The sequence below is a fragment of the Paramormyrops kingsleyae genome, chromosome 2 (genome assembly GCF_048594095.1).
Source record: "Paramormyrops kingsleyae isolate MSU_618 chromosome 2, PKINGS_0.4, whole genome shotgun sequence".
NCBI classification, from domain to species: domain Eukaryota; kingdom Metazoa; phylum Chordata; class Actinopteri; order Osteoglossiformes; family Mormyridae; genus Paramormyrops; species Paramormyrops kingsleyae.
This window is the reverse complement of record NC_132798.1, coordinates 25,940,830-26,085,008: the sequence shown is the minus strand read 5'-3', so window position 1 is coordinate 26,085,008 and position 144,179 is coordinate 25,940,830. Positions and strand designations below refer to the sequence as shown.

Sequence of the window (144,179 nt, the reverse complement as noted above, 5' to 3'; positions counted from 1 at the left end):
CTAAGCGTGTGTCTGTGTCTGTCTGAGCGGGTATACCTTACCTTAAGGTTAAGGTTGTCATAATTAGCGTTAGCATTTTTCCCATAGAATTGAATGATCGGTCCCCATGTAGTATTCACTGCTGCAATAAATGGTACATTGTTCTTAGAGGCAGAATGTTATTGATTGTCCTTGCTCAAAGTTAATAGAGAAACTTGAGTTGCTTAATTTTAAAATAGAAATATATTCAATATTTCACCAGACGGTTATGATGAGGAGCCCTAAATGCAGAGTGTGCACGTTGCTTACATGTGTACAGTGTTCTGCAGTTTCTTCAAAGCCCATGGCGATTTCATTACAGAGCTGCCTGACTCGCACGCGAAATACACTGGACCTGACTGCCCACTGCATTTTATTTTTTTCTCCCTGCACTTTCATGTAAACAATACAGCCAAAAGAGGCAGCAAATACGGGACAGGCCACGTTGCTGTCTGCAGCATTCCTCTTAAGGCTGCTTTGATGTTCAATGGCTGTTTTGGTACCATAGAAATACATGAGGAATGCAGGTGGGGTCACTATGTGGAATGCTTCGCCGTGGATGCTTCCAGAAGAGGAGCGGCAAGGAGATGTCAATCGGGGAAACCTCAAGACCCTTAATCTCATGTCTGCTCCCTCCCCTCTTCACACCTGGAAGGATCAGCGTGTACTTTACCGTAATCAGGATTTCCTGTGTTTAGGAATAATTACACAGTAGCCTGAGATCAAACCTCAACACCTTGTCCTGGTGAATGGTGTTGCCGTCGTGACTTTGTCGTAATGAATGGCAGCGGTGATTTGATAGGACTGTGACCTGAAATGGGGCCATGGGCTCGACCGCAGCTCGACCACGGCTGGCCTGTGTACTGTGATGATTTTTGTTGCACTTTGTAAAACCACAGCATTAATGTCGACACTCTCCTGAGAATTAACTTTTTTTTTTATCCCTCATGACCTCTCTTTCTTGAGAGATACACAAATAAAACACGACACAAAAAGTTGCTAAAACTGAAATGAAAGTATTAAAAAAAAAAATTTATTGACACAATGTTTTGGCACAGGTCGAATACCTGTGCCAGTGTGCCCGGGACACTGTATTGCATTTGGGGAAATTGCATTGAGTTGTAGATGATGTGGGGGAAAATCCTGTCAAATACAAAATCAGTCTTTCAGAATTGCTGACATGATGGTGTCACAGTGTGACTTTCAGTGTTGGACTGACCGACCATGTATACAGTCTAAGTCATGTGACTTGCTTTGACACCCATTGGTTGCTGCGGTTGAACTTAAATTGGCTGTAAACCCCTAAAGCCTCAGTACCTAGAGCTGTAGCCCAAACTTTTGTATCGCTGTGGACTTAAGTCCTTCATCTCTTCCTGATCCTGCTCTGAAACCTGTAATCTTTTAATGTGGGCCTGCTTATCGGCCTTGGTGAATCGGTCTTCGACTGAGTGGCACGTGGTGTTGATACTGTTTGCGGAGAGTGGAGTATAGTATATCTCAATCTTTTTTTTTTCGTGTGGGGGGTGGTTCTTAAGATTTTCTCTTTGGCAAAGTTCTGCACCCCCCAGTAAAGTGGGCGTCTCCGCAAAACCGTCAGGATTCCTCAGCAAGCCGGACGTTAAGATAGACGGGGGGGGGGGGGGTGTGATACCAAACAGAGGCATCCCAGGAGCTCCTCTCCAAACTGACCTTTTGCAGGCTGTGCTTTGCTGTCATCAATGCCATGGTGATGACCTCTGTGAGACGCATGGGGGGGGGGCACTGAGTCCCCCAATGACTTTGGGTCTTTTTTTTTTTTTAAATGCAGGCATCACACTGCAGGGCAAGAGATTAGTGGGAGCTATTGTGGCCGTGACAGAGACACTCTATGATTAATAGTGTGTTTGTGTTGCAAATACGAGACTGCAGTAAGACTGCTTAGATGATACACCTACAAACTCTTCTGCTTCACCGTACCCAACAGGCATGGGACTAAACGGCCTGCAATATCACATGGCAGTGTGGAGTCTTTGTCTTGATGGGAGTATTGCAGTTCCAAATAGCACGTGACTGCTCGTTCCAAAGGGCCAGGTTAATGGCAGTCACCACTACTGTGGGAGGCCGCTAAGACGCTCGTTTTCCACACATAATGTTGCCATGGCGATCGGTCGTAAAAGCGGCAGGCGGTAAGCGCGGAGATCTTTAGGCGGGGAAACCTTTGCTCCAATTCGGATCGGCTGCTGAGAGCTATTTTGGATCCTCTGCTGTTTGTATGAATGGTTTAAGAGTGTTCTAGTAAACAAAATCCATATGCGCATTGCATGCTTGGCACTGTGCGAATGCGGAAAAGGCAAACTATATAGCACAACCATTTCTTGGTCTCGTTACAGTAACGGGAATGTTGGCAGTTCGCTCAGAACATGCTGGGACCTGCCGATCGGGTCAAACCGGGTGCAGTTGTTGTTGGAATGGTAGATGTTTTTTTGGAAATTAAACTCAAAGCCTCCTTTTGTGTATAAATGGTTTGTGCTTTTGAACGGAAGATAACAGGGATAGAACTGCGAGAATACTGGCATGGCGGCTTACTGAGCAGAACTGTTGCTCGGCAGCTCCTGGGTTGGAGGTACGGATCCCACCTCCAGGTTCTTCAGCTGCTGCTGTTCTCCAAAAGCATGTAATTACAATAACTGGCATCTCTAAATTGCCTGTACTGTATTATTATGAGTGTTTATCTGCATCTGCCCTGTGATGGACTGGCATCCCATTCAGGGTGGTGCCCAGACTTGTGCCCTCTGCTGACTGGGATAGGCTCCAGACTAATTTGCCTAAACTTTTTCTGATCAGTCTGAATTCTAAAAATGACCATACCGTCACAGTTAAGCCATTGCCCAGCATGGGGATACGTGTCATTTCCTGTCTGTTCCTGACCATTTCCTGAGTAGAAATCTAATGTGCACTAATCCATGAGCTGAACTTTTCCTGAGTGCATTCTCTCATTTCTCAGTGTATGTGTTTGGGGACTTTTAGTCATGCACCAACCCTTCATGGTACAGTAGCCAATAGTAGGTCATGAACAGACTAACCACCCCGCACCCCAGCCTGCACATGCCAGATGTGTGTGAATATGCTGTCAGGCTGACTTTTAATTGTCCCCTTAGCGAGGGGCTAATCTCGGCAGGTTGTTCCTGCCTGGAGGGCCGGGGCCATTAGGCGTCACATGCTGCACTGGGATGGGATCCCAGCTGGCAGCTGTGGTGCTGCAGGCAAGTGGTGAGTCCGTCTCCTGGGGTGGGGCGAGGGGGGCTTTATCGCTCCAGCAGATACATGCCCGTGGAACCTCTGTCCGGGGGGGAGGGGGGTGTGTCACAAAATGAGGTGATAACGTGTTCTTTCTGGCTCCCCAGCTGCTGTAATGAGGAAGAACCATCAGCTCTATGGACCTCTTCCTCATGGTCACATGTGCATGCTATTTGGTCATTCGGTCTGGCACCCCAGGGATTTTGAATATTTAATCTCGCGATCTGAATCTCATCTCATCCCCCCCCCCCCCACCCCATTTTAATGGCATCCTAAATGAGTGAGACGCTTTCCAGCCCCCCCTTTATACCGTCGGTGAATGCAACAGGAGTTGGATGTCAGGCCGGGTGCCTGCGCTCGCGTTGCAGCGGCTCGTCTTTGAGCTCATTGTTGTGGAAAAATAATAAATAAATGAGCGGCCGGTGCGAAGGTAGGGTATCTTGTCTCTCTGGGTCAGCGGCCATGTTGGGGGCCGGGGGAGGTGGTGTCCGGGGGGGGGGGGGGTCGTTTGACATATTGACTTTCACTAGATCTCACTTCAAGTGCAATTGAGTTTGTCAGTGAAATGTGATCGCGGCCCATCAGCTGTCCGGCGGAGACGGTCCCGCTTCTGCTCCCGGCCGTATCACCTTTCAGTTAAGCTCTTCCCTCCGAACGGCCATTGAAAAGGCAGTAATTAATAGTGCTGGACACAAAGGCCTCTCTGTTTACATCTTGATTAAAGAAAGCGGGATTGCTCGGTGGTACGGGATTGGGGGGGGGGGGGGGGGGTCCTTTTACTGAAATTGAAGGTGTGGGATGAGGAAAACTGTCCTCCCCTTTAGGGCCTGATTCAATGCCCTGTGACTCGGGGTCTGTTTAGATGCCTATAAAGATGTTTTCACATGATTGGCACAAAATGAAGCAGCATAGGTGTTTAGGCAACTTGCCTGAGGTGAACCTGTGAAGCCCCGGGGTCCTCAGAGGCGAGCAGGGCAGCTGTGCCCGACAGAACTCCCCTCTTTCCATTTTGGGACTCTCTCTTTCCCTCGGCCTGCCCTCTGCCAGATACTCAGAGGGTCGTGGATGGGGCAGCTATCATATCAACATCTCACGGTCACATGGCTCTCCCAAGCAACCTGCTTTAGCATTTTTGCCACACATCTCATCAGATTAGAACGGTGTGGGCATCGCTGTGGGTCTCAGCTAGCGGCTGTGCCGTTGTGCATGAGGTAGCAAGGCGGTTTTGATGAATCTGCAAACATTGTAGCTTGCGAGCCAATTATCTCATTTAATTATGGCCTTCAGACTAAGATTAATCTTTTTCGAAGGTGACTACGGATATGTTCAGTTGTTTTTGTTCCTGAGATGGCACGTGGTCTGATTTTGATCGTATTTTCCATCTGCGCAAAGGCATCTGATGCCAGGGGAGTGAATGTGGTGCTAGTCCTTGGAAAAGCCAACCTTTTGTCATACGACGGGAATACGTGAGATCCCTTGTCTTCGCTAAGTGTGCGATTTAGGAGACGCACAGCACCATATAATGACTAAATGGAGTGAAGCGATGGCGTAGAAGATGGACCAGGCTAAATAAACAGTTGTAATTTCTGTTGGGGAGGCGTCTGGTGTTGGGGGAGGGGTGTCAGCCATCTGCACTGAAACGACCCCACCGCCAAAAAGGGCTGTGCTTCTATCGGCCTGCCTGACCACACACATTCCCCCTCCACGGGGACTCTGGGGGATCGGGGGGGGGGGGGCACCCTCTCCTTCCAAATCCTCGAATTGCTGGGTGGATTAGAGTCTCTAAAATGTCTTTGCCCCACCCTGGTCCAGCCTTACTTTTTTTTTTTTTTTTTTTCCACGGAATGTTGCTTTTCCCTGACCTTTCACCCGCACTGCGGTGAATGTGGTGAGGTCCGCTTTGTGGGGTGGGGGAGGGGCGGTGCCAATGGCAGGGGGGCGGGCATACAGGGCAGTCATGTGCCCAGGTGGAGTCAAATATTTGGCAGTTAAACTGCAAGCCAGAATTGGAGAGTAAGACTCAGAAGTTGGCTGTTTGTTTTGGTTTCTGGACAGAAGTGGGAATGGTATTCTCTTTCTGACACATTACAAGAGGGCACCGACTGGCAAATTAGCTTTTAAGGTAGAAAAATTGGCCTTACAGCAGCTCTTATTGTTTGTGACGTTTGTTGATTTTCTCTGTGGTTTAACCCAATTGAAACTCCTGCAATTAGTTGTGTAAGGGGACGGAGGCCCTGGTGCTGAACCAGTCACGGTCGATCCTCCATGAAGTCCGTTTAGTGTCGGCATGAACCTGAGGAAGCGTTTACTCCAGCGGTCCTGAACCATTTCTGGATTATTCCAGACATCTGCTCGTTTGTGATACTGGCACACCAGTCAGTTTAATCACAATCCTAAGTGTAGCTGAATAATTAAATATTTGGGTGTCATAATTGATGGTGCTGAACAGTGTGAGACTATACTCTCCAAAAAAAAAAAAAAAAAGTACCAAGTGGTACCATTTGAGGGAATACTCTAAGGAATGTTTTTGTACCATTTGGGGTGCATTAATGTTGTTTGTACCTTGAGGAACAAAGCTGCACCCTTTATACCGACAGTGTACACGGCACTGAGGTGGAGAGAGATTGTAAGTGACACTCGTTTCCAGTTCATAATTCGTACAACAGATAACTTTCTCAAACTGGCTCTTACAGAGATCACAGAAACAGGGGAGGCTAATTGACATACCCCCCCACCCCCCCATGACCTAAACATTGCATTCCCCTACAGCTACACCCTCCTGGTCAGCTGACAGCAGGGCTCTGTCAGCACAAGCACTGGCTTTAGAACAAAAAAAAAGTCCTTGAGTCACCTGTCTATCTAACGTGACACAGGAATAAGGTCACTACCAAACCAAATAAACACCACATAAAGACTCTGCTCATTTGCTTTGCTGTTTTCTTAACCACTGCTCCCCCTACTGCTTGTCGTCAGTATTCTCGGTGAAATGCTTGTCTCTATAATCTGTCCCGAGCTTTGGCATGCGCTGAGAGGCCTCCAGCTCGATCTCGAAGGACCGGGAGCCAGCCGGCCGGGCTTGTTAATGATAAATGAACACCCTGTGCTGGTTTGTTTGTTTTGAGCAGCCATCCCCGTTGACCTGCGGTCTGGCGTGTAGGTGCCGCGCGCGGCCTATGGGCCCCCCCCGCGCTCCCGTCCCCCGTATAGCGTTAGATCGATAGCGAGTTAAACGTGCTGCCTGGGAGCGGAGTGCTCCGCCACACAAAGGCTTTATTGTTCAGTCACTCAAGGGTGGAAGCCTAGCAATTCTTTTTTATTGGTTTAAGCCATTGTGCCCTGATTCTCCACATTCTTTCTATTTGGCCTGGGAAAGCCAGCTGTCAGTGTGCCCCCCCCCCCCCCCCCTCCTCCCACCACCACCTTCATTTCCCATTGCTCTGAGGACATTATTACAACTTACTTAAAGATTTTGTACTCAAACATAAGACCTCATTTAAGGTTACAAAAATAAGGTGTTTGATAATATGTGTAATTACATGTGCTGTATACTGCGGCTGTCCTGGGCAGGGCATTGAACATCCAACGTTAAGAGACCAATAAAACTTTTTTTTTTTCTAGTGCTTTGAAAATTATATGACATGTAGAGGCTGATTAAAACGATAGTTTGTTTCGCTTTTTCATTCGGCAGGTAGATGGATGGATACATAGCTGAACTGTGTTCATGCTGAGTGGTTATTAAGGAGTTTAAGGTGACGGAGTGGTGACGCCGGGGATCGAACCCGAGTTTTACATCTCCCTTGGTGTGGGTTAGGCACCCCTGACCTGCCGTCCTGTTTAACTTCATTTTTATTTAGTCATAAAATGCAGCCTGATAGCCCAGGCCGGGGTGGAAGGTGGTGTCTCCCCAGGCAGGCGCTTCAGCAAAGTGGGGAAACCGCGCCGTTCAGTGAGAGTTTTGTAGGCCGAGCCTCTGGAGCTCATGGCCTCCTTGGTGGGCTCTTAATATTTAATGTGTACCCCCCCTCCCTCCGCTATTGTGTTCCGGCTCTGTTGTGCCGTTCACAAGCTGTATTATAAATGAAGAGGACATGTCTTACTCTGAGACCCAAGCACTTTTTTTACATTTTTTTTTTTTTTGCATGATGCAACCGCAGGTGAAAAAGCAGCGGGGGGGGGCGCCTGCCGGAGTGGCATGTCCGAGAGCCGCTGACACCCAGCCCAGCGGCAGGGATACAGGAGAGCACCGTGTCCTTTTAAAGAAGTCATTGTTGCCACATGACTGTAGTTAGAATCCAAGTACGTGGCGTTATGCAACACAGGCTTTAGCCTGCGACAGAGCCGTCTGCATTAATGGGTGGAATTTCTGTACTTGCACAAGAAAAGAGGTGTGTGTGTTTTGTTTGTTGGGGTGGCTCTTTGTCACCTTCTGCCAAGTCCTTGTTCCATTCTGCTTATTGATTTTTGTCGTCTAAAAATGGCTGCTTAGCAGCAGTGGCTGCTCGGCTAACGGTAATCTGCTCACCGCACTTCTGTGGAGATTACCCGTGCTTAATTTACCCTTATTAACTATGTTTAACCTGGGTATTATGTCAGTGTATATATGGTATAGATCATACTGCTTAATGCATTATGTATACAGCCAGTCCCCGGGTTGCAAACAAGCTCTGTTCTCTAAGTCTGTCTTTGAGTAAAATTTTTAGGAATAAATAATAATAATACAGTAATAATGAACCACTGAATCCACAGTGTTTTCACGAGTGTCACAACGTAGTGTGTGCATTTGTTTTTACGAACCATAGTATTTAACCAGAATTTTGCTGTAATGAGGCTTTATCGTAGTTCATTCATAAGTCGGAGTTGTCCCTATGTAGGAGTTGTCCCTATGTAGGAGTTGTTCCTATGTAGGAGTTGTCCCTATTTAGGAGTTGTTGTCCCTAAGTCAGATGTTCTTATCCCTGGGACTGCCATACATGCATTGTTTCATAGGCCCTTCTGCTATTTTAGACAATGGTGTAGTTGTGGTCCGGGTGGCGCAATACAATTTTTTAATTTGGGGGGGTGCACATAATTTTATAAACAAGGCTGGTTGAGGCCTCTGTTTCAGCCCGGGTAAGCCAGTACGTTGACAAAGCACCCCAGGACATACTACACATCTATCCATTGTCAAACTCCATGCCCTGTGCACGCTCGTGGCAAGCCTGCACTGTGTCTCATGGAGGCACAATCCACAAGGCAGGGCACTCCCTGGACAGGATGCCATGAGGACCACCAGCACGACGTAATAGCTTTGTTAGATAACACGGTTTGAAGGACTGTGCACATGTACCATTCAGGAGTGGCCCATATTGCCCGTAAATGTTCATACTCCATCAATCTGAGCTTATTAACTACACATAAAGTATAGCTTGTGTGGATGAGCACATTCTCTTAATAGTTTGTGGGTCTTTATTCCTCTGCAATTCAGCATAGTGATGCCTGGAGCAGAATCAAGAATTAGACTATCATTAAAATTGAAATTGGGTTTATCCCTTTAAATATCTGGCAATCCTCTTATTCACTGTGTAAAGTATTTATTCACTTTATTCTTTATTTTCTAATCTCTCGGGTTGATTAAAACCTTGGGGATTTTTTTGGCTTTTAGCAATCTCCCGTTTAGTGTTTTCGCGACGCACTCGCGAGGATTTTGCCGGCCAAATACTCCAAAGGAACTGACATGACTGGCATTTTTGCCCCGTTCAGACAGCGGGGGGTCATGTCTGAAGCAAATTAAGTTAAGCACCTAGCTCAAGGGCACCAAATAAGTTCCCCTTCGTGGGATTTGAAAGCCTTTCAACCATGTTGAAGTCTTGTTCTTTAGCCCACAACACTTTCTGCCTGAGACCCATGTGCTCTCATCCTTCGCCTTATTGCCCTCTCGCAATTGAATGCTTCCTAACAACTTCAGCGGCATCTAGTGTGGTGAGTTCGGGTGAACTGACCACTTTTGCATGCTCTCGTTTGCTGTTCTTCCCAGTTTGGTCTGCATGCTCTCCACTCTTACCAGAATCGCCCCAGGACCGGAGGGCTAAAGGTGTGAATCATGAATTCCACGGAAGAGACTGATTGCCCACAAGTTGGGGTAATTTGATAGAGCGAGAGAACATATGTTTGCTTGTCGCAGAACATCGACAGCTAGTTCCTAAGTACTGACAGGATCTGCTTGTCTGCTGGGTTAAAATACCCGGGAAGAGATCCTTCAGTGCAATTACTATGATTATGTTCATTCTCCCATGCAATGCTACTCACCCATAACAACAAATCCTGCCATGTTGTTTGTATCGTGTTCTGGCCTCGGAGGCATTCTGCTCTTGCCGTTTACCTTTTTCTGTAAAAGAAGATGTATTTTTCGTTTTTTTTTCTTCCCTAATATGAAGGGATACCCTTTGATTGGGCGAAACATGGGTCATTGATCCTTTAACCATCAGCCCTGAGTGACAGGAAGTTTATGGGTGCTCTCTGTCGTGCCTGCTGTCTAAATTTATTTTCAGGAACAGGTCAAATTTTGACACCTGAAGCGGCGTGTTTGGTATAGAGATTTTCCCTACGGCCATTTCAACAGTTCGATGCAAACTAAGGGCCCTCAGAGCGGCCTTGTTCGGTTGAGCATCACGTTCGTGGGCATGATGGAGCAGAAGGTGCTGTAGGGTAGGGTACGCGCCTCAACCCGTAACCCGAGGGGTGTCGAGACAAGACCCAGGAGAAGCTCCACTGTACCCTCGAGCAAGGTATTTAACCTAAATTTCTCCAGGTGTATAAGTACACCAGGTGCTTAAAAGATATAAATCGCTTAGGATAAAAGAACCGAATAAGCAGCTATATACGAATAAAGTCACGCGACACCTCTGACGGTCCCAGTGGGCATCACTAGCCAGGTTATCTTTTGAGGGACAGGGGCGGGAACATCGGAGATGCCCGTCTTGCTGTATTATTAGCCTGGTCTTATTGAGGTGGTGCACAATCCCCCTCTCAGGTTCAAGTTTTTTTCTATGAAGTTCCTGACTAAAACAAAATATAATTTTTGATTTGCTGTGCAAGTACGATTCAAGTCATCTTTGTTTTTTTGTTTCCACCCCAAGATCATTTCTTTCCACTCTTTAAATCATGTGAAATGCAATGCTATTTAAATACATAAATGCTGAAATAAATATTTCTTCTGTGTTTCTGAAAATATTAACCGGCACTGTTCTCTGTTCAGGCATAATCAAACATGATTCCACTCTTTTGAGCAGTGAATAAAAATTGCAGCTGAATTGTTATATATAAATCTGAAGAGAGAGAGAGCGGGAAAAGCTCAAGTGACTTACTAGCTAATAAGCTGCATTTAAGAAGTTATGGTGCTACAGAAGAACCGGGTCAGGTCTGTAGGACTTAACAGACATTGGAACATGAGCCACCAGCTGGAGTTTGATTGCTGTAGCTCATCATAATCCTCCTCAACTTCCAAACGCCTCCAAACTCAAAGGAAGATCAGTCATCAGGCGTCATTCGGAAAGAACTGGTCTTTTGACCCACGGGTTGCAGGTTGAAGTCCCCACTAGGGCACTGTTTATTTTTATTTTTTTTGTACCATTTGCAAGGAACATGATGAAGGCCTTAGTGATCAGTTTTGAGCCAGTGATGTTCAGAATCTGACAATTATAAAGCCTGTGGCCACCACAGTGTAAGAAAACGTTAATTATCAAAAGGAGTAACAAGCCAGCTGAGATTCATATGTTCTTTTTTTTTTTTTTTAGCATGTTCTTATTTTTTGGCATAACAGAAGTTCCCAGAAATGTTCTTAGGAATTCCTTTTGGAAAAAAAATGTATGAAAAACCCTGTTCCGGGCTGAGTACCCAAGCTGAGCCAAACAGCTGGTCTCCGTGTGTCCAGGCTACCAATCAGAACCAGTCGTCTGCACTATTTACACGTCACATGAGATGAAAATAGATCCAGAAACCTCAGTTTTACAGCGAGGCGTGTTGATGACGTCTTGGTACGCCGAAGGCAGTAAGCCACACCCTTTAACAGGGCTGGTGTGAGATGCTGTCCTGACAGGGTAGGTTACCCTGTTCAATTATTTTACAGTTTTTAACACTTAAACATATTTTCTTTTAGGCCTAGGTGGTGGATTGTATAAAACACATGCTACGCAGGCTGCTATGGCTAACTGAATGTAAAATAAATAACAAAAATATTTTATGAAGAACCCCCACAACTCCCCCCCCCCCCCCCCCCCCCCCACGCTTTCTTATGGTAGAATGAATGAGGGTCTTTATCCCAGAAGAGTAGAGGTTTGTGTGATCAGCATGGAGATCAGGTCCAAAGTTTTTTTTTTTTTTGATATATATATATATATATATATATATATATATATATATATATATATGTATATATAAAATTATTATTTATTTTTATTTTTTTATTTATTTTTTTTCCTTTTTCTTTCTCTTACCCCCCCCCCACCCCCCCATTTTAAGTGCCCCTCGTCAGGGAGGGGACACAAAGGCGTGTTAGTGTTCATTTTGTTTGTTTGCTCTGGACCCGTCAGCCAGACGCACAAAGCCTGGGGCCAGATCAGAGACGGGCTCGGCTCTCAATGGAACATGGGGGGGGGGGGTGCTGGGGGTTGGTTTTGCAGAGAGTCGTTCCCACAGGGGAGGGTGGTCCTCTGCTAAAAGGGAAAGGGGGGCAGGTGGGGTTGCCAAGCAAGAAACTGGGTGGGTTTTGGGGGGGGTTGGGGTAGTGTTGTCTCAAAGCCAAGGAAACTGTGTGAGGATCATATCAATCACTTGGATTTTGGAGGGAATGGTTATTAAGGGAGATTGGGGAAAGAGTGCCCCCCCCCCCCCTTTGTGCTGAGGCCCCTCTGGACATCTGCCCAGTCTTTATACAGGGGGGGGAAACAAAACACTCAAGACACCACGGCCACGGCCAGAATGGGCTGCAGAACAGTCTGAGTGAGGGACATTGTGTGTGTGGGGGTGTGTGTGTGTGTGTGTGTGTGTGTGTGCGTGCATGCATGTCTGCCTGTGTATGTCTGTGTCTCTGCCTGTACACATGCCTGTGTGTGTGTGTGTCTGTGCAGTTGTGTATGTAAAAAGTGTGTAGTTCTATTGCACTGGATGCTCTTTAGAGAGGTTTTCTTTTTTTCATAAGCCTGTTGGACTCGTAACGTGAGCGAGGGAGAGCTTATCACGGCGCTGTCGAGACGGCAGCGCGACCCAGCCGGGCACAATGCGGGCAGGCAGACCGAGTGGGAAGGGGCGTTTGGCACAGAGACACCATTTTGTCGTCGGTTTCGAATTTGGCCGCCACTCTGTGGCTCTTTTCTTGGTAATGGGGCGGGAAGAGGCATATTGGTCCTTTAAGCCTGTTGTGAGAACAGGGTGTCTGTTTACAGTACTCCACCCCCCCACCCCCCAAAGACGGAAGATTCTCCAGCAAAGTTCCCACTCCATGGGGACAGCAGTCACAAGAGCGGTACCAGTGCTGAACTGACTGTTACACAGCTGCAGTCTGTGATCCATTTTCTGAATGGGGGGGGGGTGGGGTGGGGTGGGGCAACACACGAGCACTGCCTCAAAATAAGGAGGGTGGAGTTCCACGGCTTATATCTGCAGGCACCATAAAGACTGTGCTCCCTGAAAAGGTGTCTGTTCATTCACGTATGTGTTTTGTTTGATTGCTGGCCTTAGCTTTGCCTGTGATTTCACTGGGTCGCACTGCATTCTGGGATTTTGGGATCTGTTTCCCGGTCTTGCACCCCGTCATATGCTTGTTAGGAGTGGCTCCCTTGTCTAACCAAGCCCCCCCCCCATGTGTTATCTGCAACTGAGCATATTTAATCCGCCCCAGGACTGCGCGAGTGGTGGCCATGCGGCACGGTGGGGGGAGGTGGGGAAGGGGGGGGGCTATTGGGGGTTGGGACATGGAGCCGGAGTGTCCGAGGTCCCGAGAGGAGGGAACTCTGAGCTGTGTTCTTCATCAGCCGTCTGGGAATGGAGTCTGCACTGCCAGCAGGGTGCAGGGGGGCTCGGGGGAGGAGGGGCTGTCGGCCAAGGTTCATGTGTCATACATCACACATCTCTCAAACAGAAGTACAAGGTAACCATGTGTGTCTCAGGAAGACTGTGAGAGGTGTCTAATTGTGCTATTATCATTTTATAATTATTCCTCTGTTAATGATTTTTTTCTTTATCATCTCTCTTTTTAGCATTACATATTGGCTTTACTGCCTGAGACTGGAACCATATGCGTTTTACACCGAACGATATGCAAGAATAGTCACTTTAACGACCCATGGAAACTTGGAAATAAGCAGCTTTGAAGCACTGGCTTCATGTCAGGGCCTGAAAACGGTGTGTTGCATAATCGGAAGAGGCTCAAAGTCCCGTCGCTGGTTGCATGAGAGCGAAAGGTCATCCCGTGTTGGCTCAGAAGGTCAACGGGGAAAGCGTGGTAATGGCCGCAGAGTCCAAATATCAGGCTCGCCGCTAAAAAGGTCAAATCCGGCTCGCTTTGGCACGGCCTCGGAAACCAGGCCGGGTACAGAGGTGCAGCTGCCCTGTGATGCAGCTCAATATAGTCACTGTTTCTGACTGGTACCTCAAGTGCAAGAAGGTACTTAGTTTTTTTTTTTTTGTCTTTCATAATAACATGATATAAACAATTAATTGTATTTGGCAGTTTTGTCCCATTTGGGAGGTATTGTAATTTCGATGCAAGCCCAGAGAAAATAATGATGATGTAGAAATAATGATCCTCAAGCCTAGAGTAATTTCATTTATCATTTTGGCGTGATTTCAGTGCAGTTGACCTAAACGGCTATAAAACTTGTTGGATGGATACACCTGAGCTGAATGCAGTGCTGAAGAAGTAGAAGGAAGGCACTCTTTGTCCTTTTTATTTGTTTGTTGTTTGTTTTTAAGCTGGACTAAGCACTTACCCTGGACACCAACCTGACCTTTACTTCATGGATCACTGACCGGCATCTTGCCCGCATTATGCAATTAGCAAAGGAGGTTCTGTTTCACAGAGCTGTGATTTACACCGTGGATGTTTTTTTTTTTTCCCCCCCTTCTGAAAATTGAAAGCTGATGATGAGGGGGTGGGGGGGGTTGCCATAACGAGCGGCCGTTAAGCAGAGGGGGATGGGAAGAGTCGCCTTATTTACAGCGAGCCGTCAAAGTAACAAAGTTCTCATATTGATTAGTTCTGAGGAGGAGCGGAATCTGACGGAGGGATCTCTCTGGCCCGGCGATAACTCATCGCCTGCACTTTGTAGTAAATATCCACAGGCGTCGAGTCTCCGCTCCATTGAGAAGACTGAGGCAACCAAGTACCACTGCATTTTCTGTTTATGAGGGAATCCGGTTGCTGAAAAGGGTTTTTGATTTCAGGAACGTTTGGCTTTGAAAGGTTGAAGCCAGCAATGGTTTACATTTCCTGAGCAACCGAGGTCAAGTGAGTCGGGGCAACTGGCTTTGAATGATGACTTCTCACTGAAACTGAAGCCTAGTACTTCAGTCTAGGTAGTTATACTCACTTTATTTTACTTATTTACAAATAACACCATAAATCCTTGTCGTTATTTATTTTCCTGGTTGTGGTCCTCCTCCAGGAATCCCTTGATCAAGACTGCCAAAGTTTATAGTTAATTTGCACATTGTTTGGCATCACAAGTTTTTGAAGTGTATACTTCTCCTGAGAGGGGAAAAGGGGAAAACCAGTGGTATGGCAGGAATGCAGGCTTCCGGACTGGGGATTAGCAATCGGCCCAGACGTAGGCTTCAGGGCGGGTGGGGGTGGGGGGGGGGGGGGGGGGGGGGGACCTTACCTTTGAGACTGAGGCTTGTCTCATTTTCATCTGTTTCCATCATTGTCGTCCCCCCCGACGTGCCCTGTAATGATTGTAAAGCAAACAGCACATGTCAGTAAGGAAGCCTGCTTGTGTCTTCGGTTGTCTGACTCTGTGTTTATTTGCTTGTTCATCATCCATCCATCCATCCATCCATCTTCTAACTGCGTTTCCTGATCTGGGTCACAGCAGGGCCTGGAACGCTTCCCAGGCAGCGCCGGGCACAAGGCTGGGCTTCCCGCTTCTTTGTTTGTTTATCAAAAAGTCCCGATTTGCTCATTTTAACACCGCGAAGCCTTCCTGTCGAGGTAAATCTAGAGCACATTCGTGCGTTTGCATTATTTGCCTGGTTATTGGGAAGCCGGGTGTTGATTTGACTGTAGCTGGATGTCGTCAATAAAACTGTCCTTTCGTATCAATGAGTGACAAGCGTGATGCCTGTTTCCCCGCAATTTCCTTCCGCTTGTCGGCTCGTTGATCCACCTCTGTGTTTTTAGGAAAATTGAGGTGCCTGGAGAAAGGAGAGGAGGGGTTTGTGGAGGATGGCCGTGGGGGTGCATGGAAGCAGGCAGAAGCTGAACCTGTGCCAGAAAAGGGCCGCATATGAAACAAGAAATGCAGTCAGATTATTTGATTTTTTTTTTTTTTTTTTTTTATCTCCCCCACAGAGTCGGGGCTGTTTTGTAGGCAAAAGACGTGCAGAGCATGCAAAAGCAGGAGCTCCACCCCAACTCCCAGCTGAAGCGTGTACCTGAGATTCAGAAAATCCATCCCCCACCCACCAGAAAAAAAAACCCTCCCCCCTCAACCAAGCACATCGTTTCCGCCTTTCTGTCGCTTCCAAGGCGCGAGAATTGGCTCGGTGGAGAGTGTGCGGATCCGCGGTGACTCGGGCTTTTGGCCCCCGCATCCTAGACAAGTAATCAAGCGCTGGCAAAAGCGCTGGGGATTGAAAGGCGGCCCCCGCGCCAGCAGCAGTCACGGCTCCGCCCCCGCCAGACGACGACAACTGCGTGGCTGCTGATGTAACCGTTTCCATTCGTCGTCGTGTTTTAATGCGAGAGCCGAGCGAACACAGCTGTTTCATTATGCGCACGCGCTTCTGAGCTCGTCCTTCTGTAGATGGGGGTGCTGTACTCCATGCCTGCCAGGGATTCTGGACAACCAGAGCTGCAGTGAATAATGTGTCCGCACCTCCTCTCCTCCAAACAATTAGCGTGGCAGATGGCGTGCTGGTTAAGGATCTAGACCTCAAGGTTGCAGGTTCAAAAGTGTGTGTATGTATAATATAAAATATGCACCTGCTCGTTAATGCAAACAGCCTGCTTCTCCAAGCTGCAAATCATGAGGCCACAACTGAATATAATTAGCATGCAGACAGGGTCGAGGTATTCAGTTACCGTTTGGCTATGTGGCTGCGATTCGAAAGGCTGAGATATGTGACCTATGCTATTTCGAATGTGGTGTGATTGTCAGAGAGAGACTGGTTTCAGCATCTCAGGAACGGCCACCATTCTGAGATTTTCACATGCTATAGTGCCTGTAGTTTGGAGCGTTAGCATTAGAGAATGGTGTTATAAACACAAAGCATTGAGTCTGTGGTAGTTCTGTGCAAAAATGCCTTGTTAAGGTGAGAGGTCAGAGGGGAATGGCCAGACTTGCTAAAGGTAACAGAAAGGCCATATATATCTATATATATATATATATATATATAAATAAATAAATAAACAAAAGGACAAATAAGCACCGATGGTCCAAACAGCAAGAAAAGAGGAGACGCTGACTGAGACTGACTGAGGCCTCCACTGAGATGCATGAAATATCAAGAACACTGTCATTCTGTAGTATTTATAAATCTAGCTCGCATACAGTGTGCAGACAGGCTGACTCTTGCACTGGCATACACAAGGTTATTCATCCTGTTCAAAGGTATGGAACAGTGCTAGATAATCCTCAATAATTACTGCAAAGTGACAGCAAATACACACCATGCAACACTCTAAATCAAACCGTGGCTGTTATGGAAGGTAATGATCATTAAAAAAATGATTCAGCAGAGTGGAATGAACGCAGGATCAAGTAGTGATGGGTTTAATTCTTACTTGACCGTGTAATTCAGCAGTAAAATTAGCAGCCTTTTGGGGAAACAGAATTAAATACAGTGTAAAGTGATGTTTTAATGGGGACGACTAAATAACTGGGTCAATTGTTTTATGACTGTGCACATGTATGCACCGTGTTTGTGGTGTGATCAGACTTATTGCGGAAGTGTCCTTACACAATGCTGGCTGATTATTTAGCTTCCTGCAGAGAACAGGCCTCTCAGCTATGTAGCTGGTGCAAGACGGGGGCCCATGGATTTTATTTTACAGATCATCACCGTCATCATTTTTAATGACCATGAAGTTCATCAAAGGTTTTGTAGATATACTTATCTTTTTCTAAAATCATGCTTGCAGGAATACCAGTAATAGTATTCATGACCAGTAAGCTTTTGGATGTGACTGATATGCATCTGATACAGTTTAGTATGGGGGTGCACCAGGTATTACATGCTTGCAATCACAAACAGGAGGATAGGCAAACTGATGCCTCTGCCGGTTATGGACCCTGGTGTCTCATCTACGGTGTAGTAGAGTGTCTGTTCCCCGTGCATTCTGGGAAAGGCTCCCACTTCATTGCAAGCCTGCAGTGGATAAATAGCCACAATTCATGTTAAATGTTTTTAAATGTTACTTTAACATTTATACAGCTATTTATACTTGTATAACTGTATAATTTAAGAAATGCAAGCTGCGTTAAATATTCAGAGTACAACAGCTGTATCGCCTTTGTACCCCTAAGTACTCTGGTTGTTTCTGCACCACGCTGCCTGCTATATCACTGTACTGTAGGTGCATCGTTAATTATTAAACCGTTGTCGGTTACGCACTTGTGTAATGCACAGCTGCTCCCAGGTCACGGGCCCGGAGGACACAACAGCCTACGTGTCTTCTGTCACTGGACATTCATGGCCTGTCGCAAGGTGGATGAAACCAGGTTCCCAGTTGGGCACAGTTACTGCCAGTTATTATGTGATCACCAAAGATGTGGAAGCTGTCAGCCACTTGGCGATGTCCCCCCTGCCATTGCATATAGACACTATAATGATTTGTCATGTAAATCAGGACACCAAAGGTCTATTCTTCATTTACCTCATAAACTGCATTGCTGAAGACTGATCGATTCATAGTCATTTGCGGCCCCAGCCTCCCAACCTTAACAGAAATCTCTTATGACTTCGACCTAAGAATTTCTTTGTTTTATTTTCATTTCTTGGGTATGTAATATTTAGTTAGATTTGATTTAGAGGTAAGAACGGATGGAAACCTTTTATTGTTTATTGTAAAGCTCTTTTTTTTCCTATCTCAATATGCTGTGTATCATAACACACATCAGTGTAACCAGAGACACCTTTTCCATATCAGGTAGACGACATCCCATCCGGCCTCGTGTTGTCTCCTCTCCCATGTCACATGACTCCAGCCGCACAGCTGACACACGGGCTGTCAGGCTATAGCCCGTGGTCCCCTTCACCCACAGGATTCCTTAAACTGTCACCAGAGACTAGTGTACAAACACTGTAATTTGACCAATTTGTATTGTGGTTATGTGCAACACTGCCGGTGGTCAGACTGCAAGCTTACCCAGTTGTAACCATGGGAGGGCTATAGGGCTTCTGCGAGACCTTGATTCTAGGCTTAACCTTCGATATTTTTTCTGTGCCGAAGAGCAGAAACAACTGCCCCCCCAAGAGGCCATTTTTTTCATGTCTGGAGCGGGGTTTAAGGTTGGGCTGTATTTTGCTGGCTTTTATGCTCTCTACACTGATTTTTGAAGTCTTAATGTGCCAGATCCCTTGTAAGGATGGCATTAGGTTTCAGTGACTGTCCTGTCATGTGATGCTAGCACTCATGCCTCTGGACCACTAAGCCATCTGCTGGTGGGAGGAGTGGCGACAGAAACATCTTTGTGTAGTAAACGTAAGAAAAAAAAATGGGAAAAAAAAGCTACACCCAGTAATGGTCGTAAATGTTGGTTGGATAACAGGGCCAGTTTAACAGGTCGGGTTAAGATGGAGGAAAAATATTCTCGTGATTGGATATCACACTGAGCTGAGGGGTTTACCCCTGGCTATTTTTGGCCACTCTGGTCTCACGGTAACCCTTGGATACCACGTACACACCTGGGGGGCGGGGCTGGTGGAAGAGGAGCCGCCCCTCATCGTTACGGTTAAAAACATGGCGGGGGAAGAAGAGCAAAAGGTGCTGCGCAGAGCGTGTCTTATCATGAAAGGGGCTCTGTAATCTGGGTCTCTTCACGTATTTATCCTTGCTTGTGAGGGAGACTCCTCTTTGCTGGATCAAGGCTTTCAGTAAATTATAACCCACTGGGATTTGGTGGCCTTTATAGCCGGCTGCTCTATGATTTTGCCAAAGCAAAGTTCTGGGTTTGGAAGATAGCTGGCTTTTGTTGGCATGGTGGACGAGTATTGAGGGTGGGGGAGGCAGGGTGATTTAATTTTTTTTTTATTATTATATAGAATGGCAACTGCTGAATAACTGGTAATGAACAAGTATGTTGTCAACTTTATAGTGAAAGTGATACCGTTTAAGTGAGCTGGTGTGTGAATGAATAGTATATGTAAAAATGGTCACTGGAGGAGAGATGGGGCAGTATGAGAAGACTGCTTGTAACTTTAAGCTTAAAAATGGCCATAAACACCGCTGGTCCTATTTAAACCCCCGTCTGGTGTTTTGCTGCTGTAGTCTTTTCCATGCTCGTATCAGATCATCAGCCAAGAGAGAATAAATGTCATGTAAATACTTTTACTGCCCTGACATGGTGACGCGCAGGGTTATGTAACAGTGGTAACTTCTTTTTTTTTTTTTTTTTGTAGCATGATGGGAGCGTAATGCCATTTTAGTAGAATTAAGGTGCAGCTGGAAGGCTTCGTGTGCGGAGGCTGGGATTATCGTCTGGGCCGGGGGGAGACCACAAATTCCTCAAAGGATTACAGGATTAGGAATGTGAAAGGTGATGCAGTTGCTCGCAGATGGGGAGGGCTAGGCGGGGGGGAAAAAACGCAAAAAAGAGCAAGGCCTGTGGAGAGATCATCTCTCGATTATGCGGCTCTCGATGGTGTTCCCCCATTTTTTAATTAAAACCCACTGATTGAAAGATGTTGCAGGGGATTATGCACAATAAGGACTCCTGAGAAACTTAGATGCACACACGCACACACACACACACACACACGTGTGTGTGCACCCACACAGCCCTCTAGCGCACTTCCCTTCACCGGGACTCCTCTCAGAGCATGCTGGGAATTATTTCATAGACGAGCATGACTGCTTAGACTGCGCGTCGCAGATAAAGCATCCTGCTGCAGCCCGCTCGGGGTGAAGCCTAATGAGTTGTCACTTTTTTGATTATGGTGGGTGAATGGTGGGAGGGAGGGATAGATAGAAAGGGAAGCACGGATGAGAGGAGAGGGACAAGATGAGAGAGGGCACAGGATGACCGCATTCTGATTTATGGAACGGGGGCAAGGAGATTTGCATCACAATGCCGTTGAGGATGCTGCTAAAAGGGGCCACAGATGTGCTTCATGTTCTTCTGTAGCTAGTAATAGCTAGCAGATAACCCGAGATGGGCCGATTTTGAAATTATCGGGATGAGACCCCACGCAGGACGGCGCTGGCTGCGGCGTGCGACTCAGTCTCTCCTGCTCCGGCGTCTCTCCTCGAGTGGAGTTCCTTACCTTCCACGCGGTACCCAGCTCAATGGGGAGTTTAATATATCTGTTGATTAGGTCTGGCATATTTGCTCATAAATAATTGTAATAATTAGTCAACTCCCCCGTGGCTTTAAATTTGCCCAAAGATTATATTTTAACTATGTCAGGTTAAGTATAATCTTTTAATAAATTCATTATAAAAGTCATTATACATACTTCCTCATGTAAACTCCCTATGGTCACAAAGCCCCCTAATAATTGACACTTATACAATTAATCTATAAAGAAATTTCCAACTCCAGGCAGTTGTTAAACTTAAAAAATATAAACTCAAATGTCGGGATACTAGCACGAGGAAGAAGCCCATGTAACTCCTTCCCTACGTGCATAAAATTTCAGCGACCTGTGAGAACCCGGCGACATGATAAGGTGGTCAGAGGAAAGTTTAACTGTAACCACAGAGGACATTTGAACACTTCAAAACGGCATGCCTCACCCGCTGCCTTCACAGCGACAAAATGGAAGCTGACCCACGGTAAAAAACAAAATTGCGGTTAAGCATCGAGACTTGCTTGCAGCCGCCTGCTTTGAAAACAGGATGGCCTCGTGCGTGTTGTTGCGTCAGCTGCTAAACCTGCCACTTGTGTTAATGACTGCGCTATCTTGCAGGAGATCTTTTTTTTTTTTCCACCTCCTGTACCATGGTGGGCAGAGTTGTATTGTAATACGCACTGCATTGCGTTTTTGAGAAGATAACATAGCTTCCTAACTAGCTATTTATGAAGTGAGATTTTATGAAGCAGTTCCAGCTATGTACATGAGTATGCAGATTGGCTTGTGAATATCGCAGTGCCAATCCATGATCACGTTTCGGGTCTCTTACCTGCTATGGCAACTGCTGGGCTGCAATGTGAGTAGTATTGTCGTTTTTTTTTTTCCTCCAATTTTTGGGTACCTTTACTCTCAATGTGTAGATTGTTATTTCAGATGAAAGTTTAGATAAGTTATTATTAAATGGTGTGTACCAAAGGCTCCGTTCCATTGCAACACACTTATGAATAATTGCAAAGAACATGGCTACTCCTTAGATGACGAGTGTTTTACTCTTAAAAAGTACACCTGTTGCATATTAAAAACAAGGGTAATTGCTTTGAATACCACGCCTGCTTTTTTTGAGTGGAGTTTGCATTTACTCCCCGTGTCGAGCGGGTTTCTTCTGCGTACTTCAGTTTTCTTTCTGCATTCCAGAGCCGTGCAATTAAATGGATTAGCATCTCTGAATTGCCCAGTGTGTGAATGTGTGTGTGCCTTGCAAAGGAATGACATCCCATCCAATGTGTCCCTCTGTCTTGCGCCCTGCACTGCCTGGGATTTGGCTCAGGCTCCCCCATAAAGTAAATTGTTAGATAATGGATTAATATTACTATCAATATGAATTGTAAACCACATACAAAAAGTCAACTTTCTGATCATATACATGTAAGTACATTTAAGTACCTACAGTACTTAGTCGTTGTTCGGTCAGTGTACTACACTACAGGTATAACTCATGAAACAAGAGGTTATGCGAGCGATAAAGTAATTTCATTTATTTTGTTGAACCTTTATGCAAGTAGTAGTCTGTAAAATTAACCAGATTCTGATTTCCTTTGGGGTGCCATGAATTTAGTTATGAAAACCTGAATATTTCTCTCAGCTTTGAAGAACAGTGTACACTAGAAACTGGGGGAAATGAAAACAAACAAGATGAACGAGAACACTTTTTCCCAGGGTAAAAGTAATTTGAAATGCTACTGAGTGGAATGTTAAAATGGATCTGTGTCAAACATTAAAGAAATTCAGCTGAGCTCAAATAATATATCTTGCCCATATGCTTCAAATGGTTACTTCTCTCTTATGTTTGACTTGCTGTTTTATTAAATTACTTTTTAGTGTGTTATGCTTAAAAACGTAGACTTCTTGAAATAACTTAATATAGAATAATTCTAAGTCTTCTCCCTCTCTTTTTTTCTCTGCAGACTAGTGAAAAGTCTCTTGGACAAAATGAAAGCGATCTGTTGGATTTCCTGGGAGAATCAATGAAATCAAAGCACCAGCTTAAAAGTACTTTCAAGCATCAACTGGACTGGACAAAGCCGTCACCACTTTCTCATGGAAACCAGACAGATTCCGATTCTAAAAGAGAATTAACAGGAACCCACAAGATCCCTCCACCAGATCTGTCAGGCTCCCCTCTCAAATCGCAACTGAAAAAGGTCACAGAAAGCCTGTCCCCAAGTCAGTTTTCTGCCGGTGGGTCTAGTCAGATGAGCAGTTCATTACTGCACTCTTCTGCCACAAATGCATCTCTGACCACACAATCAGATAGCAATCTGATGATGCTGTCATCTTTAAGCAAAGAGAGGGGTTTGCAGGAGGTAGCCGACCAAGTGTTTGGAAACATTAAGAGGAAGTATGGCCGGAAGGAGTCAATGAGGTGCCTCGTCAGCCACAGTTCAGATCTACAGTGGGGCAAGAAGGCAGAAAGCCAGTTGGAAGCAAAAAGTCAAGTTATTTCAAAAGACAAGCAAATGCATGGACCTGATAAAATGGTGCAAGTACCAAATGGAGAGATTGAGGGCACTGGAAATAGTGCCACAGAGGAAAGTGATGTGCTGTCAGGATCCATATCTCCACAGATGGATGAGTTCAAAGGGTATCCTAGTAAAAAGAGGCAATATCGCCGGTCATCGAAAGATCAAATACAGCTGGATGACATAATGGATGAGACCCAGGTATCCGAAATTGTGGAACATGCCATCAGGGGCTTTTCAGAGCCAAAGGCCCCTAACAAGGTAGAGTCCAGGACAACTAAGCTAGTAGTGGAAAGTATGTCTGAAACATCAGAACCAGGTTCCACAGTGGACTCCTGTGAACTTGTGGAAAGTTGTCACGATAGACTCCGAAAACATCCTTTGTGCAGGTCAAGAGCAGTGATCGACTCAAAAAAGCAGTTGAAACCTCCAAAGGGGAAGGAAAGAGGGTCATATCAGAAATCCAAAAACTTCAGTCAGCAGAAGGACAGCAGTCCATCAATAAGTGTTCCAGAACCTCCTTCGGCCTATCCCATCACACCTTCAAGCCCACTTTATACCAACACTGACAGCTTGACAGTGATCACTCCTGTTAAAAAGAAACGTGGGCGACCTAAAAAGCAGCCATTGCTTACGGTGGAGACTATCCACGAGGGGACGTCCACCAGTCCTGTAAGTCCCATCACCCGGGAATCACCTGGAACTTTGCAGCAAAGAAGGAAAAAGCGAAATTTAGCTAATCTTATGCCAATGAGTACCATGGATGCTGCCCTTGCTACTGAGAATAAACTAATTAAGAGTTATTCTGGTGTTTTTGAAAAGAAGCCAGTTCAGGCAGCGAAGAAAATGAAATTGGTTAAGATGCAGAACATCTTGAATAAAATACTTTCAAGTCCCACCAGCAGCAGTCTTGCCCGGAAGTCAAGGAATCCCATGTCAAATGTTGTTTCTACTATGGCATCTACAATAGAGGCTAGTCTTGGTAAGCAGATCAACGTCAGTAAACGAGGAACTATTTACATTGGCAAAAAGAGGGGTAGGAAACCGAGAGCTGTTTTGAAGGTCCAAGATGAGCACAAAGCCAGTGATAAGCACCCTGTGCCTATTTCTAGCCAGTTTGAGAACCTAGTAGTGCCTTCAAGTCCACTAACTACAGCCGGGATGCCTTCTCCTAGGGCCATTCCTACGCTCTCTGCCCATGTCGCTGGAGCTGGGGGGATCCTGTGTCCTGCCACCACCGATGCCAGCCTACAGGACCAGAAGACCATGCCAAATCTTCAACCTATCAGTGCATTGCCCACAAAAGCTCACAAGGCCTTGCTTGGCAGCAGTAGCTGGAAGCTCTCTCCTCCTCGACTTATGGCTAACTCGCCTTCTCATCTCTCTGAGGTAGCCTCTCTCAAGGAAGTTACCCTGTCTCCAGTCAGTGAGTCACATAGTGAGGAAACGATCCCTAGTGACAGCGGAATTGGCACGGACAACAACAGCACATCTGATCAAACTGAGAAAGGCCCGGCATCTCGCAGAAGGTATTCTTTTGACCTCTGCAGTTTTGAGGCTTCAGAAGCCACTCCACTGGAAGCTGCTGGAAAAGCCTTGAGAGGTCACTGCCCAAAGCATGTTACAGCAGTGGCTGTTGAGAATTTTCTTGCACAGGACAGCATGAAGAAACAAAAGCACCGGAGAAAGCGCAAGAGTCTACAGAGCCGAGATGACCTTCAGTTCCTGGCTGACCTTGAGGAATTAATTGGCAAATTCCAAGTCTTTCGAGTCTCACATCGCAGCTACAACTTCTACCCTGATAATTTGTATCCAAGCATCTTCCGGACCAACTTTGACCACTACTATCCAATGCCATACTTCCCATATGACCCTCTGCACTACCTTCGCAGGAATTCTGAAATTAAGTCAAAGAGGAGACGGGGAAGGCCAGCCAAAGCCAACAAGCCAATGACAAAGATGCCTTTCATACAAGGGTTTGGCTACCCAATTCCCAGCAGCAATTACTATGCACCCTATACAATGCCTTATTCGTCGATGCCTATCGCCACCAATATGATGAACCTAGGTTATTATGGTCAATATCCATCCCCGTTTTATCTGTCCCACTCCCTTGGAGCAGCAGCTTCCCCTTTCATGAGGCCTGCAGTGCCGCCACCGCCCCCGCAGTTCCATTCTGGCACACAAGTCAAGTTGGCGGCTTCTGCGAAACACAAAGCTAAACATGTATCACAGCAAATAGGCTCTACTGTGATCGACGACGACCAGTCTGGCTTGGTGGCGCTCAGCAGCAGCAGCAACTTACCCAGCGTCCGACTCCACAAACACAAACACAAGCACAAGCACAAGTACAAGGAGGACCATCTCTCCACCCCCCAGAGCCTTGGCGGACTCTTCAGTGGAGCGAAAAACCCTGGTTTCTTGAGTCTTCTGAATGAGAGGCTGGACATCTCTGACAAAGAGGCCTCCCTGCCTAAGCTGAAAGACAAACAGTGTAACCAGCAAAGCACACAGAGCATGTCCCGAAGCTCCAGGAGTGTTTTTGAAGTGGACACCTTGTCCAGCCTCTCTCTCTCTGACCCACAGCAGAGCAAACGCAACCGTGACAGAGAGCGGACTGCCGACTTCCATGCCAGCTTCAGCCGGACAAAGCCGGGTCTGTCGTCAGACCTGTTTGGGGTGTCGTCGTCTTCTTGGGAAGAAGATCATGACCTTCAAGGCAGGAAGCGGAGCTTGGGGAGCTTCAAAATGTACAGTGAGCAAAACATAGCTCTGTTCAAAAATGCTGGTATGGAAAAGGTGCAGCAAATGTATCCATCCACCGGTAAGTCTTAAATCTTAGGAATCCAGCAGTATTCTTTATGTAAATGTTGTTGAGGAAGAAAAAAATATTGAATGTTTTACAAGCAGAGATTTTTACACGCTTTCCCATAAGCACGAGCAGGCATTAACAGAAACAATAACCAAAATATATAAACACACCAATTAAAAAGGTTTACTTCGTGTTTGCAGTTTAATATCTCCATTTTGTTTAACATTGTTATCCGTCGCACTGATTAATTCAAAACAAGGACAAGAGGATTGCTTTTAAAAATGTTTAGCACTGACTTTTTATAGTGTAGTACAGTACATCCCTGTTGTATGTTGTGATAGTCTCCAGAGCCGTCAGGCCAATTTTTGTATGGAAGCCATGTATGTATTTTGTATCAGAGATGTATGTATTGGTGTAAATTGTGATGCAGTTACAATGAAACACAGTTGATTCTTAGACTTAGTGGCGTTTGACTTTTTGGGATGGATGTGATTCCTTGAGCTTAACTGAAATGTAGTTGAAATATTTTTTGAAGCACAACAGCCCGTAATTCAAAGTTACCCCATTAAAGTAACATGGCAAAAGTGCTCTGAATTGCAGAGAATTACTGGTATGCATTCAGGGTAATATGATCGTTCCAGTATTTCTCCAGAAACCTCTTTCTGGGTGTGTATTGTGGGACAATGGCAAGTATGCAACAGATTCAATTCCTCGGCATAGTTCCATATTACTTCTGTTGTGATTGTATGAGATTATTCAGATGACCAAATTGTGCAGTGTACCAACAACGGTAGAACATTTTATGGTTCTGGTATGATTGCTATATTATAGACCTGAGCACAAACACAGAAAAAGAAAAATAATGGATCCTACCTGTACTACAGCATAAATGTCACCCAATAGGTAGCAGAGTTTGGCAATAAGCAGCACAGTACCTGTGAACTTCATAGAAAAGAACAGATGTTTTGATCCAACGAAAGTCATGAGAACTATCATGCTTTGCATAGGAAAGCTATTTGAAACAAAACTGAAAAACTTAATTGAATTAATTGAAAATTAATTGAAGCTTATCTCATTTCATGTAATGTTTTCCAACTAACATAGTTTTTCAAAGTTTGTGTGTGCGTGTGTGTAAATATAAAATATAATCATTTTTACACACATGCACATGTACATGTGTGTATATCTATATACAATACACACATAACATTGCAGTAAGTATACCTGCAGTCCTTTTTTTAATCTTGTACATCTGGCAAAAGAAGCGTAACGCATAGACGAAGACAACTATAATTCATAAAATTACTTTCCTCCTATTTTTCTTTGCTTGCCAGTGATTCTCCCTGAGATATATTATTCACACATTTTGATTTATTTTCTACAGACATGCAATAAAAAAAAAAAAAACTCTCCTTGTGTTAAAAGAGCTGGACAGCAGCCAGAAGTTTAATGAATCCAGCCAACTCCACTGAAGGGGAATTGGGAGCCCTGGGCTCAGTTAGATTACATTTTCCCTCCCAAGGGGAAAGGGGGCTGGATCACAATCTGCTTAACCCCCACTGCAATCCACCTCCATGACGTACTGACACACATGACAGACCAGGCTTGTCACGATTAAAACACATGAGGAACAACTTGTAATGCATGGCATTTAATATTTATATAGCTTCTTCAGTCAGTTTCAAATCACTGTCTCTCCATACATTTTAGTTTCAACAAAAAAAAGGCAAATAATTTTTCCTCCACTGTATCGTCTCTTTCCTCTTGCCCCCCAAAAAAGGTAATTCCCAGTACAGCTAAACATTTTTTTCATGTATTCATTTACATAAAACAAGGTCATATACTCTTCTTCCTCTTGCAAGATGTCCTTGCTGAAAGATTAAGGTTTTTTTTATCAAACAAAGCCGTTTTTTGTTAAAGTTGATAAAAAATATACTTTAGTTAGCTTAATATATCATGAGGTAGCTGTGCTTAAGCTGTACAATTATAAACAAGCTCTCCAGTGATTTGGAAGGCAAAGAACAATTAGGTGCTGCAAGACATCAATAGTTCATAAAAAAGATATTTTGCATTTTTATTCTGTCTCGTACACGCACACACACACACACACCACATACAAAATGTGTGTCACTGTGTTGGGGGGAGGCTTGGGGGGTACCCATATCACACCCTTCAATAGATTTCTGTGGTTTTTGAATTTTATTTTTAGTTTTGAATTTTATAGAGCAGGTACGGCGTATAAGATCACACGTTTTTGTTCATGTGTTTGGGGGTGTTGCAGTAGAAATTAAATCAAGGTGGCCAACGCATTAAGTGGAGACCCTTAATTTCAGAGTACCCTCATTGAAAAGTCAAGCAATCCCATAGCGAAAGAAATTCTCTGGTTCCACCCCCAGTGTGCGTGTGCGTGTGCGTGCGTATACTCGCATGATGGCTGGCATCAGTGATTGTCAGTCATAGAAATGAATCGATGACACGGACCAAATGCTGACAGATTTACAGCAGGCATAAATGGCTTATTAAGTACTAATAAATTTGCCATAAATGTTGCTCCTGGAGAATGCTCATGCTGTGATTATATGCACGATAGAGTGCTGATTAATCACACATTCATGACAGCGCTGTTTGCTTAGTCTTTGTTTTCTAGTAAGTCCGTTTATTATTGTACTGTACATCTGTCTGTGTTTCGATGAGGTGTGATATGCTTGTCGATTGATAATGTTTCTTTCAATGCTCTGGATTGGAGTGATGAAGGCAAATGCAACTCCTGCCAGAATCAAACTTTTAATATAATTTTCTCAGTGGTTTGAGAGGAATAAGACTGACAAAATGACAGATTCATTTTGTAAGACTGACCAATTTAAATGTGATGGAACAGTTTGTAGTCAACAGACATGCATTTTGATGTGCATTTTGACACAGGGATGCTAAACAAATTTTATGGGTCTTAAATCTGCTAAGTAGTATTGTGTTGCAAGGAGCAAATGTGCTTCTTAATCCTAAACCTTCAATTAAATTGTCCTACGTAAAGACCAAGATTTAAGCATCGCTTGAAACTGAGTACCCTTTTGAAGCAATGTCACACGGCGTGGGACGCTAAGAGGATGACGGTGGGATTGTCAGCATTTTGTTTATGTATGCTCCTCTATATTTGGCCTTATCCTATTTTGCCTTTTATATGAAGATAAATACTGTGGCAAAAAACAAATCCAACCTAAATGCAAAGACAATTAGCATTACAGTTTCTTAGTCAATGGATACTCGCATTAGCTTTTTTAATGATTAAATGCAACGTCGCGTGTTCAGGGTGGGTGTGGGAAACGCACTGCTAAGGAGCGTTAAAAACTCCTTGGATTCGTGAATGTTTTGGCTGTGACTCAGCCAGCAGAGATTTTCTCACAGCATATCCAGGTCCTATACTGTAGCTCCGACCACAACTTGTCCCTGAAGCATGGTTGTGGTTACTTAGAAAGAAATGGCTCCTTCAGTCATCACTAACTCTTAAATGATGGACTTTGATTAGCTGTGTGGAAAAAAAAGCAAGTGAACCAGAGATTTACCCATTTTCTGAAACTGAAACTACCAGCAGGGGGCTCAGTGGTTAAGGAGTTTGGCCTGAAACCAAAGAGCAGACCTGCAAACTGGACTGAATCTTCCTACCTCCTCCTTGCTAGATATGTACTGAATTTGTTTTACGGTGTAACTTTTTCCACCAAAAGCCACTTTTGAGTGTGATCTAGTTATCTTGGATTGCAATATTAGTACAGTTTACACATACTTCCATCTAGATCAATGGTTTTCAGCTGGTTTAGCTTCAGCACCCCACATTACTCCTCAGTCACTGAGTCACAACTTGAAGATTTTTATATTTATTTTTCCAAAAATGGGGGGGGGGGGGGAGTGTGCAAGCAGCACAGCATTTATGGGATGACAATGTGCATCATTCGCGATGACAGCAGTCCGATATTACTAAAAAATCTTGATTTTTTACTTTTTTACATGGTTCCGCACTCCACTTTTGGGTCGTAACCAACCAGTTGCAAACCACTGGCCTAGATCAACCATCCTTTCATCCAGTAGAGTGTTTGTGAACCTGGAGCGAGTCCCATCACAGGGCACACACGCACTCAGACAAGACAGACAGACAGTCACACACTGACTAATATTTAGACTCACCGATTCATCAAAATGCATATTTTGTGGCTGCAGAAGGAAACCAGAGTACTGGGCAGAAGCGTGTGCCAATACAGGGAGTTTGTGCCAACTTCACAAACAGAGCCAGAGGTGGGATCTGACCCACCCCAACATTCCAGGTCTCTGTGTATTTTTAAAAACATTCTCATCTTCTAAACAGCCACCCTTGCATGTGTTCTGCTTGTTTGGTGGAACAAAAACAAATCACTCATTGTAATGCTTTTGATTGCACAAGCCTTTTTGCATTACTGATGTCAAGGTAGCAATATGTGTCCATACAGCCACTATTGAGACACCAGTTAGATAAGAAAAACAAATATGCATCTAAACGGTGCAAATGCACATTTACTGAAAATGAATTTCGCATGCCGTCGCCTTTTGGCTCTTCCTGTTTACTGTGTCATCGTAACATGTAGACCCTGTACTAAGGATTCAAACCGCTGGCAGCATTTGCCTCAAGATGAGTGGCCACTCGGGAGCGATGGTTTGCCAAGGTTTGTCTGCTCCTCGAAGTGCACAGGCCTTGTCGGATTGCACCCCGAAGTCCTGTTAAAGTTTCATAGCAGTCGATAAACTGGGATCCGCTGGGAATTGCCACAGGCGGGGAGAAATGGCAGCGAGCTGCGGTAAGAGGTCACACAGAAGATCTAAGTCAAAGATGAACTGATTTGTATCCTTGTATTCCTTCAACTGCAATATAATTATACGATGTCTCTGATGGAGAAAACAAATATACTTTTGCAGTCTGTTTTTCTTGTAAATACTGGATCTGCTGATTTTCACAGTAACTTAGCACTTAGCCCGAGATCCTGAAGAGCGATTGTGGTTTGTCACATACCCTGACCCTAATTTAGCAAACTGTGATGGTGCGATCGTAGCAGCTCATTATTGAGACAGTTGTGAGTGGTAGTAATTAAATTCCCTTTCTGTTTTTTTTTTCCTTTGTCCATTCTTGGCCTGTTATAACCGAATGAATGAATTTGTGGCTGAGGAGTATGTACATGGTATATGTCTGAGCAAAGGCATGCTAATGATATCAGTTGCTACAATTATCAAGGTTAAATAAAGGGAAGCCCATGCAGCAGCAGTAGAGAGGAACCGGTCTTGGCAAGTCTACATCACCTTGACACCTTTATGTGTTGACGTGGTGAAGAAAAGGGTAAAATGAGGTTTGCAAGCTGTCTGATGTGTTACTTTCTGCTGGGACCACAGCTGCTGTTATCGGTATAATATTTTCAATAAATGTCTGGTATGGGAAGTGCAAATGATATCCTGCAATGGAATACCCCCCTTATTTTCAGGCTTCTGCCTTCCTTACAACCAAGGCTCAAGACGGTCGACCTGTTTAGTTGGAACTGAGATCGGAAATCGAGTGGCTCTGGCATATGAAAGAAATTCATTGTTAAAAATGAAGTGAAACCTTTTGAAATCTAAACAAAGCGTGACGTGCCATCTATCATGATGAAACATGTAAATAGGTCCATGGCTTCATTCTGGTAATGTTAAAAATAATTCCCTCATAACCCTGACCAGGATAACTGGAGAGATGGGAACAACCATTACCATTCTCATTCTGAAATCTTTTTATATTTGCTTGAGGGGACTGTACAAAATGAATTAGTATTCTCTTTCTATATATTATTATTATACTCTTTTGCATTACTATTATACTCTTTCACATAAAGGTTACATTAAGCTATTTTACTGTATGATAATCCAGGGTCCATTATCAGTAATATTGTCAAAGGTTTAATAATGCTTTTGAAATTTCATAATTAGAACCCTGATGAAATAAAATCCACACATGAGCCACTTACTAAGTAGTTTTGTCTCATAGCTTTTTTTTTTTATGGATTCTCATTGGCTTCCTCTTTTCAGTAATTTAATTCTGACGGGGACTGATACAGATTAGGTGATGGGAGAATAAAATATTAGTGTCAGTATTGAAGCTGTCTGATATGCTGCAATCGGGACGGTACGGTAGCTCAGCAGGGAGCACTGTGTCCGCAGGCTTGCTTTCACATGGGTTCGGTTCCTGGCCAGACTGCGAGTGCGCATTTTACATGCACTTCCTGTTTCTGCTTATGTTTCCTCCCACAGCTCATAACACACGATTGGGCGAATTGGCATCCCTGCATTGTCCATCGTGTGTGTATGTATGTGTCATCGCATCCAGGCCTTTTTCTTGGGGCAGGCACCAGACTTTCTGTAACCCTGTATAGGGTAAGCGATTATGGAAGATAGATGGATGGTGAAATGAATCTTATTAAAAGCTTGCATCGTAACCCTTCCGAGAAAAGGGTTATGGGGTGTATTTTACCCTGCTTACCCGTAAGACTCTGGCCTAAGGTAGCATCATTTTCAAGCCCATTCCGCTCTTTTAATTTATGTCAATTAGCAATAGTTCTACTCTTATCAAAAGTAAAAATTTGTTATAATGAGAGACACATTAATATAATGTAAAAGAGCAAAGTTTGATCATTTTTCATGGTTTTTTTTTGGATTGTGTGTCATTCTCTCAAGTGTTTAATAGACTAAAAGAAAAGGTCTTTATGTCGTCCCTATGTTTCTTTTATTAGAAACAAAACAAATCAGGCCAAGGCTGTTAATTAATTTACAAGAAGCAGCGTCTCAGCTGTGTAACATATCAGGCTGTGGGTTTTCCCCATCAGTGCTAAGAGGCAGCAGTGCAAAGCAGTTTGTTAGCACTCCTCTGTAATTTTCTGATAATGAACATCGCACATATTGTTTTGTAATTTCTGTAAGAACTTTTGTAAACTCATTACTGATTCTTAGCCATTCACCCACAAATGTCAGGTATAATTGTTATCCGTCGTTGTTTTGTGTTTACTGGTGGTGGATTAAACAATGGAATGGCCTAAGAGTATATTAATATCAATGGTCTAATTAAGGCCACCCTTTGCCTTCAGAATAGTTTAATTTCTTCTTAGAATGCTGACATAATGCTCCTGAACTATGTGTTGTGGAAAATCAGACCAATATTCAAGCAAAAAGAAATGAAAATCTATGCTATACTCTGCGATCCTGAACTTTCCATAAAGATTGTGATTTTTGATCTGATGGGAGGCTATGAAAGGCAATTGACATCATGACACCATTCTCAATGGATCTGTATTTGCACCATTGGGTGGATCTGCTGCTGTAAAACAGCCTCATATTCTAAGGCTGATATTCTATGCAATCACATACAGGAATCATTGAGCCTAATAAGTCCTGTGACATGCTCATACCAACAGTCACTGTAGACCAAAGGCATCCTTTTGCTTTTTCCAAGGATAAACCCATCCAACTGTAGTTTTTCCATTACTCATATGTCTAGGTTTTGTGCACTTTACACCAGATTATGTGTCTTTGTGCACCAGCCAGGGAAGTTCTACTCTTCAGCCTTATGAAATTCATGTGCAGATTTTATTGTGACTGGATTCCAGAGTTGCTGAGGCTCTGTAGTAATTTTTGAGGCTGTATTTCTGTGGTGTTTAACCAGAATCCTGTTTTGTGCCCAGTGTCCCCTATCGGAGAGCTTATGCTTACAATTTCCCCTTTGCTAATGGAGTTTCTCAGTTTGTCAGGATTTTTGAGAGTTACCCTCAACACATCAAATACTTTTGCAGATTTTGTAACTGACGCACCTGAAATTTGGGTGCACACTGTTTGGCCTGTTTGGCCTGTTTGGATATGCGAGTATCCTCAGGTTGCTTTGAAAACTAAGTCTGATTTTCGTTTATAGCTGCCCACACAGCTAAATTGCGTTCGGCCTAATATGCATCACTTTTGTAGCTAGGTTTATGATATAGTCACTTTACAGCGAAAGTCCTTTTCCTTGGGGTGTTTTCAATGTTTTGTCCACTCTCTGAATGTTTTGTAAATAATATCATTTGATTGTACTCTTTTTAAATTCTCTTTTTGGAATCATGTTGATCTAACTCATTCATGCCAGCTTCCAACAGGAATTGACTAACTTACTGGGACACTGCCCAGCACTGTCCCTTAAATCCATCTTTTTTGCAGTGGGTGTCCTGCTAACGTCCCGGGAGAACCGTATGCCTGACACAGTCGTCACAAAAACCTGATGCACTATGTGGATGCTTCTTTATAACCAAGGTTTAGCTTTATACCTGTTGTTTTTTAACACCCTAAGTAGGAGGCATGATGTATTGTTTCCTATGTAGCAGTGCCTGACTGAACCCTTACCCATCCATAATATGTACAGAGCATGAATTTAACGAGTTGATTTTTCTTTCCCCACTTGAGCTCCTGGTTTCCATGTTTGTGCTAGCATATCAGAAATGTAGAGTGCCTTCGAGAGTCCATAAATTGGAGGTCCCCAATCAAAGTGTCTGTTAGGGATTTCATGGGGATGTGCGGCTCATGTTGGACTCTGCTGAAATCTAATGTCCCTTTCCAGTGATTTGTTGGCATCGGAGAGGTTTACATAAGCTTCCCAGTGATTTCATGGAGGTCGGGGAGGCAGGATGTGTGCTGACAGGCCCGGTATATTATTTGATTAACATTTTTTTCCATCTCTTTCTTCTTGCATATTTTCCTAAATTAGAAATTAGGCTTCAGATGCTGATCATGAGCTCTTTTGTTTTATTCCCAAAAGACGACTCCATTGAGGTCACAGTTGTAGGAGTGCGTTCTTATTGGCTGCGGCACACCTGATCCAGCCGCAATGGCTTCTGGTTGGCTCACGCACACCTTGATTTGCGTGCCAGGGCTGGGATGCGGCTGGAATGAATGGGCGTATTGGGTAAAGGGCCCGAGGCAGAAACAGTCGTTGACAGTTGTAAATGTCCCTGTAGGTGGCCTTCTTTGGGGGGGGGGGCAGCTATGCTTTGCTCCATTCCTGTTTTCCCAGGGAAGCCGCATCCAGACAGTGCCTGCACATGCTCAGTCAAGTAGCTGCAGTTCATTGAGATGTCATGGATCAGTTCTTTCGATGAGATCGACGGACCATCATATCACGTTACGGCAGTCCGATTCTGCTTTCGCTTATGGGAAGTGGTTTATGCGGGCAGGAGAACGTATCATGGTCTCGTCATAGATGGAATGCTTTAAAGATTTGCTCGATTGAATCCTCTTCCCTTTGTAAATCACTAATGGTGATCCCTGAGAGCGGTGCCGGCTTTTTTGTGAGGTTTAAATGACAGCGTGTCGCTGTCGTCACTCCTGTGCCGGCATCGAGCAGGATTAGCAAACCTAACGGTGGGGATTGTGAGTTTTGCGTTCTCTAGTATTTTGGTACAAACATTCATCAGCACTGGCTGGCTTTTTTGAGCTTGGTACCAGCTGGAATCTCTGTGTTCATTGGATTGTGTGTGCATGAGTGTGTGTTTTTCTTGCTTATAAAGTCTTTTACATCACCACTGGCAACATTAAAACCAGATCTCCAAAAGGTACTGTACTGATGCATAGTGATCTCTGTCCAGCAATAGGGATGTTATTAAAAATATTTCCATTTTTTTTTACACAAGATTTAATAATCTGTTCGTAATAATGCATGAATTATGTTACACCATGAATATCCAGACCATTACAAATATTAATGGTAAAAAAATAGAATATAAAATGAGCTGTGACCTACAGGGAATTTCCATTTTGTATTTTAATTATGGCAAAATTTTACCAAATCTGCAAGGGCAACTGATGGGCAAGAAAAAGCACTTTTCAGCACGTTGCTGGGACTCCAGTGTTATGGGTCATCTCTCATTTCCTGTGTATTTTCTGTAAGTGAAACATTATGCCAGTTCTTTTTTTTCTGAGCTGCATTACATGGATCTGTGCGCAGCGTGACGTTAATGTACTGAACAGTGAAAGAGAACTTCTGAGAACATCTTCCCCCCCCCATGCGTGCTTTTGGCTCCTACACTGAAACACTATTCATGAAGCTCCTTTTCACAGCTGAGCACTGATTGGTTTCCTGAAAGTCTATAGAAAAGACCCTGGTTAGCTTGGGTTTATTTTAAACACGTCTGTCCACCTTTTCCTTAAATTGCTGTTTGTCTTGGTAGAAGTAAATATTTAACAGTCAATCATGACATGTTTTTCAGTAACATTATTTCAGATTTTTACTCTCAATCTACGTGCTTGCAACACAAAATTAGGGGGAAAAAATTAAATAATTGAACACTTCACATCCAAGCTAATATTTTTGATTGAGAGAAAAGTAAATGTTTATGCTTAAATATTTTTTGTTCCTTTTTACTTAAGATTACACCATCTTCACCTACTTATGAACCATGAAGCAAATTATATAAAATTATCCAGTATCCATTAACTATATTTAGCTATATTTCTTGGAGAGTTTAAAAAGTTAATGTTATGTCTGAATCACAATGAAAATTACAAAATAGCAATTTTTAGTCTCATTCGAAAATCCAAAGCGCTCTCCTGAAAGATTAATGCCTATTAATGGTAAGAGATGTTGATGTATGTTTTTGGTATTTGAATATAAAATGGAAACCACAGTATTCTGTAATGATGATGTGCTTTGAACAAAACTTTATGTAGTAGCTCAAAACTGGTTATGCAGGTTTATTTGGTATTTGTTGTCCGCCAAGCAATCATATAATGTGAGTTTATGTTTATGGTAAATAGTGATCTGAATTTAATAATAATTCTTAATAGAGGCATTGTGGCTCCATTCCGTGGCGGTTTCTCGGCTTAGAGCTGGCAGCAGTGGTTGACCGGTGCTCTTGCCTCCAGTGTGTACTGCGTGTCATTCCCAGCTCTTACTGTGCCTTCATGAGCTCCCAGTTTCACAGTTGCAGTGAAACCCTGTGCTCTCAGCATGAATCTTATGGGGGTCAGCTGTCTCTGGTCAGTCACAGGCCAAGTGTAAGCCGTATAAGAGCAAAAATCCACATATCAAACCCATGCAAATAAAACATCAGCAATAAAATGTTATTACGCACAGGTATGAAACCCACAAGTGCGTATTTGTTCCTCTTCGGAGGGAACTTTTCCGTTTTCTCAAAGTGTGTAGCTCAGGCTGCTTGTGCTGATCGATTCCCGAGAGGAGGGAGCTGCTACTCATCTGTAAACCTCTGGTGTTCCGGAAGCTTCCGTCTGTTGACGGGACGTCAAGAGCTCTGTGTATACAGGAGAGCTTGGTGCCTGCAGGCCTCCCTGAGAATGACGCGGCTCCCTTTGCCAGTGGACTGGGAGTTTTCCCTTAATTCAGTACATTGACGCTCCGGCACCCTTTCTGCATGAGAAGGGCAGCCACGGCCCTGCTCTCCAGATGCGTGTAGGACGGCTGCCATAACACATTTTGTGATTTTGCGGTTTCATGAAGATGCTTCCATGGATTTCCTGTCATTATGGAAAAATCATTTGTGCAAGAAAACGTCTTTTCTCAGATTCATTAAAAACATTTATATAATAAGGCTAAAAATGGCTAGACTGGGATCTGTAAACAACAGTTCCATTAATTTGTTAGGGCATCTTGACAATTAAGCATTCACAAATATGAAATATGTCAGCAGTTATATTAGAATGACTAATGTATTTTGTCTCATATCCTTATGTTAAAAATTATTTAAAAAAATAAAACTACTCAAATCCAATATTACCAATTTCACCCTTGTTGCCACTCTTTTAGCTTAAACGTTTAGTGGCAGTTGGGTGTTTTACACACCTTACCAATGCTTACCAATGCTTTCTTTTCTTTCGCCCTCTTTAGAACACGGATCTCCTTTGAAGCGGAGGTTAAAGCGGAAAGAAGTGGAGACGATGCAGTGTGAGGTACGGAAGATGTGTACCTTCTCCAAGATCCTCTCCACCAAAAAGAACCTGGACCACGTTAACAAAATTCTCAAAGTAAAAAGGCTCCAGAGACAGGCCAAGACTGGCAACAACATTGTGAAGAAGCGGCGAGGACGGCCTAGGAAGCAGCCTCTGCTGCTGGACCCGGAGCCGGCCAACCAGATGCCCGTGCTGGAGAAGTGTGTGGACCTCCCCGGGAAGAAGACCCTGCGCACCAGCCTGCTGCCTGAGCCCTTGGAGTTCTCCAACCATGACTCCATCAGGGACACCATTGAGTCGGTGGTACACATGGCCCGATCGCAGCCTCAGCAACAGCAGCAGCAGCAGCAGCCGAGCCGTGGGGGCAGGAGGTGGCAGAAGACGTCAGAGGAAGTCCAGGCCAAACGGCCACGGAGGTGCAGGGGCACAAAGGAGGAGGACATGGGCGCAATGGAGAGGAACACCGGCAGCTCTAGCCTTCTGCAGGCTAATTATTAACCCACACGTCCTGTGCACCGTGACCCTTTCCATCATCTTGGCCTTCAGCTGTATTTTTCCATTGGTTGTATTTCTATAACTGTTGAGGGCATTCTTGGAGACCTCTGGGGGGATGGGGAATGAGGTCATGATTGTCGAGCTGGCATTTTGTATTAAGCATAACAGGAAGTACCTTGCACTTGGCTACAGTTCTCTGTTCCTGCCTCTCAAAGATGCTACTGTGCAAGCCCGCCGTGCAGACTGCTCCAGAAACTATCCTATTAGTTCACGGCATCTCGCTACCATGGCTCTGCCAAACCTTTACCAGCAAATGTAGATAATAATAGGTTTGCTTATACTGTGCAATGCTGGTTACTTTGCCTTGAATCCAGTCTTTTAAAAGCACTGTACAGTGCATTATTTTACTATTACAGATTCCCCCCCCCCCCACCCAGCACCCACCAATCCCCCCCGTTCAGGAATGCTCAGAGCATGGGCAGATGGCAATATTTTGGAAACGAGACCTTTGGACGCTATCTCTCTAGCTGTGCACCAAAGGTCTGGCAGTAAATAAGAACACATACGTATTTCAAATACACATTTTTTGTGTGTAACATTTCAGAGTATTTCTCGCTTAGCAGATTTATAGGAAATAGTCAAAGTTTTACCATAGGAACTGAAAGGTATTTTTTAGTTAATGTTTTTTTTTTTACCGAAAAGCAAAGATGGGTGTGACCCACAGCTATTTTATCAGGCTTGTTGAACTAAGGAAGTTTTTGAAGTACCATCTGATTGATCCTGGTCACCCTTCTTTGCTTCTTGTTCATAGTGAATCAGTGTTGCCTACACTTTCTATTTCACTTTCATACTCTGATTTGAAGAATCAGTCTCAGCACTTATAAATGTTATTAACCCTTCTCTTTTGTGGGCTGTGTCATTGGTTTGTTTCTGCAAGCAATGGATATATTCTGCAATTACAAAATCATCCCTTTTTCACGAGTATTCATGGCTTCGAATAACCCAGTCAAACAAACAGTGAGACATGAGATTCAATCAAGGTGCCAAACTCTGAGGGTCAGGCCTCCTCCCAGCCAATAATGTGTAGCGTTAGATTCGATTTGTATAGCAGGCAAGCATGTGGTGCTGGAAGCTGGAAGCTCTGTTATACGTGTCGAAAAAGAAAGATAAAATGGACGTTTGTCTGGGGATGGGTTCAGTGCCAAAATACACCTTCTTTCCCCTCCATACCATAGCGGGTGGGAATCTGTGTGATGCTCCATCTACATTGCTTTCATTTTGAGGTGTCTGTCACTCAGTGTTTGCTGTCTATATGTACAACTTACAGTGTACAAAATCAAGTATTAAAATATGGAAACCAAATTTTCAAAGACAGATGTCTTTCCAATTGTTTTTGACCTGGTCTCGCAGGGGTAAAAAGGCAATAATTTAGGCAAATTCGTTTTGTACAGTATTTTTAGCATAGAGCAGATGTGACAAAGACATCTTGTCGTACTACAACGCCGATACTTCCTCTCTCCTTCAAGAAAGGTTTGTTTTCTTACTAAGCTTTGAGGAACGTGCTTTTCAGAGTCAAAATTTCAATGGTGTTTTAAAGGGAGCTTTGCACTAAAAGCTACAATCAATGCATGGACCATTCCTGTTTTCTTTTTCTTTTTTATTTTTCGGAAATTCTGGTCCGTGTGTTTCTCAGTAGGCTCCCGGCTTGTTATGCGTGTGCCTTAGGTTTCTTTCTCAATGTGTTTCTTTCGGAATGTGCAGGAACGTCAAGCCAGGAGTTGGATTAAGTCCTGCCATTCCCACCAAATCAGCTAGTCTTGCTGTTGTAGAATCCTTAAGTGAACATTTGAAGCCGGTGCAGGGTGACCACCCCCCCCGGCTATCCGTCGTTTGGCCGATTTCCAACCAGATGCATTAGTCTTCAAACGTAGTTAAAGCTGAACTGTTTTTGTTAACAAGTGAATCGCAAATGCAGAAGTAGTGGTGTACTGTGGCCTTCTGGGAAAGGAGATGTGCTCTCTCGCACCACGCAATAGAACATCACCCAAATCCCTTTGCTGTCCTGTGTGTGGTTATTCTGAGATTGTGCTGTGTTTTGTGGCATTCCTCTTTTGCTATGCATTGTATTATACCAGTAAGCAAGCTGGAAGGCAAACTTCCCTAGATCTGTTGGATCAGTTCATATGTTTAGCAAATTGTGTGTGTGTGTGTGTGTGTGTGCGCGTGTGCGCGTGTGTGTGTATGTGTGTCTACGTGCATGCGTGCGTGCGTGCATGTGTCTGTTTTTGTTTCCACCCTTTCACAAAGATAATTAAGTGGTCTTATTTTGATTTTGAAAAAAATTCGGTAATAAGCTTAGCTAATTATTTCTCCATTCTGCAGAAAGTGACTATCATTGCAACTATTCTTACTGCAAACGACCAGAGCCTTCTGTCCAGCTGCAGTGTAGCCTTAATTTGAAGGTCAGCTAAACATCCATTGTAAATAGTGTAAGTAATGATCTGACTTGCATGGATGCAAACTGTGTTTAAGGTGAAGGTGGGCCTGCTCATTCCGCTGCTCCTGTTGAGGTGGCTCTTCAGGGGCCTTGGTGGCTGAAATATTTGGTGCTGGGTGTCGCAGGCACAGAGGCCAGCTTGTGCTGTTTTCTTGGGACAGGAGAAATGAACTTGTTTTAGCAAACAGATATTCCTTTCACTCTGTGGCTTCATAAGTAGCTTGTATGCTTTCTCGATTGGGAACAGTTTCTCAACACTGTTGGAAGACTTTGCCAAAAATGGAAAAAAAATAAAGTTCATTTAATCCCTGATCTAATGTTGAGCCATTCAAAGCTGTTTTGAAAGAAAGCTAAAATATTAATGTGCAGCTTTTACCAAAATACATAAATTCCGAATAGTAACAGACTGTTGGTATTTATTGCTATTGGGGATCTTGAGGATAGGCAATCTTGAGTTGACGGACTATCACGCTCCCAGAATGCATTGCTATTGAGCAAGCTGTTATTGTGTTGAAGTGTAAAACAACCAGATGTTTTTACTTTACCAGCCGAAATACCGGTGCCTTTAAAAGCTCAAATGTGTTCTTTTCATCTGGTTCTCGAACTCCAACAGAAAATAGTGAGGTAAATTCAATGTTGCAGACCTGCATTCAAATGAGGGAAACTTCCCTGGACTCACCACAGACATGATTGGCAAAAAGGAAACACAAAATTGAGATTTAACTGGACTGTGAAACACTAAAGAAAGGTAGCAACTAAAATATTTTCCACTGGCATGATTACAGATTGCATTGTCACAGAACTTTTTGAACCATATCATTGTTAAAGAAAAATATTAAGTGCAAATTAAATATTGAGTAAATAAATCCAATGGAAGGATGTACTTTGCAAGAGCACAAACTGAGCTCTAACCTGTGTTGGTAAATTTTAGTTTGTATACATACTTTTTTTAGCCTCTTTTTAACAGAGTGAATTTTTTTCTTCATTTGCATGTTCTCGATTGTATGCATACATATTTTAGACAAGCAGAAAGTTATTTGAATTTAAATAAATTCAGAGAAAACTTGTACATTGTTTGATAATTTTTTGTAATGGATTTTTAAGTCATGAAGCAATTTTGTACATTGTATGAATATTATAACTGCAAGTTTTTGAGGCATATATGTGTGTGAGTGTGCGCGCGTGTGTGGGTGTGTGTGTGGGTGTGTATATATTATACACACGCAAAATATGTTTGTGTATTATGTTTATATACTTATCTATGTATACAAGCACACACAAGCACACACACGCACACACAAAGTATGCACATTTGTATATGTACACATATGTATGTATATACATATATATGTATTTGCTGGCATGCTTTTGGTCATGTTTGTTCATGATCTAGTTGTTGTTTTATGTTTTGTTTTATCCCCCTTTTTTTCTTAAAGAAAAGCTCGTCTATTTGCTACCATTTGCTGGCTAGCAGTATAGAGCACTTACAGTATAATAACAAAGTCGATCTTGTTCATGTTATTCATTGTGTGAAAATAATAAATGAGTTTATTGAAAGTTGCTAAGAATAAGGAATGTCTGCCTCTTTATTCTGAAGGCTTCGTTCTAACCCCTTCTCACACCCCAGGTAGGCCTCTTCTCTCGCGGTAGGATTATCCAAAATTAATTCCACATTTTTCTCTAAAAAAATAAAATAATGTTAAATATATATATATATATATGGTATTTGTTTAAATGTTGTATATATGCTGTCATATTGATCGAATGTTATTTCACTTCGCTGCAGCAAAGTAAAGGAGATGTGTTCTCATAAACGCTCCACCCCACGTACTCTCCACAAATTGCAACACCCAAATACACTAGAGTTTTGATAAATTGGTTTGGCTGCATCCTTGGTACCAATTGGTCGAGGTAAAAGCGTAGAGAGGTCTGCGATTGGATGGTATCCCTCTGAAAGAATACTGTTGCCATGGCTGCCGAGGCAGCTGCCTGCATGCTCTAGTCACGGCCTTGCTCACAGAACCGCATAAATGTGTCGTGATGTTTTCCCCCCAGTTACCTGTGCTTTGAGTGGGCTGAGAACTTAAGGTTTCAAAGAATTTGAGTTGCTGAAACCAGATGGAGAAATGATTTTTTTTTCCTATATAGGTAAAAGAAAAATGCTCTTTTTCTGCAGAAGCAGCTTATTAAGAATCACATTCTGGTGTAGTGGTAGAAAAGGAGAAACGTGTAAAATGTTTTTTATATATATAATATACATACATACATACATACAATACCAGTCAAATGTTTATCCACACCTACCCACAGAAAGGTTTGTTTGTACTATTCTCTACATTTTAAAATAATTTTAAAGGAATTAAAAGTATAAAATAACATGGAATATTTTTATTTGGGGAGATAGGGCTGCTTTGTGGGTTGAGATTGCTGGTTCAAATCCCATGGTCAGAAGAGAGATCCCGCCATTGGGCCCTTGAGCATGATCCTTAACCCCAACTGCTCCAGAGACTGGCTGACCCTACTGTCTCCTCTACACCATTTCCATGAGGTGACCTCCTGGGATGCTTTTTCAGCCTTTCTGAAGGAGGTGCCACATATGTTGAGCACTCCTCAGCTGCTATTCCTTCTCTCTCTGGTTAAACTCCTGCAAAACCATTTCTGCCGTGATTAGGTGAGGTGTCCTGGTCATGTGACGTGACAATCTATCACTCCCCTTTGTAGGCAGCTTGGTGTATCCAGACTTTTGACTGGTACACACACACACACACAAATATACGGAAACAATTGTGATTAGATTTGCTTGCTCTGAAAACAATAGTCACTGCTAATTATTCTGAAATAAATTTTGCTGGTTGATTCATATTTGAGAATGTGCCTTGTGTCTGAGAAATTCATACATCTTACAGTAGAAAACAAAAAGACACAATCATGTGGAATTGTTCTACCTGGGCAGGGTGAGAAATACAGGGACCTGGGGGCACTGTAAAGGATGGGAATTAGGATGTTTCCAAGGGGCCCTGAGCAACAGGGGCCCTAAAAAATAATTGTATTTTTCTGGGTGGTGGGCCCTATACAATATATTTTCATGGGGCCCGAAATTGGCACCCCTGTAGGGACCAAATACATACTGGATTAAATCCGAGGGGCAGTTTTTGTTCACCTTACTAAGTTCTTAAACACTGACAAGTGGTAGGTAAAAGTTTAAAACCGTAATGAGCTCAGGCCAGGATAAGTGGATGGAAGATGGGGGGCCTTGCACAGGGAGAATTATTGTAATAATCCAATGAAGACTAAATAAGCAATTGATTCCGATAAGCTCTGTTTACCTGTCGGAGATAAATGGAGCAATTTTCAATGAAGATAACGAAACAAAACACGTCGGCCTAGTGGCATGGATGCTTCTATCTGTCTCTTTATTTGATTTATTCTCAGGAATATGGTCAGAGAGCTAATTGATTTCATGATGCAATTACAGCCTGAGCCAGAATGGAAACCAGACCATCTCTGTCCCTGTGTGACTTGAGCTTATACTGGTCGTTGGATAATTCTCTTTTTTAAGTAAATAATGTTCTATTCAGCATCCCTACATCCCTCCAGGGTCTGCCAGTGGTCAGCTTACCATAGGTGCATAAAAAAAACATGAACTGCAGTTGTGGGATCAAATTTAGTAATTACATAGCATGCAGCTGGCTGTGCAAAAATTTGTGGTAAATTGTTAGTCATACTGGGACTAAGTATATTGAAAAAAATGTGACACATGAAAAATAAGTTAAAATTAAAGCATGCGAAAGATTTATTTATTGATTGTATAGTGGTTTGGAGAGCTGGTTGTTTCTGTCAGCCCTCTACGATTTAAAAAAAAAAAAAAAAAAAAACTACTGTAGAAATAACATATTTCCAAGTCTATAACGATATTACACCAATAAATGTTTGATTTGGTTTGACTCCCATGAAAACTCAATGTCTGATAGTGTCTGAAACCTGAGAAGTTCAGCGTGTGCTTTCCAATGGTTTCTTTACAATTCTCACCAGTGGCTAAAATCCTAACATGTTCTTTGAGGTGAGCAAACATTCCAGGCAAATCCCAGGAGTCCGAGGAACATGTGAATGTTTCACCTCTGCTTATGCAGGTAAAAGGAGCACTAGCTAATGTACAAGACACATTTAGTAATACTGGTTTTTCTAACCACTAGAGACACAACCACTATCATAGACAAGAATAGTAACATAGCCAAAAAAATGAAGCTGTAACATCTATGTAAATAATTACCATTAAAATGCTTTTGCTATTTGATTTTTTTTTTGCTTCTAATTTATTTTTTTATGCATGACTTTTATGCAAATATAAAAGGTCTTTAAAACGAATGGCATCACTCTTCTACGTGTTTTCCCTCTCTACACAGTTGCTCTCCGATTTTCCATACTTTGAATACCAGTAACCGCATCACTTCTTTCGATCAGGTATGAAATGAAAGCCCCCGTTGGGCTCTGAACCTCCAATGCTTTAGAGCCAGGCTCCTTAAACACTACGCCACCTACAGCCTTCACTTAATCCCTCTTCATGTACCAACTCTAGAATATTAGAATGTAGAAATGCAGATGCTATCTGGTGGCAAAAGCAGGAACTACAGTCAAAAAAAGTTAATCTTATGTTATGTCTCAGTTTCCCTTTCTAACAATTTCTTCCAAAAACTGCTTTAAATTACTTTAATCTTTTGAAAGCCACATTTTTTTATAAAATTTATAAACACCATGTACCACGTAGTTCAAATTTTCCTAACATTCCCATCAAAATAAATTCATCCTGGAGACTATTTCTCAACAGGCACAACAAAGGCTTCTACAATTTATGCTCAGGTGGCTGTGATGATGGGTCAGCTGTAATTGCTGTGTACGCTCAGGGGAAGGAGAGCAATGTTCAGTGTCTTTGCCCCTGGTGTGCAAACATTTTGGGTTGTACAGGCTGGGGGTGTTGTGGGGGGGTGCAGACATCTGTTTTCACACATCACAGTCTGCAGCTCTTGTGTTGTTCTTTGACACATTGCCCCAGGTAAGTTTTGTGTGAACACTTTGAAAAAGCTTGCTGTAAACAGTGTGTTATCTAGATTTATTTGCATTACATGCACTGGGGTCCAAACTGAACAAGATAGAACAGGACAGGATAGGATGAGGATGAGAACAGGATAGGATGAGGTTTTCAAACCTTTATTCCAACATGGTTATAGATATTGTGCCACTTGCCTTACCGTACAGACCCATGTTCTTACAGTAATTGTAGAGCGAAAATATACTCTGTAATACCGGTTGGTTTAAGCAGAGTCTTTTATTTGTTTTGTGTAGCTAATTTATTTTCCACATTTTGCTTATTGGTTTAGTTCACCCGAGTGGATTAGTCACTACCCTGCTCTGATCAGCAAAAAACAGACATGAAAACGATAATGTGTGAGACTAGGGCTGCTTCCAAAAGGCATAAACAATCTGTACGGAAGCCAAGAAAACAACTAGAAAGAAAAGGACAAAGAAAGCAAGCATTGCAGAAGTTCATAGCCTTTTGCATGCTGTCAATTATGGTCAAAAACTTGCAATTGATTCATCTTGCACTGCAACATCTTCTATAGGCTGGCTAATCAATTCATATGACTTGATTTTCATCGTACTCTATGGGCAATTTTACAGAGATGAGTTATGTCGCATGTAAATCACAGTAGGGCAACCATAACTATGTCCTCAATGAATGGTGTTTCAATAAAATATTCAATGCAAAGGCAAAACAGTGAGCAAGGCAAGGTACTACAAATTGGAGCAGTAAAAACCCAGCTCTATAAATTACATATAAACGCTATACTGTCTTAGACATGAAATCTAGGAATGTAGAATAGAAACATGGAAAACACAGCAAGCCAGCATGCTTTGTACATGCTTTGAAAAGAACCCAGGAAGAGTGACTGCATGCCACCCCAGGCCTGGATCATCTGGTGCAGACTGTCATCAAGAGGAGAGCATGCATAAAACCATGAAGAGACAACTATATAATCGGATGAAACAGAATTCAACATTTGCCATGCATGTATCCTATATGTACCATAAATCTTTTATTGTAGCATGGTGGTGTATCTTTGGAAGAGGAGTCAAATTCCAGCTCCATTCTGTGCCTGTGGAATTCGCATGTTCTCCCAGAGCTGTGTGGGTTTTCTTTTGTAGTTATACAATTTGCAGTCTCTAAATTGTTCGAAGTGTGAATGCACATACTGTGTGCAGACTGGCATCCAATCCCAGTGTTGCCTGCCTTGTGCCAAATAGGATAGACTTCAACCACTCTGACCCTTTGCTGGATATGCGGGGAGACAGTGGATAACGGTTGTAAAATGCATATATGTTTATTTTTCAATTGTTATGTTGTTTTTAATGGATCATAGCCATTTCAATGTATGACAAAGGTCATCTGTTACATGGTGACTAGGTATCAAATTAAGTAGACACAATTCTAAGGTTACTACCCAATACCTAATTCTCATGATTTACTCAATTACCCAGATTATAAAAACAAGCCGGGTAATTGGCATATATTATTCTTTTCTCCCAAAATATATATTTATTGTTATTCATTGACATATTCAGGATTCAGAGGATGCCATTTTAAATGCCTATTTTAACTATAATTCTTAAATTTTTCTCAGGCAGCTATTCTAGGTCAATTTGAATGCTAATTTTAAATGGTTAGTATTAAGAATGAAGTGAAAGATGGACTTTCACTTACATTATGCAATCAGAATGTCATGACATCCATACTCATATCTGCCTCCGGCAATGAGTGTTAATTCACTGTGTCAGACTTGCGAGTTGACCACACATGTGATCCGCACACTCTCCAGGATCACGGGATGTGGTCCAGAGAACGAAGTGAGCATACTGCCATCTGCACTGGGCGTCTCATTCTCGCAAACTGGAGAGTCGGAAAGTGCTGATGCTCTGAACAGAATCGGCATTTGTGAGGAGGGTGTGTCCTGGGATGTGGGAGAGCATGGATTCGGGCGTCCTGTTTGTAAGCCTTTATTTATGCAGTTGAGAAGCTGAAAAAAATTGCACAGGTTTGTCTGCACAGAAAAATAAAAATCATGAGGATATGCAACAGAAATACCACACATGTCTAAGGCGTAAATCTGGCATGACTCAGACAACTTAAATGTCAAAGTGGATTTGCCCATAGAATTCAGCCAAACCAGTAAAAAAAAAATGTTTAAAGCACTTTGAAATTAACATGCTAACATAATTTAATGTTGATTTCTGCTATATTAAAATTATTTGCATTAAATGAATACAGCTATTTACACTTGCAAATAACTTATTTACATGAACGAAAACTGGACTGTCATATACATTTCAGAGTAGGTAGGGGGCTGCCTTCAACTGTTAGGTGCTCAGTGGGATATTAATTCTAGCACATTTTCGTCCCTTTTCAGTACAAAGCATGTAATTAGTTTAGTACAGTGACAAACCTGACAGTGGAACAAATAATTATGCCACAATATCACCGAAACCCTTTGATTTTAGCGCATCTTTTCCTCTCCTTTTTTTGAATGTTCACAGGTACCACTAAGTTCCATTAAATAGGCACTATTGAGCTAACTAACATGAAACCCCCGCGAAAGAGCAAAACTCTCAATTAAATTAATGCCCCTGCCGCCCCCCGCCTCCGATTATCACAATGACACGTACGCCGCCGCCCCTCCCACACCCGCGCCGCTCTCACTGCGCGCGCGCCTCACAGCGACCCGTCTGCGCGCCTCCAAAGACGCGCCGGATTTCAGTTACAATGGAGAAAAGCGGCAGAGCGGGAGCCGCGGTTGCCACGGCGACGCCAGTGATTTATGGCAGTTCGGTGGGTGGATGAATGACTGAGTCTGTTGGCCGCGCAGCGTTACGTGCTGCCGCTTTTATGCACCCCCCCCCAGCAGCCTGTCAGGGACCACCATCTGAAGGACAGATGTGTTTGAGGTCAAGCTTCTGCCGACGTTGACATTAATAGCCAAGATTTTGATCATTGTGTATAGACTGGTTTACTGTATGACTTTACTGCATTTTTACATTAATTGCATTTACATTTATGAAAGATATTTCATATGGATCTTTAGGGTGGTCTTTAAGGAATAAGATGTAAAAGGATAAAGAACAATTTTTTGTCTCTTCATAAAGTTCAAACCTGTACCCCAGAAGAAAAACATTAACTGTGGCACATCTCCAAAGCTGAGTATCAGTCCGAAATTCTGCTACTGGTCTCCGGTCTGCTATATTTTATTAAGGACAACACCACAGATCATACTGTTTTTCATCTTACTGTCACTGTATACCAAGGTACATACAGTACCAGTCAAAAGTTTGGACACACCCACCCATAGAAAGGTGTTCTCTCCATTTTAGAATACTTGTAGTGACATAAAAACTATAAAAATAACATCTATAGAATGATGCACTGACCAAAAAGAATTCACCAAAAAAAATCATTGGGCGAGGGTAGATCTGTGGGTTGGGACTCAGAAGGTTGCTGATTCAAATCCCATGGTGGACAGAGTGACCCCCATTGGGCCCTTAAGCATGACCCTTAACCCCAACTGCTCCACGACTGACTGACCCTACTGTCCCCTCTATGTCAGTTCCATGAGGTGGCCTCCTGGGATGCTTGTCCAGCTGTCCTGAAGGAGGTCCCACATATATGCTGAGCACTCATTGGCCGCTTTTCCTTCACTCTCTGGTCAAACTCCTCCAAAACCATTTCTGCTGTGTTTAGGTCAGGTGGCCAGGTCATGTGATGCAACACTCTATCAGTCTCTTTTGTGGGCAGCTTGGTGTCTCCAAACCTTTGACCGGATACTGTATTATTTGGCACATTAGTTTGAAATACACAGACAGGATGCTACTGTTGGACCTTTAGAAAGAACTATGATTGCTTTGGAAAACATGAAATTACATGATTATTTACAATTATATTACTGCAATCTCATGTATGTTATATATAAAAGTGCCTTCTCAAAATATTAAAAAGTTATGAATAAGAGTAAATGATACTCGCAAGTCTGGTCTCATGGAGCTATCAGAGTGGAGTCAGAATTACCACTATCTACATTTTCTGAGGATGGTGCAGAGGAGCTTGGGTTTTGAAAAACATTTCATGTGCAGTATTGCCTTCATTTATTTTGGTCTCTTTTTCTCAGCCATTGTTTTTCTGATGGTCTATCCTTTCTCACCATTGTTAAGCAGACAGTGTGGTTCAGTGATCTTGCGATTCTCCCTCACAACAGAACCTCTTCTGCTTCAAACTCAGAAATACATCTGCTAATTTAGTCTGAGATGAAATAGTACTTTTGCCAATTTCATATAGGCAGAGAAAATGTGATATTTCAGACTGCATCCATACCATGCTAGCATCTGTGAGAGAGGGATTTTTCTGTTTATGGATGTGTGCCATTTTTCAATTTTTTTCCCAACAATACAGATTTTCATCTGTCAAAAAGGATAAGCATGTCAGCTTTATGGACTGGAGTAGTTTGTGAGTTTTAAATCATTGCATGGCACCTGTAAAGCTTTGGATACACATCAACTCAGGGTCAGACCTCAAGGAATTGATGGAGGGCTTTCTGCTTTTCACTGAAGAACCTTTGATTGGCATACAAAACCAGTAATTCCATATGAAGGATGCACAAGAAGGAAGTACTCAAGGAATGACATGGATCCAAATCCAGCTGGGTCTTTTTGATAGACAAGCCTGCCCCTTAAGCATGAGGTGCATGAGTGTCAAAATACAACTGTTCTGCCAATGAACTACTTCAGGAAGCTCTCAGGAAGCATTGGGACATTTGATGCATAGCTATTTAAAAATAACTTTCTTTAACAGCAAGGACAAAACAAGAAAAAAAACATGTTATCCACAGTGACATAATCGGATTAATTAGCAAAAATTTAGGTTCCTGTTTTCTTATTAGCCGCTTTAGCAATAGCTAGATGGTAGGTGAATTTCTAAAACAACATAAACATTAGCCAGTCACCATGGTAACATTGTAGGAAGCCTTTGAGGCACAAGCCATAGGATACTTTGGATGGTGCACAGATGCAGGTGCAAGGTGTCAGATGCAGTATCTGAAAGGGTATCTCAGTACCACATAATACAGCTCAGCTCTCTCTCTCTCTCTCTCCCTCTCTCTCTCCATACATATATATGTACGTGTGTGTGTGCGTATAAATATATATATATATATATATATATATATATATATATATAAAATTTAGGACTGTTCATTTGTTTTTCCTTCAGTGAATATGAGCTGATATGAGCTGATGATATATGAAATATGCAAAAAGTCTATAGCTATCCTGGCAAACAGAAGCTGTGTCAGTTGAGAGAAATAACTGGCACTGACAGACTAAATACATTTTTTCTATATTTCACTCTTGATGCCAATTGAATGGTAAGTAGTGGAAAAACCATACACGCATGGTAAATTATGACATATATATGTAAGTGCCAAGGTGCACTCTGTCATGTAGCAATCAAGGCTAATCAAACAAGGCTAGTCAAACAAGGCTAATCAAACAAGGCTAGTCAAGTCGGAGTGGCATGCAGCTCAGCACGTTAGGATGCTGTGGTTATGATCAGAAGGATGCCAGATCAAATTCCCGGGTTGGCAGTGAGATGTCAGATGTTGGGTCCTTCTGCAAGGCCCTTAACTTCCAGTTGCTCCAAGGATTATCAGATGCTGCTTTGGATAAAAGTATCTGCTATATACAATGTAAGTTGCTATTGGGTTACCTCAGAGACGCCCTACAAAGTGACTGGACAGACTTGAGTACTGGCTAATGGCAGTGTTTGTTCATCAAGCAAAATCCTCACTGAAATATTTCTTAAAATTGAAGTGAGAATAGAAAAAGAATATTTTCCTTCCCATTGAACTGAAGGCCTCCGCTATCTAAATAGGAACCAAGCGACCACATTATGGCCTGTACAATAATTCCAGGCAACAGTTATCAGTTGTTTGTGGCACTGAATTATTATTATCGATATTTTGTTCTCTGAAATTTGAGTCCAGGGAAGGAGGACAAAGAATATTTATTCCAAACAAATATAAATATAAATATGAATTTTGAGTGTAGATGTCAAATGCTGGCGATTATGGAAATGGAAAACAGTGTCCCATCGATTTCATTTCAATGTGGTTGCTCAGGCAGTCCGCCTGGTGACAATGCAGCTTCTCAAGGTCTCAGAGGGAGTTCTTGGAGACCCCGCAGGTATGGAGAAAGGAGATACCATTTAACTACCACAGCACTGTGACAGGTTTTAGCCTCAGCAGAAATGTATGCAAAAGCAGCACAGACATTTTCGTGGGGGGAATGGTGAGGGAAAGTGCTAAAATTGGAGGTATACAATTGGTCAAATAAAAATGTTCTCTCTAGTGCCAATGTTTTTGATTGGTGGGTTTGACTGGGAAGAATAAAATAATCTCCTTCATATCAAATCACTCAACTCAAGTGATAACCATCTAGAGTTAGCAGTTTGGTCCGGGATTTTTATCCACTCCATTGGTAACCACCAAGGTAAAGGCTAATTACAGAACAGTAGTAATGTTAAGGATTCTGTAAAGATGCAATCAGCACCTGTTTGTCTCTGCTGGAGAAGGATTAAATCTTACTAACCACCCACAAATAAAGTATTAAGGAACACACTGCATTCAACAGCTATGACATAACTGGCTTTAGTTGTTGTATTAATATTGTTGATTTAAGGGTAACACTTTACTTGAGGGGGCACAAATAATGTAGTATTATGCTATGACTTATTTATTAATTAGCCACAAACTAAACTAGTTAGACTCTGATGTCGTATTTTTTTACCACAAGCAGTTACTATATTTAATTCTGTAAACCTTTTTGAACCACTGAAAGATCTACTGAAGAAACTACTAAAGAAATACTGAAGGAACAAGTAATGAATAACACAAGTTAAATCCTGATTTCATATTTGTTCATCATCCTGATGAATCATGATGCATCTTTGATGTCAAGTAGCTACTACATTTATTCATGATTTGTACTTCAGTAGTAACAGAGTTACTAAGTGTGCACACTGAAGTAAAGCGTTACCAATTTAAACGTATGCATTTGTTAGGGGCATTGTTTTGCTGTTGTTCAATTTTAGTTTTTTTAGTAGTAATAAATTTCTATTAATCACATTATATACAGTTCATTAGTTATCGTTTGCATGGGGGAATGGTTTACAATCAGTGGATGCACCTGCTTTAAGACTGGATTTATTTGCAGCTTAATGAAGGTTTGTGATCAGCTTAAAAGGACCTCATCATAAGGTAAAAGTTCTGTGGCTGCTTACGCTTCATCTTATGGCTTGTGTGGCCAAACAAGCAAATACATGAATGATATTTTTTCCATGTATTTTCCCAGGTTTCATTTAAAGCCTTTCACTAATGCACATGTATGGCCACCTTTTTTCAGGCTAATTCAGTGTTTCATGAGATTATTATCTGCTAGATTCAAGAAAGCCCTGTTAAAAAGTAAATGCAAACAATGAATCATCTTACCGCGTCTGTATGTTTTCTGCTCATTGTTTGTTAAAAATACTGGTAATCATATGATTAGCAGCTACTTAAAGCTGTCCAAACAAACAATGCTGAATGCCCTTTTGAGCATTTCTGCGATTTAGATTCTGTACTACAGATTGTACGCAGTTTCTGGAATCCTTTTATAAATCCTTTTCCTGCTGAACATCTGTCTCCCAAATGATTGTTGATACACGTTCCATATTGTTTTCATTGTCTTATCAACACCACGGTACTCAGAGGTGTCTAGCTTGGTCAGAGCTTAACTGAGGGGGAATAAGTGGCCATTTTCAGGCCAGTCTGGTAGTGAATTACATATCCTAGCAGAAGCTCAAAAAAGCACATAGAACCTACTGATGAGAAGAAGGGAGGTTTTATTCAGTGATGACAGCAGCTTTCTGATAAGGGAAAGAGTACAATCTGAGGATGGAGAACTTGCTAGTTGGGAGTCTCTCCAACCTTTAGGAAAAGTCACATGACCCTACTTCTCAGATGACAGCTGAGATCACTTCACTAGCTAACTTTCTGATCACTACCTGAATAGTGTAAAGATTAAGCACTCAGAACATGTCCATGTACTTCAGTGTGATTTTTTTTTTCTCGTTGTAAATACCGTCCATCCAACCATCCATTTTCCATAATCGCTTATCCAGTGCAGGGTTACAGAGAGCCAGAGAGTTGATCTGGTCATTGCTTGTTTTAGTCAAACACGATACTTTCAAAAACACTTTGTAGTGAGGAAACCAATGATAGAACACTGGAAAACATGTAACCCATTTTCCTTGGATTGTTATGAAATATGCTTATGCTCTGGGGTAGATTATTATAACATGTGTTTTTGGGATATGTAACTCACTTTACAATCCAGAGTTACTGAATACTGAATCAGTGGGAGGGCCACTCAGGGAAAAGTCACCGTATGTCAACTGGCCACATTCCCATGAATTTGGATCCGTTATCTGAGTGAGAATGTCCTAAAAGAAATTAATGATTTACTACTGAATGTGTAATTTGCGAAGGCAAGTTATTATGAACACATTTCAGACAAATAACGTGCTTCAATGAGCTGCAATCAAATTCTTATTATGTATTATGTTATTGCTGGCAGCTTAACATAAACGAGATTGTTGTACAGCCAAGTGCATGGAGAGAAACTGAAGTCATTAAAAAAAAACAATCACATAGGTATATAGTTTAAACCTGTAGTGACAAAATCGGTCAAGCTCATGTCTTTTGTCCAGAATAGGGAATGCCCGTGTGTATTTTTTTTCTGGGCTGTTTTTTTCACTGGTGGCAGTAGAAGGTAAACCACGGTGAAATAAAAAACTCCCATCCAGTAGGAGAAATGCAGGCAGGCATTCCTTCTTGAAATGTTCTGGTTCCCAATATATTTGGTGACAAATCTTGCAGCCAGATGTTTCGCTGCGGCACGAGTTTGCCCGCCGCCGAAGGCACGATCTCGCATGCTGCGGCGGCTGCCCGTGCAACCGGAAAATGGAGACCGTGTCTTGCTTTTATTAGTGGCTGTTATTTATTTGCAGTGCGGATGGGCTTTATCCAACGGGACCCGTGCTGGTCGTAATCCTGCTATATATTTCCAGAGGAGATTCTTGTTAAGCACCTTATGAAGCCAGCTGCCGCTGCCTCCTCCAGAGACTGTTGCTTTCAGACATTTGCTTAAAATTCCAGTTGGTCGATGGCTATAAAACCTGGAACCTTCCATAACTGATCATCCAGTCCTAGGTCGCAGTGACAAACATAGGGCATACCCTGGATAGGATGTCATGTGTGTCCGGGCAAGCTCACACACTGCAGACAATTTACAGGCACTTATTACGTGGGGAGGGGGAACACACACAAAGGACCAGAGGTGAGATTTTAACCCCAAACACTGGAAAAATTAGCCTAGAGTGATCATCACTAAGGCACTATGCTGTACCCTAAAATGACGCTCCCAATTTCAAATGTGTGATCAGCAAAATTATCATAAAATTTAAATAAATATCAATTATCTTATTATACGAATATTAAATTGCTCACATTTATGCAATTGCACATCTAAATGCTTATCTTAATGGGTAAAAACATGCACACCCAAAGTTAACTCATTCTTATTGGAGACGCATAAGGACCACCCTCATTACAACATCTGTACGTGTTTTGTCTCTTGTCACTGGGTAATCAGCTCCGCTGTCTCCCATGTTTCCTTCCTCATGGCAGTGATGCCAAAGGATTGTACTCCAGTGACAGCAGGGGTGTAAACCAATTATTATTATTTTTTTAATTAATGGGCTTGTTGGTTTGCCACAGAGGAGCCTCACAGGCATGCAGATTGTGATTTAGCCGAGCCTGGTGCGTTTTCAGCGTATTAAAAGAAGCGACAAACCGCACTCTCTAAAGAGTTAACCTCTACAATAGATCTCTCCAGCGCATTCTTCATAAATAATGCAGGCAAAAGTTTAGGGCAGAACTTCTTGGCTCTTGGCATGAGCGTGTCTCTGGTGCTCGATGCTTTATATTCCATTCTCCAATTCTCACAGTCTTTTCTTCCTATGCCAGCAAAAGGGATAATTTATTCCAAATGTGGCAGAAACTGGCAGGCTTTAACATGCATTACTGTCCAAGCTGCGCATAAGTCTCAAGATTAGGGAAGGATAGTGACAACTATGGCAACAGGCAATGCCTTAATGTAACGTATATTTCTCTGGCTTAATCACGCAGCCTGCACCTCCTCTTTTCCAAATCTATCTTAAGTGATATATTTTATGTCTTGAAAGCACAGGAAAGTACCGTAAGTACAGACTGCTTTAATTCATCTAACACCAGCTCCTTGTCCAGGCACCACTGGGAAAAGTTAAGTGGGGAGAATTCCCCTACAGCAAGTGGTTTTCTTTGTCTGTTTTTTGAAAATGATTCAGGCATTGAGGTTATGGTTTTAATATACATGTATTTGTAAATACCTCTACGGCCTGCGGGTGCAGAGCCTGTTTTTGTGTTGGTCTGGAGCTGGTGAACGTGGATGGTCAATTTGCAGTCTTGTGACTGTCAAGGGCATTTGACAGATTTGAAGGTGACATCAGTATTAGCTGATGTATAATTTAATTTTGGCATAGCTTATGGTTCCGCCACTTTCTGGTCTGGCACTAAAGCTGTAGGAATTGTTTTGGCATTCCCACTTGGGGCTAACTGAAGAGAAACGCAAGAGCACTTCAGTATTGTTGTTTTTGTTATGCTGACAAAGTTTCCTTGAGTTGAATTTCAAATGATGCCAACCCAGTAAAATACAATAATACGCAAGGTATGTGGTCCATGTTAAGCACATTTCACATCATCCATCCATCTATCCATCCATCCATCCATCCATCTTCTAACTGCTGGTCAGGATTGAAGGGGGTCTGGAACCTACCCCAAGCAGTATAGTTTAGTATAATTAAGATACTACTGGTACTGATCAATGCAAATTTGCTCCTATGCAGAGTAACCCTTTCTTCAAACCCTATGCTGCCTTGGACAGGCTCCAGGCTCTGCACTGAAAAACAGTTATGGAAGATTGATGGATGGATGGATTCATATGTATTTTGGAAAACTTGATGTAAAGTTCCATCCATCCATCCATCCATCCATCACCATCTGCTTGTCTGGGGCCCAGGTCGCGGGGGTAGCAGCTTCAGGAGAGATACCCAGACCTCCTTCTCCCAAGCCACCTCTACCAGCTCCTCGGGGAGGACGCTGAGGTGTTCCCAGGCCAGCCGAGAGATATAATCCCTCCAGCGAGTCCTGGGTCTGCCCTGGGGCCTCCTCCCTGTAGGACATGCATGGAAAACCTCTCCGGGTAGCCGCCCAGGAGGCATCCGCACCAGGTGTCCAAACCACCTCAACTGGCTCCTTTCGACGTGAAGAAGCAGCGGTTCTACTCTGAGACTCTCCCGGATATCCAAACTTCTCACCCTATCCCTAAGGGAGAGCCCAGACACCCTGCAGAGAAACCTCATTTCGGCCGCCTGTATCTGAGATCTCATTCTTTTGGTCACTACCCACAGCTCATGACCATAGGTGAGAGTAGGAACGAAGATGGACCAATAGATCGAGAGCTTTGCTTTCAGGTTCAGTTCTTTTTTGGCCACAATGAACTGGTTCAGCGCCTGCAAAACTGCAGATGCTGCTCCGATCTGTCTGTCCAACTCTTCATCTCTTCAATGTTAATGAAAATATTTTAATGATGGCAAGTCTGGGCTACCGTAATACTTGGAAACCTTTTACCCCTGAAAGAACGATGCAAATAAATCTTCTTTATGGTATTATCTAAATGACTGAATCATTGATTAGCATAATATTGAACCGGCAGCATGGAATGAAATATTAAGAACTGGCATACAATTGGCACTGACTTGCTGCACTCATGCTTCCAAAAACTTCCACAGATTCATATTCATATTTAATTTACAAAAAAGGCTACGTGCATGTATATCATCTTCTCAAAGATCCTTCCCTTCAATTTCTTTCCCATGAATCATTGCAAATTCCATTTTTTTTGGTGAATGCTATTGTACCCTGAAAGTTTGTTTGAGGTCAAGTAATTAATTCTTAAAGATGTGAGATCATTATATGTAGCTGGGTGAACAGGGAATATGAAATACAAGCCAGTATTACCATTACCATTCTGCTTCTTGGGAAATATTCCTGACTGCATTTTTAAGTGCTATTTTGCAATGGGTGAATGAAGCTGTTATGATTTACTTGTTAATTAGTCTGATATTTTAAATCTGTCCAAATAAGAAAGTCTGGCAAAACAGCTGAAATAAATAAACAGTAGAACAAAATGAAAAATTTGGTTTTCTGATTTTTTTGTAACATTTTAGTTATGCAAAATTACAATGGCAAAAAATGTAGATGTCAGCTTGTCTGAGCTTGTGGATGTTCTGTTTTTCTACCGTCTGTTAAAACATTATTGTTGCTGTCTTCTTTTCATTCGTACACCTTGATGTTCTCACCATTTTGGAATTCCTTCAGAAACACACTTTCTTTAATCCCTTTAAGTGGGATGGGACCATGAACTTGGCACGCTATTCTGATATCATAGCACAAAGGAGACTGGTGTGTGTGTGTGGATTAGGTTTATATTACATTGTGGGGACCAAATGTCCCCCACAATGTAATAAGCACCTGTTTTTTTTACATTGATCTGTGAATGCAATCAAAAAACTAAAAATGCCTGGGTAGGAGTTAAAGTCCTCATGCTGGGTGCTGGGATTGGAGTTTTCCCCATAGAAATGAATGGAGAGTCTCCACAAAGATATAATTACAAACCTGTGTGTGTGTGTGTGTGTGTGTGCGTGCGCGGGGGAGGAGGGGGGGGGGGTGTGAGAGGCTGGTGAAAAGGAGGAACAGCACCACATCCAGAACAGATCTGTGAGAAATTCTTGGAGTTGAAGTGACGACACAAAAGGCAGCCCAGACTGGGTGGGTGGAAGAGGAGAGCCTCCCCTGTCCTCTTGGCAGCTGCAAGTTAATTATACAGAGACTATTTCAATGGAAGGATTAGTGCATTCACCAGAAGAAAAGGCAGGGAAGACTGCTTCACTTCTCCTCCTCTCCCAGCGGAATATTCTGTTCTCTGGCCTCCCATTGAATATGCAGAATTTAAATGTTGTGAATCAGGAATCATCTGCAAATCACCTGATAAGCTGTCTGGCGTCCTGGAGACTCTGTCCTTGAAGCCCTCACAATGAAGCAAATGGTTTCTTTAAAGGATTTAGGCTATTTGTTGTTTTGACCAGCAGTGGCTGCTTGGCATTTTCAATGAAGGACAAACTTTCTCTTTAAATCTTTCATTGTGAAGGTTTTTTTTTTTTTGTTGTTCCACCGAAAACTATTTCAGTTTTTGGTGTCCCTATTATGGGTAAATATTTGAATGATTTGGTGTTTTCTTAAACATTTTGTCAGATACTGTTTTGTTGAGACTCTTTAATGGACTTGCTGGGTGGTCACCAACTTGGCACTTGTAGGTATGATCCTTTGCAAACCCCAAGGACACATATCAGGCACAGTTCTGGAAATCTACTTTGTTGGAACGGGCCCAAAAATACAAGGAAGAAAAAAAGTGTGTTAAAAAGCTTTAAAATCCTAAAATAATATCTCCAGGTGTTTGCCGATATTATGATTGTAACTTCACTTTTCAAAGCTGTACCCGACAGCATGTTGTGTGAACATGGTGAATATCAATACCTTTATTAAGTTTATTTACCACTTTACATTTTAATTACCTTTTAGACTTATGGCTATAAAAAAAACTTTGGAAGAGCGATTATCCATTCCTGAAATGAGACTATATCATGATTGCATTAATGACTATAACTAGTTACATACCTTAAAACACTTATTTGCTTTATTTTTTATATGAGCACCTCTTTGGTGCTTGAAAATTCTGGTAGACAAAGGCAAGGAGGGGCACCAAGAAAGGTCAGCCGTCATACAGAAGCCCAAATTCACCCTGAAGCCCCTATTTCCCCCCATTCCAGCTGCTCATTTAGCTTCTCCAGAAGGTCTTTTCCATGCAGTCCACCTGTCTGTCACCACCCCTATTTCACCCTGATAGGCAGAAAATGGAGATGACACCCTTCACCAAAGTAAGACATCATTTCTGAGTTCCATTCCCCTCTTTTGGGCTGATTGCGCACTGCGCTGGGGCTCATTTGCTTCTGCTCACAGTCTGTCCTGCTCACCATGACCCTTTGAGTTTCAATCCACCCATCGCCTTTTTATACATCTGTCTTCATACTGTCTGTATCAGTTCTCCTAACTCTATAATTCTGTGGTCTTCTGCCTTCTGCGTCTGCTTGATAAATTTCTTGATAAGATTAACTTTAAACTATGAAATTACACGGCGAATTACAGAATTCATGTTTAATGCCACAAATATTGTTCCCATATTATTTTTATTTGCTGTGTGTAATGCTGTGGGCACCAAACACCATGACTTGCAGTTTGAATTGCTTGTTCCCCCGATGTCCTGCAGATCTCCCTCGACAGTGCAAAGACATACAGGTACTGTACAGTATGTGAATCTGTATGTTTAAGTTGTGTGACTTCCATGTGTTAGACTGGCCTCTTACCCAGAATGCTCCCTTGCCTTGTTGCCTGTACTTCCTGGGATAGACTCACAACCCCCCTCTCCACCTTATACTGGAAAAGCATTTCAAAAATCTGGATGGATCATACTTTTACTTTTGGTACATGGTCTAATTACACTAGAAGCCCTGGTCTCCTTTATTTTTCCAGCTATATGTATAGTTGTAGGTTCTGTAAGTCACTAATATGTGGTGCTCACATGAAAAATATATCTTCAGCTGTATTACAGTGCTCACAGCCAAATCCCAATTCCCAAAATATCCACCTTGTATAAACAGCACTATGCAAAAGTCAAAGAATAAATTTAAAAGCTATTTATCTGGGTAGTAAGTGTATATTTGCTTAGAAAAATACAGAATAAGAATGTGTTCTAATGGAAACACAACAAAAAGTAACAAAAAGCTTTGACTCCCAAAGTGTCTGTGTAGGTTCTCAGTCGTCCAGAACATGATAATCTGAAGGACTTGAATCAAAGGCAACTGGGTTTTCAATTTCTTGAAGATGTTTCACCTCTCACCCGAAAAGCTTCTTCAGTTCTAAAAGTCTGATGGGAAGTTCCAGGTGTTTATCCTCTACTGGGGTTGTCACCTTGAAAGTTGACACACCTTGCTGATCAACGGGTTGTTAGGGGCACTTGGGGCCAGGTGTGGATCAAGGTGTGGAACCTGAGCCAAGGTGTGAACCATTTACAGGTGGTTCCCAAACATCTCTTGGGGTAGCCCCGCCCAGGGAATTTTCATTTTACAGGGTTGTTTGGGACAATTTATTTATATTCATGAGTGAAGCTATCTGATTGGTCGGTGAACATGCTTCCATCGACATGTGCTACCTGTTTTTTCAGAGTGGTTTGAAAAGTCATTAATATTCACGATAGAATCTGATTGGCCAATAAACATTGTCTAAGGCATTCACAGGCCAATCTGGTAGCGCTTCTCTCATGAATATGAATGAGTTTTCCCAAACCACCCTGTAAAACGAAATTTAGCCCCCAGCCATGCCATTTATTCATTAAATTTCACCACCAGCTCACTTAATTAACTTAGTTAAATAATTTGATGAGACCAATAATTTGATCAGTCAAATATGATATGCTAGTGGTCGATTCGAGTTTGAATCTCAGGGCTTTCGACAAACACACAGAGTAACGGGCCTACTTGACGCTCATTCAATTAAAATGTGGATCTGATTGTCTGCTGCTGTTTCATGTCAGTGGTATGTCAGCGTACCGAGTCTGTCAAAGATTATTCAGACAGATATATAGTAGAATGCCCCTGCAGGTTTGATGTATGGCCGCAACCAAAAATTCGTCTGCAGAATCTGCTGAACAATAACAGAGCTCCTTGGATTTATGTGGCAGCAGTATTGCATTTTTGATGATAAGTTTATCTGTGTAAAATCTAAGCGCAATTCCCCCGGCTCACTCCTTTCAGTATTTGCTGTCTTACCTCATTCATGTGTCTCATTTTGCTTTCACAGTCAGTCAGTCTGTCTGCTGCTGAACTGCAAGAATGTGGATTTCACCCAATTTTAACTGTGCATGCTAGGGATGGTAAGATTTATCGATATGCATTGGTGCACCAGCATAAGCGTTCACAATGCGGCTGTCCCAATAAAAAAAGTGTGCATGGGATACAATTTGGGATGACCTTGTGATGCATCATTTGTAACATATTTGCATTGGCAAAATTGATTCACTGAAATAGCGAGTTAAATCATTTTGCTTCATTGATTTTGTATTACTCATTTAGGGAGCAATGGGCATTACTCATGTTTTTGGGGGTGTTTATGCTTCTAGAGCATAGGAGAGCAAGGCTTTTTTTGCATATCTTATTGTATTTGTAAACTGCTGTGTGCAAAAGCCAGTTTTCTGTGTCTGTGTTTGGGAAGCTAAAATATGGCTCCTGGGTCATCTGACTTTTAGGGGAATAAAATTGAGCCATTTGTTTGTTTAAATGTTGAAGAATATTTGGTAATGAGCTGGGTGGAAGTTTATTTGGTTCATTTAAAAGATTTTGATAAAATGTAATATGTTTAGGGCCTTCCTCTGTTTGCTATAGGAAAGTTAAGCCAGTAGCAGGTTAATATAACTTGTTATAATTGTGTTGTATTTGCCCATCTTTCAAGTACACTGAAAAGTTTAATTTGTGATTATATGTGTGTGTGTATTAGAAGGGCTTTACTGCTATCTATCTGTCTAGATTGTTCTGCTATGAGTTGCCTAATTTAGGAGATATCGGCCGTAGAAATATCGGCCTTCTCTCGAGTATAACGAGAGTTACTGGCATTGTTAAAGCGCCAGAAATATATATCTGAAAAATGAAACAGCAATGTCTCTTAACAGAAATCATGATTCAGTCATTGACCATAATTCCCATATTTTATAGTGAGCAGTTTACTGTAGGAACTATTTTCTTGTACCGAAAACCACAAACCAATCGTATCACTGTGCGGAAGATACGATCGCGAGCACCACGGCGATATTTTCTGCGTACTGAAACAATTGTTTTGTAGTGTTCCGCAGAAGAAGACAGGTCCTACATTACACTGCTCGCTATAAAATATGTGGATTATGTTGAGTAACGATTTCTGGTAAGAGAAATTGCTGTTGAATGTTTTAAATATATATATATATTTATATTTTGTTATTTTTAATAATCACAGAAAGAATACCATTCATTCCCATTATGTTCGAGAAAAGCCTGACATTTCTGCGGCCTATGATCTACAAAACTAGGCAACTTCCAGCAGAACAACGTAGATTTAGAGATTGTACTAAATCTGCTCTAAAACATATCTTTTATCAGTTTTGGGGTGAATTGCCTCTATAAGCACAACACAAGTTCAAACATTAGGCATAAAGATGCTAACGTGATTTTTTTTAATGTAATCTTTACGTTATGAATTATCATGTGCACAAGTCAAATTTGTACTGGCGTGGCTTTATTTGAAAGATCTGTGGGAACCCAGCACAGTTTGTTACCCTTAGGTAAATGTATGTATCTGTAGGCATGAAATAATATTACCATTATCGCCTCAATATTTAACTGTATCGTTTCTGGTTTAACGAGTTGTCAATTCAGTTAAATGCAGTTTATTGTTTTTATGACGGCAAAAAAAGAGAAACTTTAGAAGTCAGCAACCTACTCTGGGTGTAGTGGCAGTATTCAAAAGCATCAGTAAATCAGCACAACTGTCCAGGTCCCTGTCCTGCCCGCTTCTGTATCGCAGTTCCCCGATTTGGGTAAGTGGTGCCACTGGCCATTTCGTTTAGTGTTAGTTCCTTATGTGTTATATTAGTTTTGCTAACTGCTGCATGGCTTATTGGCCTGAGCTGGTGGCTGTGTTACTTAGAACTGACCTTTCTGTTGTGGGTTTGAAACTGACATTTATGTTTCTTTATTTATCTGTATATTCTTTGTTAATTATGTATTCCTGGCATTTTCCATTTGCAGTATTGTTCAGTTACACTTGGTATCTAAACTTCTCATGTTTATTCTTTTGATCTTTTGATTGTTCCTAGTACTTGTCACTGCCCACACCTGTCTCTGGTTTATCCTCATCATGTCTGTATTGAAGTGGCTGCCTGTGCTTTAGTCTTCAGTTGGTCATTGTAGTTATTCCAGTGTAGTTGTTTCTGTGTTGCTCCCTGCTTTAGATTGTTTTCTACCAACCTGCTTGTGTTTTAGACCCTTTGTGGTTCCTATTGTTTCTTGGTTTTTGTTTTTACCAAAAAATGAAGTCCCTTGGTTGTTTGAACCGCAATGTGGATTTGTTCCTTTGTCCTCCCGTCATGCCTGTTTGCAACAACATGTGCCATTTAATTTTGTATTGAATTTTTCACCTGTCTTTGTGGATAACAGCCTTGTAAGGCAGAATGCCCTGTAACCATAATGCATTATATGCATTATAACACAATCTTTCCCACTACCCATGCAACAGATATAAGTATATATATATAATAGAGAGAGAGAGAGAGAGAGAGATAGATAGATACAGATGTGTGTGTGTATTTATACACACACAGTATATATTAGGTTTGGGAGATTTGTGGGAAAACTTTAATATGCCGCCAGGTCTCTGTGGTGATTGCTGTTCCTGAGAGCTGCTTACGGGAAACTTGTCCCCGAGGAGCTCTCTGGTTTCCGCTGAATGAAGAGGTGCCATATTCACAGCAATTAGGGAGCCTAACCTCATGCACATCATGTGCACGCAAGCCCAGTCTATCACAATACAACAGAGGGGAGATCATAGTTTGGGTTGGGCCCCTAAAAAAAAAACAAAAAAAGACAGAAACTGCCTCATGACATGTGTGCAAGAAACGGTCCTCTGCAGCCAGCATTCACAGATGACATAGTGTGAGGCAGTGGCACTTGTCAGTTTGCTTGGAAACCTTTCACCAGCTTGGTTTGCTGCAAATTTGTTTGTGATGGGCTACTGTCACGGTGAATCCTGCTGAAATACTTCAGTGTTGGCCTGTGATAAGAATGCTTGACTTAAGTTGGCTGTGTGCTTCAGTCAAAATCGATGGAATTGACGTCGTTTTGGCAATTCAATGTTGTGTAACACGTAGTCACCATTGTGATCAGCGTTTCGGCGCACCGCCTGTGCAGGGTCCCGGAGGTGAGATTTTTCATTTGTTCTAATCCCACCTACTGAGTGCATTTGGCTGCCATAAATGTGATGCCACAAGGTTGGTCAGCAAGATTAATTGTATGGTTACTGACATGCTTTGCACTGCACTGCACTGCACTTTAAATCTTGTAAATTAATATATGTATTTGTGTATTTATGTTAATTGTGAGCGTCATAACTATGGAATGCATGGTGTGGAATGCATGTGTTTCGTTAGCAGGTAACTGTGGGTTTTGTTTACCTTGTTAACTTCCCTGTCTGTGGTTCTGTTAGTATTAAAACAATAGTGGCTGTTAGTTAAGAGAGCAACTTCTATTTTAAAAGAGCCGTCATCCCCTCTTAAAACGACTCATGTACTCGCCACTATGCGTTTTGCGCCCCCTAGGGTTGTAACATGACATGGAACAAACAAGGTGCATCAGATAGTTGGGGTCAACATGTTCCATTTCATTTTGTGCAGATGTCATTTGTAGTATAACACCTGCTTAAAGTGAACATCAACGGTAAACTTTTCAAGATAACATACATTTCATTGATTGCAGGAGGCAGTTCTTGATAGAGATTGGTCAGGATGTAGGTGCTGTGAATTAAACCTGGCATCTCATACATGTAAAACACGTGCGCTCCCTCTGAGCTACATGCCCATTTGTGCTTTTGGTCGTGAAATCACTAGAAGCCAGCTGTGCATCTGAACTAACCTCTTACCAAAGGCAATGAGATCCAATGAAGTACTGAAAGATATAATTACATAAGAAATTTACAAATGAGAGGAGGCCATTCAGCCCATGAAGCTCGTTCGGGGAGAACTCAACTAATAGCTCAGAGTTGTAAAATCTTATCTAGCACTGATTTAAATGAACCCAGGGTTTTAGCTTGCATTACACTAACATGAGGACTATTCCATACTTGAACTACATGCTGTGTAAAGAAGGGCTTTCTCAAATCCATTTTTAAATGTTTTCCTGCTAATTTCCACCTATTGTTATCGTGTATTCAATTACAGGGTCTTGGCGATGCACAGGACACAAGGCAATTGAACAGCCTAGATAGCCTGCCAGTCCTTCACAGGGCGCACCCACCCAAAGGAGGAAACCAGAATACCCAAAGGAGTATCACACATTAAAGGAGAGAATATACATGTTTGGCTGTAAAAAATGGCGTTTCAGTCTGTATTTGTGCATATTTAAAGGTGTGAAATTGTATCAGATAAAGTTACTCTTAAATGACTGCAGTAATGTGTTGCACAGAAATTAAATTACCTTGATATTTAAATAATTAATTTGTTAAAACTGAAGATGTAATTTCTGATCTTTGGTGCAACAACAGTTCCTTTCCTAGGGCTACAAGCTAATACTTGTTGATCATGAGTTAAATTAAAGAGGATATTGCATTAAATGTGGTCAGTTCACACCAACACGCTGATTCTTCCACCCTTTCTATTCCTGTGCAATAATTTACAACATACCCACCAACTCACTCAGGTTTTAGGCTGTGAATCTCAACTGTATTCCCATGGCTGCCAATTCCAATAAGACCTTTCTGAATTGTAAAATGTTTGGCATTGGCAGTGAGAACATAGTGAGCGCTTAGTTTAGAGATGCATAGCGTCGCACTGTGTTCTGCGAATGCATAAAATATATATATCCGTGTCATCATAAGTAACGTTGGGTAAGAACTCAAAGAGCACAGCAGATCAATGCATGATCCAAGCTTATGCTGCCTGACACAGGAAATATTCTGCACTATAAACCGGAAACACATGAATATGAAATCATTGATAATTTATTCACAGCCAAATTCTTTGGGCAGAAATTGCACTTCGAAATAGCAACCAGCCATCAAATAAAAGAGGCATGTGGAGTTTTTTTTCTTTCTTTAACATGCGCTGCAAGGGCAAATACTATCCATCAGTTTTATGAGGGCTCTGAGCTAGTTGCCATGGTGATGATAGTATTTTTTTTTATTTCCTGCATCCTTCTTTACAGCAGTAGATGGTGTGGAAACGTCTGTCCCTCAGATCTTTTAATCATGCTATTTCTATTGATATATCTTCTCCGCAGAATGTGTAATGGTATGTAAACCATGCTTGTATGTGGGTTCTGACTGAAGTCACGGTAATCATTGATGACAACTCTGCAGATGTAACGGCTAGGCCCATATAATTGCTGACAGTTCTGAGAGGCTTGTTGCTTGCAGTGCTGCTAAGCCTGTAGGCAAAATTGAACCTAATTGGAGCAAATATCTTTAGGCCTGTCAATCAAAGACTAATATCAGATTAGTAGAATCAGAACAGGACATCATCTCTTAGTTTTAAAAGGTGATCATTTAAAAAATAGACATATGAAACTGAAATTGCATTTGACATATTGACTCAGATAAGGGCAACTAACCAGCTAAATACTGGAACATGGTGCCAGTATCTCATCATCCCCCATATTCTGTCCGCTTATGATGTACTGGTTCTTGGGAGGTTCTTTGCGATGTTTGGCGGGGGGTGGGTGGGGGGTTGGTGCGGGCTGAAGTCTCTTCAATGAATACCCAGGACAGATGCTCATGCTAGTATTTATTTTAAACAATATGCAGATTATTTTGGGTGACAACTTCTCAGTGTTAAATGTGGAAAAAACGAAAATCTCTGATTTATGTTTGCCTTTAACGAATGTTAATTGGCTTTAATTCCACCCTGAAATGTTACAAAACCTCTGGATTCTCCGAGAGAGAATCCACCATGACTGATTCTGCATTCTGTTGCCAGCCTCCCATATCCCATCCTGAAATCTCCCATTGTGCAAACCAGTGAGCAGGACCTTATTTTCCTCAAACGCATAAAAAACAGACTTTATGATCGGGCTAGGTACCCCCCCCCCCCTTCCCATTTCCCTCAGTCGATTCTTTTCGGGCTCTGCCAGCAGCTGGAAACCAGATCCCTCTTGGTCTCCATTACTCAGAGCTGTAATGAGCCATGCAGAGAAGCTTGGCGGGAGTGGGAATGGAATCGACGCGTCTCTGAGCCGCGAACGCCCATGATAAAACACGCCGGCATCACGACGCACTTGCTCACTGGCTGCGCTCGCGTTCGACGGCCGCATTTCCTCGCACCCACGTACACCGGGCTCTGATTGGCTTCCGGATACCTCGTCCCTATTTCCGACTGACGTGCTCGCAGGCTACGCTCGCTGCGTTCATGGATCTGAAAATGAAACCAAACATTACATGTTTATAGGGATCTTTAAGGGAACATTTTAGGTTCTTCTGAAGCCATTTTCAGGCATCCCGTGTCATCACTTTTTCTGTGTGTTTTTAAATAGTCTGATATCTCAGGTACCTTTCATTTTCGATGTTTCTGGGCCGGGCTTGTGTGATTGTTTTCCTTTTGTGTCTCCCACAGCAATAGATAGGATGTTGTCAAAAAGGTGCACATTAAATTCCTTGTGACATCCTGTCACTGCAAAAAGAAAACATGATACCTTGTTAAAATAATGTTAGACAAATGATCACAGCATAGAGGCACCCTAAAAATAGAAGCAGAACAAGTATATCTTATGGGTTTCTGCCTTTTCTTTTTTTCTTTGTATTACATTTTTCATTTTATTGTAATAGTTGGTAAGATAATTTCCACAGTATTCCATTCTGTAGCCTTTGGAATTTTCATATTTAATGTTCTCACAGCTAATTAAAATTTGACATTTATACTGTACAGATCCAAAGCTTTTTACACCTGAAATTAATGACCCCTCTGTGTGGGAAAAAATAATAAAGCATTTCTAATGTACTGGTAATATATTGAAATGGGATAATTAATTTAGGGTGGGATAACCTTATCCAGTCTCAAGTGCGTGTGAAAACGTCTTTTAATTGTGTAGCACTGAAAAATGATAGGATTGGGAATCCAGATGGTGTTTCCAGGCCTCCACACTTTCAGCAGTTTTTGGAGGGGGCTGGGGGGGCAGGTATCTGTGTCTGTGCTTCCAGGAAGATAAGAAACTTCTGCTGCGGCCTTACCGGAGGGCCCCCGTCATGGTGGGCCAAGCGCCACTCAGCCTCTCTCTTACTCCTGCCTTTTTTAATAAAGCTGCGCCACGCAAGTTTTCTCCAAGAAATATGTTCTGTTAACTCCCAACGGACTAGTAATATGACCAAACGGCGTACTGGTTTTGTGTGAGCGCGTGCATATTCACAGACATACTTTTAATTTCCCAGAATCTTATAATGGCATAATTTCCTATTGTTGTACATTATTGCAAGTGACAACTATCTGTATGTTTTTGAAAAGTTAAAAAGCAGTCTTGGATTTTCCCCATTGACTTTCAGTTGATTATTTAATCCACCTCAGAACTGAAAGGGACCATTTTCTGTTTTGGGTTTTTTCATCTCTACCAATAGAACAGCTCTGAGTCCCAGACACAGTGACTTATTGCAAACATTACATATCTTGAGGAAAGAAGTTCAGGTTGCTAGTGGTTTTCCTTTATTTCATTTAGAGCAAAACTGCAGTGGGGGGCGGGGGGGGGACTCATGTGCTGCCAACATCTGGTCTCTGTCAGTGTCAGAGTTCCTTTCCATTGCTCTGCTGCTGGACCGCGCTGTCAGGGACTGGATAGAAAGCAGATTTGCCGTGATTAATTAAAGGTGTTGCTTGAATAAGGGGCCCTCTTTTCCAGAAGGTTCCCAGGGCAGATATTTAGAAAGACTTTTTGTGTCAAATGGGGACTGAACTCCCAATGTGCATTTCAGGATGAGGCAACACTGAAAGCGTCCCGTCGGGGACACACCCACTGATCCCAGGCCAGCTGAGCTTGTGCTCTCTTCTGTCGTAGCGGTAAATCTACTTTCCCATGTCTGGCCTGAACCCAATGCTAACCTCTCTGCTTGATGTTGATCTATGAAAAGTCTGCTTTCACAGGTATATAATAGCCTACAAGGTGGTATTCCAAGAGGGGCTGTTTATCCAATTGATGTTTATCCTTCTCATGGATAAAAATGTCTGTATAAGACGATCTGTTATCACCTGGCTTTACACACCATTCTAAGAGTTAGTTATCTTTTTTGCAACATCGTAGAAGAATGCAGAATTTTAAAATGTTTTGTGAAAATGTACATTTCATTGCCTTTAATCATTTGATCAGTGTCACTCGTTAGCTTGGCTTTAATGCCACCAGTAAAACTGAAGCAGGCACTATATGTACAGCAAGTATTTTCAATCCAGGTTTATTCCCCAGCTTTTTGAGGTGTATTTTTGTTCATTTGTAACATACCAAAACCCCAGAATTAATTATAGTTCTGTAATATTTAAGCAGTACTATAGAAAATCTGTTATAAATGAAAAGTTGCTGGTTCAGATCTCGTGACTGGCAGTGTGATGTCAACATTGGGCCCTTAACCTCACTCATGTATATCTCTGCACAAAACATTTGCTGAAAAGATGCAAGGACTCCTGCAACAGTAAGAAATGTAACTAATGGTGTTATAGAATAAACAGGTGATTCTGAAGTTAAGTTTTTGTCCTTAGACATACGCCTTAAAGTGAGAGTTGTGTATCCCGGAGACACCCATTTAGGATTTAGAGTGAGGTCACTTCAAGATGAAAGATTAACTTTATTATGTGTTTCGAAGACAGTGCCTCTGTTTTTTGCATTTTGTATTGTTTAACTTTATATAGTGAAAATTTCAATGCTTTAAAAAGGTGTTTATGCGCCTTTTGACCAGCATACTAATTATCTATCTATGGCAATAGCCAACATTGTACAAGAAGGTTTGCCTAAGCTGCTTTATTCTGACACACTAGAAGCCACCTCCACAGGCATTCAGATACCTCACATACCTTCAGATACCTTTTCCCTTCCACTGCATCTTTCCACTTCTTCCTAATTTAATCATCTTGACATGGATTTTTTTTTTGTTTCTTCATAAACACAGTTAGGTACCAGGGGGCATTGGCTTTGCAAAGAGTACATTTTTTTTTTTTTCTGGAGGGAAGATGTAGCGGAACTAAAGTCTCACAGAAGCATTCTGTTTAGTTTTTATTTAGAGCAGGCAATTCAGAAGATCAAATGTGCCCTTAGCAGAATAATGAAGGATGAGTACTGTTCCCTGTGCTACCTGGTTGGGGTGAAGCCCTATCCCCCGCAACCTTTACTAGATAAACAGTTGGATGGATGGATGCAGACGTCTTAAAAATTTTAGTGAGAACAGAAGCATACTAACTGAGAGAATGAAAAAGAAATGATTATCAATCAACAGTAATATGGACATTCATTTCTGTTTTGATAATATTTGATTTATGTAATTTGACATGTTATTAAAGAAGCATTTCATAACCAGTTAACTCAAATAGTTATTTGTACATTTATTGTTGAAATACAGCAAAGGACAGTTCCATGGCCCTATCCCCATGGTTATTGATAATTCCATAAAATCATTCAATTTAAGAAGCTTAATACTTACAATGTGAAGAGCCTAACTTTGTTTTAAGCCCGTCTAGAGGCTTTCTGCAACAACGAGCAATTTTCATGTCAGTTAAACAATGTAAACCCCAAATCGCTTCCCTAGAATTTAAGAACAACCATCTTAAAGATGGATGGCCAGTTATATTCAGAGCAACCCAAACCCCTTAATAATATTTTTTGCTTGTCTATCCAAGCATTAACAGTGTTGGTTAATACTTCTTTGCGATGTGATAAATTTAAAATAGCTTTATAAACTGGTCTTAATCCTCCACACTGAGATATCTGTATTTTGTTCTATGTCAATATACTCTGTGAAGAGTGATGTAACAGGAGAAAGTAATTTGTCTTTGCACAGATAAGAAACATCTTGCACAAACCTGGAATACGTATGGAACTGGTTTTGTTGCTGGTTCACCGCGTAGTGGGAGATGGTTTGTCTTTAGTATTTGCTTTTTGTGCTTTGTGTTACTTTAATTCTATCTTTTATATGAAGGATAACTACCGTTAAAAACATGTCATATTAAGTGTATATCGTCGTAGCACTGCTGCCTCTCAACTCCAGGCGGGGCTTTAGAATACTGCCCCGACTCTCTTGGGAGGTTACATTCTCTCTCCATGCTGTGTCGGTTTCCTATTTTCTCTGATTTACTCTTGTGGTCCAAATACCTACAGTTATGTCGATTGTCATGAAATTCACCAGTAGTGCGTGTGTGCGTGTGCGTGCGCGTGTGTGTGTGTGTGTGTGCCTTGCAATGGACTGATATCCTGTCCAGGGTGTTCTTCCCTGTGCCCTCCGCAGCCTGGGATAGGGTCCAGGCCACCATAATCTTGTACTAGATAAGTGCTTCAATGTGGCAAGTATTGTTGTACAGCAGTTCATGTCTTAAATTTGAATATTTAAAAACAAAAAGCATGAACATGTGGCACAACTTGCAGGCCTTTAAGAAAACACACACACACATGTATGTATTTATGTACACATATGTATTTATGTACACGTATGTATGCACTTTTTGTCAGGGCTGGACTGAGATTCAAATTTGGCCCTGGATTTTGGCAACCCCCAGAATGAAGTTTGCCGGTGCACAAACCCATTGGCTCACTGGGAAAATGCCAGTATACCAGGTGGTCAGTGCAGGCCTGGTCCTTGCTTATTATGTTGATCTTCTGGAAACTCCTGCCTCGGTCACTTAGCACTTCTACACCGCTTTAACTGCTTAGTGTCCTGAAATTGAGTCTAAATGAACCATGACAAAACAGAAACAGAAGCTCCATTTTGTGTACATTCTACCAGCCCAGCCAACATGCAAGGATTCACTGTACTGATGTTAGGGGCACTATGGTAGTGCAGTGGTTAGCGTGATGAGTCATGTGATTGTGGGGTCCCCCCCAGGTTCTCTGGTTTCCCCCCACAGTCCAAAAACATGCTGTGGCGAATTAGAGTTGCCAACTTGTTTGTAGGTGCAATTGCATGTGTGAATGATATGTGTGCCTTCAGAGATAGACCCACACGACTATGTACAGGACAAATGGGTATGAAGAATGAATAAATGATTTACTGATGATACTCCTTTTTGTCACATTACTGTATGGATTCACTAAGTTATCATTTCACAGGTATGTAAAATCATGTTTTGCTATGATTTGTATCTATTTGGACTTGGTGAATTTGGGCTCTAAATTGAATACAGTGGTAACTGCAGCGGCATTAAGGTGCATTACGCTGCTATGTTCTATCATAATTCATAAAAGAAAACATATAAACTGAATGCTTTAGTCCATCCATCTGTCCATCCATCCATCCATAACTAATCTTGTACAGGGCTACAGTGATTTAATTCACTATTATATAAATAACTAGATCTAAAAATGAGTAAAACTCCAGTAACTGCTGTTGAAAAATTGTTTGCTAATCAGTTACTTTTCTCTTATGCATGCCCAAGATGAGAAAGGCATGAATTTGACTATTGACTCAGGGAAAACATTTTTCCATGGCAAATATCTAACCTAAGGCAGTACAGTGTCTCTAATATGATACCATAATCAAATATTAATAATAAGGATAAGCTTAAATCACTATTACTGCTAATTAAACATAAATGATGAATGTCCAAAACGGCTGTGTAATCACACAAAGAGATTGTTGCAGCATCATTTTGTGTTTCGCTGTTACTGCGATTTCACCAGAATGATGTGTGACTCAGCACCTGCCAGGCCTCTGCAGCTGTGGCAGTCGCTGCCCTGATGTCGTATTGGAAGTATAAACCATCACAATGGCTGAAATGCTCTCTGTGCCCTTGGCATTCACTAACCAAGCAGCTTCCTTTGGTTAGGCTTACTGGAAAAACACCCACAACTGTATATACAAATGTCTTTCCCGTGAGGCGTTTTATCATCATGATCTTCACCACCCTCTCGTGTGCAAGGATGTGTTATTTAGTACAAACACAGATTGCCAGGAAACTTGAATGACTGTTGTACAGCTAGTCTGGCTCATTATTCTTGGTGGTTGGATTATTCAGACTTGAAGCATTCAGGTAGCATGAAGTGATGTGTGAAACAATATTTTTAAGGTGTTTTTTTATGTTAAAGGATTCTAAGTCCGCCCTGTGGTGTGTTGGCGACTGCCCAGGGTTGGTTCCTGCCTGCGCCCGTTGTTCCCGGGATAGGCTGCGGTCCCTCCCGCGACCCCAGTTGGGATTAAGCGGTTAAGGTGATGGATGGATGGATTCTAAGTCTGAGGCTATGGTACACCTGCTGTAAAGAGAGGGTTGCTCACCTGAGGTGAGAGCTGAGCAGTACCGGTCCTAGCTCATGCGGTGGCCTAGGTGACAATCAGTGTCGGTGACCCCCATTTGAGGCAAAGTGAAATTGGCTGGCAAGTTGGCACCACCTTAAGAGTTGGCACCACCTTAAGAGTTGGCACCTTAGGCGGCCACCAGTGTCACCTAAAGGATTGACCAGCAGATGAGGTGAGCATCTTCTCCTCATGATGGGAATGGGGGAAATGGGAAAATGATGGGAAAAAGGATTATGAGATTGACAAGCAGGTCAGGTCAGTGTTCTGTGGCAGCTGTATTAGTCTGTGATGGTGACCTACGGCAGGCTACTGGTGGATTTACATCCATCTCATCAGCCAGTTCTCAGTCATGATTTGTTGGTATAATATCTGAAATATTGAGGTTATAAATACAACATAACTCTTTGTGACAGGGTGAGGTGCAGGCCAGGAGAGCCTGGAGTAGAGCTGCTGCTCTTTAAAATTGAGAAGAGCCGGTGGAGGTGGTTTGGGCGTCTTATAAGGATGCCCCATGGCTCATCTTAAAGCTATTCTGGGTACTTCCCACTGGGAGGAGGCCATGGGGCAGACGGAGGACATGCTGGAGGGGCATATTTTCCAGACGGCTTCGGAGAGTGCACTGGAATCCCCTTTGCAGGAGATGGAGTCCTTGGCTGAGAAAAGGCAAGCGTGGGCTGACCTTCTTGGCTTGCAGCCACCTTCTTCACCAGGATGAGCGCTTTGAAAGTAGATGGATGTGTGTACATGGTGTTATAACTGGCGATGTTAGGTTCCAGTCGTGGGAAGGGCTGAGTAGGTGTCTATAGTAAGTAGTGCTGGGCGATAAAACGATCTCGATTTTTATCGATAAAAAATGAGGACGATCACGATGATACACACAGACTATAAAACTCGAACAACCAAGTTTGCTCCGTTTTAGAGAATGCGCTGAGACAGACAACTCGATGGCCTATCCAGCAGAGGTTTACTGAAGGCCAGCACGACAGCCAATCACCGACGACGTTGTAATTTTCCCCATCCTTCCTTAAAGAAGCAATGGGTGCGTTCGACTTGGGCTTAGGTCTGTCTGCAGCTGACGCGACGTGGAACGCGATCTGCCAGCGGCTGCAGGGCTGGAGTATAAACTGACTGCAGCCAAGTCGGACAACTTCTACTCCTCGTAGTCTGCGACACCTGACTGCAATGGCAGCACTGCCAGAAGGGTGTAGATAAATCTATACAAATATCACCTGCATGCACGTTACTTCTTTTACAATAACCAACTCCTGATACAAACTGTTTGCAGTGAATAAAACTATTGTGTATAGTGGCTCTGTGTAAAAGATAGCTGCCAGCAAAAAGATACATGTATTTCAAGGATTCAAAGTTATTAATGTACAGAGTACAATGCAATCCTTACTTGAATGCCTTCTTCACAGACTGGACGATTAAACAAATAAAGCAGCGCAACATTACAGTAACTAACAATTAAAAAACCACTAAATTACGTGTACTGTTAGAGCATTTATGTAATTTATTTAAACTTTATTTTACCAGGTAAATGAACTGAAAACCAGTCCTCACTACTTTATGTGCTTTTCGGGAGAAATAGCAGATAACGCATTGGAACTTACTGGGATACAAACGTCACGCGTGTGACTAAAATCTTCAGCCAGTAAGGCAAAGTTGTGTCGTCACAGAGGCGGTTCCAGGTTGTGCTGCACGATCTGTCTCAAGTCGTCTTGCTCTCGCGAGGATTTTGTACCATGTGACATGGTGACGCTTGGTGACGTTTTGCAGCGCCGGACAAAAAAGTCTAACCATGATTTGGCATTTTTATGAATAAGTGTTTTTTTGTTTGGTTTAGATACTTTTCTACCTCAGAATTTTAAAAAGTTTTTAAGAGACCAAGAATAGAGGAAGATACTTGTTGCAGTCAGTTCTGTCCTGCTTTATTTTATGTTTGCCCTTTAACTTATTTGCAATATTATACAGTTTTGCACATTGTTACATTATTATATGGTTTTGTTCATTTCAGCTATATTTCTTTGAATACTTGAAAATCAATAACCTTTTATAATTTTAAGGGAATTTTGTATGTAAAAATTTGGGAAATAAGTATGTTTGTTTACTAATATTGTTTATTTCAGTGTATTCATTCTATTTGTCAGAATAGGGTTATTTTTATTATTATTTTGATTATTACATTATTACATGGAACAGCATTGTGAAACTATAATACTGATAATTATCGATATTGGTCAATACAGGAAAAAATATCGTGATAATTTTTTTTGCCATATCGCCCAGCTCTAATAGTAACACTGTAATTTCCTCCCGCTCTATACTCTCATTTGTACAGCTGGTGTTACAAGGCAAAAACAGGCATAATGCCTTGATGTATGGGTTCTTCCTTAGCTAAATCTGGGGGTACATTAAATTATTATTGCATTTTTCTCTGGACTGACTGAGAAACAAATTATCAGTATTGTATTTGAAAGTATTTGAGAACTTGTAAACAACTCTAGCTGTGTGTTCTGTTTTGTTGATTGCAGTTTATTTAAACTTTATTCAAAAAGTATGTATTTTACACAGTTGTAATTGATCTGCTAAGACTAGTCCTGGTGGATTTTAAAGAGGTGATGCACTCTTTATTAAATTCAACATGCTGCCAAATGTTTAAACGTAGAGGAAATTTCTTAGTATTTCACAAATGACTGGATATTTTGTGTGTGGGAGTGCTCTGATCCTGAAAATGTCTGTGTGCAGTACTTTGATTTGCATAAGAGTACTGGTAGCTATGTTTTTGCTTCTGAAGTATCATGTGCTGAGTAAGTTACCTCTTATAGGTCATTCATGTTTTATAAATAAATGGTTTGGCCATATGGGCCTGTAGCCATGTAATACAAGGCTCTCACAAAAGTGTCTCAAGCTTATGTCCTTTGCACAATTGTGAAGTGACTAGCATACAACATACACTCACCTAAAGGATTATTAGGAACACCATACTAATATGGTATTTGACCCCCTTTCGCCTTCAGAACTGCCCTAATTCTACGTGGCATTGATTCAACAAGGTGCTGAAAGCATTCTTTAGAAATGTTGGCCCATATTGATAGGATAGCATCTTGCAGTTGATGGAGATTTGTGGGATGCACATTCAGGGCACGAAGCTCCCGTTCCACCACATCCCAAAGATGCTCTATTGGGTTGAGATCTGGTGACTGTGGGGGCCATTTTAGTACAGTGAACTCATTGTTATGTTCAAGAAACCAATTTGAAATGATTCAAGCTTTGTGACATGGTGCATTATCCTGCTGGAAGTAGCCATCAGAGGATGGGTACATGGTGGTCATAAAGGGATGGACATGGTCAGAAACAATGCTCAGGTAGGCCGTGGCATTTAAACGATGCCCAATTGGCACTAAGGGGCCTAAAGTGTGCCAAGAAAACATCCCCCACACCATTACACCACCACCACCAGCCTGCACAGTGGTAACAAGGCATGATGGATCCATGTTCTCATTCTGTTTACGCCAAATTCTGACTCTACCATTTGAATGTCTCAACAGAAATCGAGACTCATCAGACCAGGCAACATTTTTCCAGTCTTCAACTGTCCAATTTTGGTGAGCTCGTGCAAATTGTAGCCTCTTTTTCCTATTTGTAGTGGAGATGAGTGGTACCCGGTGGGGTCTTCTGCTGTTGTAGCCCATCCGCCTCAAGGTTGTGCGTGTTGTGGCTTCACAAATGCTTTGCTGCATACCTCGGTTGTAACGAGTGGTTATTTCAGTCAAAGTTGCTCTTCTATCAGCTTGAATCAGTCGGCCCATTCTCCTCTGACCTCTAGCATCAACAAGGCATTTTCGCCCACAGGACTGCCGCATACTGGATGTTTTTCCCTTTGCACACCATTCTTTGTAAACCCTAGAAATGGTTGTGCGTGAAAATCCCAGTAACTGAGCAGATTGTGAAATACTCAGACCGGCCCGTCTGGCACCAACAACCATGCCACGCTCAAAATTGCTTAAATCACCTTTCTTTCCCATTCTGACATTCAGTTTGGAGTTCAGGAGATTGTCTTGACCAGGACCACACCCCTAAATGCATTGAAGCAACTGCCATGTGATTGGTTGATTAGATAATTGCATTAATGAGAAACTGAACAGGTGTTCTTAATAATGCTTTAGGTGAGTGTATACTGATATACTACATATACTGATATACTACAAAACCTTTCACACATAGACACATAGTTACATACAAAACACTAAAACACTCAGTATATGCGATTTAGAGACACCAGATAATTAACCTGACTCTTGTCTTTGGGCTGGGGGCAGATAAGGGTGAGAGGATCAAAAATAAAATACTGGCCATTTTCTTAACTTTATGATAACTTTTATCGCTTAGTTTCCATCCAAATTTTGTTCTGTTTTTTCCACCTGAGATAAAATACCACTTTATGATATAGGTTATGGCTTCATTATTTGCACATTACCAGTGTTTACGGACATGGGCTGCTAATCTGAAAGTTGGTGGTTTACGTCCCAGGTGGTGTCCTACTGTAGTATCTTTGATCTAGGTACCTCACCTCAATCCCTCCAGTAAAATATCCAAGTGTATAAATAGATCAAGGCATCAGCTTACACATCTAAATGATGCCAGAGACTAAATTCATGCCAGGCCTGTAGAATTCATAGCTTGGGGGATCAACTGAGCTGCTGTCTCCTGGGCTTAACATGAAGCCTGTTCTTTTACTTTATGTTTCACATACATGTCAGCTCAGCTCATTGATATGCATCAGTCTGTTGTTTTCAGATTATGACACCAGTCTAGCTGGCTTGGCACCAACGAACACTGAACCTACATTGCAACAACCTGCTGCGTGGGTAAGGGGATTAGCCAGCTGAGCTCAGTCTCTGTCTGATAGAAGCTAAGCTAGCAGTTGTGTGTGTTGTGTTGACTCCACTGAGTGACTTTTCTGTCATCTTGCATGGCTCACATACTGAAGACCTCAAGAGCTCTGATACATATGTCTGTGTGTCATGACAAACATCAGCCTATAAATGTTGGATTATAGTTTTTAGGTACAGTGTTTGTATTTTTTTATTTGGTATATTATGAATTTATATGTGCAAATTGTAAATAACCTATAATAAAAGAATAAATAAGAAATTACATGATGATGAATTTTGATCAAAAAGGTCACAAAGACAAGTTTGGAATGAACAGAAGCAACAACAGAACAAGTCCAAAGCAATATAATGAAGCAGAAGTAAAAAAAACCAGCCTGTTATATGTTTTAACAAGACTAATATAATATGCTTTAGCAGTATGTTACAACAGTACTCTAATTAGGAGAAAGATGATAAGTTTCTCCGTGAGAATGAAGTAACTGAAGTCTCAACATATGTCTAGGTAATCACACTGCCGTCCATCAATTTCCAAATGGGAATTTAAACACAAATATTGCTTTCTTTTAGTCTAAGTTTCCATAGTGCCTCACCCCTTTTCTGACCTTAATATATAACTGTAACCACAGTGTCTGATGTGGCAAGCTGGGCCGAGATGTCCCCTTCCTTTCCCCTGTCAACTTGAATTATTTTAAATTTTGTTATTGCACTTCTCAAGCCAAGCAACCTAATCACATTAAAATGGGAATGGTTTGTGAGGCTGTAGCTTGTTTGAATTGGCATATTGCAGTTTGCCTGAAAAATATCTCTTTTGGAAAAATTACCCCTGCTTTCTCTTTGATAGAAGGCCTTCACAGATGGCATGCCACAAGTCTTCAGATGAACACATGAAGTGCATGTGGTTTGAATGATTGCCTCGGGGCGCTTTTGGAATAGAAGCTGTTTTCTAAAACGATTCTTTACATATGATACCTTCTGTTCAAATTTTATTGATTTACAGAGAATAATTATGAGTTTTATATGTTTGCTTGATGAACCTGACCTGATTCAATTTAAGAATAGCACAGTATCTTCCCCTTTTCCTGAATGAAAACGTGTAGCTTAATATAGAACTTAGAAGATAATGAAATGAGTTCTACATAGTCATGGTGCAGAAGGTTACTGAAGACAGTCTGGAAGGCCATTCAGGGTGTTTCATGCTTTGCACCCTATGCTCCAGCAACCCTCCCCGCCCCCCCCCCCCCCCCCCCCCCCCACGCCGTGTAATTGGTTGGAAGATGGATAGAGAGGGCTTCTCTTCCTTATGATTAGTGTTGTGTGCAATGAATAATCAGTGTAATTCTGGCTCTGAGTCATGGGTGATTCTAGGATTTTTTTTAAGGTGTGCGGCATAATAGGGGCCTTTATTCATTTGGAGGGGCCAACTTTATCATTAGCCAATGAAATGTTTTGGATTGTTCAGTGACAGGGGAGGGGGCCGTCCAAGAGCTAACTGGAGCCAGAGCCCCTGTGGCACCATGCCGGTATATGGCCTTCTGACAGCATTTTGTGGAAGTTATAATTTTGTGCGAATATAGATGAATGGATGGATGGATGGAAATAAAGCAATAGTTTACATGGAGACTTCTTGATGCCAGGTAGCACCCAAGTACAAGGCAATATATTCATTTTAATAAGTACTAGAAAGTATTGCTGATTTTGTAGCTTAACTTGAACAAAGTTGCTGAATATCTCACAAATATCCACCATAATGCATTTAGTTTACCGTGATTTTAGGTATATGAGGGTTTAAACCTGCCTACTGTATGACAAGTTCATGTTGCTGGTCTAATTGTTTTTTTTTTTTTTAATTTACAAGCCACACCTTTGTAATGGCTGGTCTTTAGGTCATCATGCGTGGAAAGCGCAGTTGCTTCATTTGCATGAGGTAATCTGTGCACATCATCTACGTTGGTGTGTCTGTTCATTTATGAAAGAGAATATCCGATCTGGTTCTGCTCCATGCTCCAGTGGAACACTCATACAAATAGATATGAAATTTCATATCCTCACAATAATGTCAGTGTGCCCTTGCCAGTTTGTAGATTGTTCTACTATCCATCATTTTAGAATATTGAGAATAACTGGTCTATTTGCTCCCCCCGTATTCCAAAAAGTGAAAGTACAGGATGTGATCCTTGGAGTATCTTAATAAACTAGCTAAATGGAAATGTCTGAGTCATAAAATGAAAAGCATAATAAGATCTGTTGCTGTATGATGGCTCCTTTCACTTCATGTAATTCTTATTCACATTGTTTGATCCCCTGCAATTTCCTGTTCCTGTTCAGTGGCTGGAGCATGGAGAGTGATGGCTGAATCCCATGAAGACTGCTACTGAAATTTCAACAAAAGCCTAAACTTTGCATTGTGTTATCGGTCACATTCCTTTGCCTTCTGAAGGTGGTTGTGTGCCTCACCGGATAGATTTCCTGCTTTCCTATCGGCCCAGCTATTCCAAATGCTCCACCTCATGACAAAGGAGCCCCCCAGCCCCAAGCCAGTCTATATGTCTAATGCATCTGTCTGTAAGATAAAGGGCAGTAAAAAGTCAGGTGACTCAGTGACCTCGCAAAGCAGTGGCTGAAGGGCCAGGAACGCTGCCTGTCATGGCTCCCTTGAATTAGGGCTATATGTAAGAGGGCTTACTGGGGCTAGAAAATTGAGAAATAGCTGTCAGTAGAAAAGGATGGTGGTTTCTGAGCCTCGGTTATAAACAGGTTGCAGAAGCTGTTTTATCAATCAGCAGTCAGGGTACACTTCTCTTTTCATTGATATTGCCGTGAGGGTGTCGTCTCTCTGGGACTATCCATCAGTTCCACTGCCCCATGCAAAACAAATAAAAACTGAATGGAATTTGAGAAGGGTAATTTTGCTTTGGACTGATGATAAGGGACTTGGCTGTTAGCCTCTGGATAAATCCAATAGCAAATTAATTCATGCTGAATCTTAACTCTCTATCATTGATCTGGCTTCCCAATCTGTCAGGCTGTAAAGTAGGTACCCCCAATGTGCTTAGTGAGCTATGAGGACCCCTTGCAAATAATGTGGATGCAGACAAGTAGAATAATGTAGCATGTTGATTCCTGGTGAAAATGTCCAACGATATAGCTTTATTACATGCCGTTTGTTGTCAGTCTTGTATCTGAGGAAGACATTCCCCAGACATCACCTCCAGCGAATGGAGTTTTGCCCTTAGGTGCAGGACATATTGCGAGTTATTTTGAGTTTTGCTTTAACAAGGCCCGAGGTGTAATGCAGCTGTCAGCCTGTTGTCAGGAGTTCAAACAGGACTAAGCCAATGAAAAACGGGGGAAACTCTCATATGGCAAATCACACAAGATCAGTTCATTTATCCTAATCTTTGGTTTCCATGAGAACAAAATTAGTAGGCATCAGGGTGTTATTAAAGCATTATATCATGCCAAGTACTAGTGTTTAACATCGTATCATTGTATAGCTTTATTAATATACATAATATCAGTGTCTTAATCTATCAGAATCTCTTTTGTAATAGCAAAGAAGAAAAAGCAAAAAAGACTTTGCGTATTATTTCAAAGAACCACTTATTAGTATTATATAGTCCTCAGTGACTCTGAGAATCTTCATTAGTGCAAGGAGATGCAATGGTGCTTTGGGGATGACCTCAAGTTATGTAACCGCCATTCCCAATAATTTGCACACCACTGGCAAATGTCTGTACGGGTGCCTGGGTAACAACATTAAGCTATTACCATTTCCTGAGCTCAAGTCTTCACTATGTACTATTATGGCAGTTTCTGTGGACCAGCAAACCTCATGATCCCTTTGCCAGTACAAGTCCCGCTTGGCATAGTCTCTCCTTAACTACCCAGCACTGAACAGCATACAGTACAAACCTGTGATGCCCAGAGGCCTTCCCTAGTCTCCCTTTTCAAGAAAAACAGCCTGATAGGAAATGTGAGCTGACATGGTATATTTTGTATACGAACTATTAAATGGATGCAGCCTTTTTAATGTCTAATTGAAAGCTCATAAATAGACACTAGAACAGCCTTTATTAGTATCCACTGTCTCCAGTGGTGGACTTGGGACAAGTGGCACCCTGAATACAAAAAGCCCTATATATATATATATATGTGTGTGTGTGTGTGTGTGTGTGTGTGTGTGTGTGTGTGTGTGTGTGTGTGTGTGTGTGTGGCCTGATATACTCAGCAATATCTAGAATGCGGCTGCAACCAACCGCCAGTCTTGGAAAACCAGAAATGATGTCCAACCTCTAAAGGAAAATGGAAAGTGAGGGTCAGATGGGGGACGTTAGAGAGAATGCAAAGCTGGGGAAGAGTGGAATGAGAGGTGGGAGAGAGAAAAGTATACGGTAATGGCCAATTTTCAGGGGATCTCCTCATGTTGAAGCAGATAGTTCTGGGGGGGGGTTTCATTGTTAACTGGCCTGAAGCAGACTGATGCTGGCAGCAGAGTCAGTCTAATGTGAATTTTAGGATAAAGATGAACGACTATCTATATCCTCCATAGCAGCAAACGTATCTGTAAGCGGCACTTTCAGAACTCCGGATGAAGGGATCCTTGACTTCAGCAGAGGAGAGCTCTTCCTATGAAGACAAGTTCACCTTGTTCAGAATCACCCTTCTACACAATGTTATGAGTGTTTACATACATACAAGACACTGTGGGCAGCTATGTTCATCCGATGAAAGCTTGTTAATTTGGCTGCCACTGGTCCGTTGTTGCCATCATCTTGAGCCATCAGCACTGGACTGTCATATGGTCCCTTTTTAAAGACCAGAATAGAGAGGACCGGAGAAAGCTGTAAGGTGGCCGAAATCTCCCTATAAGCAGATTAGTGATGCACATGGTCCAGTTGTTACCTTCTCGCCTCTGTGCCTCCTGTTTGTTACTCTGTTGTTCTAAGGGTATAACTACTGGCAAAAATCTTACGTCAATTATCTGTGGAGTCCTTCCAAGATTTCAGCACAACTTGTGGAAGATCGTGTGCAGAGGCACAGAACAAAACTACATGATACGGATGCAGAGATCAGCTGAGAAACATTTAGTGAATTTTTACCAATTACCGAGGTGGGGATCAGGGGAAAAACAAACAAAAAAAAAAAACTACAACCGATTGCAGGTTTGAATGTCGCTTTCACAGACAAGTCCAAACTGCAAGAGACAGCAAAGTAAGTTGCCCCACACAGATGAAAGGAGGGACCAATAGAATTTAATTTGAATAAAATAACCTGTAGCCCAAAGTGGATTCGGCTCACCCCGACCCCAACTCCGCCCAAGCATCAGTGTTTTCAGCTGATCAGGTGACCTATAGTGTCATGGTGATGGAGGGAAAATTAGGCAAGCAAATGCATTTTAAAGTCTATTTTCAAGAAGTAGGTGATGATACCAGGTGGGGAGGACAGAGGTACAGGTGCTTCAGAGCCCGTGCTTCTTATTTCAAGCACTCTTCCCTTTGTGGTGAACCCTTTGTGCTCTCTCCAGAGCATTCCTCTTGCTACTACAGTGGGCTGGCAGGCGAGAGAAGCGCACACATAGCCAGCAGGGGTGCAGCGCGGCAGGATGGGAGATGAAGTCCCCAGAGGATCGGTTTGATTTTTAACCTTTAAGGGAATGTTGAAGGTCCCACTCATCTGTTCTTACCTGTGTTTCTGTTTGCTTTGTTTTCCTTGGTGTGTAGCTGTAGGAGGCTTCTTCGGAAACCCTTAGAAAACCAGGGTTGACAGATAGCAGTGGTGGAAAGGAATCCCTGTGCCCTCTGCCTTAGATAATCCTTGTTAATTACCAAACTGCAGCAACTAATCAGCCTTCAGAAAGACTGGAAAGAGAAGCAAAAACCAATGCTTGCCTTTTTATAGAAGCCATGTCAAGAAAGTATTAGTATTAATTGTGGTGTTATATTATATTATATTATATTATTTACTTATTATTTGTTATTTCATTATTTGAGATTCAGGAATTGGAATACAGACGCTCCCCGGGTTACAATGGTCTATGTTACGATATTTTGACTTTATGATGGATATGATTATTCAATAAATCACTTTATAATAAAATAGGCTTTATGTTAATCATTTTGCCCAGTTCTGTAGGCTAATGTAAGTGTTCTAGGCATGTCTAGGCTGTGATGTTTGTTAGGTTGGGTGTACTGTACTAAAATGCATTGTCAGGGCCCCCCTGTCAGCAGGATGACAGTCTCCGATAGAGCGGACTGTAAGCAAATGATACAGACATGTCATTCCAAATGTCTATGAACTGCAGGGTGACACAAACATAAAGACAAAGAGAAAACGCAAGGTTAGGGCGGAGCTCGAACCCAGAGCACCTGAGATGTCACCATTTCTGAAATGGTATTCTGGCATATCGTAAGGAAAATCCATCCATTCATCTTGTAGCCACTTATCCAGTCCCAGGTACTGGGAAGAGCCTGGAGCTTATTCCGAGTAGCACAGGGGAAAAGGCAGTGGACACCCTGGGCAGGATGCTAGTTCATCACATCTTGAAGAAGATATTTTAGCAAAACGACATAATATGCTTACTTTGATCATGCTCAAAATCCATATCCACCTAAAAGAAGTAATACATGCACCTTAAACTGAGAATTTAAAGCATGTCCCAGCTTTAAAAACAACATTCCTCTGTAGAAGCACTGAGTGCTTGAACTTCAGAAAAACCGCACATTCCTTCAAAGATACTGTGGCTTATAACCATGTTGTTGCTGTATTAGAATGAGTGCGATTATGGGATTTTTATAATGTTCCGTCCTGTTAAAGCACTGGAAAGCAGTTGTTGCAGTAATTACCGGCGATTATTCACCGAGGCTTGTCAGAAATTGCCATGCAAAGACTGTAGGGTACAGCCGCTAGGCCCAAGTAAGTCACGATGAATATGTATAAGTTCCCAGGGGAAAGAACTGCGAATATGTTCGGTACCGTCCACCTCGTCCATTTCCAGAACAGATCGCCGCAGTGAAGAGTTTAATAATGAGGACACACCCAAGGCCCCTTGATCTTTAGAACACATTTTTAATAATTTTTTCTTGATGTAGGGGTGCTTGAGACTTGTTTCTTTGAAGAACTGGAGCTTATTATAAACAGGGGGATTATGGGTGTTATCCAGATTTATTATTTTAAGACCACCCTGAACCAGTGTCTAAGATCTTGATGACTCCCCCTATGCAGCCAAACGTATTGTAGTCACGGGGCAGCTGTTTGTGCTGTGAGGTAAGATGCTGTCTGCATTCCAGGAAGATCTGAAAATGTTACCATGCAACATTATAACTTTAAATATAATATTACTTGTACAGTACTACAGCTAATCTAGAAACTCTGAAATTCAATGGCAACAGTAGTACCGTACAGAGTGATTGGCCATCAGGGCAAACCGGTACTGTTATGTTCTTGTTTGTCTACTTCCATAAATGTTATACACTGAGACCATAAGTGGGTGTGGTCCCATAAGGGATTTATAAATTATGCAAAACTGGTTCCACCACTAGAGGTTGCTATAGATCCCTCCCCCCCTCCATTGTACTTTATTTGTTATTGCCAAAATATGTGTATCAAATGAACTCCATCACATTTCCATGAAGGACAAGATTCATAATAGATATTGTGTCTCATTTGATGGTCTTCTGTCTCTGGAGGTTCAAACAGAGGTTGCCTTGCTATAAGTGGATGTAAGTTCATTGATTAGTCAGGTCATCACCACTGTATATTTACTGTAAATCATAATTTACCCATAAACTGTATAAATGTCAGCATGTTCACAATGATCACAATGATACTTTATGTAAGTGTTTTGCCAAGTAGTAATAATAATAATAATAATAATAATAATAAAATGAGTAGTACAGTAAATAATCTTCAACTGTCATTCATGAATTGATATTATGTGATAATTTCTTTCTACTAGCATCAGCTACAATTTGCATTGGCCAGTATTTCACACTTGTAAGTGTATCTAAGAGTCTACTCTTGAAAATAAGAAATATAATACACCGTTGGTATGATACACCAAGGAGTACATATTACATGCACAATTGAATTATTGTTTTTTTGTAATCCATCTTGTAGGCCAGGCAAAAAATCATCTTACAGCCTCTCAAATGGCAATATTTGAGTATCACTTATAATGTGAAGCTAGCGATGGGTTATAAAGTGCCTTCCCATTGACAGGATTCTCATGTAAACTTTATGGTGCCTCGGAACATAAAGTCAATTCAAATTAAATATACAAGCTTCCTGGGTCTCCCTAACCTTGTTTAAGGAATTGTGATGCGTTTGTAATATCACGTTTATTGGTTTTCCCTAATAAAAAGGGGTCTGCATGCATTTCATGTATTGCTGGGTAAATAATTATTAAATGAAAAGGTTACACTGCATTGTCACTGTATCAATACCATGTCAGTGATGATTATAATTTCATCTCTGTGTCCCAAGACTGCTGGGTGGCATTCATTTACCGGAAGTAATTGGACTATTCCCAGCACACTTCATCATTTTAATAACGACATATGTCACTGACTGAATATACTGTATGTATCTTACGGCATATTTCTATCCAAGCGCTGGCATAGGGCCCTCTCTCTCTCCTCTGAGGTTGATGTGTACATGTGCAGTAGTATAGATTTTTATTTTATTTTTTATTAGTCCTGATTTCATGTCATACCTGACTGCTGCCTGACAACCTCTTTGAACCTGAATCAGCCAATAAATTTGTAATAAGGCTATATCTTTCTGCTCTCTTCTCCTTTACAATTTCAAGCTTGACATTATTTCCACAAAAAAAGTGTCTTAGGTGATTCCTTGTGAAAAAAAAGCATGCAACTTTCTTAGAGATGTTGTAATCTAAAGCCCAATCTAAAACTACAGATGACCTGTAGTTTATTTCAATAGATGGAAATTAGTACCTTAAATACTTGTGTGACACAAGCAGGGCCTGGCTGCTTGAATGAAGTCGACATTACTCTTTGAGTTCCTAGGTGCAGGTCCTCTCCACAGCCCTTTGGATGGTACCGCAGCAGCAGTTTCTCTCATGCTGTAGATGCGATAGTAAAAGCAGCGGTTAAAGCCAGTCACCGTTACAAACCCTGCTCTTGTGTCTCTCGGCCTCTTGGCCGCACACCTGCTGGCCTTCCTGTGCTGGTGCTGAGTAAGCAAGAAATAATAATAATTTTTTTCCTTTTCATAGAAGGAGCCCCTGTGGCTGTACTCTAATCCTGTTCCAGGACCGAGAACATTTTCCCCTCTCAGCAGTTATTTTTGTATTTCTTTATTAAAAAAACAACAACAACAACAATGAAAACAGCTGAAAACAAAGACTCAAAGTCAAACTGCATTTCATCGGTCTGTAACATAAGCACACTAAAACCACACCTAGCTGTTTGGGTATTATAGCTGAAATTTGTGCTTTTTGTATAGTTATGTTAAAAGCAAAAGTTCCAGTCGGCCTAAACAATAGTATATCAAGCCCTGTCTGACCAGTGGCCTGTACTACGAAGCGGGGTTACTGGCTTATCGGGGTAACTTGTCGGATTTAAGGTACCACAGTTTAAATGGACTTCATATTCATTCACTTACATTTTGCCCAGACTACCTTAAATCCGACAAGTTACCCAGATAAGCCAGTAACCCTGCTTCGTAGTACAGGCCCCAGAACTCAATGGCTTCATTGGGTTCCGGTGACTGTATAGATTAATACCTTCAGATTAATACTTGCAGCATGTTCGCAGAAATAAAACCTACACTTACTATCTGTCACTATGTAGATGGCCGAACTCATTCAAATTGATTTTATCCCGATTCAATAATTCTGAAACTGCATCTGTCTTTAAAGCCAAAAAGAAAACAACAATGACTGTTAGTGGTTGAGAGTGTAGAGACTACACATTTATAATTACTGATGTAATTATCCTTTTTTATACTTCTTTGTGGATATTCTTTTTTTTTCCCCAAATAGACACAGTTCACATTTTTTTTGTGAGAATAGAATATTTAGACTGACACACTAGAGGATTTCCACTGAATTGCAGACAAATATTTTTATTATTTCTTTGTTTGTTTCAGTGCTTCATTTGTAAAGGCATAACTATTCACTAGGAATCATCTTTATAAGCAAACACCCCAAATTGCTTGCACTGGAGTGAACAGATTGGTATATTTCTTACAATTTGTGGATCTGAGCTTTAGCTTTTTGACCTGAAAAATAAAGTCCCAAATGCCATTTAAACGTTACAGCATTTGTCACACCGTAAAAGACATGTATGACTCACAGCCTAACCATTTATATGAAAACTTGCTGCAGGTGCCAAGAAGAGAGAGAAGATAACTGTTTTACAGCAACACAGAGCCATAATGTTCATTGTTGCCTGCCAATGTTTTGATTTATTAAACAGAACTTCGAGATGACACATAGTACCGACAGTGGAAGAGACGTCTCATACCACACGCATGCAGCAATGCGGTTAGTAAGGACAACTTAATTAATGGCAGTCATTAATAACTTTTAGCACATTGTTTTGTCTTCATATTACACAAGTAATAATTTCGCAATACCAGCAAAGTGAAAGCTTTTGGGCCTCTTTTAAATGGATGTGTCCGTGTTTATGATTAAATATACATCTTTTCTCACAGATAGATAGTTGTGAATAATGACGGTTGACTGCTTGCCATTTCATTTCAGATCGTAGATGTAGCAAATCAAAAATTACACATCAGAGCATATATTTGTAATGTAATTCTGAATTAAGACTGAACTATTAATGAGCAGTTGCGATATACTGCTCAGTTCCTTATCTGTAAATGACAAATATGAATAATCTAGTGGCCACACACATCAACCAGAAAGATGTCCCCGGTCATTGTAATTGGTGACTATAAAGGATGCAGAGTTAGGAGCAAGAACGCTATAGTACATTGGGAGTTTGCACAGGGCAATATATATTACTATATATACCAATACTTACTGACCTAGTTTAGCATGTGCTAAATAAATACATATTAATTGATCAACCTTGTTCAGCATGAAGGGGAATAAACTGCAAGTTTCTTGGACATGAACATGCCAACTCATGAGTCAACCATTTTAACGCTTTTTGAATTTTTTTGAGCATCTGAAGTACATTTAAATTTTACATACCAAATGAAATATTATTCTTCCCTTACAAGTTCCAGTTACTCAGAAGTGAATATTTATGAATGCAGGTCTCCATGCATGACTGTATAAAACCTGAAAGTATAACCTAAATTCTACAAATGACAACTTATGAGAATATATTTTGCATACAAAAGGCATCTTTGACACCTGACATATGTTTGAAATTACAGATGTTAATACTTGGTAATGAAATCAATGCTGTGTTTGTTGTGCACACATTAATTAGCAGGGGGATGCTGACAGCTAACAGTTGGGCGCATGGCGACAAACGATGAGCTATATGGAGGAGTGGGGATGTTTATGCATTTGCTTGGGCGCACGGTGACAGAGCTTATGTCCCGCTGTCAGTTATGACAGGGGAGCGGCTGCCTTATGTAGGAGTGATTTCACCGCGCAGCGTTACTGGAACAGACATCTCTAGCTATCATACCAAGCACACCTGTTCCAGCCTTCATTGCAGAGGACACAGCCGTCCACAAGCACCCGGGCAATGAACCATCACACTCTGCCCATATGCTTACGCTTAATCAGGTGAAAAGCAACGAAGACTGTTAGCTGAAAACTTGGTCAATCATCCTGCCATTAATCACCAGCTAATCAGCATAAAGGTGTTAAACTATAAAAAGTTAAAAGCATTGTTTAGATAGCTGGGCAACATGCACAAGGTCTGATGAATTCATGTTGATTTTCTACTAATCCATCCTTTACGAAGTTGGGCAGCTGAAGTCGAAAACTAAAGAATGCCATAAATTTGGGCTAAATCCATTGGCTATTGGTTAAATCAACACAATGTAACCCTTTACATTTTACTTTGATTTAATAAAATTGTGCTGCAAAAGTTAATGCGGAGGTGTCAGAATACTCAAGCTAAAATGTTTGTTTAATTCACCAAAGGTTAATAAGTATTTTATTGAATGAGGCATATTTTCTGTTTCCCACATTATTAATGCTCCATTTATATTTCAGCTTAAACAGGGATTGGCAAAGCAATATATTACGTTATAAAATGCACCCTCAACGGGTATGATTGATGAAAGGCAATTTAGTCTATAGACCACATTTACTACTAATTTTTATAACAGTACGTAATACATCCTCTGCTGGTATGTAGGTAGTCTAAATAGGTCTTTGATAATGGAGAATTAATTAGTAGTTAATTACAGAAACACAGGTGAGAACGAGATAATTTGTCCTAAATTACATTAAGTGTCTGGCTGTTAGCTGCCCTTGATTAAAATTCATACAGGACAAACACAGTCATTAAATTAGGCTTTGCCTTCAGTTTTTGCAGCTTAATTTGTTATTATTTTAATCAGTCTTTGGGCAGATTTTAAACACACAGAATATCCTAAAATAGCATCCAGCAAGCACATGTTCACGTATACACATACACTCTCTAGCTTCTTTATTAAGAACAGTGTTCTAATACTATGTAGACCCCTTTGTTTTCAGAGTAGCCTAAATTCTTCATGCCATGGACTGAACAAGGTGCTAGAAATATTCCATCGATATTTTTGTCTACGTTTATATGATCGCTGCAGATTTATTAGATCCAGATTTCTTTTCCTCTTCCACCACTTACCAAAGATGCTCTATTGTATTCAAATGACTGAGAAGGCCATTGAAGAATACTGAAGTCATTGTAACGGTGATGAAACCAGTTTGAAATGAGATGTGCTTTGTGACGTGATGCATTATTCTGCTGGAAGTAGCCATTAGAAGGTGGATAAATTGTGGCCATAAAAGGATGCACATGGTCGGCAACAACAATGTGACAGGCTGTGGCATTTAAACAATGCTCGACTGGTATTGGGTGGCTCAATGTATGGCAAGAAAATAGCCCCCACATCATTACACCACTTACCACCAATCTGAAGTGCTGACAAGAAGAAGAAGAAGTTCAGTTCAGGAATTCATGACATTTATACCAAGTTATGACCCTACAATCTGTATTCCGCAGCAGAAATTGAGATTCATCAGATTGCAAATTTTTTTCCAATCTTCAACTGTCTATTTTCAGTGAAACTGGGGCTACGCTGGGCACAGGCACGTGTTCCTAGTTGACAGGAACGGATCCCAGTGCTGCTTTTGTAGCATTCATCTCAAGGTTCGATCTGTTGTGCGTTCAGGGATGCTTTTCTGCTTATTATTGCTGTAAAGAGAGTTTATTTGATTTACTGTAGCCTCCCTGTCAGCTCAAACCATTCTGGTCATTCTCCTATGACCTTTCTCATCAGCAAGCCATGTCCACCCACAGAACTGTCGTTCACTGAATGTGTTTTGCTTTTCACATCTTTCAGCATAAACACTAGAGACTGTTGTGTGTGAAAATCAAAGGACCTCAAGAGTTTCTGAAACACCCAACCCATCTTGTTTGGAATCAACAACCATGCCACAGTCAAAGTCACTGAAATCACATTTCTCCCCATTGTGATGTTTGATCTGACCATTAAATGAAGCTCTTGACCTTTGTCTGTGTGAGGTTAGGCATTTAGCTGCTACCACATGATTGGCTGATTGGACATTTAGATGAATGAACAGGTGAACTGGTGTTCCTATTGAAGTGGCTGGTGAGTGTAGGTTTAAGCAATTAATTTAATAATCATTTTGTATATTTATTGAGGAATTGCATATAGTGATGTTACATTTATTTCTCCCAATAGTTCCAATAAGCTTTAACTTTAAAGTGTTATTATGTCACAGTCTCTGCTGATTTTTGACTCCTTATAACACAGCTTGGCAGTGTAAGGATTGTTATTAATTCTGCATCCCTCAAGTTTCCTTCTACCACTCCATCTTTACGATATTTAATTCCCAGCTCATGTCCATAATTACTCAAAGAAATAAAGCATTGAAATATAAATAAGTGTTTGCAAATGAAGTGTTATGTTTTTTTTTTCCTTGGGATGAACAATTTAATTTATGTGAAAATATTCTGCAAACACAATCTGGTAGAAAAGTTTATGGCAAGGGTGTGATGACGTCTTGTTCCTTCCTTTCCAATAAGTCAAATAATAGTGAATCACTCTGGTAAGAGCTCCAGAAGGGGAAATGATCTGGCAGCCGCGCGTACATGGAGAGCTAGCGGCTAGAGTGCATTGTAAATATCAGTTTGCTGCCAGATGCTGTCCTGGAACGAGACATGCCCTTCTTTTGTCTCTACAGGACCCCTGTGTCCTTTCTGGTGTGGGATGCAGACCTCAAACTAGCCAAGATATTGTCTTCTGTCTGTAAGGTTTTACAGAAGAAACACTAACAATGAATTATAGGAGAAATCATTACCCTGGATCGCCGCAAAGCATAATGACCAATATGTATTTTTAAAAAGAAAATACACAGTAACAACCATAATCATAGCAAAGAGACACACTCCTGAGATCGCAGCAACACTTCACAGGTGGCCCATTGTTTCCAGGCTGCTATATACATAGTTAAAGTTGAAGATTATTTGTTGTGGAGCTGCTACAGTACAGTATGTACGACTTCATTAAACAGTAAGGGATCATTATAAGGGTAAAAATATATATATTTATATCATTTGTCTTTCAGTTTTCAAGCTAGATTTTTTTTTACTTGTGCAGGTAATAGGAACAACTGGAAACATATATTATCATTTTATAATATAATATTCAACTTCATTTAAAAAGTGCAATATCCCATTCAACTAAAGAACAAAATTGTATATTAGGTCATAGAATGGTACATTTAAGATTTTTGTTTGTTGCATTCACAGCTATGGTGGCACATCAAATATATTATATAGTTATATAGTGATACATAAGGTTGTATACACAAGCTCTGTGGAGCACCTGAGAGAGAATCCCTTTACTTATTTACAGTGCTGTCACTGATAAAACACAAGGGACGCCTTAGCTGTGCTCTGGATATGAGGCTTCTAACTCGGCTGGGGACAGTGGGATGCTTATCCACACTGACTGATGTCCTCCAGTCGTTAGCTGCACTGTGACACTCTTTGCCCATCGAAGACAAGAGAAAAAGCCTCTGTTAAAGCGCTCAGGTGTATCAGCCTACAGAGTTCCTGTTTCTCTTAAGGCTGCTGGCCTGAAATCAAAGCTTTTAGAAAATAATTTTCTAGTTTGGTTGGTTACATGCTATTGGTTGGTTACAAGCCTGTTTACATGATATTTGCCTGAATTGAGTTTTAGTCACTGTATTCCCATATAAAGAAATACTAAAATCATAGTTACTGTTTGTATCCCCACATGATATTTGAACAGTCGGGCATATTTGTTTCCCAATATAAATCTTTCAAGCCAAATGCTTTTTAAAATATTTCTAACCCACAAAAAGTATTAATTTTGATAGCTTGGCATATAATATTGGCAGTGTGGGGACTTATTTGTTTTAAAAAAAGCCGATTTACCCCTGGATTATAGCCCTTTTCATTTGGCGGGACCACAAGACCATATGCTCCATTTCTGTGGCTTCGTGGCCTCTGCTAACTGCTTTAGTGTGTACAGCATGGAAACTCTTTGGTGCCAAAACTTAACAACATCAGCTCTGCACTTAAAATGAATAAATTGTGAATAGCACATTCAGCTAATAAAATGGTCCATGGTTTCAGCAAAGAAACATTATTGAATTGAGCTAACCAATAATGCAAAGGCAGACTGCAGTAAACAGTAAATGATCGTTCCACAAACTGAAGATGATTAAAATCCTGCACTAAGTATGGTGATATCATATTATATTCAGTTACAAAAGGAAGGTCGTTGTAATATGATGCTCTAAAAATCAGAAAACATTAGATTTAAATAAATAAATAAATAAACAATGAAATGCACAGTCTTGGCTAACGGAAATAGCGCTTGTTATAAACTGATGCACGTGATGCATGGTGTCATTTTCAGCACATATATCTCCAACAAACATTTATGAAAATGTCACTGACACCATCTGTGCAGCTACCCAGACCCCGCTAGCGAAGCAGTACAGTTTGCTGTTTACTGACCCAGTTTGCCACTGTAGTGTTGGCTAAAAATAGTCCCGTTGAAGAAATTTCCATTAATTCTGCACTGCTACTTTAGCAGTTTTAAAGTAGTTTATTTTTTATGGCTGATTATTGATTGTGGCCAGAATGTTCCTGTTACAAACACACATCCTTGATGACTGTGCTGCATATTGAGTGTCTGCAGCATGCTCTTTGTTCAATCATCTTTAGACCTTCCTGTCAGTACAGTATGACTCTCAATGGGGCACTGTTTGCCTTGGCAAAAATGGGAAGAAATGCATCTTATGTAATTTATAGCTACTATTTAGAGAGACAATACATTGTGTCCATTTGTTTATGACCGACCACCTCCCATGTTTGATATCTGGATGGAGTAGCAGCCATTTTCACAAAATGATCGTTAGTCGTGGTTTATTCATGTGTTGTGGATGTATATGACTCTAGTGGAGGTCGATGAGTCAAATGAAATGATTACATCACCCGTTGAAGACAGCACAAGAGTTCATTTTGTTCCTTAAACTTGAGACTGAGACTGGGTTTAGCTAATTGTATCTGACATCCCAATGGTAATAGAGCGGCTCATTTCCAGATTGTGCAGAACCCTGGGGACAAAATGGAACCACCCCAGCCACCCCCTCCCCAGAGACTCACCTGTCCAAGATATAACTGTTTTTTCGCAAATGTAGGCCACTCCAACCATAATAGGGGGTATATTCCCTGAAGATCTGTGTTCAACAAACACGAATTGTTAACCAAACTAAATGTTTTCAGATTAGATTATTGATTTGTTTTCAGATGCTTCTAACCAAGGTGACCCTGTTTGTTTGCAAGAGTTATTAAGGTCAGTCCTTGGAAATCCAGATATTTTTAAAAAGTTACTGCTGCTACCATAAACAAATGACCAAATCCTTTATTTAAAGTATACAATAGGAAAAACTCATTATATGCCACCGTTGGATATTAAATCTAAGCACACATACTGTGTCTGGAACAAAGGTAAAACACCCCCATCCCAACAACTAAACCTATAATTATATTTGATTTATCATATTCATGCTTTACCAATGTTTCTTACTATTATTTACTGGTAAGTTGCATTCTGTTCAGTGGGTTTTTTTTTTAATGTTTACAATTACAATTATTATTTTTCATAAACTCCTGCTTTATATATAATTCTGGGTTATGTAATTTGTGTTAAATGAATGCCTGCCAATAGTTATCCAAGCAGTCCTGGGAGAAATATGAACATTTCCAGTGATAAATGATTATAGACCATAGCTAGACAACCTATTGGGCAAAATAAATAGGCTTTCATATAAATTTACACTGGAAACTGCTGCCATCGGGAGAAGGGAAGCACTTTATTGAATATGCAGTGCTGACTTGACTGTTGAGTCCGCTGAGAGGGAATAGGACATTCAGCCAATTAAATCAGGGACAAGTGGCTGACATTATCAAAGGCTTAAATAGAATGAACAAAAACTATATGTTTCTGTTTATCCACTTTTTTCCCCAGCATTAAGGAAGTATTTTTACCAGTGCATGTAAACAAACAAACGAACAAATGAATGAATGAGTAACAGTTAACTGGCACACACGTATATTGACATGCATATGTTAGATTTGTATAGTAACTCATAAATTCAATTTATTTATTTATCTCTGCTTGTATTTTTATTTCTGCTATTCCTTTTTCTCATGCTTGGTCGTCATGCAGAATTTATGGCAAAGATATCCTCAAATGTGCTTGAACACATACAATATTAAAACTGAGGATCTACACTCACCTGCTGCTCAGCTAAAACTGGTGGCCACTTGGGGATACAAAACGTACCAAGAAATGTTTTGAAAAGAAAAAAAAACATTATCCACCCTTACAGAAAACGAGTGATTTGGACCTGGGTGGCAGTTTTTCACTTAGGCAAAAGCAGACAGCCTTTTCCAGATGAAAGAAGGCCGATGTCAAAAATTGGCTTTTCCATATGCAACTGGCACGATGATTTACACTGGGGACCATACAACTGAAAGGGCTGTGGAAACAAACTATGCAGGGTTTTCTCCCGAAATATGAGGCATTTAAATTTTCCATGCTCAACATCTGGAAATTTTCCAGTTACAGATCTTCGATGGGTTTGTATTTTACTTCATGACAATCTTGGGAAATGTGAATGGAATGTTAACATAACACTAAATCCCCTTCAACATGCTGCTTACGTTTGTTTGTTTATGAACTTGTGTGATTCACCAGCAGAAAGTACACTTTGGTAGGCTTGCATCAATCCATCTGGGGCAAACACGATTAGCCTTATGGTCTAAGTACAATAGACAGTATGTTAGCACTGGGCTTAGCTGCCATATGGTTACTTTCACTGTGAGTAATTTATCAATTAAGTGACCACATGGCAGATTCTGGTTTTATAAATGTATAATCCAGTGTAAATTTTAATCAAAATTTTGTACAAACAGTTTCTACAAGATATGTTCCCTGATCTGGTTCAATTCATGTGGAAACACTGAAAGATACTTAGAAAGAAACTTTTTTCCCCCTTATAAAACATTTAACTGTTAAACTAGTGACACTATTTAATATTGAATGGCTATGGGGTAATATGATTAATGAAATCACTGACTACATAAACATACTGCAGATGACACCGTCATGGTGTGACAAAGCAAGACATGGAGTGTGCAGTCCTCTTCCCTAATACTCATGAGGGATATGAGATGGGTGCTCGTTACTTTTGGTAAGCTAGTTTTTATGTACCTGTAGCATGGTATATATACACAGAACACACTGCTGGTGCAAGTACATCTAGTAGGACATGAGGAGAAGATTATCCAACCTGCTTGAGAGTCCTTGCTAAATAAACTTCAGCTTGTTTGAAAGATGAGTCAGGTTGAGATTACAGACTTGCCCTTTGACCTCTGGGCTCATTCCCTCGACAGTGCAAACCTTTCATTGGCCACTGAGCCCCACCACCCCCACCCCGTGATTGCATCATACTGTACAGCACTTGCCCAATGATCTGCTCCTCTCCTCCGAGGGATTTAAGGAAAACAAAGCGGCCAATTATTGCAATCACAAAGTCCATTTTTCTTTGCGAGGCAGCGGAGTATGTTATTATTATTATTGTAAACTTTTCAGTGTGAGTTATGGCACACAACATTCGCTCCCTTTGAGAATTTGCTGGACGGGGGCCACTGCAGCTGGAAGCCATCGTGAGCTCCAATTACTGTCTGTCTGTGTCAACATCTGGAAACCACTTCTGATGTTTGGGCAGTCTGCGTTCTGGAGCGAGCAGTGCTTTTTAGCCATATAAAGCCTGCCTGATCGGCAGTGGAATGTGGAGGACAGAGGTGCGCACAGGCCCTGTGGATATCTTTCAGGTTGGCTTGACGTTGACAAATGGCTGGAGTGATCCATTAAAATGAAAACACGGATAAGAAATGGGAAGCACGTGAATGCTATTACCAGCAGGACCCCGAAGGAGTGCGAAAGCGTCGGATAAGATCCCCGCTTTCGCCGCTTGAACAACATAACCTGGCCTCTGCAACCTTGAGCTTCCAAATACTGAAAGAGGTCTTGCTCTGGATAAACAGGATGGACATGTCAACTTCCTCTTTTGTAACTGGACACCAGTTTGGTGGATTGGAGGGTCCTGCACAAACTCAAATGCCCACCTTCAATGCTATTTTTCTTAGCTTTTAATTTAACACATACTTCCACTGTTAACTTGACATAATAGAAATCGATCATTTTTGAGGAGGGGAATGGAAACTATAAAGCAATAATAAGCTAGGAAATAAATGAGCATGATTTCTTATAAGTGAAATTTCTGCATGTGTGCAGTTTTTGGCAGCATATGTGGGACTTGTCTTCTCTCTCTGGATTTGCAAGTGTTTCCTCTGGGCATCCAGTCATGATTTGGATTTAAATGTCCTTCATTGTAACAGATGCCATTTTAACAGTGTGATGTGTGTGAAGGTGCTGTACACCGTACATATGTTTTAATGTCATCAATACTATTGTTATCAATAGTTTATCACTCGTATCTATCTATAAACACTAAGACCAATGTGCTACACATTTATAACTATTACCATTTACCATTTCTACTTTGAAGTCACAAGTCATTCTTGCTCATATTGTTATGTATGCATAGTGCTGGCAAGACATACACATGAAGTAAATATCCAAGAATAAGCCCCAAATATTGTTCAAAACAACGAACATGCCCTGTACATGTAGGAACATACTTTGCTTAGAATGGATATGATGAGATATTTTAATTTCTATATTTGAACATGCTGCATAAAATCAAAGCTCTGGTACTGATTCTATTTCGATTCCACCGTAAAAGCATCCTTGGCACAAAGATGTCTTGCAATGCCATTAAAAGACAGCTGTTATAATTTACCACCTGTATTTAAGTATGAGAAGTCATCTAGGCTACAACCATTAACATCATGAAAATAACGTCTAATTGGAAACTGCCAACAATGATGTCACCTTTTGCCATTTAATCACATATACAGTATGCAGAAACAGCTTAAATTTTGGAAGCGCATTGCACCACCCACGAATGAGTGGATTCATTGTTTTCTTAGGCCAGTGTTTCCCAGTCTGGTCCTCGGGGACCCACACATTCCATGTTTTTGCTCCCTCCCTACCCTACCAGTAGGGAGCTGGGAGGGAGCAAAAACATGGACCGACTGTGGGTCCCTTAGGACCGGATTGGGAAACACTGTGTTAGGCCCATCGATGTCATCATTCCATCAAATGTGGTGGTAGGACTCCTTAATTACACAATTAATTTACATATGTCACATATTGATTCATGAAGCTGGAGTGTCATCTAATCTGGCAGAGGAACGTTATGTGCAGTATAGGTTAGTGAAAATAATGAGAATACTACCTTGCTGGGTGTTTAGACGTTAATTTAAACGAGTCCTTCAAAATGTCTGCTTTGTCTTGAAAGTAGCGCTGACCCAGTGGCTGTAGCCTCTGTGGTTTGGCCCGTCTCCACACTGCTGCATGACAGTCTGGAAGTCCCTCGCCCCATGATGAGAGACCCAGAATATAAACACACGGAGAGTGTAATGAAGATTAAATGGAACGAGCCAACAAGCGAACCATTGTGTACTTACCTGCGGTTAAAAAACACAGGGCCTGGATTTCATTAGGCATTCTGGGAAGTCCAATTTATTGAATCTTAAAGAAAAGAAACAGTATATAACCCTTGGCATGGAAGGAGGTGGATTCCATTGCCAGAGACGAGCACTTATTTTTCATAAAAATCGGCAAAACCACAAAAACGAGCGGCAGTGGAAAATATCTTGCCGCTTCGCAAAGCCGAGAGTTCACTGGGACTTGGAACCTGTGTTTATTTGTGTGTTCTCACTGAGGGCCAAGGTCAGCCTTTGAAATCCCTGCGACTGTCGTTTGTGTTCTTTTCTTTCGTTTAATGCATGCAGCAGTTTTCACAGACGTGGTAATAAGACATTAAAGTAGCAACGATCCACCTCTCCAGCTACATAATATATTTAGCCACACAATACTCTGTACAACAGAAACACTGTGAAATATAATAACAAAGCATAAGCATTTTTAGTGTTACATCACTGTGGTTAGGAAAATATTAATTTCCTACACAGCCATTTCCTTGTGACTGTGCAAGCCTTTGCATAAGAGTTTTACGCTCTTTGGCTCATATTTGAATAATTTATTTTGAAAATAAATCACCGTCCCTTAATAAATACACACAGATTTTTTTGTCCCCTTTACATTTAGATTTTGCAAGTCTTAAGTCTTTAGCACCAAAATCATTAAATGCTAGGCATACAGATTAACGACCCATTTGCAGTGTAGTTATTGGAACGTTGCCTATTGCAGAGGATTGGCAATCAGTGAAAGTCTTATACCATCCCCTCCGCCGTCATAATCTTAAATTAGGTGCTAACGATCTGTACCCTTATCCATCCCTAATTAGTGTCAGCATTATGGTTTTTTCCCCAACAGATGCATATTTGGACCCCGGTTGAGGCCATCTTTTTGCACTTCGGTTGCAGGTCACGGGAGACAGGCAGCAGGCAGAATATATGAGGTGATAACAAAGGACAGTTGGGAAAATAAACCAGATAGTAAATAAATAAATAACGACATTTAAAAATGAGCCCATTGTTCCTGATGAGGTTTCATGCAAGACTGGCTATGACTGTAACAGCTATTATAGGAAATCCTGGATTATACCCCCAAGGCTGCCATATGGAAATCTCATTGGGTTTCTGTCCAAACCTTCTCTTAAAAAAGGAAACTTGCATTCCTGCACATTGGAGTCATGCAGTATCAAGTTCGATCGACTTTGGCAGGACCTTAAAAAACACAGATGTAGGCTTTCTCAGTCCCCCGCCGCTCCACATCCTGCTGGGCTTGTCTGGTTTGGCCACTCCATAATAACCTATTAAACCTTGAAATAAGATACAGCTTTCCAGGGTTCACTGCTCCTCTAACCGAGCACAAAGGCGTGATTACCTTCCGACTGCACTGGCAGAGAGGAGCATGTTTGTGAAAATGCATGTTTACTTCCAGACGAGCTCGGTCGACTTCTTTTTTTAATTCCAGTGGCATTGTACGGACTATCTGCATTTATGAATGTGAACCGAAGGCTTTGATGGACAAATGGCAGCATTCGCTTAAGCGAAGCCTCCTCAGGGAGTGATCCGCTGATATTTTGCTTCAGTTTCCTAGCACACACCTGGTGGAAGCTTTGGCAACGTCGTATGTTTATCTCCAAGTTCACAGTTACAGTCAAGACTGCAAAACCACCATGTTCTTCAGCTGAATCACATTAAGGGCATTTCTTTAAGACTTAGCTGATTAATAATCGGCATTCTTCTGATGTCCATCGATTTTCCATAACTGCTCGGACAATGAAGGGTCATTGGGAGGAAGCTCAAGGCTGTATGTGTGCCCAAGAACAATTTGGAGGACATTTGTGACTGTTCAGAAGAAACCCACACAAACAGGGAGACCATGCAAATTTTACCCACACACACAGCCTGAATGAAAGGTATAAAAATATGTAAGGTATACGCTATAAAATTACAGGAAGTATAAATATATACAAGGAGGTATAAGGTATAAAATCACAGCATCACACCCAGGGCTACAGAACATGTGCTTTCCTTTACATTAAGAATTTTATATTCAGTACAAATACGAGAAGGATACCAACATATTTCTAATGTTTCGACATAATAGTAGAAGACAATAGAAGACAACAAACATTAAATGCAAGCTCAGACAAAGCTATTATGTCATTGGAAGAGATTATGGAAAGCAAAAGCTTGAACATTAATCAATATCTTACTTTTCCCCTTTGGAAAGTTGCTTTTTATGCTGCATCTTTACTGCTCATCTACAACACTTCTGGAGTCTGTGAACGTCCCCTATGTGCTGTGATTAAGCAGCTTTAAGTGAAGAAGAACCGCAATGTGGGAACTTGCATGAAATCCTTGCAGCCAAGGTACCGCTGATGGGTTTGGCAGAACATCTCACAGGTCTAGATGTTTCTAGAATCTGAGACAGTGATGGATAATGCATATTTTTAATTAACTGAGAACAGAATAGAGTTACAGACTGTATAGTTCTAATGCTCATAGAAGGAGATTTCTGGGGGTGTAATGCTATGTATACGGATACTTGTAAATCATTGTCAGCTTACATAAAGACATTACTTCAAATTCTTTTTGACTTTACAATTATTTATCTGTCCATATACAATGTCTGCTAAGCCATATCCATATCTATAAAAGTTATTTCCAGATATCTTTTAATGATTTGAAACATTTAAAGGAATTTATATGTAGGATAGATTTAGTCTGATTTATGGATATATTAAATTTTAGACCATGTGCACTTCAATTTTAGATATTTCAAAATGACTTAAAGAAATATTGCAGCGCATCAAATATAGCATAAATACTGTATTTAAAGAAGTTTCATGTCAAGAATTCATTTGGCTCCAGATTTCAGTGTTTGCTCAGCAGACATGATACATAAAACCAGAATAAAGGAAGAATAAAACACTTAAAATAGATACATTAATGGTGTAAATTCTGCCCTAATACATGAGGTTAAGTGCCATACTGATTTACGCATGACTGAGGAGAATTTTAATACAATGACTCTCATTTTATAAGATATAGATGGAGTTAAATGTGTCTCCATTGTTCATTTAAACAAATAATAACTGCAATTCATAGTAGTTTTTCCCCTTCTATTCTGAATGAACATTTTGTGGGTTTGGCTGACAGCACACTTCTCATTGTGTCATTTTAGCCCAGATGTTCCTCACCAATGGGCTGCTTTGCATTTAAATTGGATTTTTGCATAGAGTGTGCAGACAACTTCCTTTTCATGTTCGTCAGGCAGACCAGTCAGCAGCAAAAAGCTCAGAGAATTTGGAAAAGGATATTTTCTGGGAATAATGTTATTCATTCATTTCTGACAGTTTAACTTTGTACAGAAATCCATTGAAAATGTGTTGCACAAATTGTTTTGTTTTATCCTTACAGTTACATTGCTTTATTTGCTTTTAGATTCTCTGTTATATTTGAAACATACATTCATTTAATCTCACATCAACCCTGTACAGAAAGAAAAATAATGTGTTATCTATGTAGGCAAGCTAGAGGTCTGATCTGGATACTCCAGTAACAAATCCCCAGTAACAAATCCCACTTAATGAAGTGCTGAGATATGCTACGCTGACCTTTGCAAAAACATAAGTATACCAACCTGAATGTATATGGAAAACATCCACTGTCAGAAACACAATGTCTGATATGACAGCCAATGATAACCCAAGTGCATGTAAATAGCCTTAATTCATAGATTGGGCTATGTATACCAACTTTAACACTTTAATACTTAATCAAATCAGCATTATTTTATATCTATCCTATATTTGTCTGGATACATTAATTCTATTTTTACGCCTGATTCAGCTTTACCTTACTTTCAGATTTTCTGGATGTTCTGTATGTTGGAAGTGTCTCAGCAGACATATATACATGAACCATAATGGGATCTTCAAAATCCCTACTAGACTGTGCTACAAGCCCAGCAGGGCAAACACCTTAGCAGAGTGGCAGTATAAAAAAATCCAGAGTCTGTAAAAGTACTCTTATTAATAATCTTTTAATCACATGCCACTAGTCAGCTAGTAAAATATGTGGAGGTCCAGAGTAGGTTTCATGCTATATTGGACAACTACAGTACAGACTTACCCCTCCACTTTTCAGTCTTAGTAGACCATCATAGTACATCATGTATTGCCCCTTGCACATAGTAAGGATAATCTACTTATGAATCATTTTCCAATTATCTTTGCTATCATCCAGCCCAGCCTTGAGGTGTGTGATGATCAGTGTAATGACACTGAGATTCAGTGAGTCATCAATGCAGAATGTCTCTAGGACACCAGATTCCTCTTCCCTCATTCTCAGAATGATGTAATATACCTGTTTTTGTTGTTTTTATATTTGATTTGTTAAATATTTTTCTGCTTACCTCATGAGCAAAATAAGTAATTTTGAAACATTTTTGCAATTTTTACACCCCCTTGCTTTTAGATGTTAGATGCTACTTGCTAGTCTCCAAGTGGACTCCTTTTGCCTTCAAAACTGCCTTAATTCTTTGTGACATTGAGCAATTGAACAGATGAACCTAATAAAGTGGCCAATAACAGTGTGTGTGTGTGTGGGGATTATGTTTATATTACATTGTGGGGACTAAATGTTCCCCACAATGTAACAAAAACCTGTTATTTTGACACCCTTGGGACCATTTTCCAGTTCTCCACAAAGATACTGTAGGTGCATGCAATCAAAAAACAAAAATTGTCAAAAGTCTTGCATTTTGTTTGGTTACTTATGGTTAAGGTTAGGGCTGCATAAGGGTTAAGGTCTTCATGCATGTTTTCCCCATAGAAATGAATGGAGAGTCCCCACAAAGCTTAATTACAAACCTTTATGTGTGTGTGTGTGTGTGTGTGTGTGTGTGTGTGTGTGTGTGGTCCAGGTATGCTTTACCTTGTGGGGACCAAATGTCCAAACACTGTGTGAAATAACCGAATACCAATTTCCTAATCCCCACAAAGATATGATTACAGGTCTCTCTCTCTCTCTCTCTCTCTCCTTCATTTGTTTTTTATTTCTCTTTTTTGGCGGAGATTATCTTATTGGGTGTGTGCAGTTCCACAATGGAAAACAGCAGCAATATTGTTATGTAAAAGGCCTATAGCTGTTCCAATCAAAGGCCAAACTGGTCAGAATCCCTGGTCCTTACATGACTTCTATCCATGCCAAAGTCTTATTAGTGATGTTCTGAAATGGAGTCATTGTGGTTATCCCTTTTGGGGGATGACTAAAGAGCACTGTTCACATAAGACTTATTTTTTTACTTTACAATTCCTCTGAGGACCTGCATATATATGTGTACAAAATGGAATTTACATAAGCGTGATGGCAGGATGAAGTATTATTAACAAGACAGCAATAAAATACAGCAGTCATATGGCTATTGATGTTGCTACTTTATATAATTATTATATCCTAATTGCAATTGATATAAATAGCAATTATGTAACCAAAATGATTAATTATTGTATGTGAATATAAATCAGCTTGGTATTTTTTTTACCCATATATAGAGTACAGAACAGTGTGAAGATTTTGTTTAATTAATTTAAAATAATTATTGTTTTAGTCATACCAAGTTGCCATGGTGTAATAAACATCACAGTGACATGTCATAGATGCTAGATTGGAATCTGTATCCAAGATGGTGTGAGCCAAAGCATGTAAACACTGTACACAGCTTAACCTCAGCATCCAGAAAATCTAGAGCAACCATGTTGGACAGCATGTAATCCTTAATGTGTCTTCAAGAAAGATATTAACAACAACAACGACAAGGAACAATTGCTAAATGAGAAATATATAAAAACCAAATGATTTGGATAGTAATTCTCTAAATATGTCCACCTTTCTCTGCTTTTTATAACAATGTGTTCTCTTTCAATATGTAAAATATGTGGGTAGCATATTACATAACGGACACTATGTGGATAAAAGTATTGGGACATCCGGTGGTTTCACCTACAGGAACTTCTATGACATCCCATTCTAAATCCATAGGCATTAATAAGCAGTTGGTATAACAGCTGCCACTCTTTGGGGAAGGCTTTCCAGACGATTATGGAGTATGTCTGTTGGAATTTTTGTCCATTCACCCAGAAGCATTTGTGAGGTCAGGCACTGATGTTGGACATGAAGACCTTGCTTGCAATATCCATTCTAGTTCATCTCAAAGTGTTCAGTGGGGTTGAGGTCAAGTCTCTGTGGGGCCAGTCAAGTTCTTCCACACCAAACTCACCTAACCCTGTCTTTATGGACCTTGCTTTGTGCACTGCGGCAGAATCATGCTGTAACAGAAAAGGACCTTCACCAAACTGTTCATTCAAAGTTAGAAGCACAGAATTGTCCAAAATGCCCTGGTATGCTGAAGCATGACATGTTCCCTTCACCGGAACTAAGGGGCCTAACTCAACCCCTCCTTCACCAAACTTTACAGTTGGCACAGTGTGGTCAGGCGGGTACCTTTCCCCTGGCAACTGCCAAACCCAGAGTCGTCCATCAGACTGCCAGACAGAGATGCATGACTCGTCACTCCACAGAACACGTTTCCAGTGCTCCAGAGTCCAGTGGCGGCATGGTTTACACCACTCCATCTGACGCTTGGCATTGCGCTTGGTGATGCGAGGCCTGCATGCAGCTGCTTGGCCATGGAAGCCCGTTCCATGAAGCTCCCAGCACACAGTATGTATGCTGGGGTAAGTGCAAAGGAAGTTTAGAACTCTGCAGTTATTGAGTCAACAGAGCATCGGCGACTTTTACACACTATGACACCGCTATGCTAATTTACATGGTCTCTCACTTCCACTGGCTCAGTTTCAGCTCCTAAACGCTCCCACTTTGCAATAATACCACTTACAGTTGACCGTGCAAAATCTAGTAGGGAAGAAATTTCACGAACTGATTTATTGTAAAGGTGGCATCCTGTGACAGCACCACGACTGAATTCACTGAGCACTTCAGAATGACTCATTCTTTCACAAGTTTTTGTAAATCTGACTGCATGGTTAGGTTTATTTTATACACTTGTGGCAATGGGTCTGAATGAAACATCTGAATTCAATGATTAAGAGGGTTGTTCCAATACTTTTGTCCATATAGTGTATAATATGAGGTAAACATTCACTTCTGTGCAAATAGGATCTTGTGTTTTCCACATGTACATCAGAATAGGATATTTATATAACCATTATAAAAGGCAAACAAAATTAATGCATAAGGCCATCTTGGGATGATCTTGTATTACTGCTTTCCCAGATTAACGCGTTTTGCTGTTGTCCTGACCATGACCACAATGAATGTGTCAACTTAGGGTTAATTTTAAACCCAATTATAGTAAAAGGTAACAAACATCTTTGGCATCTGGAGGACAGCACCCTCAGCAATACAACTTGCTATCTATTGTTTTTTAATTGGTCCAGGGGGAACACTGCCTCCTACTGGTCTGCCAACCACATTTTTGTTATAAAGATTACCAACCCCCCCACATGTGAGAAGTTCCTGTCTACTTAAAAAATGAACATCCTACAATGATATATGAAAGGTGCTGAACTGATGTGTTCGTAGTTTTTACTGTCCTGGCTAGGAGACCTTATGACTCAACAACTTGCATCTGTTTAACAAGAAACAGTGGCTAGAGTGATGCTGATGCGAAAGTCCCAACAATATCACTTTGCTTCAGAATATCCTCTTGCACATTTAGTGGTGCAGAGAAGGCAGGCAGTGCAATGCCGGACGCTGTGAGTCACCATCTGATGAGTCATCCTTCATTCATTTTCTCAAAAAGAGTTCTGCTAGTTATGTTTTGATGTGGGGTATATTCTCCTCCATTCAGCACCTTAGAGAGAAGGCATATAGCAACACATTCATTGCCATTCTGAGTAATCATGCTCATCTTATACTGAAATGTTTCTAACTTTATGGGTGCTGGACATTTCAAGATGACAATGTCCCCTTTTACAGGGCATAAATAGTCACCAAATGATTTAATGAGCATGTGGACAATGAAAACAGAACTCCATTAATATCCCAGCCTTACTACTTGTTCTTGTCACAGTTTTGTCCACCTTCACGAACAAAACACAACATTTCTTGTGTAAAAATGGTGTCTTTCTAGGCCAAAATACACTTAAGCTATAAATTTAAGCTGTTAATGGTCTTGGTATGTAAAATTATTTTAGTACAAATTATTTAATTTACTTTGGTTATTTACTTATTCATATCTTAATATCATTCTTAATCTGCCAATTGGGATGTATGTATTTGTTTGCCTATCTGAGGTTAGAGAATATTGATTGGATTAAAAAGAGGAAAGGGGCAAACAGGAAGCTGGAAGAAAGAAGTGTTTGCTATTGTATAGCAAGCTTATTAGCAGGTTCAATAAACGGCTGAAGATGGAAACTGCGACAAGGTGGTACAGCCCCATACCAGCCATTCACAAATGAAATAGCTTAACCAGGTATGCTAAACAGTTAGCGGAATTCCCGGGCCAGTAACTTCCATCTGAGCATGGAAATTATAATTCACTCGGATGAAGGTATTAGCCAAATTAAATAATAATAATACTTTAACAGCACCTATGTTGATTTTAATAAATATTAAAATTTGTGGCTTGCATATTTTGTTATGGAAGATTTGGTCAGTTATTAACAAGAGAATTATTCATTTTTTAATTCTGTTCCACTTAATGTGTTGCCAAAAGGCTAACAAAACACAACAGGCTGGTTTTCAATTCATTTTGTCTTCTAACTGCTTCCGAATGGTTTCACCTTGGCGCTGTCACATGACCAATGTCACATGCTCATTCAGGTATTAAAATCTATAGAATATGATGAAATCTCAGATGGTATTTTAGCATCAAACATACCAATGCTATTAATTGGCAATACATCATCTCACTGAATAGGGTCTTTACTGTTCTTTTTGTGATTCATTTCTGTAAACTGTTAAGCAACTCAGGCATATAAATAACTCTCAACATGCTACCAAAACAAGACTAGCATTTAAGCTACCCTTCCCTGTCAGTTTTTCACTGTGATAGACTTCATCCTTGATCAAAGGCTGAATGCGATATCCGGTAAATACCATGCTAAATATGTTTGCTTTGTTGTGATTCTGATTCCCAACTTCTGAAAGAACAGAGTAGTTGAGCCTGACTGTATGAGACATTCACTGCTGGGGCTCAAAAGCTTAAGCATTGTCAATAATACAGAACAGTATTTCCCAATCCAGTCCCTGAGGACCAACAGCCGGTCCATGTTTTTGCTCCCTCCAAGCTCCCTGCCAGACAGTCCACATCTTTGCTCCTTCCTTGTTCCCTGCTGGGAGCTGAGTTGGAGCAAAAACATGGACTGTCTGTGCATCCCCGAGGACCGGATTAGGAAACACTGATACAGACCCATCTTCCAACTGCTTATCCAGTACAGGGTCAGAGTGAGCCTGGAGCCTATTCCAGGAAGCACAGGGCACAAAGCACACACAAACAATCACACACTATGGGCAATTTAGAGTAGCCAATTCAAATAACTGCAAGTGTTTCTGCTGCAGAAAGAAACATATAAACATTCGAACAGATCATACAAACAAAAAGGGATCAGATCCAATCCCCCAACCTTGGAGGTGCCCAACAGCACTGCTACCCATTCAGCCAATGTGCCACTCTGTCCTAATAGTGTTTTATTACACAAGTGAAATTCCAAGAAGTGGTTGGTGTTCTCTAAACTTTAATCAAAAATGAATAAAATAAGGAAAATCAGTAGAATGTATTTGCCATATAAATGGTTTAACATCTTCTGTTTTGTGACAATTAGAAAGTGATTCTATGTGCAAAAATTTCTGCTGAATGAAAGGGAGGCTGCAAAAAATAAAGGACAAAGTCTGCAGTCAGTACTGTTTAACTTTTTACAAGAATATATTTTATTGTGTATATTTCTAGAGTTATAAACACATTACAAAGCAATGAAGGGCTAAAACTGTTTTTCATACTGCCGGTGTGGAGCTTTAAGGAATGTCACTGATGCTTCTATCCATGAATTATGAAAGGAGATTTATAAACAGTGTGAAGCTGATAACAGAAGCTGCTGTCATGGGTAGTCTGAGAGCTTCCCAAATATTTCTGGAATTGACCTGCAAAAACTGAAATACTACTATTAAAAATTTACAAGAAGCCAAACTTAACACTTCAAGTGTTTTCAAGGCTTCTGCATTGATCGCTTCTCAGGCAGTGAAAACAGCTAGTATTCTCAGAGTTGCATCTGATGACATTTTACATCTTCAGACAGGATCTTCCATATTTGGCACATCATCCTGTGTTATTCCCTGCCATGTGCCCATACCTCCCGGGATAAGCTCCAGACCCCTGCGACCCTGCATAGGACAAGAAGGTATGGAAGGTGGATGGATGGATATAATGCACTATAATGGTCGGTATGAGAATATGAGAATCCTTATATTTACAGGCATTTAATGTGTACATATATTTATGGTGTGTGTGTGTGTGTGTGTGTGTGTGTGTGTATATATATATATATATATATATATATATATATATATATATATATATATATATATATATATATATATATATAATAAAGGCATTATAGTGTTGGTCATAATACTTCATAAGCCCCAATGAACAATGAAGCTCTCATCTATAATGCAGAATAGATGCCCTCATAATGTGTCATAAGGGTCAGTAAAAAAAACATTAAGGATGCTTTGTACTGCATTAGAATGTATCTGTAATGCACTATAAATGAGAACTTCACAAAGCATTCATAATGCATAATAAACATGGCTACATTGTGTAATGTAATTTTATACATATTTCTATTCATGCTTATAATGCTTTATGGATGGAGTATTGTGTGTTTTGAATGTGTTCAAAAGTTGTTATAGACATGGCACTCATAAAAAGTGTTACCATAATACCTTTCCTGGAAAGCAACACAAGAGCATGTTCTAGCTACAAAACTCAAGGCAAAGGGCAATAGTAAATGACAGGTAGGTGTATAATCCATCCATCCTACTTATCTATGTCAGGAAGTAAATAAGTGTAGTGATAGTGAGAGTAATGATAATATGGCATGGTGTCGTGTAACACTGTTGCCTTGTCAGGGTAACTTGTTGGATTTAAGGTAGTCTGCGCCCCACTTACCCACTACGTAGTACAGGCCGCAGGTTTCACCTAGGTACATACAATTCAGTTTGCTGGTGCCTCCAAGTTGCCCATTGTGTGTGCCCTGTGAAAGACCGGCCTCCTGTCTAGGGTGTACCCTAGACTAGTTCTGTGACCCTGACCAGACACATAGTTAGAAAGTGTTGTAACGCCTGCTGGCAGCAAGTGGGAAGAATCCTCAGTAGTGCTTCTTAGTGTACCGTGGTGTAATGCTCCAAAACATTGTGCCATGGAAGGGATGGGCAGAGTTGTTCCATTTTGCCAGCATCCTCTGTCTCCAGGGTACATCCTGTGATGGAGCTGGCCTTCCTGATGAGTTTGTTCAGGGTCCGTCTTGTTACGGAGCCGGCCTTCCTGGTGAGTTTGTTCAGGGTCAATCCTGTGAAAGAGCCGGCCTTCCTGATGTGTTTGTTCAGGGTCAGTCCTGTGATGGACCTGGCCTTCCTGGTGAGTTTGTTCAGGGTCAGTCCTGTGATGGACCTGGCCTTCCTGGTGAGTTTGTTCAGGGTCAGTCCTGTGATGGAGCTGGCCTTCCTGATGTGTTTGTTCAGGGTCAGTCCTGTGGCAGAGCTGGCCTTCCTGGTGAGTTTGTTCAGGGTCAGTCCTGTGATGGACCTGTCCTTCCTGGTGAGTTGGTTCAGCGTCAGTCCTGTGATGGACCTGGCCTTCCTGATGAGTTTGCTCAGGGTCAGTCCTGTGATGGACCTGGCCTTCCTGATGAGTTTGCTCAGGGTCAGTCCTGTGATGGACCTGGCCCTCCTGGTGAGTTGGTTCAGCGTCAGTCCTGTGATGGACCTGGCCTTCCTGATGTGTTTGTTCAGGGTCAGTCCTGTGACAGAGCTGGCCTTCCTGATGAGTTTGCTCAGGGTCAGTCCTGTGATGGAGCTGGCCTTCCTGATGAGTTTGCTCAGGGTCAGTCCTGTGATGGAGCTGGCCTTCCTGATGAGTTTGTTCAGGGTCAGTCCTGTGATGGACCTGGCCTTCCTGATGAGTTTGTTCAGGGTCAGTCCTGTGATGGACCTGGCCTTCCTGATGAGTTTGTTCAGGGTCAGTCCTGTGATGGACCTGGCCTTCCTGATGAGTTTGTTCAGGGTCAGTCCTGTGATGGACCTGGCCTTCCTGATGAGTTTGTTCAGGGTCAGTCCTGTGATGGACCTGGCCTTCCTCATGAGTTTGTTCAGGGTCAGTCCTGTGAAGGAGCTGGCCTTTGTGATGACTTTGTTCAAGGTCTGTAGTAACTTATTTGCCTTCCTTATGGGCAGTCACTTCGATTTTATTTATTCCCCATTATGATGTTTTATTTGACCATTAACTGTAGCTCTTTTCCTGTGTCTGTATGGTTTTATACATTGTTCTCCAGTCACATGATTGGTTCATTGGATATTTGTAGGCATGAGCTGGTGTATAGGTGTTCCTAATGAAGTGGGCAGTGAGTATATTATACATACTTACATATCAAGCTGCAGAAGACTCTTAAATGCTTCATAGAACTATGTGCTGCAAATACCTGTCAAACATCTGTCCAAAATATACTTAACCATTAAAAAATACCCAGTTAGGACAGTCAACAATTTTCCTGAATGTTAAGTCATGGTCATCTGGGAATAAATCAGTGTTCTCTGAGGAATCAGAACGCTGTCCTGAAATCACACCTGGAAGTCTAAGGATGGACAGCAATGCTACTTAACTAATGATGCCAAAGATGTGCATTATAAGCATAATATTAGTACATAGCTGCATTTCTTTGTATGTCTTTATATTCACCATATCTTTAAAAGGCCGAATAAAATTATAGTGGATCAGACACATTGGTACTGCAGTGCCAGCTTTGAATTTTCATGAGCTACCTGACCTAATGACAAAGTGTTGAAGGATTATATAATATGTGCTGTTAAATTTATGTTCATGCATTCAGTGGCACTGACCCTGCATGATTAAGTAAATAAACATTGAGGGATTCTGGATTTTTAAATGAAAAATTACTATTACTGCTTTTTTTTTAACTTTTCTGATAGGCTATTATGAAGCATGTAAATAATAAAGAAACAATACATTATTATTATTTAAGCAATTAAATAAATAATCGATAAAATTCAGACCGTGAAAAATCTACAGTCGAGGCATGAGCTCAGACGATATTCCAAATCTCGTTTAAGCTGTCATAAATGGAAGAACACGTGAATGCAGACCTCAACGTGGAGCTTTCCCGACCCCTGGTGGTGGACAGTAGAACAACTGAAGGGTTTTTCAGAAGTAGGATAATGTACATAACATTACGCTAAGCATTTCGAAAGATCACTTGTTGGTGCATGGATAGATCTGTGGTTAATTTCCTGCTTTATGCGTTAAGAGAACACTAGATAAGCTGTTATGGATGGATGGATGGAGGGATGGATGGATGGATGGATGGAAATACAATACTATTATTGTTGTTTTATACATTTTTGAAAATTATACCATACATTTAATTTCCAGCTGAAGATAATTTATCTATCACTATAGTCTTACATCTAGAGTGATGACGGTTCATTTACAGTTATATAGTCACATGGCCAACACTGCCAGTAGTGCATTGAGCATACATATGAAATTAGGTAATGTGATGCATGAAAGTACGGCCCATCCAGTGGGCCTTCAGGCTTCAGTCTGGTTTAAATGATATGAGAAGTTTTCTGTGATCCTATTCAAAGTTTACACAGTCACAAGCTCAGTAAATCTCTGTTTCAACAGATGTAATCCTTGATTCAACACCATATACTGTGTCAATCAATGTGTCATTTATCTGTTTATATAAAAAAAAAAACACTATGCTGGGATTGAAGCTGATGTAGAGTTTACTCTATATAAATTTCCCATTTAAATCATGAAACAGCCAACACTGAAAAAATTCAAAGTGACACTATCTAAAGATTAATGTTATGTATGGATACCCTGAGTCCCCCAAGAATGTGTTTCATTAGTGTCTGCTTCACATCTGACATGCAAATCGAGGTGACTTATTATCCAGATAATTCCTTCAGTGTAATGCAATTAACATGTGAGTTAGAGTGAAAACCCAATACGTCCCACGGCCCTGGAGGACTGAAGCTGGCTGACACTGCTGAAGCAGATGCAGAGAGTGCTCCATCAAGCCACTAATTACTTCTGCTTGCTTGAGGTTCTCAGTTGAGTTGGGCATTTGATGTAAACAAATCAGCTTTTCATTACCTATTTAACTGAGCTTTGAGCAGAACTGTTGCTTCTGTTCTGTGTGTGTGGATTTTGCATGATCACAGCGTGTGTATTTTGACCTTGTGAAGACATTCTTTCAGTCCCCACAAGGGGAAACTCAGTTTTATTAAATAAAAAAAAAATCTGTGAATGCAATCAAAAAACTAAAAAAGCCTGAAGTGGTGTATTTTGTTTGCTTATTTATGATTAAGGTTGTCATAGTATTTAGATGCATAGTCTGTATGTGGGTGTGTGTGTGTGTGCGCACGTGTGTGTGTGTGTGCATGTGTGTGTGTGTGTGTGTGTGTGTGTGTGTGCGCTCTATGATGGACTGGCATTGAGAATGTACTCCTGCCCATAGGTGACTCTAGACTTCTCCCAGTGGGTGCAAGAGGAAAGAACCCAGGTAAATGAATTTGAAAAAAACATATTAGTGCATACATTTAAAACAAAGTATTATTAACAGATTGATATGGCTAACACAAGCCACATTTTCAAATTTAACTGTACACTGTAATTAAATTCTATTGTACTTAATATGTTCTAATAGCATTTCACGCCTGGTAAAATGGCCAATGACTCTGCCTTTTGCCCCATGCAGCCAAGCCCTGGAGACCCTGTCCAGGACAAGCAGTTTGGAAAATGCATGAGTGGACGAGAATATTGTACCTTTATATTGGGAGAAAGGAAAAAAAAGTTTTTTCTTATGTGGAGAAATCAGATGGATGCATTATGCCAATGAGCAGGTGTATATCCTGTAATCTTATAAATGCACATGGAGCTCACTATATATAGTCATGACAGTCATAAGTTCATTAAATTACTAATGTAATTATGTTTTCCCGCCATGTAAAATGTTCTGGTGATGGACTTTCAAAAATTCCTAGAAGTGGACAGACAGGACTGATATCTCGGCTTGATGCCCAGCAGTATCTGAGTGATTTCTGGAGTAACCATCAGGTAGATTACTTTGGCCCAATGAAAAGCGTGATCGCTTTTATTAAATTTAGGTAAGAGGATAGTTTATGGCCTATATTTGCCCTTCTCTCCTCTCAGGAAAACTATGCGGAATAATCAGGTGCAGACATACTGTACGACAAATGTAGACAGCTGCCTGGGACCCCCGAAATCTAGGGGCCCCAGGAAGACAGAATTTCTGGAAGTTACATTTATCGATATAAGATAATATAATTATTTCAATTACAGCAATGTGTCTGTTATTTCCATTTTTACAACAGTTTTCGGGACAGATGCAGTTGCCCCTGTGCTGGCTGTAATGGACTGTTCCTACGTTGAGACTTTCCAGTACCCAGCTTTCATTTCCTGTCTATGCGCCAAGTAGCTTAATAGAAGAAAACGGTGCAAAGATACAAGACTAACATTACATCTCCCGTGTCTTTGATACTGTCCCGCTAGATACACATCGATATGACACAAGCCACACTTTCAGGTGTAACTTTTCAATATAATTAAACTTTATTGAGCTTAATACGTTCAAATATCATTTTCATCTGACCATTAGGGGGAGCAATTGCACCCTCAGTTTAACGTCTATGGTAAAATCACGATTCTGTTTCGCGTGCGAAATGACAGTATAGTGACTTGCCTTGACTACACTTGATGATCAGAGGTGGCTTTTTTTCCTCATCTAAATAGATCTGAAGTGTGAGAATGTAAACATGGCTTCTGACATTGTGATGCCACTATTAAAACCTCGATAAGCAAGTTAAAAAAAGTACAAGCGCCTCTGCGTGAAATTGTGTGTCACTGGTATCACTTTAGGTAGCAGCATTTACAAAATGGATCGACAATAGTAGTTTGATAAGCACTGGGTATGAAAGAAACTTTAAGGTGACTTTCAGGTTGTTTTTTTTTGTTATTATTAAATTTTTATATTGTTTTGTTCAGAAATTTTTACATTTGTGCAACAATGTTAAGAAAAAAAATCGGTTAATCTGAAAACCGAGGAGAACCCTTAAGAAAGAGGCTTGGCAAGATAGCAAAAATGCATCCAGACTGGAAAGGTCAGCTCACTGGTGGCATGTGATGCATCTGCTGACTTCCAAACGCGAGGATGCCATGATGTTTACAGATAGAGCTGTATCACGGGCACATTATAAATGCCTTCAAATTATATCAAATTGCTGAGGGATATCAAGGAAGTCCATAATTACACCAGCAGTTAAGATCACATGTGCAATGGGAATTTAACTAAACATGTAGTTTAATCCGTACTTATTTGAATACGTATGATGCCTTTTAATGCTTTTTCTTAAATTTGCATACAAAGTTTCAATTGAATTTGTCAACTTTTTTTCTGGATTATGTCATGAGGAAACCTGCAAGTTTTGGGTGTGATGTAATTCAAAGACATGAAGAATGGTGTTTGAAGTCCTGTCATAAAATACTGAGTACCCATTTCTGCATTAGTCTTATTATTAGCTTAAATGTGTCAGCGGTTTTGCATACATATCACTAGAAGCCTTAAAATGCTTCCTAAGTCTTCTGAATTGTTAGTAATGGCTTGGCAAAAAGAGCAACTGAAAGCATTCGTTATTTCACAGTATAGCGTTCCCTGCTTCGCCCTTTTTTTAAAAGTCCAGATTCAAGTATTTTGGTCTGCTCTTCACTGCACCAAAATAAAGTCCCCAACTCTTGCTCCCATATTTTGGTTACATGGCACCGTTTGGCATTCCTTGTGCGTTATACAGGCATTATCTAAGGTTATAGTACTACCTGGAGCAAATAGTTAATACACATTGTTGCCAAGAGCAGATATATACAGATGTAGCGTTCATTTGCATGTGGAGGGACCGACTCCAATGTTTGTGACATATAATACTAGGATATCAGTTTAAGGTCAGAAGATAGAATAAATAATACTCTAGAAATCCTTCTTAAGCTTACAGAAGTATTGCTACAACATAAAAAAAGCTCCTATGTACCAATGAGATTGCTCCACAGCTAAGGCATCATGTGCTCCATGGCTTAGAGCATAGATTAACACTTACAGTGCTCACAGAAAGTCTTGGGACTCATGCTTAATTCAGTAAAGATATTTCAAGTTTATTGATTTTATAACAAATTTATCGCATTAGAAACAAACAGTAGTTTTAAGTAAAAATTTATTTCAGGTAGTAATAAATTGAAACCCATATTATAGAGAGCTGTTCTGAATTAAAAAGGTCATTGACAAGCTGTCTCACTGGGTGCTTTTTAATTAGTAACACTTTTGCAATAACAAACACCAAACATATGTGTTTAGTATCTCTTTGGGAGCCAATGACTATAATTGCAATTAATAGCAAAATGCAAGAACAGAACTGAATGAGTCAGTCAAAAAATTGACACTTAATAAATAGAAAAGATCTGTGCAAAAGATATGTGCTGTTATGTTTAACATTAATTGTCAGCTGATTTTTGTTATGAAACCAACCAGATTTGCAACATTTTTACAGAATTAAGCAATCACCCCAAGACTTTCTGTGAGCACTCAATTTAGAACGAATTACATTTTATTTAAATATTGGGGTTACCTAAGCTAAAAAAAAGTCACTCAAAAGTAGATTTATATGTATAAAAAATAATAGAAAAAATCACAATATAGCATATTATTACAATAATAATATATATTTCAAAGAAAGGAAGATGGTCTGGTCTGGGAAGTATGCAGATAAGACGTGCTGCAGCCTGATTGGAAAAATTGTAGCTCTCGCATTCCTGTGCAGATGTTAGATGGAAGGAAGGGTATATATAAGACCTTTGAATGAAGAGGAATGAATTCTGCAACTCCTGGGTTACTAACTTGCAGAAAACCTTGCATCCACCACTGGATACATTTATGCCTGGTTCACATGTTAGAGAGGTAAATGTTTTAAATTCATAAAACAGCAACAATATTAATATGTATTATAAACTGGCAATAGATGACCTTGGGTAGGATTAAGTAATGTGGGGGTGATAATTTCATGTAATTTCAACAATTCCATTTAAAGATCATGATTGTGATTGCAAACCATAACTTTTGGTAAAATAGAAAGGCAAAGAAGTACAAATATAGGAATAAAATATTTTATTAGATGCGTTACCTTTTTAATTTTATGCATATGTGCATATCTGTGTCTTTTCTGCTTATTAACATTTACATTTTCTAGGATATTCCAAAGAATATAACACTTTTTTTCATACCTCTGACTCACAGGTCAGCTACTCAAGCACCTTAAAGGTAAGGCGGGGTTTACTAAGATAAACCAGAAAAATGTGTTAGCAAGTACAACTTTCCTTACCAGCAGGTTTTCTATCCTCCCTGTTCTCCAATGAACCATTAGAAACAATTAACTTGACCACTCTCACCAAATATATAAAAGTAGCAGCTAGCAGACAGCAATAGGCAGGTGAGATATTTCCAGTACATGTCGATGATAAAACATTTAGCAGGAAGTGATAAACATGCAGCTTGTAATCTATAAAACTATTAGCTAAGCAAACTGTTATCTAGCTTGAAGCAGAGACATCTTCAAGATGTGTGCTAGTCATGTGTGGGGAACAGGCGAGTGGCAATAATTAAAGGTATCTCTTAACAGGGTCATATTGTAATGGAGAGAATGCAGCTGTGATCATGGAAATGGGGGTTACAGTTTGAGAGGTTAATCAATTCTCTTATGGAACAAGCATGTTCTGTTCTTAACATTCAAATGAGAATCTATATAAAAATAGGTGGAGGATAGAGGTTTTTGGTTCTGTTGGCTTAATCTGCAATAGCCCTTGGAGGAAGGTGATTGAAAAATGCGAAACAGGGCATCACTTTGCTGCTTGCCCAAGATGTGGGGATTATCTTTATATGACATTGTTGGGACCAAATGTTCCCCACAATGTAATAAAAACCTGTTATTTTGACATTGTGGGGACCATGTTTCAGGTGCCAAAGTATTTTGTTTGGTTACTTATGGTTAAGGTTGGGGCTGGGTAGGGGTTAAGGTCATCATGCTGGGCTTAGAGTTTTCCCCACAGAAATGATTGGGGATACAACACGTAAATACATTTTGGGGACACAATGTGATAAAATCCTGTCATTTTGACGTTGTGGGGACCACCTTTACCGTCTCCACAAGGGGAAACTCAGTTTTATAAAAAATCTGCGACTGTAAGCAAAAATTGCCAAAAGTCTTATATTTTGTTTGGTATGGTTAAGGTTAAGGCTGGGTTGGGGCTAAGGTTGTCATTGCTGGGATTAGGGTTTTTCCCCATAGAAATGAATGGACTGCCCACATAAAGACATGAATACAAACATTTCAGACAGCATCCACCACTGGTTTGCACATACTTTGCGTCTGACAGGTACCTTGCCATGTTTGTGGATGGAGCACACCCATTCTGTTTGTGTTTCTTGTATGAATCACTCCTTGGTAGCTGTTGCCTGTTTTCATCCATTTTTTTCGTTTATAGAAATATTATTCTTTTTAGAGCACATTGATATATTGTTGCTAGTATTGTGTCAGAAACGAGTAATAGAAGTTGTCTCGGATCACATCCATGGTGATGCTTTGCCAGTCACTCTTTCATCCCATGGGGTCTTGGTGCGTAAGTACAGTAGCTCTCGCTTGTAGCCACATGAAGCCTTAGGGTTGAGTTAGTGCTTTTGTAGATGATAGTTAAGTTGTTTGTTGCACTTCAGAGGAGTTTTTGGAGACATACCATGGATGAGTTGCTGCAAATAGCTGAATGGTATAATATAGCGACAAATGGTTCAAATGGAGAACGTGGAGGTAATTTTGAAATTTTATTTGAAAGAGGAATTTTGGTTGCTAAGCCTGAGTCACAACTGGTTAAGCTTCTTACAGTCTCTGTCTGAAATGAAGATTTATATGACATATGTACAAGAACATTGTGTTTTGCTGTCCTTTGTAAAGACATACACACGTAGAAAACAAAAACTCAGTCATGAAGCCCTCATGATTGGCATCTTGACTGTGGTCCAGGCTGCAGAAGTAATGCAAAACTCACTAAGTTATGGAATTAATTTACCTTTAGGGGTAGGCTAAACAAATCTGATTTGAAGATGTCGCTTTTTACTACATCTCTGGAGATGGCTGTAAGCCATAACTCACCCCTTTACAAAGCGGTTGACCCACCCATCTGATTTATAGTCAAAGTTACAAAATGTCAAATTTCATAGAGATGTTCTGTAGGAGCACTGGAAGGTCCCAGACTTCGCCTTCTAGTGAAAAGTTTATGAACGTCGCATTCTTTCTGCTATTCAGACTATTACAGCTTAAATATTTTCATTGCATTCACTACTGTTTTGTCCAAGTAGTTGCAAGGATTACATGAAGGACTGGGCAGGGAGTTGGCATTAGAGTTCAGTGTCAACAGTACATCCTTTAGAGCACTTGGGTGCTGATTTGAAGAAAGGAGGGTGTGTCTCCATCAGGGCCTCTCCCATAAGCAGGAGTGAGTTCACGAATGAAACAGGACAATGAATTACTTGTGCTAGGGCTGCACAACATGACATTGTGATTATACTGCGCATGCGCAATAATCACCAGGGCTCTAGATAATGGGCGAAACATCTGTCCGGACACCGGCGTTTCAGTATTATGCAGATGTTTACTTACGTCCCCAATATGGTAAGTAGATTAGTAGTGTGCCTGAAATATTAATGGGAGGTGTATTGTGATGCCAAAAAGTGATCTGTATACAGTAAATTCGGCATATCATTATGTTTAATGAACGTCAGACTTTAAATTCCACAACCACTGACGTCTTTTTACTTTGTTTATTCGCAATATTCCCTCTTTTAAGAAGTTGTGGCTGCTGAGCTGTCCCTTTCTTCATCGCCACTTCAGTGCTTATCACTTCCATGATTTACCAAAACAGTAGCATGTGGCGTGCTCCAATAACCGAATTCAATAAACATAAGGATACGCCAAATTTATGCAGAAGTTTTAGGCATAACAATACGCATCTCATTAATATTTTTACTGCACTACTAATCTATTTACCAAATTGTGAGCTTAAGCAAATGTCCCTATACAGTCAGCCCTCGTGCATTCACGCTTCATGATTCGTGAATTCACATATCAGCGAAAATTTCATTCTACTGTTTTTTATTAAATATTCTTAATGTGTGTAGGTATTTTTGTTCTCTCTTTTTCGTGGTTAGCCCACACATAGTATTTTTACAACTTTTAAATGAAATTAAAGTGTTTTGGGAGCATGACTGGGGTCATATTTAGGGTTTGAACTATAGAAATCAATCACATATTAGCATTTTTAGTGACTCTACCAAACATCCACGAATCCTCCTCATTCGTGACGGGTTCTGGAACCTAACCTCACGAATGTCCGAGGTCTGACTGTAGTACCGAAAAGCTGGTACATCACCCATCACCTAAAGCCCTGGTGATTAGTGCGTATAATTGAGATTACATCGCAATGTGATATCAGGCAGCTCTAACATGTGCAACACCTATTTCCACAAGGAAAGAATTAGTTATCACAGAATAACAATTTAGTACAAACTGAACAATTCAGAGACACAATTTCACAAAACAATTTCTTTGTGTGAGGAATTCCAAGAGCAAGAAGGAAAAAGAAAAAAAAAAACACAAAAAATAGATGAAAATTCTGCACACACAGAGCTGCCTTCAGAATCAAACCTACAAATCAGGAAGTGTGACACTGCAGTGCTAAACCATGGTGCCAATATGTAGAAATAAATTAACCTGTTGATTTTTTGGTTAATCATGCCACAATGTTTTTCTTTGAGAAATGCACATCAGCATATGTTGTGGTTCTATTCTGTATGCTTCATATGTTCACGTTTGGTATGTACATTAATGTGTATCATTGAATTACTTGCAGGAAGTGATGCCACTCATGGCAAATGAAAATCCTCAGACAAAAACTGAGCTCAAGGAGCCAATTTCAGAGAATGAGCAGCAACAGCCCGATGCCTCTTCGTCATTCCAGATGATGAAGGCCAAACTCTTCAAAGTAGTCTACTACTTTTCAGGGGACATGAAAGTATTTGGAGAATGGATGAAAGGTTAATAGCATTACATTAGACTAAGCTGACTAAATATTTTAAGATTCTTTCATATATATATATGCACACACAATGGTACCTCAGAACTCGAACTTAATCCGCTCAGAACTCCGGATCGAATCCTAAAAAGTTCGAGTTCTGATCGAATTTTCCCCATAAGAAATAACGGAAAACCAATTAATTGATTAGCGGCCACAAAAAAAATTACACCGAAATATGTTTTTTTTAGCATTTAAGCACAAAATGAACCGGATATACTGTACTAAACACATCTAAGCACATTTATCAATAAGTACGAAAAAAAATGTATCCAAACAATGTGTCCTGCCCCGATTGTCTGCTCCTTCCGTGTGCCACGCCCCCTCGTTAACCCCGTGTGGAATCACCGTGTGATCAGCTGTTTCTGGTTGTTGTCATTAGTCCTCCGTATTTAGTCTTGTCCGTCTGCATTTTGCATATTGCCCGTCTGCATTTTGCCTGCCTTACCTGTAATTAAACCCGGTATTCCCCAATACCCTGACGTCTGCGTCTTTGTCTCCGTTCCTTTCCGTCCCGGCTGGGCACATTATTATAATTAAATGTATTAATGGTTTATTATTAATATTAAAATAATTAATAAGAAATTTTTATTTTTAAATGTATTTTACTATATAATAATAATTACTGTTACTGTCTATCATTGTCTAAATGTATTTTTACTGTCTATATATATTCAGCTAGTGTAAACATGCGCGATGCTATCACAGCAAATGCGAGGCTGAGACTGAAGTGTTACCCTTTGTTTCCGCTGAGAGACGTGCCGCTTGACTTATTTCCCGGTGCATACAAGTTATCTTAGGTCTGCGTTCACGGTTTTGACTTCTGAGATTCAGATCGAGTTCTAGGTTTTTTTTTTTTTCGAACTGGTTGGTTCGACTTTTAAGAAATTCGAGTTATAATGAGTCTGAGAACCGAGATACCACTGTATGTGTGTGTGTGTGTGTGTATATATACACACACACACACACACACACACACACACATATATATATATATATATATATATATATATATATATATATATATATAGATACACACACAGTGAGTTCTCGAACAAACTAGAACTCGAATTTCTTAAAAGTTGAATCAACCAGTTCGAAAACAAAAAAAAACAACAACCTAGAACTCGATCTGAATCTCAGAAGTCGAACCGGTAAAGCTGACCTAATATAAATTGTACATGCCAGGAAATGAGTCATACTACAATGCAATTCTTACTTGAATGCCTTCTTCACAGGCTGGACGATTAACCAAATAAAGCAGCACAACATTACAGTAACTAACAATAAATACACCACTAACTTACGTGTACTATTAGAGCATTTATGTAATTTATTTAAACTTTATTTTACCAGGTAAATTAACTGAAAACCAGTTCTCACTGCTTTATGTGATATTCGGGAGAAAAAGCAGATTACGCATTGGAAATGCCTTAATATAGAGGACTAATAACAACAACCAGAAACAGCTGATCACATGGGGATCCCACACGAGGTTAACGAGGGGGCGTGGCACACGGAAGGAGTGGACGATCGGGGCAGGACAGGGGTAATGTTGGGATAAGATCTTTATTGTTTTGGAAGCCATTAAGAAAAAAATGCTCTTCTTGTTTTATCCTGTTCATTTTGTGTTTAAATGCTAAAAAAAAAACATATTTAGGTGTAATTTTGTGGGGCCAGGAACCAATTAATTGGTTTTCCATTATTTCTTATGGGGAAAATTCGATGAGAACTCGAACTTTTCAGGATTCGATCCGGAGTTCGGAATGGATTATATTTGAATTCCACCAGAAATATATGATATATTTCCAAAATGGATGCCATTTAATATACTCATTGAAATAATTTCTAAACACAAGAATTCTAAAGCATCCACAAAAAATGACTAGTGACGACACACTCAAACTTATGGGTCTGTAAGTAATACATCTTAATGAAAAGCTTTGCAAATATGAAATTTGTGAACATGATTGATCACATGGATTGTTCTTAATAAGTATCTGCACTCCATCCCAGGGCAGTTTTTGCTAATCCAGATTCTGGATTGGGTTCTCCGTGGGGCTGCTCAAGTTATGTTTGTCAACAATCCACTCAGTGGGCTGATTATATTTGGGGGCCTGATTTTACAAAATCGGTGGTGGGCACTCAACGGCTTTGTGGGCACCCTGTTTGCTACAATTTCTGCACTTATTCTCAGGCAAAACAGGTAATCTCATGTTCCTCAATACTTCCTTGTACGTGGAGTGTGAAACATGCATTTAATCAGTCAGTTGGCAAGTTGTTTTATAGATTAAGTAATTATACACTTTATAAACACTTTAATGAGTGAGTTGATACAAGCATTAGTGACACATTTCATTCTGGCTGTTTTTATTCTGCATGGTCTATTGTACTAATGGTTAATTATACTTCCTTGACTGAAATACCCCAGTCTGCTCCTGGAAAAAGCTGATATCTGCCATACGGTCCTGTGATTCACAACGTTTGTTCTTATTTATACACCTTGAATCACAGAGCACCATGCAGAGACACAAGCATTAATTGCAGGAGGCAACTGAATCCAGCTGGGATACCCTCATTGCTTTTAAAGGGAATTTTACAAAGACTTTGATAACTGGTTATGTCATTACACACTTTTTTGCTGAGATAGGGATCGACACTTAACGGCAATAATTTCCTTCTCGTAAGAAATATAAATAGCATAAATTTATGAAAGCTGAAGTTGCATAGGAGGGGTATAGAAAAAAATGTTCTAAATAATGTTAAAATCCACTCTATGGAAAGGTAAATACGACAATGTTCCATAAATGAATGGTCCTTTTGTTTAAATGCACTTCAAACAAAGCTGGGCCTTATTACTTTGTCAGATGATAGTATGATCTCGGCTAATTCTGTATGTTTGCTTGTTTGTTTCTGTATAGTTTGCAAAAAGCATTTTAGTTTATTTTCCACTTCAAGGAAAGCAGTAATCTTTGAATATGTACAGTATATTTTGCTAAGGTTAGGCTAATGTTACTAATGTAACAATGTTTTTCAAACCTAATTTAGAGGGGCAATAGCTGCAGGTTTGTATGGCTACAATGGAATCCTAGTCGGCCTCCTAATGGCTGTGTTCTCCGACAAGGGTGACTGGTATTGGTGGCTTCTTCTTCCAAACATCTTCATGTCCATGGCTTGGTGAGCAATCTTGTTTTTGTATTAATGCTTAAAAATTCTTTTATCTTGTAAAATTTGTAGTAGCAGAAATGAGAACGTGTATACAGAATGTCTATTTCCTCTGGCTTGTAAAAATGTAGATTGCAGAAATTTCAAGAAAAAAAAAACTTAGATATGGAAAAAATGGAATCATGATGTAAATGTGAGAATTTTGGGGTAATACTAAATTTCTGAAGTTGCCTTCTTTTCAAAAAATTCTGAAGGTAATCATACTCAGTCCCAGGTGCTTATGCTGTTTCCTATTTCTTTATTCTTTGCATTTTCCAGCCCAATTGTTTCAAGTGCCCTTGCGTCTATCAACAGTAGATGGGACCTTCCTGTATTTACTCTGCCCTTCAACATCCTCGTCTGTTTGCACATGGTAGCCACAGGCCACTACAACAACTACTTCCCCCAAGTTCTAATCCAGCCAACAACCTCCCTCCCTAACCTCAAATCCAGCCAACAACCTCCCTCCCTAACCTCACCTGGTCCGAGGTGGATGTGTCTCGTGTGAGTGATGGCTTATGTTGAATCATAATGTTGCCAGCACTGATGCTTGTTATCTTTTGAAGGTACCTGCAAAAGGTATATCTCACTCCAAATGATAACCAGTTGTCACATGGTTATATTGAGACTGCCACAAGCAGAACTCCCCTTGTTATTCAGTACCAGATGCCAGTACTCCCCTTGTTATTCAGTACCAGATGCCAGTACTCCCCTTGTTATTCAGTACCAGATGCCAGTACTCCCCTTGTTATTCAGTACCAGATGCCAGTACTCCCCTTGTTATTCAGTACCAGATGCCAGTACTCCCCTTGTTATTCAGTACCAGATGCCAGTACTCCCCTTGTTATTCAGTACCAGATGCCAGTACTCCCCTTGTTATTCAGTACCAGATGCCAGTACTCCCCTTGTTATTCAGTACCAGATGCCAGTACTCCCCTTGTTATTCAGTACAAGATGCCAGTACTCCCCTTGTTATTCAGTACCAGATGCCAGTACTCCCCTTGTTATTCAGTACCAGATGCCAGTACTCCCCTTGTTATTCAGTACTAGATGCCAGTATTCCCCTTATTATTCAGTACAAGATGCCAGTACTCCCCTTGTTATTCAGTACCAGATGCCAGTACTCCCCTTGTTATTCAGTACTAGATGCCAGTATTCCCCTTATTATTCAGTACAAGATGCCAGTACTCCCCTTGTTATTCAGTACCAGATGCCAGTACTCCCCTTGTTATTCAGTACCTGATGCCAGTACTCCCCTATTATTCAATACTAAATGCCAGTACTCCTCTTATAATTAAGTACTAGATGCCAGCAAAATAGTTTGACAAATTTTAAATTGAGCTAGTCGGAAACAAAAAAATTTGACAACTTTAAAATTCTACAACAACGCTTCAGCTAGTTTTCAAACACACACACACAAATAGACCACTATTGCTCTGCATAGAGAAATACGCATATACGCAGCACGCACCTCAGTCTGATCGCTTATCATTGAGAACGCTTATTATGAATGAGCATAGTGAGAGGTTGCAGAGGTGCCACTAAAAGCTGGCTATTGCTAATCACTGGAAGTTTCTCAAACGATGGATGTCAGTAAGAGACCAAGTGGGGCTGAGAAAGTCAGACTGCTTGAACAGTTCAGTATGCTATTTTTGAAATTTATTTTCTTCTTGAAATGTATGTAATACATTTCTTGGAATACTTGAACATTTTCTTGGAATACTTGAACTGTGATATTATTTACCAAAATTCCCCCAGAAGGGTGGTCTTGGGCATAAAGTTGAAAATTAGTCCAGCTCTGACAGAATTCCACCAGAAATATATGAAAAACTAGAAGAAATAATATAAATGCTGATAAACAGATAATGGATCATAATGTGGGCAAATGTAGGGAGAGCACTAAAATCATCTTTAACAACAGGATTGTTAAAGTACATCAAAGCATTTTCAGTTGTGCATTCTCTCATTCCTGCTTAGCTTTTCCGCGCAATCCCAGTTGGAATTGGTCAAGTTTATGGGTGTGACAACCCCTGGACTGGAGGAATTTTCATCATCTCTCTGTTTATTTCCTCTCCAATTACTTGTCTGCATGCAACCATCGGTTCTGCTGTTGGCATGGTGTCGGGTAAGAGCGTAATAACACAAGTTACTATTTATACTGCAAAATTAAACTTAATGGAATTGCATTTTGTTTATTATGGAGTATATTTCTTCAGCTCAGACAATTTACTCCAGTGGTTAATGATGAGTGGTTTCCAAAATCATGAAAAATATTATGCTTGTGTGTTTTGTTCTACTTCTTAATTGGGATTGTTCTTGCTAAACGGTTGCATAAATCACCCAGGTCTAGCTCTTGCTGCCCCATTTGAGAACATTTACTTCGGTTTGTGGGGATATAACTGTGTACTGGCCTGCATTGCGATTGGAGGAATGTTCTACGCACTAACGTGGCAAGTTCACCTCCTGGCCGTGGCCTGTGGTAAGTGCTCTTAGCCCATTTTAATTGTGATGTTTTTCCTTGATGACAAAATGAAGTTTTAGTTGTTTAGCTAAAATGATTGAATATGCACATTTGCTTCACCTAAGTTCACTCTTTTTATTTTCACAGCCTTTTTCTGTGCATATCTAAGCTCTGCTATCGCCAATGTGATGGCCATTGTAAGTAACATGGTGAAATAGGATTATGTCTTCTCTCCACAATAGTAAATAGTGTTGCATTTTTACATTTTGCCATGTGAACATTGGAGTTTGTGAGTCACAATGATTCAATGGTTGTCTTTCCAGTTTGGACTCCCAGCTTGCACTTGGCCATTCTGCCTCTCTGCGCTCACCTTCCTGCTGATAACCACGGAAACCAAAACAATACACAAATTGCCTCTTGCCAAGGTGACGTACCCAGAGAAAAACTTATGCTACTTCTTGAAGATGAAAAAGACAGAGAAAGATGAACAACTCCAAAGAGAGGCAGAGGAGGCCAAAGTGAAGGAAAAAGAGCATATGTTACAATCTGAAAATGACAAAAATGTTAAGAATGGTAAAAATGAAAAAACTGAAGAAACCTTTAAAGAAGTGAGAATTGATATGAACCAATCAGTCATAACATTTAACCCAGCTGCCTAATATTGAATTGGTCCTCCTTGTGCCGCCAAAACAATTCTAACCTGTCAAGTCATGGACTCCACAATAACTCTAAAGGTGTCCTGTAGCATCTGGCACAAAGACATTAGCAGCAGATCCTTTAAATCCTCTAAGCTGTAACTGGGACCTCCATAGATAGGACTTGCTTGTCCAGCACATCGCACAGATGCTCAATCAGATTGAGATCTGGGGAATTTGGAGGTCAAGTCAGCACCTTGAACTCTTTTTCATGTCCTTCAAACCATGCCTGAGCAATTTTTGCAGTGTCACAGGGTACATTCCTGCTGAGAGAGGCTACTGCCTTTGAGGAATACCATTGTCACAATGGGCTGTACTTGGTCTGCAACAATGTTTTGGTAAATGGTATGTGTCAAAGTAAAATCCACATAATTGATCCCCATGGGGAAATTCCCTTTATGCCTCCCTGAACTTGCTCTCTTGGGTGAGAGCAAGCTGGCCATGAAGAGCAGCCACACATAGCAGCCCCCAGGGAGCTGGGGGTTAAAGGCCTTGCTCAAGGACCCACAGATGTGCTGAGCTCAAACCAGCAACCTTCTGATCATAGGCACAGAGGTTTAGCCCACTGAGCCACACACTACACCCATGAACATCAGGCTCCAAGGTTTCCCAGCAGAACATTGCCCAGAGCATCACACTTCTGCTGGCTGACCTTCTTCCCAAAGCGCATCCTGGTGCCATCTCTTCCCCACGTAAATGAAGCGCATGAGGCCGACCATATACACGATGGAGCAGAAAATGTGACTCATCAGAACAGGCCACTTTCTTCCATTACTCCAGTTCTGACGCTTACATGTAGACACCATTGTAGACACTGGATAGTCAATGTCATTCACTTCACCTGTAAGTGGTTTTAATCTTAAGCCTGATTAGTGTATTTTATTAAGATGTTGCAATACGAACTTCTGCAAATTGCCCTTCTGACTTCATATAGAGTGGTCTCCTCTTACCCCCCTTATCTCCTCTTTCCATAATAATAATAATAATAATAATAAATTTATTTATATAAAATTATTAAAATAAATTTTTAAATTGCACACTCTTTTCAGTAGCATGATGAAATGTCCTGCCTGGGACAAGAACCATCCCTTTGTCCATAAATATATGCACACACACACACACACACACACACACCTATATATGTATATATAGGGTTCTATCTGTAGTTTCAGCCATCTTCTGGGGGTCTTGGAACATATCCGCAGTACATTAGGGGAGGGGTACTGCTTGAGCTGTTTAAAATATACACGCACTTGAAGAATTACACGGGGGCAGTGTGGCTCAGTGTGTTAGGACCCGGTGCCTGTGATTGGACAAATGCCAGTTTGAATCCCAGGGCAGGCAGAGTACCGACACTGTCGTGCTGCTCAGAAACCCTCAGCTTACCCCCAAATCCCAGGGCAGGCAGAGTACCGACACTGTCGTGCTGCTCAGAAATCCCTCAGCTTACCCCCGAATCCCAGGGCAGGCAGAGTACCGACACTGTCGTGCTGCTCAGAAACCCTCAGCTTACCCCCGAATCCCAGGATAGGCAGAGTACCGACACTGTCATGCTGCTCAGAAACCCTCAGCTTACCCCCGAATCCCAGGATAGGCAGAGTACCGACACAGCAAGGGTCTTACCCTCCACTTGTTTCAGGGACTGTCTGACTCTGCTTTCTCTTATAAATGTGTGTCACCTTGGATAAAAGCAACTGCAAAAAAAAATGAAAGTTATGAAAGTTATCATGGTTACAAAATTAAGCTTTACCAAAGGCAGCATCAATTTCTTTATGACAGATCACAGAAATTACAACTTTGCAAAAAGCATGTAATGGAATGTTTGCCTCCATTGTCATCTAGCAGTCTTTCCCTCATTCTTCCCATTTCCCTGTTTTCATATAATTCTGCATTTATTATGTAACAATGTATTGCAACATACCCATGTAAAGCACCTTGGGATGACTGTTATAAAATGTATTAATGTATTGTATTAGTGTATTAAATTCATGTATTTTATGTATAAGCACTTTATATGCTATATTTCATAAAACACAATAAAACAGTGGCACAGTACTGTCAGTTAATTTTTAAAAACTTTTTGAATAATTATTTTAAATAATCAAATTATCCATCTTCCATACTTGCTTATCTAATACCGGATTGGGGGGTAAATAATGATGATGTTATTAGGGCAATATTCTTACTACCTTTACATCATTTAAATACTAATTTCTTAGCACAGCATTTAAACAATGTTCATGTACAGAAATGCATTCATTTAAATATTAATAATGGCTTTTAGCTTTAAATTTTTATTTTACATCCATACATCCATCTTTTGTCACTCAACCAGGTCTGGGTCGTGGGGGCAGCAGGCTAAGCAGGGATGCCCAGACCTCCCTCTCCCCAGCCACCTCCTCCAGCTCCTCCAGGGGGATACCAAGGCGTTCCCAGGCCAGCTGAGAGATAAAATCTCTCCAGCATGTCCTGTGTCTGCTCCGGGGTCTCCTTCCGGTTAGACATGCCTGAAGCACCTCCCCAGGGTCCCATCCTAGTTAGATGTCCAAACCACTTCAACTGGCTGCTTTTGACATGAAGGAGCAGTGGCTCTAATTGAGCTCTTCCTGAATGTCTGAACTCTTCACCCTACCTTTAAGGCCTACCTTGTATCTGCCTCTTATATCTGCGATCTCATTCTTTTGGTCAGTACGTTGGTGCTCGTGACCCTAAATGAGGGTTAGAACATAGATCGACCAGGAAATCCATATCTATGCCTTCTATCTAAGCTCTTTCTTCACCATGACAGACTGGTACAATGGCCACGCTTCACCGATCTGCCCGTCAATCTTCCGTACTCACTGCATACAGCTACAGCACATGCCAGAAGTTACAGCCTGATGAAGCCAGCAGGAACGTATTATGTTCAAAAGCAATCCTGAGGTCACCACCCCTTGACTGTGCCTAAAAATTCTAAGCATAAAGGTTGTAAATAGAATCAGTGACAACGGTCAACCCTGGTGGAGTTCAACACCCACCAAGATCAAGTCAAACTTAATGCTGACCAAGTTCTCCCTTCAGTTATACAGGGGCCTAATGGCCTGTAATAACGGACCCCATTCCCCCGTACTCCCCTGTATTTGACTGCCTCTGTTGGACCCTGGAGGATGGGCTCCCCTTTCAGTCTGATTTCTCCAAAGGTTTCTTCCTTCTAGGGAGTTTTTCCCTGCCACTGTCACCTCTGGCTTACTCACTGCGGGCTTTGGGCAGGGATAATGTAAAGGGCTTGGAGACAATGGAATGTTGTGAAAATGCGCTATACAAATAAAATTTAACTAATTGCAACAAGATTTGTGAAGATAATCTCAGTGTGAACTCTAGAACTCAGATTCAGCGTTACACCAGTAGAGACCTTTATGGATATTACAAGCCCAGTAATCATGTTGGAAATTCGAAAGTGACAGGCTTCCTTTGGATTTAGGAAGCTGAAGAACTGACTTCCTGAGATGAGCAGGTCAATTATTCCACAGGAATGCAGTCAGCTGCTGCATTAAAACTAATAAAAAAAGATTCATTGATGAGTATTGGGATGTATTGAAAAAGATAAAGAAATTTTGGGAGCATTTTCTCTATTTTTACAAGATTGACACACCCAGCCAAGGACAGGGGAAGAGAAGCCCTTCTAGTTAAATCTGCTTTACGTTTAGCTAGCAGAGGTGAAAGTTGTACTGGAACATCCACGAGAGCTGGTGATAATCACCCCCAAGGCATTTAAAACCATTCAATGTTAGTTTAAATAGAAATGTGTCACTTTTGCTGCTTGATTTACAAAAAATATTTCACTTTTTTGAAGACTTAATTTGTATCCTGACAGTTGTTTGAACTGCTCTGAAATTGGTAATATTAGAGGGAGAGAAGATCTGGATTTAGAAATATACAGGAGCAAGATGTCAGTGTACAGAGAGAGCTGAACCAAACCATGACGTGAAATGCCCTCAAATTTATTCTGACTGCTTAACCAAAAAGCCGATGGCTCCACTGCAGTATTGAAAAGCAAGACAGAATGTGGGCATCCTTGGCGTCTCCCCCATTGAAGAGAAAAAGGTAGGGGTTGAATTCCACTAGTATGCATGAACGCAGAAGGAGAGCTGTAAAGAGGCTGAATCCAGGAAATAAAACTAAGGTCAAAGCCAAATTTTTCAAGTATGCAGAACAGATAACCTCATTCTAACCTGTCAAAAGCCATTTCAATATCAAGGGACACTACAATCAGGCAGGCAGGATAGAATGAAGGATATTTAACAATGTCCTAGTGTTGAAAAAAGGCCTGCTACAAAACCTGTCTGATCTGGAGCGATTAGAGTCAGCATTACTTTCTGCAGATGGTGGGAAGGAATGTTAGCCAGTATCTTATAATCAACATTTAGGAGAGAAATTGGTCTACAGCTAATACATAAGGTGGTATTCCAAGAAACGCACGACAGCATCAACACTGATGGATGGCAGCTGGTCTACTTACAAAGAATCATTGTACAGAGGTACCTCGGTTCTCGAACTCACTAGAACTCGAATTTCTTGAAAGTCGAACAAACCAGTTTGACGTAGAACTCGAGCTGAATATCAGAAGTCGAACCGTGAACGCTGCCCTAATATAAATTGTACGCGCCAGGAAATGAGTCATACTACAATGCAATTCTTACTTGAATGCCTTCTTCACAGGCTGGACGATTAACCAAATAATGCAGCGCAACATTACAGTAACTAACAATAAATAAATAAACCACTAACTTACGTGTACTATTAGAGCATTTATGTCATTTATTTAAACTTTATTTTACCAGGTAAATTAACTGAAAACCAGTTCTTATTGCTTTACGTAATATTCGGGAGAAATAGCAGATTACGCACCGGAACTGCCTGGGATACAAACGTCATGCGTGTAACTATCTTCAGCCAATAAGGGCAAAGGTGTGTCGTCACGGAGGCGGTTCCAGTTTGTGCAGCCGGGTGAGAGGTCGCAATGCATCTAACCGTAATGCATTGCGTCAGGATCAGAATGCGTTGCTTTAAGCCAGCGCTGTAAGCAAATCGAACGCACCCAATGACCGGACTGGGGAAACAAAACGAAACACGGACTTAATACAGAGGACTAATGACAACAACCAGAAACAGCTGATCACATGGGGATCCCCACACGAGGTTAACGAGGGGGCGTGGCACACGGAAGGAGCGGACGATTGGGGCAGGACAGGGGAAATGTTGGGATAAGATCTTTATTGTTTTGGAAGCCATTAAGAAAAAAATGCTCTTCTTGTTTTATCCTGTTCATTTTGTGTTTAAATGCTAAAAAAAAAAAAAAAACATATTTAGGTGTAATTTTGTGGGGTCGGGAACCAATTAATTGGTTTTCCATTATTTCTTATGGGAAAAATTCTATCAGAACTCAAACTTTTTAGGATTCGATCCGGAGTCCGGAACGGATTAAGTTCGAGAAGCAAGGTACCACTGTATATCATTGTCAAAGTTGGGGCTAGGAGTGTAGGGAAGGCCTTGTAAAATTGAACTGTAGAGCTGTTGGGACCTGGGGACGTCCCAATATGAATAGACTAAGGTAGAAATGCAGTTAGCCATCTCCTTGGCAAGGGTTTTACCAATCTTGGGATATTTCAATGAGTGTAAGGAGTTAGAGGAAACTGTGGCATCCCAAGGGTATTCTGATGTATAAAGACTGATGTAATAATATTGTTACACGCAAACTCCCAAAAGAGAGCAATTTGTTGCGTGGTGGAGATGGCAGAGTGTAGAACAGACCTATTCCCAACTAACTTACACTGCAGCAGAAATGTCCACAACTCTTTTGGCCAATTCAAGATTCAAGATTCTTGATTTGTCACATGTAGTTATAGCTGGTACAACATACAGTGAAATGTGTTTCCCTGGCTGAAAAAAGTACTCTCCGACTGTGCTAGACATACCAAAAAATGAGAGGTAAGAAATAAATACTCATCAGAGGATAAGTATAAAATAAGAGAATTTTTTTTTTTTTTCTAGCATTACGCTTGAAAATGCTGAAATGTGTCTATTTCAGTTTCAGCAAAAGGCGGCACCAGGGCAATATTCTCACTGACTGAAAACGTGGACCGCAGCTGCCCTCGCATATCTGGACTCGGCGAAGGTGGTGGGGGAGCAAGGAAGACAGGGGCATCGGGGTCAGCGGAAGGCCACTGAGGCTGGGAACGAGGTGGTCAGGTGAACTCCTTCACCTTCCCGCAGTCGAATTTCCCTGTCAACTTCCTATTCCATTCTCCGATTTGCTATCTTGAACTCATATTCAGCCCATATCCGTTCTGCCCTCTCTCCACGCTCTATCTCCAATCGCGCTAGACGCACCCTCCACCAAACGACATCTCTCGAGCCAGAAGATAACAGGGACAGCGGGTCAAACCGTGACAATGTTGCTGTAGGCTTAGGAGGATTCTCCTCACTCTGGCGCCAGGGGTAACCGGTTCTGGCTTCTTCTCAGTTGTATCAGCCATTTTGAGTAAAACGCCCTGCTCAACCATCTGCTCCACAAGAAGCCTTTTAATGTCCTTTTTTAAGCATGTGCCTACTTACTGGAACACCAAAGTGTGCCCCGATTTCTAAAAGGTCATCTTTACGGCTCAAGTCCAACTGTTCTACACTAGGAGTGTTTAAAAACAATTGTACCTCGAACTGAGCCATTACATGTAGAAGCTGATACACTGACAGCTAATGTGAGAACACCAGAGAGTAGATGTCTAATACTGCACCAGGTAAAAACCCTAAATACCGTACAGCCCAATCAGCTCCAGACCAGGACTAGGTTATATTCCCAGCCACCACACCCAAAAGATCTATTTGAGTAGGATGGCCCTCACATCCATGGTCAGACTGCCAAATTTGTTAAGTAATATCCCGGACGAGCCCCCAATAAATGTTACGCGCCCTTGGGATAACATCTAGGGATGGAGGGGCATCAATAACATTTAAGTGGCGGACAGTAGGAGGAGCACCCCAAACAGATAGTCCATACACACACGTGCACACACATGCTCAGTTCTACAGCCAGGGAGCAAAGACAAGACATTTATTTCACCAGGAATACTCAGCAGAAGATTAACTAATCACAAAACACGCTAAAAAAGAAGAGGGACTGGACTTTGCACTGCAGAAAAGGACACAACAAAACCTAACAGCTTCCCTAACAAGTGTTAGGTAGTTTATCTAACTCGATAAAATAAGCAAAATAACACCTAACTTGTCTAAGCAAGTTTTAAAACATAAAATACAGGTGGTTGCCTCACCCCTTTACCTAGGGTGTCTTAACACAGGCTCGAACCTGCGTGAAGGGAGTATTGGCACGCTCCTGCTCTGGAGCAGAACAAGCCAGGACAAACGGGCACATTGCAGATGGCAGACAGCTGGAAAAAGCCGTCCTCCTCCTGTGGTTCCTGGGCAAGATGTAAGGTGGTAGCTCCTCTCCAGCACGATGGTTGGCCGATGGAGACGCGCGACGTCATCAGATGAACGCGATGATTGGCTGACGGAAGTGAGCTGGATATGATTGGCTGCCAGACAATTGAGGACCGTCCCCTGTTAAAAAAACGAGGCATGTGCGCACAGCACACGCAGACAGACACACACCCGCAAGCAACAATAAACTTTATTAAATTTCAATGGGTCAGACACGATAGTGCTTGTCTCTGAGGTGATTTTAGGGATTAGCTTTGAGACACATGCTGAACGGGCATGTTGAGCTAGAATCTTCACTTCTTTACCTCCCTATTCAAAGAAAAGTTCTTTAGATTGAGTAATTTGCCTCTGTGCTAAGTTTGTCAGCAACAGGCCATGTTCTGAAAATAGTTGAAGTCATCTGTTGTAGAGAGGGGGGAAGGGTGGAAGCATATATTCCTTCAAGATTTAACAATTCATCTGATATCTCTGAAAGCCTAACATTTTCAGCCTTACTTAATTGGGTGACATGAGAGATTACCTGTCCATGGACAAAGGCTGTAATAACCTGCAATGAAGCTAAGTTCACACTACACAATTTTAGCCCCGATTTTCCACTCAGCTACAGTTTTCGGAGATCGCCAACAAAATCCCTGAATCAGAGGCAAATCGGTGTGCGATCAGCACTGAGAAATGGGCGCTTGATCGGTATGTGTTAACTGCTCACAACACGACCTCAGTCGCCAGTGCGTTGCAGATGCCAGTCAGATGTCTAGCAGTCTAAATAGGGCATGAGGGCAGACAGGGAAAGAGCGAGTAGGGGGAGGAGAGAAGGGAAAAATATATAATTTAATATATATAATATATAAACAAACAACCAAACAAATACAAAAGTAGAAAAGTCGAATAACCCAACCATAATCCCAAGTGTGGCTATGCTCTGCATGACACCTTTTATGAGAACCAAAAATAGGTGGCTTTTTCCTTATTAAGAGTAGAAAATAGAACAATACATTAAAAAAACCCTTAAATTGTAAAAGAACAGGTTCATCATGTCTCCAAACTTGCTACAGTTAAGCCGGTGAGTACCACTATAGTGAAATTAATGACAATAGTGCAAATAAAACATAAATCTCTATCACATGGATGCTTATTGATCGTGATCATTGACACAGTGATTGTAAACCTTAATAACATGCCATTGATTATTACACCCGGAATGTATGTAAACATCAGTGTTTTCCAGTAAGCAGACATAAATCTGTAGAAACTTTAGCTTTAAAGTTCAGGCAAGGACGTTGTACAACACCAAAATAATCAGGCAGAAAGAAGACTGAAAATTCCAATGGCTAGCAAGCCTCAGGTAACTAGCAGTTGTCTAATAATAAGTAACAGAAAAAATATATAATAAAGAAGGCAGACTCCAAGGTAGTAAACTTACACCGGTGGAGAAGGCTGAGCACACACTGCCGCTATGTAGGCTTTGGCATCTTCCACCAAAGAAAATCTTTTCTTATCTCCCTCTTTTGTTATGATGGTTGGCCTAGCAGGGAACAGCAAGGCTGGCTTAAGGCCCAGGTTGTGCAGTTCTGCCAGGAATTCACGGTATTTCTTTCATTGTTCCATCACCTCCAGAGCATAATCATCATATATGGCAATGGGGCCGCTTGCGTACTGCATGTCATCTCTCCTGGCTCGTACGTCTTTTCCTTCTGCTGGTAGCTGTGCACTCAGATGATGACGGCCCTCGGCCTCTCACCGAGCTTTGATTTAGCCATGAGTGATCTGTGAGCTTGATCCAATTCAGGTGGAGAGGGCAAAACATTATCGCCCATGACCTCTGCTAGCAGCTCTACGAAGAAAGTCGCAGAACGAGGGCCTTCAATACATTCCGGAAGTCTAACTATTCTGATATTGTGCTACGGTTATGGGACTCTAGGTCCGTAACTTTAGATAGCATCTTAGCATTGTAGCGCAGGTGGTTTCCAGAGCCAGTATGCGCTTATCATGTTGGTTAAAGTTGGACTCGAGAGCCACAAGTTTCTGGTCTGACATTGTAGACAGAATTCACTCTAGCTTTGTTTCAAGAGCTGAAGAAGTAGATTTAAATTCCATAGCAAGTGTCTTATGGCGCTCCTTCAGGAAGTCAACTGTGGAAGCCATTTAAAGTTCATTGACTATAGCCTCCAAGATGATAGCAGGTGTGTCTTTTCTGCCTTGTTTACTCGAGTTGGAGGCCATGTATTTATAGTTTGCTGTTTACAACAATTATGTTTAAACATAATAGAGCTAATCGTTTTTTAAAAACAAGAATGTAAAAAATATGGAAAACGAGATTCAACACATGTCTACCCCATCCCATATCCAAACCAGAAGTCATGGTCTTTGTTCTTAAAGACTGGGGCCACCACCCCAGTCTGCCAATCCAAAGGGACTGCCCCAAACCTCCACGCAAAGTTCCATAGGTGCATCAGCCAGAACAGCCTAACAAGATCAAAAGCTGTCAGGAACTCGAATCTCATCCACTCTGGGGGTCTTTTAGCTGCGTTACTGTCCTCCCCAAGTCCCCCTCCAAGAGGAGTGAGGAGATCATGCCCAATCCAATCCATGATTTTAGTGATATGGAATGTAAAATGTACACACTTGTGTCATGAACACGCTGGTATGGAGCGGGGAAGCAGGCACAGGAGTCCAGGGATTCGGGGGAAGGAAGGATTTATTTGGGGAGAACACACTCGGGAACACGAAGCAACAAGCAGGATTGACGTCGATGACTAGACTGGGGAAACATTCACAGAAACACACTTAAAAACGCACAGCAATTACAAAACTAGAAACAACTAACAAGAGGATTCCACACAAAGTAAATGAGGGGGCGTGGCACACAGGAGGATCGGAACCATCGGGACATGACAACTTGTTGCGTCTGAGATTAATTTTTCCAAAAAATATTAAGATTTTCTCCATTAGCTTAACATATTTTAGTGGAATTTAGAGCTCCTTTAACATCTATGAGTAACTGCATGATCATTAAGGCAAAGGCATCCAATTTTAGAATAAATCCCAGTTTTGCTGTCCTATTTCATGTTACCAAACGTACTTTTCCTAAATCAGCAGGATATCTCAGGATGATCAGCAATTCTCTCTCTGGATATTCCTTTATAACTGAAGGGTATGCACCATCATAATTATGTAATAGCTACGGGTAGGTTAAGGACACGCGCTTTTTATTCTTTTACTTTATCTGAAGCTCCATCTGACCAATCAAAAATGCATTTAGATTTCTTCAAGATATATTATGTAACTGACAGAGATCTCACCAGATAGCAGGCAACCCTGCCTGTTAGTGCAGCCACAATGAAAATTTCACTCAGGGTATCATCAGTTGTCCTGTAGCTGAACTTCTCAGTTCCTGTCTGGCTACCCTATGATGGTTAAAGAAAGCGAATGGGTGGAGTGTGGTTGAGACCATTCTGACCCAATTAAAACTCTGCCTTTCAGATTATCAGGGATTTTAGAGATGCCACACATATTGACCCGCCTGTGCTGATTCCACATGCTAAAATGATGGATGAACATGTGACACTTCAGGTGACATTGGACATGTCGATAAGAAAATCTGTGGGTGGCAGATAAGAAGACACCATTGTTGATAGGGCAGTTACAGAATGTTCTTTTTCCAGTGACTGACCTGATTAGTGGTATCATTTTTAAAGTTTGTGTCATGTGATTGGGTTTTAAAAATGAAGCATGTCAGTACAGGTAGCCCTGTTGCTTCACACCAACAGGGTTTACATTTACTTTAGGTAGCAGACACTTTTATCCAAAACAACATACCTGTACAACTGGGTCAGCCAATCCCTGCAGCAACTGCCATTAAGTACCTTACTGAAACGCCTAATGGTGAGATCTCTCAGGAATTTGAACCAATGACCTTCTGATCACAGGAATGGAGTCCTAACGCACAGAGCCACGCACTTCCCTGAGAAAAGGTTAGGGGTTCATTCTTTTAAACATTATGATTAAAACATCACATACATTCTTAAACAACTGTATTCTTTCACGTTCATAAATATCAATAAATATTAGAGATGCACCGATCCGATATTCGGATCGGTATCGGCGCCGATCCAGACCTGTTTGACGGATCGGGTATCGGCCATGCGTAACCGATCCACGTCCTATACTTACTTATTTAGTTTTTGGCAGTCTCTAAAAAGATAGCTCCTATTTCGTGTTAAATCTTTTTGTACAATCAATCGCACGACAGCTCTTTCCCATTTTACATGTGTTTTTTGCGTCATTCAAATCAAACGCTAACGCCGCCCCTCAAGTCTTTTTTGCTACTCAGTGGGTGTGAGTACAGTGACTTCCGCCTGCTGTGACGTCATGCGCATACCCTTCGCAGTACGAGGAGCGTAAGATAAAACGTAACAATCTGGGATTATTTTACGCCTTTAACAGAAAGCAGTGACACAGCGATTTGCAATCTTTCTAAAATAAAGTTTTGAGAGATGGGAATAGCGTTTAATGGACAATTCCACTTAACAAAGCGCACGCAACTGTACGAGACAAAAAAAAAGCAATGGATGATCTGGGAGTCACTCTAACTTGGACTGGTTTGCGTACTCGCTGCAGCTTGTGATACAAGAGGGGCTGCCATCGCAACAAAGTGTAACTGAGCTGACGCCAATGGGAGAAAAATTGTTAAAATTTTAAGCATTTGCCACTTGTGCATACTTGCTTTGAAGATATTCATATTGAACTGCAAATGCCTCAAAAATTCTTAAAACAAGACATACAAACGAGGTGGAACAGTACGTTATGTATGTTTGTAGTAGCCTAATGAAATATTTTTGTCATACATTTTTTTCCCATCTGTATTTACTAGCTCAAAATATATATATATATAAAGTATAACAAAGTAAAAAGTGCTCTTGTATCGGAATTTGAATCGGTATCGGCAGTTGTGTATTGGAATCGGATTGGAACTGAAAAAATGCATCTGCCCATCCCTAATAAATATAAATGAGTTCAAATAAAATGATCGCGATCACCTTCAGCCTTGTAAAGACAATTAGCTCGCCTAACTGTACATGTGATATGGGAAAATAAAATGACTTTGTGCACTAATCTGGCTACTCTGTATTTGCAACACGATATAACAAACATGATCAAAAGCTAATTCTAGAAAGAAAGAAAAAAAGTCTATGGGGTCACCAGAAATTTGTGAGGTCAAAATGGGGTCACAGGCCAAAAAAGGTTGGGAACCACTGGTGTAGAGTTTGTATATGTTCTGTGCTTTTCACGTGGGCTTCCTCACACATTGCAAAGCCCGAAGCTCTGCTTAGGGCAAGCTGCTGTCACCAAACTGCACAGAGTGAGAGTGTATTGCCCTATACTGACAAATACACTACAGCGTTATCCAAGTTGGAAGAATGAATGGATTAAATTCAACTTATAAAACTAGGACAAGTCTGTGTTGGTGCTGAGTGACAATTTGATAATAATCAGTCTCATATTACATTAAAACCCATCAGTTTAAAGTAGTTGATCCGAATAACTACGACAGTTCTTTGGATAATATGCTGGCTTCTGTGTTATCTGAATGTATTAAAATAGATGAGAGAGGGATATAGGGCTCTCGAAGGAACAAACAGGCACGCTTAGATTCACTCAAAAACACTTTAATACAAGTAATGCAAGATAACTTCGCATTAAAATCAATATCAATATATCAATTAAAAGAAATGCAAAATAACCTTGTACCACAAGGGATATAGAATAGCATATATCATACGAACTAAGGTATATATAAAAGAAATAATAAAATATAGACAATGCAAATTATTATCACGAGCGGTGATAATTAATCCCCATTAATCAATTAAACGCATAAGCAGCTGCAAAGCTATTTACACTCGGACGTGCCATCATCACCCACCTTCACACATGGACTGGGGAGCCCTTTCAGTCCTGGCAGGAGACCAACACGTGAGTCCCGAGAAAGTGCCGGACGATGCGCGCTCTATCCCACGGCTGAACTCCGGTCAGTACTGGAATCTCCCCCTTCCTTTATACTAATAGTTTAGTGTTGCGTGCGGGCAGGGGGTAAGCTGGCCAGGCTCACCCCTAACCCCCAGGCAATATGTAGTCCAATTCCCCCTTTTGTCCGAGTGATGCTGCTTGCGATAATATAATACAATGGGCGTCCTGGTGCCAGGTGTCTTTGCGCAATGCCTCCCTGTTCCCCCCTAAAGGCAATATAGGGTGCTGTATACCGACCCCCCCCCCCCCCCAATATAGGGTGCTGTATACCAACCCCCCACCCTATCCAGATTAGCATCCTGGCTTCTTTTTGAGCCCAAGTTATTTATGGCAAAATTAGGTTTTACAGGGGATCAGTAAATAACATGTTCGTGCAGTTTAATAACATTAGGGGTGAATCATGGACGATTGATCTGAATTTCAGGATGATCAGTCCACACGCGATCAGAATTAATCCACAATTACAACTTCCCAGAATATTATAGTAAAAGGATTAATTCCATGCCACGTGGGTGACGTAATTGTCCGTGAATTCATCCTAATACACTGAATGACCACAAGACAACAATTGATTTAATAAAAAGACATTTAATTGCACAAAACATTAAAGTACAACAAACAATGGACAAACTTCATGGAGGTATGAAGCAGGTTGAAAAGGGCAGAGATGATATAAGAGTATGTGATGCA

At 41.0% G+C, this 144,179-nt stretch overlaps 3 protein-coding genes and 3 long non-coding RNA genes across 8 annotated transcripts in view; 4 read left to right on the top strand and 2 right to left on the bottom strand.

Annotated features, from left to right (window-relative positions):
• Positions 1-42,858, top strand: part of LOC111839199 (SET-binding protein) — a 71,578-nt gene extending 28,720 nt beyond the window's left edge. The window contains exons 5-6 of the mRNA XM_023802875.2: positions 22,968-26,346; positions 38,234-42,858. Coding sequence (XP_023658643.1) covers positions 22,968-26,346; positions 38,234-38,793 — 3,939 coding nt within the window. The 3' untranslated portion in view covers positions 38,794-42,858. The remainder of the gene's footprint in view (positions 1-22,967; positions 26,347-38,233) is intronic.
• A 20,655-nt stretch (positions 42,859-63,513) lies between these two features.
• LOC111839292 (uncharacterized) lies at positions 63,514-118,974 on the top strand. Its single transcript, XR_002837068.2, has 4 exons — positions 63,514-63,603; positions 111,435-111,540; positions 115,906-115,950; positions 116,146-118,974. It is a non-coding gene; the product is annotated as an uncharacterized lncRNA (long non-coding RNA).
• Positions 118,975-119,286: 312 nt separating this feature from the next.
• Positions 119,287-132,055, top strand: LOC111839317 (urea transporter 2-like). The gene is made up of 11 exons (XM_072708644.1): positions 119,287-119,409; positions 119,746-119,769; positions 123,408-123,591; positions 125,646-125,835; positions 126,678-126,806; positions 127,113-127,275; positions 127,308-127,337; positions 128,811-128,958; positions 129,178-129,312; positions 129,442-129,491; positions 129,618-132,055. The coding sequence occupies exons 1-11, from the start codon at positions 119,311-119,313 to the stop codon at positions 129,951-129,953; spliced, it is 1,488 nt and encodes a 495-aa protein (XP_072564745.1). The 5' UTR covers positions 119,287-119,310; the 3' UTR covers positions 129,954-132,055.
• A 3,801-nt stretch (positions 132,056-135,856) lies between these two features.
• LOC111839198 (uncharacterized) lies at positions 135,857-137,399 on the top strand. Its single transcript, XR_002837050.2, has 3 exons — positions 135,857-135,956; positions 136,057-136,217; positions 137,321-137,399. It is a non-coding gene; the product is annotated as an uncharacterized lncRNA (long non-coding RNA).
• A 23-nt stretch (positions 137,400-137,422) lies between these two features.
• Positions 137,423-141,689, bottom strand: LOC111839197 (uncharacterized). Of its 3 annotated transcripts, none has more exons than XR_011989087.1 (4): positions 141,633-141,689; positions 141,279-141,423; positions 138,883-140,866; positions 137,423-138,221 (listed from the first exon to the last, which is right to left on the bottom strand). It is a non-coding gene; the product is annotated as an uncharacterized lncRNA (long non-coding RNA). The 3 variants fall into 3 exon arrangements; XR_011989092.1 differs by having other exon boundaries at positions 137,423-138,984; positions 139,071-140,866; XR_011989083.1 differs by having other exon boundaries at positions 137,423-140,866.
• A 2,368-nt stretch (positions 141,690-144,057) lies between these two features.
• Positions 144,058-144,179, bottom strand: part of lnpep (leucyl/cystinyl aminopeptidase) — a 23,237-nt gene continuing 23,115 nt past the window's right edge. Inside the window, exon 18 of the mRNA XM_023802924.2 lies at positions 144,058-144,179. This exon is cut by the window's right edge and continues 2,645 nt beyond it. The gene's annotated coding sequence lies outside the window, so the exon portion shown is untranslated.

What these genes read in the sequence shown, in the direction of transcription:
- LOC111839317 (XM_072708644.1), top strand. Translation starts at nt 119,311, where the DNA reads ATGAAGAGGAATGAATTCTGCAACTCCTGGGTTACTAACTTGCAGAAA. An exon ending in CTTATTCTCAGGCAAAACAG is followed by an intron (nt 125,836 to 126,677) that starts GTAATCTCATGT and finishes AACCTAATTTAG; the next exon opens with AGGGGCAATAGCTGCAGGTT. An exon ending in CCGAGGTGGATGTGTCTCGT is followed by an intron (nt 127,338 to 128,810) that starts GTGAGTGATGGC and finishes ATTCCTGCTTAG; the next exon opens with CTTTTCCGCGCAATCCCAGT.